Here is a 144,179-nt window from a genome sequence, read left to right on the forward strand (position 1 = left end):
TTATTGAATATTTCCATTACATGTATATGCTTTTCATTTACTGAATATACTAATTCGCATTCAAAACAGGAATTCACGCTTCCACTGTCGTCAGGGGAGGTGCGGTTATCATCTCCGCACAGCCAATCAGATTCACGGAAGAATTGTCCACCATTACCTCCGTCAAAACTTATGATGACGGAGGTTTGGAGGTACAGATGTTTTAGCCTGACTACTTCGAGTTCTCATAAAATTGGTGGAATTGTGTGCGTCGGGGAAATGCAACAGTGATTCACGTTACCCAGAAAGGATACTAGAAGTAATGTTTATCCCATTTCCAAACCCAAAATCACAAAAAGATTAATGTTTACATTGGATAAAGGCGTGCGGTAGGCCCCACAGTAAGAGCAGAATGGACCGGCACACAAAGTAAGTTAGTCTTAGCAGGCACTTATGTATTAGTTAATAGTAATAGTTAAATCAGGGACTGATAATAATACATGCCGATGTCATGTGTATAAATGTACTAAGAGCTACAGGTGCTTGGGTTCAGGACCCCCCCCCCCCCCCCCCTTTCTCCCGAATAACCTGCACAACTTGATTTTAAATTATTTCTTGTTGAAAATCCTACTAATGCATGTCAACAATGTCATGCATACCCCAAAATAGCTCTTTTTAAAAATTGCCCCCATTGGATATAACAATTCGTGTAGCTAGGTTATTCAAAGGGGGGGGGGGGGGGGGGGGGGGGGTGTCATGAACCCAAGCACCTGTGCTAAGAGCTACACAATACTATTTTTTTTACTATAATATTATCTATTAAAAAGAATCCCCTATCTAAACTATTTTCATATCTAGGGTCAATTCATTTAATGTTTACACCAATATATATGCAGTTTCTGGTCTGGTGTCTTATATTTTCCCTGCTCAGCCATACATGTCATAACATGACTGTAAGAGCGCCATATTCAAAGTTTTCGTTCCATGATTCCTACAATAGATCATACCAGGGAATAAAGTTCTAAAGTTTCAGTAATCAGACTAATTCAGTGGTCAAACTTTTTAAATATCAATAGAATTTATATCCATATACATTTTGTAATAAATGGTTTTAAATTCGAATTTAGATTTCATAATAATTAGAGCAAACTGAAATAAGTAGCTAATAAATTGTTGGGTGTAATGTATGCATAGGATCTTTCATGTAATAGGTCAGGTCACCTTTTAAAATTCCATGGCCCCTCTCAGCATCTATGTTTTACTTCCAAATGCTAAAAAAATTGTTGTTTCTTTATAGATTCATTGGATATACTTGTAACAGCAGCACAAGTCAGAGAATTTACAAGACCATAACAACAGCAGAAAATGCCTTTCATCAACAGAGCATACTTAATCATCATCTGCAACTCCAGTTATCAATGGAAGCCCAAGATTAACCCCACCAACAGGCTACCCCTTTTGACATTAACAGTACTCTACAGCAAGAGAAAAAAAACCAGGGTTGTTTTTATATTATATCAATTTGAGACATGCCACATTTTGTGCTTTGTTAGAGTTTTTTTTATACATCTGAGCAAATTCCCCAGTGTGTAAAAAAGGAGGGACATAACAAATATGACAAAACAATCGCAGTTGTTATTAACACTGATGAGGCTGAGACATAATTTTGAAATCAAGGACTTGGCATCAAGATTTTGTATTTCAACACAGTGTATCAGTGATATATTCTGTGCCTGAATTGACCTTATGTTGTGTTAGGTTGTGTTTCAATATAGTCCTAAAGGAATGATATTAACAACATGACAACTGAATAAAAGCTCAATTCCCAACAACCATCGCTATCATTGATTGTGCAGAAAGGAAATCACAGAAACCATCTTCTTTAAAACTGCAGTTACAAATTATACATTCTGACTACAGATCAGCTACAACCTAAAGGGGACTTATGGATTGTGATCCTTTAGGGGACACAATGGAAACTAGCTGTCTGCTAATTTGTGTTATCCTGGATAAATAAAGGCTATTATTATTATCATATTTGTTAGTGAATTATTTACTGGATCTATGTCAGATGTTGCTGTTACAGAGAATAGTGGATTTTACAAACTCCTTTGTTAACTGATGGTGGGTTGAATTATTCTGGAAGGGGAATTCATTTTGGCAGACAAAGGTTTCACGATATCCAAAAAACCAGGGGAAATATGTCTGCACCTCTGTATCTCTGTCAGTGTATTCCCACCAGTTAGTATATGTATATATATGGAGACATCAATAAAGTTTGGGTAGTTTGCACCCTACTAACTCTTGGGCAAAACTCAGGGTTGAAGAGAAAATTGTAGAGCATGTGAATTCATTGTGTACTACTTGTATACAATGTGAGGAATTTATTTAAAATGATAAACATTTTATAAGAGAGTAAATGTATGTCTAACTTTGGGAAAACTTACATTATGATGATTATAAACTAGTAGATTACTTAAATTTTCCTTTGAAATGTGTGAATGCTCCCAACTAAGAAAATTGAAGAATTTGTGCAGATTTATTGACAATTAAAATAGACAGATATTGTAAACCATTTATTATTTGAAGAACAATGATTATTCCATAGTTTTGAATTATTTGTTGAAAATAAAAATAAAAAACCATTTGGTACTTAATTTATTGTCCTATTTATGATAAACTACTCCTTTAACTAAGTATTATATTGTGTTGCTGATCCTATGTAATTACAACATGTACTATAGTACAAGGGGTTGGGTAACTAATCAAAACATGTTTTACGAACAGGAATTTTTTTTTGGTCCAAGTCTTTATAATATTCTTGTTTATAATCCAAGTTTTATATTGTGCGTCATTTAACATATTCTTGACTGTACTGTCAAAATGGTGATGTCTAACAAACATTGTACACATTCTTTCTGTTGATTTGCAAGTTGTTTTTTTTTAATAGAAATAGATATTTGGGTGGACGTGGAATAAAAACTTGCGAGTGATCTAATTAACCGAAAGCCTGCAGCACATTTTCACACCTCCTGCAAGGCGCCCGTGGCCAGAACAAAGCTCCTAGAAGCAGTGTGTATTCGCAAATAACACACAATGTGGAACACGGAGGACACGGTGGGTCTCCGTGGATTTTCCACCGTGGTCTTTCCACGGAGGGGTGTATAAAACTTGTGTCGTGTACTGTATCTCTGCGGCCATAATTTGAGGAAAATTGAATCTACCACTATCTGCGGATGCTTGCATGACTATCATGGCACTCAGATGCTCTTGGGGGGGAAAAGATTTTAATTTTTTTTAAACCTTATATATTCCCATATATAACTTTGTTCCCCTATTGTGGTCCCATCCTGCATATTATTATGACTAAGAGGAAGATTTTTCCTATATATATTCCCACATAAAAAAATAATCCCCTATTGTGGCCCCACCTTAATTGGGGCCATGTTTTGAACAAACTTGAATCTGCACTACCTGAGGATGTTTGCAAATTATTGACTAATCATGGCCCTGCTATTCTGAAAAGATTCTTTTAAAAGATTTTTCCATATATCTTTTAAAACTTTGATCCCTTTTTGTGGCCCAACCCTAGCCATTATTTCAACAAATTCTAATTTGCACTATTAACTGAGAATGCTTTCAAATAAGTTTCATCTTTTTTGGCCCAGTGGTCAAGAAGATTTTTTTTAAATTTTCATTATTTCTTTTTGGCCCAGTGGTTCATGGGAAGATTTTTAAATTTTCAGTATTTCTTAATCATCTCCCCTTAAAAGAGGGTGTGGCTTTTCCTTTAAACAAAATTGAATCCCCTTCACCCAAGGATGCTTTGTGGGAAGTTTGGTTGAAAATAGTCAACTGGTTCTGGAGAAGAGGTAAAAAATGTTTAAAAGTTTACAAACAAATGGACCATCTGTCTGTCTGTTGGAAATTATAAATTGAACCTTTACTCAGTGGTCAATTAATGTCGATCGATCCTCATGTGATGTCATGTTTTTGCAAAAATCTTTATTAAATTAAACTTTGCGCATGATAGAAATATATCGTTCAAAGGAATTTTATTCACTGCATAAAATAAAAAATCTGGTAAACTATTGATACTGAAAAGGCCATGCCAATTTGTAATCTAGTTCGTCAGATTCGCCCCTTCTATTTGTAATAAATCCAAATTATAATATTATCAAAAAATAATACCCGCCCGCGTGACCAAATATATCTGCGTCAAATATTTTTGACTTTTTACAATGAAGCACACAAACGACCTTGATGCATATGGCTGACAAATAACAGAATCGCAGGCTCTCAAGACATTTCCTAACTGTTTTAAGTTATTCATGACGTCTATCTTGATATGTACGATACTTCATAACACTGGATTGGAAGTTGTTCATTATACTGCAATCGAACTGGAAGCCGATGAAAAATTTAATGCGCTATTCGATGCTACTATTTAAAGAACATCGACAGCTTACGATTGATTGATTATATATTGTTTAAATTAAGTCTCTCTTGAGAATATTTCACTCACATGAAGACTTTACCATTGGCGGTGAAGGGCTGCAAAATTTAGGCCTTATGCTCAGCGCTTATATCAATTGAGCAGGGAGAGATCTTTATCGTGCCACACCTGCTGTGACACAAGTCTCAGTTTTCGCTGTCTCATCCGAAGGAGCGCCCCATTTATTTGTCTCTTACGACAAGCAAGGGGTACTGAGGACTTTTCTAAATAGGACCGATAGTTAACGACAAATTCACAAAAGGTTTTTGGTGATTATTAATTCTGTGTGTTCTATTAAAATTCAAGAAAATGCTAAAAGCGATACATTGAAGATTTCAAAATTGGACATGTCCCTAACAATATACATAGATCTGAATCGAAAGTTTGTAGAAATGAAACTAAAATAAAATTCTTTAAAAAGACCTTATCAGTTAGTGTTGCAAAGTACATGTGTTAGGTATGAAGAAAATAAGTCTTTGAAACCTGAAATACTTCTTATTTATTGTAAACTATATCAACAAACTGAAAAATGGTAAACAAATGATATATGATGATTTTAGATCTTTATTTTTAAGCGCTCGCTTTTTAAAATCACATTTGATTCAATCAAAATTATTTAAATTTTTTGTATTTGCTCGCCTCATTATTTTTATCTTCAAAATAAAAAATAATATTTGTAAAATAATTTCACCCTCTCGCCTCACTTTTTTTGTTTGAAAATCCGAAGAACTATTTTACAAATTGGTGTGGCCAAAGTTTATAATTTCCGTAGATAATCAATTATTTATAATTTCAAAAATGTTGTCAAGGGCAATAACTCCTATGCTGGTATTCCCTCTACTGTATGTCGATTATACACGATTTTCCGAATAATTATCCACAATTAATTTATACATATTTATGAATTAGCAGTTTTTTTAAACTGTTGACTTTTAAAATTTGTCATTTCAATAAGTTTTTATCTATTTTAATTTTACTGTATAACGAAATGGTGTGATTTTCTTATGTTAATGTTAGTGATGAAACGATTGTCGCCGATGATCGATTGTCGGTCGTTCCGAGACCTACGATGCTACTAATCGATTACAAAATAAAAGTCGCGGACATCGTTGACCAAACAAAATCCGGAAATCACTTCAACTTTGTTCAAATTTTATTTTCTGTATGTCAAACCCGATCAAAAATAAGCAAACAAAATGGCGGGAGATATGAAGGACAGTAACAACAATGACATTCAACAGTCAAATAAAGGAGCCTATCACTGATATCTTTGATACAATGCGATTATAGATAAATTCCATTACTTGATATATTGGAATTGATTTATTTACCTGTGAACAAATGAAACAAAAAAGAATTCAAATGTTGTTTCCATACATTTAATGATTCTGTTACATCTAATTTGAGGGGAAAACTCTTAAATGTCAATTCCAATTATAATCGATTATTAATAGATTACTTGTGTCCATCACTAGTTAATGTATACATCTGTTTTTGTATGCCCGACATCTTTAAAAATGTGGCAACGTGCACATTTTCGTTGGTCATTAACTGAATTTAACTATATTGATTGGAAATTAATACAATTTTTCCACTTTCAACCATTCATATTGATAATTCACATGAGGATCAATCAACCTTAATTAACAGCAAAAAATTCAGTTAAGCATTTGAACCTGTCATTCGATGCATTCATTTCCAGGACAGCATCTCTGTAGGAAGGACCCAACATTGCTCTGGCTAGACACAAAATACTGGTGGTTTTTCCAGTTCCAGGAGGGCCCTAGTAAAAATTTTAAAAGTATCATCCAATAAGAGGCCCATGGGCCACATCGCTCACCTGAGTCATCTTGGTGCTGCTGTTCAGCTATTGTGATTTTTAAAAAAAAAATTTTGCCATGAAAAATTTTGACCCCATATTATGGCCCAAACCTACCCCTAAGAGGTCATGACATAACCATAATACAAGGTCACAAGATAAAAAATCTACATGTATATACAAAATATAAAAGACCTACCTTAAACAGTTCATGAGATATTGCCTAAGTTAAGTTTTGTTAAAAAGAGGTCAAAATCCAAGGTCAAGATTACACAAGTTCAAAAACTTTGGTACCAATAGAAAGAAATGCATACATCAAAATAAAGATATATGACTCACCATTCAAAGTTACAAGCAAAGTTAAAGTTTTGAAATTTGGGTCAAACTCCAAGGTCATAAGGTCAAACATCATGGCATCAAATGAATTATTTTGCCATAAGGAATCTATACACAAAATATGAAATCCTTACCTTAAATAGTTCAGCAAATATTGGCTAGCACATAAATACTTGCCCATAAGTCGGATTTTTGTGAGTTAAATTTTGGTCCAAAACTTTATGTCTGACTTATTGGCGAGTCCTAAAAAGATTGCTATTTTTCGATGATCTTGTCAGCGTAAAGTAGTATTTTTATACAACTCTGATGATTACCATGATTATTGTTGACAAGTCTGGACATATCATTATCTATGTATTCTAAGATTATGCATATAGTCCAAGTATTTATATGTTTTAATAATTAAAGTGTATAGAATTTATTTTGTAAATCATTTCCATAACTAATTCTTTCAATAACTTGACTTACTGTAAATTTATCATTTATTGGTAAAATTGAATATTGCGAACCTGATTTAATATTGAAATATTCATAATATGTACTGTTTAAAATATTTTTGATAAAAGATTTGATATTATTAAAAGATAATCTAGAATATAATTCTTGACTATAAAAACTCATTTGTTTATGAAATTAATGGTATCCCATTTACCCAGTTTTCTCGGGACACTAAGTAAACACATTGTCAGGTAAGGGGCACAGGTTTTAAGAGTCTATAATTGTGTAGATAAATGGAGAAGAAAGTAACCATGATAATTGACAATAAGAGATCAAGTATCCTGTTTAAACCAAAAACAATAGATTTGGTTTGGATATTGAGCACCTTGATTGTGCTAGCTGACAGTGGCCTTTTCCGTCTCACCACTCACCAGTGTCGACTCAAATACATTGATGTGCTCTGTAATAATAACTATAAATATTTTTTTTCAATAGTGACTCAGTATTTATCAAATAAAATTGTAAAACATTTTTTTTATTATTACTTGGGAGAGTTATGAAGAACATGTAAAGTGGGGAAAAAAATTGAGATTAGTGTTCAAAATATAAGACAAGGGATAAAACTTTTTAAAAAACATGGACAAAATAAATGAAATGGTACTGTTTAGTTAAATACCGATGTCACATCCCAAAACATTATTTGAACACAGGTAAATACATGAGAGTATTTAATTGATAGAAAATTTATCTGTTGAGGAAAAAGATTAAATATCGGTATCATTTGAAACAAAGATAAAAACATATTAGAACATTGATTTGAAATTGTCAACAGATTCTTGTAAAAAGTTGAAGCGACTTATGAGCAAGTCAATGGCAAATCCCTACAAAATAACCTAAAAATTACAACCAACTTATAGGTAAACCAACTTACAGGAAAGTATATAATGTAGGCTAAGTTTTCTTAAAAGTAGGTCAAACTAAAAGGTCAAGGTCACAAGGTCGAAAAACTTTGGTACCAATTAAAAGAAAGGCCTTGTAACAAGGAATGCACATAATGAAATATGAGAGCTCTATCACTCACCATTCAAAAGTTATGAACAAGATTAAAGTTTAAGACAGACAGACAAGGACAAAAACAATACACAGTCCAGAATTCTAATCAATTTAGGAATGTTAGTATTTTGATATGATTTAGTGTGGTCCTGCTAATCTTGAAAAGAATCTGTTTTCATTGATTTCCTGTATATTTTCATATAAAACTTTGATCTCTTATTATGGCCCAACCCTACCTCTGGAGCCCCTGAATTTATCAAACTTGAATTTGCATTACCTGGGGATGCTTGCATATCAATATGAGTAATCATGGCTCTGTTGTTCTTAAAAGAAGATATTTATAGATGCTTCCTTATATATTCCCATTAAAACTTTGATCTCCTATTGTGGCCCCATCCTACCTCCAGGGGTCACAACAAACTTCAATCTGCACTACCTGGGGATGATTGCATATTAATATGAGTATTCATGGCCTTGCTGTTATTGAGGAGAAAATTCTTAAACATTTTTCTTATATATTCCCATGAAAAACTTTGATCCCCTAAAACTTTGTGGCCCAACCCTACCACAGCCCTGGGACAGCAATTTGAACAAACTTGAATTTGCACCTGGGAATGCTTGCATATTAATATGAGTAATCATGGTCCTGTTGTTCCTGGAAAGAAGATTTCTAGAGATTTATCCTATATATTCCCATGAAGATTTTCAAATGACCTCACCATATTTTTGCCTTTTCCTTGATTGTCTCCCCTTTCGAGGGAGCATAGCCTTTCATTTGCCCTTTACCCAAGGATGATTTGTGCCAAGTTGAATTGAAATTGGCCCAGTGGTTCTGGAGAAGATGTAAATGTGAAAAGTTAAAGACGACAACGATGCCAACAACAGATGCCGGATAAATTTTAATCAGAAAAGCTCCTTGAGCTGTTGGTTCAAGTGAGCTAAAAACTTTTCAAACGTTAAAAACAAATTTAACAAAAATAATACACAGGGTTTGACACTTTTTGTAAGGTAAGCCTCAGGGTTCGTAAAGCAAACAAAGTAGAAGATTCATATGAATTTTGGGTGATAAAATTCAAAACTGAAATACAACAAGAGTACCACAAATGGTACATCATATATGCCTGTCGAACAGTGATGACAAAATTTCAGTGCAATATCTGTATTCATAATGAGAAGAAATCCAGGAAACTATTGGACCTTATAGTTGGCCCTAAAGTACACCAATTAAGCTGAAATCCAAACTGAATCTGTATTTCTCTGAGAGGAATTAAAAACACTAGTGGCCTCTTTATTTTCTAATGTTTGACTACATTTCAGGGTAATACCTATTTGACCTACTTTTAGCCCTAAAGTAGGTCACCGTGCTACAATCCAGCTGAAATGCAAACAGAACTTGTATTCCTCCGAGTCGAAGCCTGTGACTAAATTTCAGGGCGATATCTGTATCAGTAACGGAAAAAAGTAAGAAAAACTGTTTGACATATTTCTAGCCCTACAGCTAGGTCACGTGACGGTGCACCAATCCAGCTGAAATGCAAACTCACTCTTGAGTGACTTTTTAAAAAATTGAGGCAAAGCATATTTGACCAATTTTACAAACACTCTGAGTGATTTTAGGGATACCATATACAGTGAAACTTCTCCAAACCGGCCCCTCAGAAAACCGGTTCTCCCTGAATATCCGCCAATTTTCAAAGTCCCGGCAGAAATCTTAACATTTCCTTACAAAGAAAGTCTTACAAAACCGGCCACCCCTGAAAACCGGACATCGGCCACTTTTTAAAGTACATTTGTTAACAAGCATATGTAATTTACCCTTAACATACCCGCCACTTTTTGAAGACAAGAAAAGTTTGGCCAGAGAAAGATCAAGATCGTCCAGGTGTGAAAATTGACTGACTAACTGGCCAGGTGGGAAATTATCTACCGGAGGTGTGAAAAACGCTAGTGGCCTTTTCATTTTCTAATGTTTACCTGTGATGTCAAGGGTGTTAATTGACACTTAGCTAATCCAAGAGACCCTTCCAAATTCTGTACAAAATGTAAAAAACAGTTCGGAACATATCGAATGAATACAGTATCAGACGCCATATTGTTACACTACATTACCGTATGGATATAAGCGGTAGTTAATAAAGAACAAACCCATGACTGTTAATGATAATTATTAAAAGATAGATTAATTTTCTTGGTTTCCACAGACTTAAAATTCCAAAGAAATATTCAAATTACAATTTCATTTTTACTACTGTACTTTTTAAAAACGTCAAAACAAAATTGTTAATGACATAAGCGATCAATGTAAACAGAGTTTTTATAGGTAAGAGGAATTCCAATAATAGGCCTCTGTGTTTTCTTTATGTATCCTGTTATAGATTTTCAGTTGAAAATTAGATGATTTCAGCGAGAATATTTCTTGTAATTCATAATTACCTCTAGGCACAAGTGGACTAATTTAATCTCCACCGATAATTGATCATAGATCACCAGATGAAAGTGAACAGTACCTACTTTGTGAATATTGAGATAAAACGTCTATAATTGCTAAATTCTAGGTATACCGGCCATCCCTCTAAACCGGCCGTTTTTTCCAGTCCAAGAGCCGGCCGGTTTAGAGAAGTTTCACTGTATTGTGTCATGATATTGTGTATGTGTGTTCCAAAAATCTAAGAGATATCTCAGAAAACAATGAATTATATATAGTGTCCTAAAATGTTGCTAAAAATGTCAGGAGTGCAAAACTTTTTTTGCAACATAAAAAAAATCATGTTTTTTTTCTTCTTCAAATTTCTGTCTATCAAAATAAAAATATTAATAATTATTAAAAGAAAACTATTGTTTGGAAATCTTTAATCTATATACAGTCAAACTGCCATAGCGACCCACTGTATTAAAGGACATATATCGCATGTTTTTTAAAACTTTCTAATTTTTTCAGCAAAATTAATTCATTTCATGCCTAAAACTACTTTACACGTGTTTTAAATGAAGCAGTTTGTGTAGTTTTCGAGTTTGAAAGCAATGAAATCTTGCGATATGAATATTACTTCGATATTTTCTGTGCCATTATGTGTGACGTGATATGCGACCTCGAGTAAGAAACAGTTGTTAGCCATTTCATAAACAGACTAGATTTAATGGACAAAAAAGCCAATTATCACATTAATGGCTTGTAAATAACACTGTAATAGGATGTTTTGTACTGTTTAAGGGTGTACTAGCTGTCAATATAAAGGATTTAGACCGAGTTTTTCAATTGTCAAAGGAAAGTGTGAAGAAAAAGACGTGGATATTTTTTTTGGTTGGCGCAATGACTTTAATTTGCCACTAAAAAAAAACAGTAGCATTTGTCTCTGTATATTTTCAAAAAAAAAACATTTGGACAGAGACCTAGATAAACTGCAAGAAAATGGTTTTATTGAACCTAAGCACTGTTAAGTGTAGGCCTACAGCATTTGCATTCAGTTCTAGTCTTCAAATTCGATACACACTCACACCAATTGACCTTCACCTTGTAATAGCACATAGGCTTAACTTGTGTTCCCAGTTTCTACCAACTGGTAGATTTACAAAAAATTTAAAGATAAAACATAATTGAACTTTTAATTATAAATAATGAAATATTGTATTTCCTAACTTTGAATCGAATTATGATGCTTTCATTCTTCTTTAATTAACAACAATATACGCGCAGTACGTATTTAAATGCCACGTTCCCACTTCCTTACAACAAGTAGATTAAAAAAATAATGATAAATAAAATTGCTTGATCAAAATAAAGAATTGTGATTTCCAGTTACAAAATTGATCCTTTTCAAGATTTTTTTCTTTCAAAATGCACCCGTGACAGTATAGGCCTAGTTGTCAATGATATATCGTATAATAATTTATCTAATCCAACAATAGATTCAATTAATTGCACTGTTTATCTAAAAAACCAAACAACGCTAATTACAGATGTATAAAGGAATAACATTACCACATAGTGTTTAGACAGCGACCCTGTGTAAACATTATTTACTTGCATTTATGGATTTCATACTTGCTTTCCTCGCTACATTTGGGTCGCTATTTGTATTCACTGGTAACTTAAACATAGGACTTGGGAAAATTTGTCAACATCGAAATAAATGTTGCCCATGGGGAATAAATTAGGCCCCTTAAACCCGAGTTTTAAAAAATGTCTAACACTATTTTCACAATAAGTTGATAGACGCATATGACACCACTGTACCATGTGACTACCTAACTAACTAACTAGAATTTTTGAAATCGGGGCTTAGTTTCAAGTCCATATTGTGGTTAATTATTGCAATATTTCGGTGAACGAACTATTTGAACAAGAGGTACTGTGAGCAATGCTCACTAAGAATACCCCCCGCTTACCCCAATCTCCCAAAGGGTGTTGGTAATAGGTATAAACTACCTTTTTTCTGAGTGTAAAAAACAAATGGCATGACAAACCGAACCATATTGCTACTTCGATGTCCAGTGCGCGTGACCTTTGACCTTTTGACCCCAAAATCAATAGGGAACATCTTCATCCCATGGGTAGTCCATATGTATGATATGGTGACTGAGGTGGAAAGGATAACGCTTTAGAGCCCGGAAACCATATTGCTACTTCAATGTCCAGTGCGCTTGACCTTTCACCTTTTGACCCCAAAATCAATAGGGAACATCTTCATCCCATGGGTAGTCCATATGTATGATATGGTGACTGTAGGTGGAAAGGATAACGCTTTAGAGCCCGGAAACCATATTGCTACTTCAATGTCCAGTGCGCTTGACATTTGACCTTGTAACCCCAAAATCGATAGGGAACATCTTCATCCCATGGGTAGTCCATATGTATGATATGGTGACGGTAGGTGAAAAGGATAATGCTTTAGAGCCCGGAAACCATTGCGTCTACAGACGGACAACCCGATTCCAGTATACCCCCCCACAACTTGTTGCGGGGGGTATAATTAATTACTATAAGCATAAGGAAGACAAAATGCATATAATTTTGAATACTTTGAAAACATGAGATGTGTCCTTTAAGTAACTCCCTGTCATATGTGACCATATTAAGTCCCCCCCCCCCCCCCCCCCCCCCAAAGACGTTATCCTATATATTGTACCTGTATTAAACGACCACCTGTCTGACGCGACCAACGACTATGATTTTTATAACCTTTTTGTGTAATTTCACCAAATTTTACCTTTATTTAATGACTGTACATTTTTCGATTACAACACGACTCCTACTTTCGATTTCGGTTGAGCATGGGAATTATCGCCCCTAACACTTTCATTTTAAAACCCACAATTCGTCAGTGTTCTGCCCTCTGAATCAATTATTATACACAAGCTGTCAACATGCAGGGTCGTGTGTGGTTAGTTGATAAAACCCGAGTTGTTGTTTATTTAACAAAATCAAGGATCAGGGAATCAAGGCCGGTGTATTTGAAACTGAAGGTGTGAATTTTGACAAACTTTAAGAAGTGTGGGGTAGATCGACAATGAAAATTTACCACTTGTTATAAGATTATGTTCAACAGAGTGAAAAATTAACCCGATTGCAATATAAATCAGGTAAATATTGTGCTTAGGACTGAAATTTTAAATGGAGTATTTGCGATTTTCCTGCATGAGATACTCGAGGTTTCCAGAATCATGACCGGAACTAGCGGCTCACTTTGACATATCCCCAGTATTTGACACATCCGAGTCCCAAGAAAAATGCCTGCATTAGTTCAAAGCTTAAAAGATTTGCTGTGCACAATGGATATTGTAATTTATTTAATGTCTTTCAAATTGAATAACATATTTCCAGCATTTATTGTACAATCGGAGACGCAACACTTCATCACCTGCTTTCTTCCACCAGAGAAGCATTGCATTTTTTTTAGTTACGAGTAGACTATGTATACATAAATACTCTTTACAACAAAATGTTTATAAGTTTGAGAAAATTTACATGCAGTTCATAAATGAGATTTAAATCTCCTGTAAATGTGTAATATGAAATGCATGCAAATTTTATCATTCTTAAACAGATTAAATGTAATTTTTGATGAATAATAAATTATGATACAACACATTGTTTTCTAGATTTCCAACTTCACTGTATTGTTAATTTTATTTTACAACTATTAAAACCATACTTAATATTCTTAATGATAAATTTCAAATACATGTAAAGTTATTTTTTCCATTGTACAAACTATTTCTGTATATTATTTGCAAAATTTTATGCATTAACTGCAGAAAATAGGCAACCTGTATTAAGAGATCACCTGTCATATGTGACCATTTTTCCATTCTCCATTGGACGGTCTCTTAATACAGGTTTGACTGTACTTTTAAATTCCAAGAGTGATGAAACACTTGAAGCTTAAGGTAGTACTCTACATCGTCATAATGGCTGACTTCCTTTAAAAACATGGATGAAAAAATCGATATCAGCAATATTTGTCTTTTCCTTTTCCATTTAAATACCTAGTCGAGTAGCTCATTGGGTTTGAATTCTGACTGCTGAACTGTAGGTCGCAGGTTCGAGTCCAGCAGGGGTTTTAAATTTTTTTCAGATTACCTTCTACTAAAACTGTATTTTTTTACTCAATGAAGTAAATTTGAAAATTTTCAACTTCAAAATATTGTTGTACATATCCTCCACTTTTCATCTACATCAAATTTCTCTGGTGTAGCATACCTCCTTAAGATATGGCTTTAATCTGAGCAACAAAAAATGTAGTACCATATGCCAGGAGTGCAACATGAAGAATGACCAATTTGTGTAAACAAGAGGCCCACAGGCCTTATCAGTCACCTGAATACTAGTGAAAAAGTATCACTACTTCCTTGGGCCATGAAATCTAGAAAAAATTCTCTATTAAAACTCCCTTGATGTGCACGTGATTTAGTGTTATAAATGAAATCTTTGTGCATCCTTATATTCTTTATGTGGATTGCGCTTAAATTGTTCTCCCGTGTTTATCCAAACAATGGACAATTGTGCACATCAAGGGATTTTAGAATGTTCACTGAGGTAAATGTCGAATTGGCCGATATCACTGGACGGATTGATCGGTGTATGAATGGACGAGATTTACGAACACCCAAGCTGCATGTCCAAACAATGGACAATTTTTTGATTGAACACCTTTAGTCACCTATGTCCAAGCAGTCACCCAAGCTGTTTTAACATTGGTACGATATATTTTGTCCTTCATGTTTGGTACCAAAGCTGTCCGTAAAGAGAGTTTTACTCGGCTAGGTATTTAAATGGAAAAGGAAAAGACAAATATTGCTGATATCGATTTTTTCATCCATGTTTTTAAAGGAAGTCAGCCATTATGACGATGTAGAGTACTACCTTAAGCTTCAAGTGTTTCATCACTCTTGGAATTTAAAAGTACAGTCAAACCTGTATTAAGAGACCGTCCAATGGAGAATGGAAAAATGGTCACATATGACAGGTGATCTCTTAATACAGGTTGCCTATTTTCTGCAGTTAATGCATAAAATTTTGCAAATAATATACAGAAATAGTTTGTACAATGGAAAAAATAACTTTACATGTATTTGAAATTTATCATTAAGAATATTAAGTATGGTTTTAATAGTTGTAAAATAAAATTAACAATACAGTGAAGTTGGAAATCTAGAAAACAATGTGTTGTATCATAATTTATTATTCATCAAAAATTACATTTAATCTGTTTAAGAATGATAAAATTTGCATGCATTTCATATTACACATTTACAGGAGATTTAAATCTCATTTATGAACTGCATGTAAATTTTCTCAAACTTATGAACATTTTGTTGTAAAGAGTATTTATGCATACATAGTCTACTCGTAACTAAAAAAAATGCAATGCTTCTCTGGTGGAAGAAAGCAGGTGATGAAGTGTTGCGTCTCCGATTGTACAATAAATGCTGGAAATATGTTATTCAATTTGAAAGACATTAAATAAATTACAATATCCATTGTGCACAGCAAATCTTTTAAGCTTTGAACTAATGCAGGCATTTTTCTTGGGACTCGGATGTGTCAAATACTGGGGATATGTCAAAGTGAGCCGCTAGTTCCGGTCATGATTCTGGAAACCTCGAGTATCTCATGCAGGAAAATCGCAAATACTCCATTTAAAATTTCAGTCCTAAGCACAATATTTACCTGATTTATATTGCAATCGGGTTAATTTTTCACTCTGTTGAACATAATCTTATAACAAGTGGTAAATTTTCATTGTCGATCTACCCCACACTTCTTAAAGTTTGTCAAAATTCACACCTTCAGTTTCAAATACACCGGCCTTGATTCCCTGATCCTTGATTTTGTTAAATATTAAAACAACAACTCGGGTTTTATCAACTAACCACACACGACCCTGCATGTTGACAGCTTGTGTATAATAATTGGTTCAGAGGGCAGAACACTGCCGAATTGTGGGTTTTAAAATGAAAGTGTTAGGGGCGATAATTTCCATGCTTAACCGAAATCGAAGTAGGAGTCGTGTTGTAATCGAAAAATGTACAGTCATTAAATAAAGGTAAAATTTGGTGAAATTACACAAAAAGGTTGTAAAAATCATAGTCGTTGGTCGCGTCAGACAGGTGGTCGTTTAATACAGGTACAATATATAGGATAACGTCTTTTGGGGGGGGGGGGGGACTTAATATGGTCACATATGACAGGGAGTTGCTTAAAGGACACATCTCATGTTTTCAAAGTATTCAAAATTATATGCACTTTGTCTTCCTTATGCTTATAGTAATTAATTCTAATAGTTCGTTCACCGAAATATTGCAATAATTAACCACAATATGGACTTGAAACTAAGCCCCGATTTCAAAAAGTCTACTTAGTTAGTCACATGGTACAGTGGTGTCATATGTGACCTTCGTCTATCAACTTATTGTGAAAATAGTGTTAGATATTTTTTAAAACTCGGGATTAAGGGGCCTAATTTATTCACCATGGGCAACATTTATTTCGATGTTGACAAATTTTCCCAAGTCCTATGTTTAAGTTACCAGTGAATACAAATAGCGACCCAAATGTAGCGAGGAAAGCAAGTATGAAATCCATAAATGCAAGTAAATAATGTTTACACAGGGTCGCTGCATGTCTAAACACTATGTGGTAATGTTATTCCTTTATACATCTGTAATTAGTGTTGTTTGGTTTTTTTAGATAAACAGTGCAATTATAATTGAATCTATTGTTGGATTAGATAAATTATTATACGATATATCATTGACAACTAGGCCTATACTGTCACGGGTGCATTTTGAAAGAAAAAAAATCTTGAAAAGGATCAATTTTGTAACTGGAAATCACAATTCTTTATTTTGATCAAGCAATTTTATTTATCATTATTTTTTTAATCTACTTGTTGTAAGGAAGTGGGAACGTGGCATTTAAATACGTACTGCACGTATATTGTTATTAATTAAAGAAGAATGAAAGCATCATAATTCGATTCAAAGTTAGGAAATACAATATTTCATTATTTATAATTAAAAGTTCAATTATATTTTATCCTTAAATTTTTTGTAAATCTACCAGTTGCTAGAAACTGGGAACACAAGTTAACCCTATATGTTATTTCCCATCTCCCATCAAGTTTATTCCACACTATAAAATTTTATATCTAAACTTTTGCAATAATGCCTAATCTATTCCGTTCATACAAACAACAAAACGTACGATATAAAATACACCCAAATTAAATGAATTGCGATTTATGTATGAATGTAGCTGCAGAACTGTAGCTCTCTGAAAAAATATTTTGACGGAACAGAGAGCTACAGATCCACCCCTTATAAAAACCTTCGATTTATGGTGCACAAAAAGCTGCGAACAGTTGAGGCCTGATATCATTGTATTCTTGTGTTGCTGTCTCATAAATTTAATATAAAAAATTCTTAACATATTTTCCTACTATACTTGTGTGCAAACATACCTTCAAATATTAATTAAAGCCCCATATGACCTGAAAACTCCCAGCTTCAAATGATTTCGTTTGTTGATGCAGCCATGTTAGGTAGCCGGTCAATTCAAACCCCGGTTCATTTCCATACTTTTACAATAACGTCTAGATGTGAACTAATATCCCCACAAATATTTTAGCGAAATATTTTAAATAATATATCATCCCAGTTCCTTTAAATAATAATTATTCAAATAGCTAAACTCCCGGCAATGCGGCTTGCATTAGTCTGGTCTGGTCTCCATCCCTGTCACACGTGTTAAGGACTTTTGTAGCATTTTCGTTAATCAAGAGTTTATCTTACCTTTAGAAAAACTATATTTTTTAATTTCTATAAATTATTCGTGTTGATAATAAATGAAGAGCGAAAATATAACTTATAACGAATTTTATGAATATATATACCAACAACAACAGGGTTCGAATTGACCCGGCTACCCAACATGGCTACGTCAACAAACAAATCATTTGAAGTTGGGAGTTTTCGGGTCGTATGGGGCTTTAATGAATATTTGAAGGTATGTTTGCACACAAGTATAGTAGGAAAATATGTTAAGAAGTTTTTGATATTAAATTTGAGACAGCAACACAAGAATACGATATCAGGCCTCAACTGTGCGCAGCTTTTTGTGCACCGTAAATCGAAGGTTTTTATAAGGGGTGGATCTGTAGCTCTCTGTTCGGTCAAAATATTTTTTCAGAGAGCTACAGTTCTGCAGCTAGTATGAATGGGGATGGGTACAATTTGAATAGTTTTCAAGATGGTTTACTTAATTAATGTGAGGAATATAACGCCAGTCAACGTAAACCGTGCATTGTGACGTCACATCTGGCCGTGATGTGTTTTCTTTCAAACCAAACAATCGCAGCCATTTTCCTTGAGTTGTGAACACCGACAATTGCATAGGCGACGCACTGATTGGCTAACATAAAGTTCACATGGACATGACCCCCTAGTCGGGTTATGTCAGATCTTCTTACGCAGAGTATACGGCACAGATCTAAGATTGATTGATTGATTGATGTTTTCCGCCACACTCAACAATTTTTCAGTTATATGGTGGCGCCCAGTTCTTTATTGGTGGAAGAGAGAACCCAGATATAATGTACCTGGGAAGAGACCACCGACCTTCCGAAATTAAACTGGGAAACTTTCCCACTTACCGGCGCGAGCGGGATTCAAACCCCCGCCAATAGAGGTGAGAGGCCGTGTGATTTTGAGCGCGATGCTCTAACCACTCGGCCACGGAGGCCCACAGATCTAAGAAGTCTGATTTTAATTAGATTGTGAAAATAGAAACAGAAAACCCTGAATGGACAGACAGACATACTGATATTGAACATTGCACCTTAATACATCCCATCTAAAGACAGGCATATAAAAACTACTTATCATCTCTATTATTCTCTTGATGGATGTTGAAGTTCAAGTTACAGAAACATTTGTATAAAACTCACAGCAATGATAACATTTGGGACATTTCCATCTTTGGCAAAAACTTTAAGACGGCTTATCGTTTCCTCATTACCAACTACATCGTGAAGCTTGACTGGTCTGTATTTCTCAACCCTTCAAAATAAACAAAACAAGCATTCTAAGAGTATTGCATAGCAATACATATACTGGTTGCAAAAATTATAGGACAGCCTGTTACCGACCAACCAACCGACCGACAGGTGCAAACCAATATGCCCCTCTTCTTTGAAGGGGGGCATAAAAATTCATTAATTGTCAACCTTAATTATCTAATTTGACTACAAATTCATTAATTATCATATGACCTTGTAGATGGGAAAGGCCTTTTATATTACATGTAATAAATTTCATCATTTGTGCCAAACTTGGTTCCCTGTACATGCAAAACTTTGATCCCCTATTAAAAATTGTGGTCCCATGCAAACCAGAGGCGTCATGATTTTTCAAACTTAAATCTCCACTTTGTCATGAAGCTTTCATGTAAATTTTAACTTTCCTGGCCCAGTGGTTCTTGAGAAGAAGATATCTAAATGACCTCACCTTATTTTTGTGATTATCGACCCTTTCAAGGGGGCATGGCCCTACATTTCAACAAACTTGAATCCCCTTCACCTAAAGATGATTTGAATCAAGTTTAGATTTTTTCCTATATACAATCAAACCTCTTTTTAAGAGGCCACCTTAGGGAAGTTATGAAAGTGGTCACTAATGACAGATGGCCTCTTATTCCTGTTTGCCCTGTAAACAGCCAGTCAATCATTTCTTCATTTCTCATATTTATATGTTATCGCCGCTTTCTTTCTGGATCCAATTTATTTTCAAAATCCTCCAGATATTCAGCTTATCTTTTCAAAACTTTGTTTATCTGATTCTTGCCAACATTCAATTCTGCAGCAATCTTGCAAGAAGATATACTAGTCTAGTCAATCTAGCAAATCACCTCAAAGTAATAGCAACAGAAACAAACTCGGTGGAATTTAATAAACAAAAGCGTGGTTAACAACATACAAAAAATCGGACAAAATCGGACAATGGGAAATATTTCAAATTTAGACTTAAATGTTTTAGTAAACCATCGATGTTTTGTGGTGTTTATGGCACACCGTACACGTAATTTAACTGTGACAGTCATTGGAATAAAGTTATACACGACAATCTAAAGTGTATGTAATAAAAAACGCGATTAAACAGCTTAACAGTTGTATTAAAAAGGTGATTTTAAGACCTTATATATACATACAATATTGCTCAGCATCTTATATTCTTTGCCGATTTCCATTCCCGGGGAACTTACTTTCGGAACAAAGCTTCAAATTATTTTGTTTGACCCTTTACTGAATTAATTTTAACTAGTGGGTATTGTTTTTTACAAAAAAAAACAGATGTCTCCCCTTCAAAGTTTGATTGTCTAATAACCGGGGCAACAATAATGAGTGCAAGCATCTTAATGTCTGCTTTCCAAGGAATGGGTCAAGGTAAAAAAAATTTGGTACAGTACATCTTGTCTTAAATCTGCCTTCCACGTAAGTTTGAAAACCTAATGTCAAAGGGTTCTCAGGTTATGGTCTGGACTATACTTTGATGTAAAAGACTGACCATGACAACGTAAGTAGGTCAAGGTCAAAAATGTTGGTGATGTGCACCCCCTCCTCAATATTGCCTTTCCATATTACAAGTTTGCAGTCTTGATGTCAAACAAATCTTAGTTATGAAATCATCAAGTTTTTTTTTAAACATGACATTGAATGAAGAAATGGGTCAAGGTCAAAAATGTTGGTACAGTTCATCTTGTCTTAATGCCTGCTTTCCATGTTGTAAGTTTGAAATCCTAATGTCAAAGGGTTCTCAGGTTATAGTCTTGACTACACTTTGATGTAAAAGAGTGACCTTGAATAAAGAAATGAGTCAAGGTCAAAGATTTTGGTACAGTACATCTTGTCTTAATATCTGCTTTCTAAGTTGTAAGTTTGAAATCCTAAGGTCAAATAGTTCTCAGGTTATAGTCTTGATGTAAAAGAGTGACCTTGACACTGTAAGTGGATGAAGGTCAAAAATGTTTGTGGTGTGCACCCCTCTTCCATATAACCTCTCCATATTCCAAGTTCAAAGTTTTAATGTCAAACGGTTGTCAAGTCAGCTTTTGGCCTGGACTATATTTTGACATCAAAAATTGACCTTGACTTTATAAATGGGTCAAGGTTAAAAATGTTGGTGGAATTCCCCCTTTCCTCATTCCCCCTTCTCACATTCTAAGTTTGAAGTCTTAATGTCAAAGCGTTCTAAAGTTATGGTCAATTCATGTTTTTCTTAATTTGACCTTGAATGAAGAAAGGGGTCAAGGTCACAAATTTTGGTGCACTCTTCCATATCATCTCTCCATATTCCAAGTTTGAAGTTTTAATGTCAAACAATTGTCAAGTCAGCTTTTGGTCTGGACTATATTTTGACATAAAAAATTGACCTTGACTTTATAAATGGGTCAAGGTCAAAAATTTTGGTGGAATTCCCCCTTTCCTCATTCCCCCTTCTCATATTCTAAGTTTGAAATCTTAATGTCAAAGCGTTCTAAAGTTATGGTCAATTCATGTTTTTCTTAATTTGACCTTGAATGAGGAAAGGGGTCAAGGTCAACAATTTTGGTGCACTCTTCCATATCATCTCTCCATATTCCAAGTTTGAAGTTTTAATGTCAAACGGTTGTCAAGTCAGCTTTTGGTCTGGACTATATTTTGACATAAAAAATTGACCATGACTTAATAAATGGGTCAAGGTCAAAAATTTTGGTGGAATTCCCCCTTTCCTCCTTCTCATATTCTAAGTTTGAAATCTTAATGTCAAAGCGTTCTAAAGTTATGGTCAATTCACGTTTTTCTTAATTTGACCTTGAATGAGGAAAGGGGTCAAGGTCAACAATTTTGGTGCACTCTTCCATATCATCTCTCCATATTCCAAGTTTGAAGTTTTAATGTCAAACGGTTGTCAAATCAGCTTTTGGTCTGGACTATATTTTGACATAAAAAATTGACCATGACTTTATAAATGGGTCAAGGTCAAAAATTTTGATGGAATTCCCCCTATCCTCATTCCCCTTTCTCATATTCTAAGTTTGAAGTCTTAATGTCAAAGGGTTCTAAAGTTATGGTCTATTCATGTTTTTCTATGTTCCAAGTTTGAAGTCTTAAAGTCAAAGGGTTCTCTAGTTAGGGCCCGGACAAAATTTGGTTGAAGAAGAAGAAGAAGTAGAAGAAAAATGACAAAAACAATATGTCTCCCCTTTGAATGGGAGACATAATTATGAAACATAATATTTACTTTAGAAGTTATGAATAATCAATTATAAATGAAATCTTAAAGAATTAGTGTCAATTTACAAGGGGGAATTACGTTTGTTAAAAAAGAAAGTATAGAAAGCCATTAGGGTTAAAAGTTTCAGTTATTTTGTATCTTCATCATTTGTGCAAGCATTTTGTATTAAAACTTTTATAAAACTAAGTAAGTAAAGTAATTTTGCTTTTTTTTTTTCAAATTCAGGTTTGGGGAGTCATTCATGGGTAATAATAATGATAATAAAACATTGATAATATGTTGTACGGTGTGACCGTTGAGACGAGCGAAGCCCATTAAGTTTGCAACACGACTTATAGACGTTTTATCCGCCTCTTCATCTAACGCAGGAAATATAACGAGGTGGATGTAAACAGTTACATTGTGACGTCATATTAGCTGTAATGTTTTTTCTTCTCTCAAACCAAGCAAAAACAAAATGTTTGAAGCTATGAGAAAGCTTGTCTGGAATTTAAAAACGTTTATGGTACTTTCTAAACAATCTAATTATTTTAATTACGGGTTTGTCAACGAAGTATACCGCAGTGACGGCGACATTTTTCCAGAAGCATTATGGGTAATACTCATCTTTTTTCAGCTGAAGAAGAGCAAATCACGTGACTTGTATGTGTAATCATTGGAGCGAGCTCGTCGCATCGCAAAGCGACGCGAGCTTTGCTCGCTATAAATAATAAAAATCATTAGTGGATGGATCACTGTTCATTATCTTCACCTTCCTAAATGAGGATTCCATAGAGAAAAAGATATCTTCTGGTGTCGATGTCACCGACTTTGTACGATGGAATTCCATAGAGACACTTATAGGAGATTTGCTTTGTGAAGTATTGTCTAACACAATATCATTTTTATAAGTTCAGTCATTGCCACTAACTACTAACTACAGCTGCAGAAGAGGAGCACTGCAAGAATTTTTTTTCATGGAGGGGACTAAAGAAATGATTAATTTGGATCCTTCGAATTGGGGCTTATCACTGCTTTCAGCAATTCTTGTATCCGTTAAAACTAAATTACAAGTCGCGCCAGATAAACTTTTGAACGTTACTTGCTGTAAATGCAAGGCAAATTGTGACACTAGCCGTTGTACTTGTAAAAACATGGACTAGCTGAACTGTACTGCAATTACTCAAATTATCACTTATATAATTATCAGGCACGTAGCAACAATGGCTCTACCCCCTTTTATCATTAAATGCAAAGTTGATAAATTTTTACGTACAGAGGTCGATTTTTAGACAGATTGGTTGCCCTCCCTTCTCTTTTTTTAAAAATAGCATTGTCGTGAACTGTACACAGTGGAAGTGTAAAATTGAACTGAGAGAACAACCTTAGGCCCCCCCCCCCCCCCCCCCCCCCCCCCCCCCCCCCCGCGAATTTGACGAAGTGCACGTATTAAAGATTTCTTTATAAAATCAAAGAAACTGAACCTTGTTTCGTCATAGATGTAGTACAAAATGTTAAAACTCAGCTTAATAAAGAATTTGGTAACGTAAGCTTTACTATACACTGTTTGTTTTAAAATACTACATGTATTTATGTGAAACATAGGATCGGAATGGTAAGCGCGCCTCCAACTTCCGATGTAAGGGGAGTAACTGCAAAAATGTAGGTCATCTTTAACAGACCATTTTTGAAGGGGCACTTGTTTTGTGTTAACAGTTTATTTTAATGTATAAATCTTCATGTGGTAACTCATATTTATGCCTAATGGACAGGGAAAAGTATTTTCTTCCAAAATCCAGTTTTTAACGATTTTTGTTGGAAAATGAAGATTTCAGCCCAAAATTCGGAAAGGGAAAATAAATTTTGGTGCAGAAAAGTATAGTTGTGCATTTGGACGTTTTATTCTTAAATTTATAAGATCAATGTCATATATAATATCTTCTATAAAACAGTCATTTCCTATCATTTCCAGTTTTTCATTATTTTTGTTTTAGAAAAAGGTAGGTTTTCCTAACTAAAATGGCATTTTTCATATATATTGCCAATAATATATATATCTTCCTTGTTGAACAGTTTTTAAAATAAATCCTAACTTCAATTTTTATTGGTAGCCTCAAATGTATAAAAAAAAAAAGTGGGTTTTCTTCTTAAAATTTCAATCTCTAACAATTATATTCAAAAAAGCAAGATTTTACCCAAAAATTACAATCAAGGAAAGAATATATTCTGCTGTCAAAAGTTTTAATCGAACATTTCCAGGTTGAAATTTGAAATATGAAACTAATTTCTACTGTATGTTACATGAAATGAACCTTTTTTCTTCAATTTCCAGTTTTTAGCGATTTTCATGAAAAAACACATCATTTTACCCCAAAATTCTAATTTTCCCATTGTAATACAAAAGCCGATTTTTATTATGTTGTTTGCATGTGTTTTCTTGCATGAATAATCAAAATTTCATTTCTGTTGCAATTAGTTTGAGGTTTTGCTCATATATGGCTAGATTGACTAGACTATACCTTTTTTATCCAGATCAATCACTTTGATTTTTTCTGACAGTTAAAACTTTCCGCTTTACATTCAGCGAATCAAGCGAAGTGAGAGGTCTGATTTTAATCAGACTGGACAAACAACAATAACAGAGAACAAAATATTTAATTTGCATATGAACACAAATCTGTTTAATAGCTTCAGGTAAACTGACCAGTATTTAATTACCCAAGCAAATGTGTGTTTTCAAAACAATCAGCTATCATCACAGCTGATTAACTCATGTAAAGTATCACGTGATAAAACCATGCCATTGGACAGAATGACTACCTATCAGGCTTAAAATAAAAATTGATTTGTTTGATGTACTCCGAACGACCCGTGAAATTTGCCCCTACCCGATCATTTTTTCCGCACTTGGAATTTTCAATTCTTTTTTATTTGCATGCTCCCTGGAAAATAGACATTCTTCGAATTAGTATTAAACTTGATGCCATTTTTTTTTTATTTGGACTAGTTGTTTTACAGAATTCTTGTTATCAAAATGTTCTTGGGCGTCTTTCGGTTCTACTTTCACTTTGATAATGACCAATTGTTAATCCGGTAACTTTTCAAACACTTTTCTTTGTGAACGATCAAATATAACGCTTCACAGCTCCAAATTACCACATTATCTACCAACAAGATAGAACAAGGAACTACGAACTCCCCAGTTGAGGCCTGATCGTATTTATGTACAAAAGTTTGAAAGCCATGTTATTTAATTAAAGGCAATGACAAGTTCCGGTAAAATGGAAGCTGTACACAGCGAAATTCAAACTCGTAGGTTTTAGTTCTCTTTTTACGCTAATTAAAATGGAATTAAAGGCAAGTCAATTGTGAAGGTAACTTTTTTGGTAGTATATTAATGATATGTGACATGATTTTACCTATTTTCTTTAAAGAAGTGGACAGGCAGTCTACATCCTGTGCCTGTCCACTAGCTTCTCTAAAGAGAATAGATTTTACCGAAACATGTACTGAGTGCGATTTTTATTTTGCTACTTTGCAGGTATATGGGACGCATTCTATCGTTAAATCGGGTCCGTAGGACATTATCATTTTAACGATAGAACATTCTATCTACGTTCAACCAGGCACTTGGCCGTCTCCGCAAATCTCCAACCAGCTCATCGGAGAAAGCAGAGTGTCTGGGTGCACGAGATTAGCTTCACTTACACGAGTATCGCACGGAACTCTGGGTAGAGAATGTCCTGTAAGCATACATGAGCATTTTATAGAAGACATCAGTGATGTTTGAGGTGAGTGCGAAAAATTTAGCAATCTTCATTAGGAATGCAAAAAACAATTTTATAAATGAAAATATAATTTTAATTTTGAGGATGCATGTCCCTCAAATGAGCTGCAGAGCAAATAAATCGACTATTATTGATATTACCGCCATTGCGGTGAATAGGCGCCATTCCGGTTATTCTTTAATTCTCCGCGTGATTATCAACTAACCTCTGATAATATCTATATAGTGAGTTTATAGTTATATAGATGGTATTTATTCACACTCACCAGGGTTGACCATGTGCTTGATTACTCTCTGATTTAGTTGTAATCTTGGAAGAAAAGGGTACATCGTCGACTTGCATTTCTTGTTCAGTCATTTTCTTGGGTGGGCGGTAAATCTAGTACTGCCGACTCCCGACTCCCGATGGTCCCGGATTGCGATGTTTTAAAGATAATATTAAAACCGGCCAACAGAATTACTTCATACTTCTCGGGAACAATCTTTATGTCCAAATTGATTCACACAATTAAAAATGCATGATTTATAAAGATTCTTAAAAAAAAATAATTTAAAAGAGAAAACGATGTTGAATAAATCTTTATGTTTTACTAGAAGTATTTCTTCTTTTTCACAGTTTTAATGATTCCAAAATATACATGCAGGCCTATATAGTGTATTACCGACTCCCGACTCCCGATGGTCCTGGATTGCGATCGATGATTTATAGATAATATCAAAACCGGCCAACAGAATAACTTCATTCTTCTCGGGAGCAATCTTTATGTCCAAATTGATCCACACAATAAAAAAAAAAACCCAATAATATATAGATAAATTCTTTAACTTGAAATGTCGCCTCCCCAAAAGTGGTCATTTATAACCAATTTTCCACTTCGGATGAAAGTGAAAACCTTTACATAGCAAATTAGTTTAATTACCATCTGATGCGAGGTAAGCCGCATTGCCTATAAAATTTGAACAACAAATCCTAGGTGTGAATTAAAATTTCCCGGGGGGGGGGGGGTGTTGTGTTAATGGGGGCAAATCAATAAAAAAAACCAAAAAACCTGCCATTTCGAAATTCCAAGGGGGTGTTCTATTATTCAAGAGAAAATCTATTATTAACATTTTTTTAAAAATATTATATATTTGTATCTAAAATCAAATATTTTTATTATATTTTCTAAACTCGGGTTTGAATTTTTTTTCTTCCCCAGCAAAACAATATCTAATACGAATTTTGAAGGACCAATTTTACATGTACAAAAATAAATTAATTTATCTTGATTTTCTAATGATTAAAATTTACACATTTTAAAGCTCAGAATTTGTTATATAACTGTTAATTAAGGTATTCAATGTGTAATGACCATATTTCATATCTAATAAATGGATGGTGGAATATTTGTAATCATGGTATCATTTTGAAGGGTTCATCAAATAAAAATAACCCACGGTAGGAATTTTCTAAATTTTGTTTACTGCTTGATATATTTCACCTAGAATTTAACATTGAAGTATATGGGAAAAGCATCTTTTATTACAATATTTTAAAAACAAATTATATATTCATACTAATCTCTTGGTAGAAAGTTACATACACTTTCTTTTTATGAAAATATGAAATAAAATTAATCATTGACCACACACATTTTTAGAAAATTAGATTTTTCTTATTTTTACAAAGGGCAGACAACTCTTCCAAAAAGTCTTAAGTGCAAAAAGGTCAGCTTCTAATCATTTACCAGTCATGTGAATTTCATCCGCTTCACTTCCATCATTATTTAACAATAAAGTTTTATGTTGATCTAAATCCTTCAAAATTGTTCATTATCCTTTCATTATACATGGAATACCTTAAATAATCAAAACATTGTTAAAAATCATATATCAACAAAATCATATACATTTTGAATATTTTCTGTTATTATAAAAAGAATTAGATACGGTATCTTTTATTTTTATTCTTAAATAGAATTATTTTTTTGCGATAAATACACGTACATCGAACCAAAACAGAACACATGATTTAGTGCGTTTGACTAAAAAACCATAACAAATAGGGCAATATGTAAAATGGAATATTTTTTCAAGACAATTAGTAATAAATGTGTAATTAAAATTCATCAAATTAAATTTAATTTGTAATGAGGGCTCTGCGGTAGAACTACGTCCACGTCGTAGAATCAGGGAAAACACATAATTTATGTGGCTAAGAGTTCTGCCATAATTTCGAAACAGAAAGAATGTATAATAATGGTAAATTTTATTAATTTTTAAAAGTAATTTGTTTCCGTTTTAATGGTATTTTTCTTTGGATCATATTGTGTTATGAGCTATGTTTGTTAACAGTACCTGTATCGGTGTCCGTTTTCGGTTTTTGTATTTATAACACAGTACTAGATTTACTGCTTTTGAGTAGGTGACACTTCAAGTTTAAGAATTTATACTTATTATTATTGGGTTTTTTTTAATTGTGTGAATCAATTTGGACATAAAGATTGTTCCCGAGAAGTATGAAGTAATTCTGTTGGCCGGTTTTAATATTATCTTTAAAACATCGCAATCCGGGACCATCGGGAGTCGGCAGTACTAGATTTACCGCCCACCATTTTCTTGGTAAGCGGTAAATGTAGTACGGTCGAAAGCCGAAGGTCCCGGATAACAATTTTTGCATGATTTCTCTCTTAATAGTCGATAGAATGACATCAAACTTATTGTGATAACTGTTTGTGACCTATTAAACAAGAATCATATAACTTTTTGGGGGAATTCTGTAAAGAAGATACTGAACCAGAGTTCGGATACCAAAAAGCGGTTCGTTTTATAAATGCCGAAACCCGAACACGGTCGCCGATCGTTTGATCTACCGAAAGTCCGCGTTTTAGCATTATGGACAATATTGAATGAGACTGAATTCTAGATATCTAAGGTAACTTAGATCAATCGCAATTGCATATATGGTGCATTTATATGCGCATTTTATTGTATCACCCTACATATTATTTGTAATTATACATGTGTAGTACACGCACTTTTTTGCAATATTTCAATCCACTTTGATATATACACTATAAATAGTGTGCTTCTTTTTAAACTTCGGTTGTTGAAGCATATTCGTTATTGAATTAATTGAATAATTTTATAATTCAATTATTATTTTGATGCAGTGTAGGCTACTAATGTATACGAAGTGTGATTTAAAGTAATCATATGTAATTTATATGTAATTTATCGAAGAGGAACGACAAATTTTAATATTATCATTCCATCATCAAGACGATTAAAGACTGTACTATCATATTTCCCTTTTCTTTCTTAATCAAAATGACAAAATATTGTAAAGGCACACTTTTTGGGCTACATTATTTACTTTAGGGAGTATAGTTTCTTTGCTTTCGGAGTTTAGATTTTTATTCAAAATAACATGACTGTATGACTGGGTGAATGGGGAACCTTCGCGTGGCCAGAGCTGGGCAACGGAATCAATGGTTAATGTTGTAATCATGACTAATTACCGACAGACATCCTCAACTATCGTTTTACATGTACGCGTCCGCTGTTTAGGTACGAATTTACCAAACTAAGGGGACCTACTTGTTCCGATTAAAACAAGATCACGATTACAAAATACAGCAGTTTTTATCATTCTGTGTTGTGGAAATAATGATAGAAACATAAAATGTAGTCTTAATCAATATTTTCTGCATAAATAGGATTACTTAAAACCCAGTATTTACAAAGGGGCTGTGGAAATCGGTCAGTGTCTTCGACCGTGTTTGGGTTCCGACATTTATAAAACGTACTAGATTTACCGCTTTTGGGCAGGTGAAAACTCTGGTTTGGTACTTTTGTAGAAGAATTCTCAGAAAAAGTTTATGTTTTTTATGTACCTAGGTTACAAACAGTACTGTAACCTCTGCAAATTATGTGTTATTACATGCAGCATTAAGAGAGAAATCTCAAAAAAAAATCGCTATCCGGGACTTTCGGCTTTCGGGTTTCAGCCGTACTACATTTACCGCTTACCAATTTTCTTGGCTAGCTGTAAATGTAGTACGGCCACGAGTAACCCGAAAGTATGGGAACTGTATTACTTACTTACTTAGGCCTGTCGTTCCGTGAGGAACATAGGCCATCGACGACAGTCCTCAAACGAACACGATTCTGGGCTGCTTTTTCGGCGTCATGCCAGGTCACGTCCTACGCTTTTAATTCTACTTCTGAGTCACGCTTCCAGGTGTTTCTTGGACATCCCCTCTTTCTCTTGCCCTGCGGGTTCCAGGTCAGGGCCTGGCGTGTGGTGCTGGAAGGTGGCTTCCTTAGGGTGTGTCCAATCCATCCCCACTTCCTACGTCTGATTTGTATGTCTATAGGTTCCTCTCCTGCTCTCTTCTATAGTTCTTCATTTGTGATCTTTTCAGGCCATCGGATGTTGAAGATGCGTCTGAGACAGGTGTTGTAAAATGTCTGGATCTTCTGCAGGGTTGTTTTGGTCATTCTCCGTGTCTCTGCTCCATATAGCAAGACGGACTTAACATTGGAGTTGAGGATTCGCAGTTTGGTAGTAATGCGGATGTTCTTTGAGGCCCATATGTTCTTTAGCATGGTAAACGTTGCTCGTGCCCTGCCGATTCTTGACTTGATGTCACGGTCTGTACCACCCTGTCTGTCCATCACACTCCCCAGGTAGATGAAAGACTCAACTTCTTTGATGGGCTCACCACCAACTGTGACTGGTAATTGGACAGTGGTGTTGATCTTCATCAATTCTGTTTTCTGCTGATGTTGTTACAAGGTGAGTTATTTTGTCCTGCATCTGACTGTGGTTGTGCGAAAGGAGAGCCAGGTCATCTGCAAAGTCGAGATCGTCGAGTTGCGTCAGGAGTGTCCACTGTATACCATTGTTCCTGTCTGCTGTGGTAGTCCTCATGATCCAGTCAATAACCAAGAGGAAGAGGAATGGTGACAGCAAACATCCTTGTCGAACTCCTGTCTTGACTTCAAAACTCTCGAACATCTGGCCAGCATGGGTAACCCTGCATGTCATGCCTTGGTAGGTGTTACGACGGGTAAGCCGAAAGTATGGTATACATGGGAACTGTATGGTTGTTGGTAATTTAAAAAAAAAAAAGATTTTAGACCTAATATCATTACATAGTATTTCATAAAATGTAATCATTTGAACAATTCATATGCATTAATGCATTATACCTGAACATTAAGACTGTGGAACCCTTTTCTGTTGACATAGTCAGCCTCATTCTCAGTTGGTGTACAAATTTTAATTTGTGTCCCATCAACACAACCCAGAACTCTAGGGAATCCTAGAAAATGTGTATTATATAATTATGAATTAAAATTTAATATAAAACATTTATTGGTATTTTAGAATTTGAAATCTTTTTATCATTGACAATGACCATTCATTCTTTACAAAAGACATTTGAGGGGACGAATTAGTTTAAATGAACTTTTATCAAGAGATAATTACATGTAATATAATAAATATGACCAACATGATTTGAAAATTCAATATCCTTTTGATGGGGGAGTGTCTTGTTAGTTGGTTGTGTTAGATGAAAATATGAAAACTATAACTTGTCAATAAATGTACAATCAGGCTAGATAAGTGCCCACATATTAAATTCATGTGTAGTAAATAAATTATAGATTAGGCCTATATAATTATTTCACATAATTTGTATGTATTAGTATGCGTCGTGTCCTTAGAGTTAAAAAAAACAACAACCTTATTTCATTGTCAGTTTGACAATTTGTTACAGAAAGACTAACACCACATATTTATTTAGTTGGATCCGCCAACTTTCAGAATAACTTTATGCAGTTATGGCCCTTACGGTGGAGCTCTTCATATCAACACGATGTCGACACCGGACGACTCTGTGTCTGAGAATTTTCGTGAATTTATTGCAGGTAAGCATTCTTTCCGATGTTTTTTTTTTTATGGATTTAGTATTGCTTCGGATACTCGTTGAATCTTATGCATTGTATTTGGCTCTGAGATCCCATGCATATATACTAAAGTTATGGGTCCGTGGAATTACCGTAAACACCGTAAACACCAGGTAATTCCCGAAAACACCAATAAAAGTACCGAAAACACCAATGTATTATATATAAAAAAAAAAACACCTCTAGGATGATAGTTCATGCCTGTAAATACATATATCCAAAGTGTCATTCACATTGAAGGAGAATTGAATGAGCTATGGCTAATTTTATATCTTGTATTTCAGACTACATTTATCGGCCCCATACACGTATCAACACTTCGCCGCAAGTTACGTCCCTTTGCGGGGTCAGCCAAAGGTCAATCGGTGAAAAACCCAGTTTTCCTTCTTTACCTTACCAAATGTAAGATGTTATTACTTTGAATTTTAGCCAATTACCAAGTTTTCATACAAGTTAATGGGTTGCCCCAATCTGGGGCATATTGTAGTTGACTGCAATTGATGGAAAAATAACAGATGTTAAAGCTACAGATAGGAAAATTACAAAGGCCAACGTAGGGAAATACGATTTTTATCCGGGAGATGGCGGACAAGGGACGTAACTTTCGCGAAGTGTTGATACGTGTATTGGCGTCCATGTTAGCCAATCAGAATGTTGTTCCCGGCGGTTAATTCAAATTGAAGCTCAGGGAGGTGTTTTTTAATTGGTTATATGTTGGTTATATATAATTTATGGATAATTTTCATCACATATAAGATCATTAATTTATAGCAACTTCAATTCTGTATTTCAGTGTCTTTTAATAAAAGTCAGTATTCAATTTCTCACTTTATTTCACAAACATGATAAGATTCCACAATTCGTCTGCAAATACCTACATAATGTGGAATATAAATCAAAAGCAAACTGTATCCAAATCCATTACTTATCAGACACCCCTGCAGACGTTCACACCTTTTTATGAAACGCCGGCCCAAATTCTCGACATCCTGTATACAAACACCTGTGTCGAGTTTTTCCCACCACTCGTCTGCTATATGTAAACCCAATGAAACTGTAGTATAGCTTGTATTTATTTTATTTTTGACTGAGAGGGAGATAGACAGCTTAGATGCAAGCACGTAACATCGTTTTAGAAAGAGGGGGGGGGGGCACTTCTTCATTAGTCAATATAATCAATAATTACCGATGTTCTCTCTCTCTCTCTCTCTTGATGTTGCTTTCATTATTCAATACATCTAAATTAAAAATGATTTCATATAGAAATTAAAACTTTTAATAATCGATAGCGTATATAAATAGAAGCAACTCAAATGCAAAATCGTTTAAGTCATTTTTCTTTATATTAATATTAGTCTTTTTTTCATGAACTAGTTGCATTTGACACCGAGGTTTTACATCCTTAACTATTGATTACAGGCACGTAGAATCGGAGAGTGTGTAATATGAAAGTTATTCACTATTGATTACAGGCACGTAGAATCGGAGAGTGTGTAATATGAAAGCTTGAAAGTTATCCTTGTAGCGACTTACCCATTGCACGATTTAAGAAATTGAAGTCGGAAGGGGAAACTGAGACAGTTTGAGTGGATGAAAATCCCCCCCCCCCCCCTCCACCCACACATGTACACAATTTAAGGTTTTCATAATCGGACAATTCAAGCACCATTTTTTGTTGTTATCTTATTGCTTGTCAAGAATTTTACACAAATTAACCGGCAACATGCCCCTTCTGATACATTAAAAAATATAATTTATGTTAGCACGGGGCTCTATAAAGTTTAATCTGCAGTTTGGTCATCTTTCGTCATTCAATAACTTTTTTAAAATAAAAAAAATGTTTGTCGGGTTAGCGGGACTATGATCTATGACTATAACAATGACCTGTGTATAAATATAGGTTTTCTTATCAGTTACGGACATCGTATTTTACACTTTACTCATGACCCCTTATTTCTGTACAGTGGATTTCTTCAATTAGGGATCAATGCATAAAAAAGCTGCTATGTATTTTATTTCTATATCCAATGACATATATCAATGAAAACATAAAGCACGAGAGAATAATAATTTATGATCACAAAATCAACGATAATGACTTTAAGCTGAGTTAGCGTCATCCATTGTTTGGATGTCCGTAACTGCAGTTACCGATATCACTTTGACCCAGTCTGAGTTAAAATCAGACCCCATACTCATTATCATATCAACGATATGATAATGAGTATATAGGGTCTGATTTTAATCAGACTGCACTTTGCCCCCCAGTGATCATGCCGAATATCACTTTTTAAAATGTAAATCGTAGTAGTAATACGGATTTAGGATATTCTTTGTAATCAAAATTAAACACTTTAGTAAACAATTTTGTGAATTATTTTTTTATTTTGGTCGACTAAATGCAAATCGGCCCTAAGGCACATGTATAAGTGAAAGTGCTTGCATTCGAAATTTAACTGCGTCTCTCTCTTTCTCTCTCTCTCTCTCTCTCCAGTGACATTGGGTTAATAAATATAACTTTTATTTTGGATTTATGCTTGTTAAAATACATAAATCATATTTATGTCGAATTTGAATTAACCGCCGGGAACGACATTCTGGTTGGCTAACACGGACGCCAATGGCGCCGATAAATGCAGTCTGAAATACAAGATATAAAATTAGCCATAGCTCATTCAATTCTCCTTCAATGTGAATGACAATTTGGATATATGTATTTACAGGCATGAACTATCATCCTAGAGGTGTTTTTTGATAATACATTGGTGTTTTCGGTACTTTTAATGGTGTTTTCGGGAATTACCTGGTGTTTACGGTGTTTCCGGTAATTCCATGGACCGTAAAGGGATGAATAGTACGGGTGCGCATCTAACGCTAGTTTCATTTTCAAATTATATTTAGAACTTGCCTGCAACTCTCTTGAAGCCCTCTTTTACTTTAGTAGCCATTTCTCCCACTGGAAACTTTATGTAATCGGAGAAGACATCAACAGGCATGATTTCACTGCTCTTCCAGCTGAGGATTCGGACACGTTCAAACTATCTCCAATGAGTCAGGTGAGCCCCCGTGGCAACGAAACGCAAAAATATTAAAACTTGAATCATTGGAGGAATAGGACGGTTCCTGGCAGTGTTTGTCTCCAGGCGATTACCAACTCCATTCAAAATGAAAACAATACTTTCTGGCGAAAAGCGATATCTCTGGAAGATCTCGTCCTCCTCCAGACTCTCAAGAGGGTAATCCTGAAATACCCGAGGTCGTCTTAGAATATTCCGATTTTGTCTCCTCTGACGTCTACGCTGATCATAGCAGCCATTTTTAATGCTTGAGAACACGTTCTAAAGTCTGCATTTTTGTAGACTCAAATATTTGAGAATAAAACTGACTTTGATAAAAAAAAAAAAAAAAAAAAAAAAAAAAAAAATTGTGCTCAACTTTTTTATGACGGCCGCTGAGTCTGAGGATGAGGGAGTTGAGAACAAGGGGGCCGAATACAGTTATTTCTGCCCTAGAGATTTTTATCAAATTTGTATCATTGATGAGTTGTACTTTCGACATTTTATTAAGAAAATAAAAATTGCCTTTGCCCGTACAGTATTGTGAAGGGGTCGACTCAAAGTATCGACACCTTTATTATGGGACCTAATGGGATTTTCTCCTATAATAAAGAACTTTTTAATATTTTTCATATTTTTGCCCAAGAGTTTTCAATCTTTTCAATATATGTGAAAGTCTTAGACATATTTGACAATATAATGAAATAAAATCAACATGTCCCCGTTTAGAAAGACCAAGGGACCATCTTAAAGTTTCCTCCCTGAGACATTTTTGGCTCTCATAAAACACTATTAGGCAAAATTTCGAAGACGAAACCCTATAATTATGTTTGCAACTTCCTCAATTTATAGGGACTTACCAAATCTATCAAAATAATCTATTGGGTGTGTATCATTGTAGAAAATGAAATCAGAAGATTGATTAGGGAACGTTTCAAAGTTTTCATTTGAGAATCTACTTATAATTGTAACTCCTACATATATCAACAATGATATATTAATGAATAAGTCATTTGTTTCATTGATTAGAGAATTTCATGTTTAAACACCTTTAGTTTTGTAATGACTGATAAAATAAGAATATTATGGTGTATACGGTTCAAAGGGACTATCTCAACGTTTAATTTCCTTTTCAGCCAACTTTTTTCTCTCTATTATTCATCAATAAACCACTTTTTAAACAAATTTTTCTTATCATCTTTAGAATTTACTATATTTGAACATGAATTAACAGTCCTTTAGTTTTTTTATTTAAAAAACATCGTATTTGTTAAAATATCAGAATTGGTACCGTATAAGTTTTACATCTAGAGTTCACTTTTTACGACTTCATGAAAGTGAAACGATGCGCAACAACTGTGCAGAACGCGAAAATTCGAAATGTACTCGGCCTCGTACCCCGAAATGCGGGGAAGGGTAGATTAGTCTGCAGTAACCCAGCCGTTCTTGGGCAGGGGTATTTCCTTTTGGGGTTTCCGGATCTGCTGACCTGGAATGTGTGATGTCCTCTGGTGTGATGTGCCGTGTCCGATGTCCAGGATGATACCTGTCCTGTGACGTTGGAACGTTTATGACCGTATGTGACTCTGTGATGTGACTTTCCTGTTACTGGATTTTCTGTGATGCGTTGTGTCACAGTGACTTTCTGTGTTGTGAACTTTTTGGACTGCTAAAGTGCTATGATTTTATAGAGTAAAGTTTATCATACTGTAGGCCTAAATCATAGGTATAATTCATTCATTTATTTGTGAGATAGGCGCCGAGCATAGGCCGAAATTTTGCAGTCCTTCACCGGCAGTGGTGACGTCTCCTTATGAGTGAAATATTCTCGAGAGGGACGTTAAACAATATTCAATCAATCAATCCAAACTTGTAAATAAGATTTACAACACTTCAGTCTTCAGTGTAGAATTAATCACTCGCGTTTTCGTTATATGTATACAAAGTTGAACACGTCACATTATTTCTGATAAATAAAAAATAAATAATTCTGTTTATCAAGGTGAAAGATGGGATAAAGCTTTGTAGCTGAATGCATCGTTTACTGACAGTTCAAAAAATAATTGTACACAGGGAAAGTATCATAACGAAATTGCAATGTATAAAACAGATGATAGAATTCTGAAATCGGGGAGAAGAGTAATGAATGGAGTAATGAATTGTCAAAATAATGTGGGGAAAAAACAACAGTAAGATGCAGAACAAAAATGTCTTAACTTTTCACCGTGAGGTGAGGTGACGGAGATTATTAGTATGTATGTTTATAGCTTGTTTACAAGATCATGAGGGTGAAATCGATTTTGGTCAGGGGAAACGTGTAACCAATCGGAGTGTAAGAAATCAGTCACCAGAGGTCAAGCATTTGTATACTAGTATATTATTTACAAGAAAAATGAAATTAAAAATCATGCAAAACCTTACAAGTGAAGTTGAGTATGCAACGCTAAATTATAGATTTTTCAAGGAAATAATTGTGTTGGCTTTGAGTTTGAATTAAAAGCCAATGTCAATATTACAGATTATTAAGATATAACAAATATGGTAAGGAATTTTGGAGGATGTACGGGGGTATAAATGCGAGGATTCTTCAGTAGCTGAACAGAACTTTGTATTTGGCCTTTCATTTATACAGGTAAGATATTGAGTATACTTGCGCATTTCTGAAATAACTTTTCAGTTTTTCAGATGGCTTCGTTAATTTTTGTGTGAACTTTTATAATAATGTTTGTAATCATTATTGTATATTGTATAATATGAATTGTAATCAATAATTATAATGATGAAATGTTTCTTTAATAAAAAAGAGTAGCTAAACAGAACTCTGTCTTTGGCCTTTCATTTATACAGGTTGAACGAAAAAGGGCTACTCCGTTCAGCCTGTGAACACAAAGATCCCGAGGTTAACTGGTACTTAGCAAGTATTTGCATATCACGCTTTGCGCCATAGCTGACTTAAAGATACTTCTTCCCCAAACTTGTATATGAGCTATTACGAAGTTCGAGTCAGTTATGGGGCGAAATTGGATATGATAAAAGTAAAATGTAGGACAGAAAATCACAGGACAAAGAGTCACAGACAAAAAGTTACGGACAAAATTACCACGGACAAAAAGTCACAATGAGAAATTTTATGAAAGTAGGACAAAATGTCAGAGGACAAAAAGTCACAGTTTTATAAGAAAATAAGACAAAAAGTCACAGTTAGAAATGTTATGAAAGTAGGAGTTTATAAGAAAATATTGATTTTGATATATATTTGAAAACATATCTGTTCTTTTTGTAAAGTTTAAGATTTGCTAAGCCAATCATCATTCCAAAAATGGAACTCGTGCAGAGTAATAAAGGTGGTTCAAAGTTATGGTGTAAAAACAACTTTTGGTAATCTGTGGATATTAGATAAATGGTGAAGTCAAAGGAAAAGAAAAACACAATTTTATTCATGCACAAAATACCAAGATTGGTATGAATATCAGCATTCTATATTTTCTAACAGAATGAGTTTGTCTTTCTTTCTTTTTTTTTTCTAATCAAAAGTCATTTTTGTGACTTTTTGACCTGTGACTTTTTAATCCTGTGACTTTTAGTCCCGTGACTTTTTATCCTATCTGATCAAAAATCATCATTGTGACTTTGTGGCCTGTGACTTACCGTCCGTATATTGGGAAAGTCGATGAAAATGTTAACATACAAAATGACCATACATTGCGGCTTCATTGCCGCTATTATTTCATCAAAATTTTTGGATTCAAGAATGCCCCCGAATGGTTATCAGGGACTAACTTTTTAGACAAGGCAGTCTTCTTGTGTATTCGAAATACACATACACCGTGCCACGCCGTGTCCATGGACCATTTTACACCGTGTATTTTCCACCGTGCGCTGGGGAATACTGGTGGTCTGTACTGTAGATTTTATTAGCCGAGTTGCAACGAAGTTGAACTCGGCTATTGGTTTGGCGGGCGGGCGGGCATCAACAATTGGTTTCCGGATGATAACTCGAAAAGTTTACAATCTAATCAAATGAAACTTTGATATATTGTTGGGTACCAGGTAAGAAAGACCCCTATTGATTTTGGAAAAAATAGGTCAAAGGTCAAGGTCACAGTGACCGAATATAGAAAGAACATTTCAGAAAAATTTGGTTTCCGGAGGATAACTCGAAATTTTTTAATTTGAATCAAATGAAACTTGGATGTATTGTTGGATACCAGCAAAGCAAGGCCCCTATTGATTTTGGAGAAAAAAGGTCAAGGTCACAGTGACTGAAAATAGATTGAAAACTTCAGACAAATATGATTTCTGGACAGTAACTCGAAAAGTTTAAAACTGAAATTAGTTCTTCACAATAATTAATATGCCATATCATTCCTGACTTTACAATGTATCCCATGCAACTCGGCTCATGCACCCCTGGGTGCATACATTGATTTTTATCAACATTATTGTATTCACCCGTAAAATTACTAACTGAACCTAACATATACGAACTACACAAATAACAACATATCAGTTTACAGTGTACTGTACCTGGCTATGAGTCATAAATCATAATTGTTTATTTTTTCACTAAATATATTTCATTGAAAAAATACCTTTTTGAATAAGCTAGTATTACTTGTAGCTAATTTTCATGGATATACTAACAAAAAATGGGTCAAAGACTCAATTGGCCGGGTTGCAATATTTAGAGTAAATAATTTGGGTAGGGATTTATTTGGTGGTAGTTATCTGGAGGACTGTTATGATTTGTTATGGCCTTAGTGTTGAAGGAGGCAGAATTGTAAAGTAAACAAGAGGTACTGTGAGCAATGCTCACTAAGAATACCCCCCGCTTACCCCAATCTCCCAAAGGGTGTTGGTAATAGGTATAAACTACCTCTTTTCTGAGTGTAAAAAACAAATGGCATGACAAACCGAACCATATTGCTACTTCGATGTCCAGTGCGCTTGACCTTTCACCTTTTGACCCCAAAATCAATAGGGAACATCTTCATCCCATGGGTAGTCCATATGTATGATATGGTGACTGTAGGTGGAAAGGATAACGCTTTAGAGCCCGGAAACCATATTGCTACTTCAATGTCCAGTGCGCTTGACCTTTCACCTTTTGACCCCAAAATCAATAGGGAACATCTTCATCCCATGGGTAGTCCATATGTATGATATGGTGACTGTAGGTGGAAAGGATAACGCTTTAGAGCCCGGAAACCATATTGCTACTTCAATGTCCAGTGTGCTTGACCTTTGACCTTTTGAACCCAAAATCAATAGGGAACATCTTCATCCCATGGGTAGTCCATATGTATGATATGGTGCCTGTAGGTGGAAAGGATAACGCTTTAGAGCCCGGAAACCATATTGCTACTTCAATGTCCAGTGCGCCTGACCTTTGAACTTTTGACCCCAAAATCGATAGGGAACATCTTCATCCCATGGGTAGTCCATATGTATGATATGGTGACTGTAGGTGGAAAGGATAACGCTTTAGAGCCCGGAAACCAAATTGCTACTTCGATGTCCAGTGCGCTTGACCTTTGACCTTTTGACCCCAAAATCGATAGGGAACATCTTCATCCCATGGGTAATCTATATGGATGATATGGTGACTGTACTAGTGTAGGTGGAAAGGATAACGCTTTAGAGCCCAGAAACCATATTGCTACTTCAATGTCCAGTGTGCTTGACCTTTCACCTTTTGACCCCAAAATCGATAGGGAACATCTTCATCCCATGGGTAGTCCATATGTATGATATGGTGACTGTAGGTGGAAAGGATAATGCTTTAGAGCCCGGAAACCATATTGCTACTTCGATGTCCAGTGCGCTTGACCTTTGACCTTTTGACCCCAAAATCGATAGGGAACATCTTCATCCCATGGGTAGTCCATATATATGATATGGTGATGGTAGGTGGAAAGGATAATGCTTTAGAGCCCGGAAACCATATTGCTACTTCGATGTCCAGTGCGCTTGACCTTTGACCTTTTGACCCCAAAATCGATAGGGAACATCTTCATCCCATGGGTAGTCCATATATATGATATGGTGATGGTAGGTGGAAAGGATAATGCTTTAGAGCCCGGAAACCATTGCGTCTACAGACGGACGGACGGACAGACGGACGGACAACCTGATTCCAGTATAACCCCCCCCCCCCCCCCCCACTTGTTGCGGGGGGTATAATTATCAAAACGATTAAAACATAGAATAAATTTAACCACAAAAGATAATCTCACTTTTAGTAACAACTTTTTGCTGTAGCGCCCATATTCAACAAAGGTCGGACTTCAAAAAACCTAGTGCATAACTTCAATATATATACTTACTTTCTGCAAAGTTTCAAGGTTGTACATAAAAAAACTGTAGGAGGAGTTGATTTCACAAAATTTCCCCAACCGCCCGCCCGCCCACCCGCCCGCATACTATAGACCGGATTTACACTTCGTGCAACCCGGCCAAAAATACACAATTGTTGTTTCTTCACATGATTTCAAAGTGATTTTTAATATCTATAGGTTTTGCGGTAAAATCACACGTCGAATGCTAAATTGAAAATTTACGGCACAAATTTGTTAAAGGGAAAGGCAACCCAAAAGATTTTTACATGATAAATGATAGGATTAATCATACGATAAAGATTTGTCATACAATTCTGTTGATATATGGCCTAGATAAGCTTCAGTACTAATTTGAAAACGTCAAAAATTGAAATTCCCGCGATCTATAGAGGCTGCCATGATGTGTAACTCTTTTGTATTCAAGACCACAAAAATCAATAATTTTGACGTCACGCCGTCTGTTCCGGTTTTGATGAGACTCTAAGATCAACCACAGGTGCTTTGATTCAGGACCCCCCCCCCCCCCTCCGAATAAGCTACATGAGTTGATATATGGGGACCACACCGAAGTAATTTACGACAAAAAAGTGATATCGACAAAAACATTAGTAAAAAGATAACTGCATAAATATGTGCAAGCATTGAGGTGTACGTCATGTATATAAATCTAATTAATCTAATTAATTTCCCAGAAAACCCCTCAACTTTAATTTTAAGTTTTGTTTGTTTTTGTTTTGTTTTTTGGAGGAGGGGGGTGTTAAGGATGTTGTTTTTTTTTTTTTTTTTTTTGTTTTTTTTTTTTTTTTTTTTTTTATATCTTTATCATTTTGTTATCAATCATTTCTGAGTCATAAGGTATTTAGTACTCGGTAAACTTTCCAAAAATCGCCAGTCTGTGTTCACTTTCACTTACGAACTCCTCAACTATTTTTTCTGGATTCATTTCATCAGTCTCATTTTTATGAACATGCAATAAAAGCAAATTGTTTATTCGTATTTGGCTCATTGTTGATCTCAGTGATGTTTTCAATCTTTTCAAGGCGCTGAATGAGCGCTCACTGGTAGCGTTAGTTGCAGGAAGTACCAAAATTAGTTTGAGAATTTTGAGGATCTCGGCAAACAAACTTTTTTCATTTGAATGTCTGAAAAGTTCAACCACACTTGGTATATCTGGCGTAAAGTCTTTTGGCAAAACAGTCTTTAACATTATACGCTGGCAGTGAAGATCCTTTGGCTTCAAATCTGTATCATATAGGGTCGTGACAAAATTGAATTCTTATTCAAACGTTTGACCTGTGCAAGCCTTAATTACGAGGTTTTCAAGATTAACATAAGCTTTGTAACCTGGTTGGTCAAATCTAGATTTTATGCCAGCTAAAAGCAGATCTAATGCCTCGTAGAAATCTTTCCTATACATATCTGCACACGATGAAAAAATATGTGCTGCTGTCCCATCATCAAGTTTACGAGGAATTTTGCGTTTTCTAGGAAGAACAGGATCATCGATGTTCATCTGTTTTGCTTTTTCAACAACTTCCTCGTAAAACTGAGTGAAGATTGTCTCATCTCGGAGACTTTGCAAAGCACTCATTGTGGTTGATGCCATTTTTTGACCATCACTCGCCGAGAGATTTGGAGCCTGCAGAGCCCTTGCCAAATTATCACTATAACGTAAAAGTTTTTCACTCAGTAAACACCCAAAGAAGAAATCAAACCTGCACATATAAGCAGCCATTCCCCTAATTCTGTTTCTCATTTCTACCTCACGCACGTATTGGAGGCTTTCATCCCAAACATTTCTTAGAATTTCATAGTTTGACAATCTTGTGGGACACAAAACCCTTATTCCCGCTGACGTTTTCTCTAGATTTTGGGCATTTTTTAATGTATTGAAAATCATCTCCCTTCTTGGAGATTCTTTAATCAACTTTGTTATATCCTTTGCAATGTCCAGGGTGTCTCTAAGCAACTTACATCCCTTAATAGAATCACTGCAAACTAGGTTAAGAGCATGACCATAACAGTGTATGTAAAGGGCTCTGGGTTCAAGTGCATGAATTTGTGTTGCAACACCTGTCTTTGAACCAGCCATAGAAGCAGCCATGTCATAACACTGGCCTCGTACTTTGTTGATAGGCAGATCGAACCTCAAAAGGGCATCTTTAATTGCTAGGGTTATGAATTAGCCCCAATGTCAGAAAGACAGTACATCCCTGATAAATCTTCATGAGCGGTAAAATTTTGATCAACCCATCGAATGCATAAAACAAGTTGCTCTTTGTTGGAAATATCTCGTGTTTCGTCTGCCATTATTGAAAAGAACTCAGACGATTTGATGAAAGCAACAATTTGTCGCAAAACCTGCAAACCCATCACCTGCAAAATTTCATTTTGTATATCTGGAGCAACATACTTATTTGTCTTGCGTTGTAGCCATTCCTGAAGCTGGGGATCGCGTTTAGCCTCTAGCGTGAGAAGTTGATTAAAGTTCGAGTTTTTCTCGTCTTTGTCACCCCGAAGAGCAATTCCTTGTCGAGCAAGAAACTTCAAAATGTTTGTGATTTTAAGCAAATTCTCTCAGACTTCTTCTCGACTTCTTGCGTCTTTGAAAGACATTCTCCAACATCTTTAACCTCCTCCTTTATTGTAAACTTCCTTTCCATTGCCTCTTTATGGCAATCACTTTTCTCGTGTGCGGCGAATTTTGTGGTTGCCTTTTTCCAGTTTTTAAAACCACTTGATATGAAAGCTTTTTCTTTCTTGTGACAACTGAGAGTCTTCTTCTGAAATGATTTTATGCAAGGAAAACAGAATACAACATCTTTGATTTCTACATAATGTAACCAAGACCACCGATCAAACCAGGAGGCATTGAAAGATCTCATCTTTTTACCAAACTTTTTTGCTGGAAAGAAAATATTCCGTGGCTGATTTGGGGTACTACCGATCTCTGGTGTATGCCATTTTTCATGTACAACTTGGGCCTTTTGAACTGGTATTTCTGAGATATCATCTTCTTCTGAAGAAGAAGAATCAATAAAGGAAGCAACCTTAACATGTTTGTCTGTTTCTTTGTTTGCAGTTTCCCCCAATTTACCTGTTGCAATAGACTCCTCATTTGTGTTAGACTCCAAGAGTGGGGAAGGACTATCTTGTGATTGTTTTGGTTCAAATGAGCGATGAGGTTCAGAATCCTCAAAGGATAACCTCGAACGCTTTGAAAGAGGTTCCTCATGCTTGTGAATACAGGCAACAAAATGATTAGGTGTCCAACCATCTATTTTTGTAGCAATTGATTGAGTCCACATGTGTGGATAGCATCCTGATATTCTTTAGCATCAGCACGGTCAAGAGGAACAATAAGCTGATTATGATCTTGTCTGTTTACACCAGGGTTTTGCACCTCGGGGGAAATCGACATGATTGGTTTCTGCAAAACGTTAGAAGCTACGAACATATGTAAAAGGCTTGAATAGTAACCGTTCTGGGTTGTTTTTATTGTTTCCTTTTGTAACGAAGCAATCAAATCACAAGTAATTAAACACTCTTCTGACAGGGAACTTTCAAAGACATATTGAAGTGAACTTTTGTTTGTGGACATGGTCACTTAAGTGTTTTCATTCGTGTAGCGCTTCAGGTTTGAAACAAGTTCAAACACAATTCGTACCCTCATTTCCTTAAAATTGTCCTCATGTCCAAACACAAAGAGAGAGTTAGTTCTGAATAAACAATTTCCATCACCATATATCTGAATCGGGATAAGCCCAGAAGGAGCATCATTTGGATAAAGCTCTGAGGAAACAGCATCTTTTCGAATATTCGAAGTTGGGATATTAGGTATGCTTGTTGGAAGAGGATATTTCTTAAAAATTTGCCCTTTGAGTCTAACAAGAAAACTTAGTGCTCCCCATCCCTTTTTTCCTGCATTCCTTGCTTCTTCGTGCACTTTTTCGAAAAATGCCTTTCTTTCGTCCGTCTGGGCATACATTGTGAAATATAATCAAAGTTAAAACTGTGCGGAAGGTTGATCTTACACTGATACGATAGTGTCTACTCTTGGACCAAGAATGAAACAGGTCTTGACAGCCTGAGACTTTACAAGCTTTGAAAAAGTTGTTGCACGTCATGACCTACGTCACATTGGGGGTGTTACGTCACTGATAAATAGTACTTCACACCATAAAAACTGTGATGATAAAAAAGTCAACAATTCATCATATTAGCTTTACAAAAAGATTTTAAATATATACAAACGTTGAACTGGTATTAGGGCAGTTGAGCATAGACATTTTTGTATCAAGACGAAGTTTCTATGAACAAGCTATCTAATGAATTATTAGACCTTGAAAGTTAGTCAAGGTGGCAGGGGACAGTTTCTTTGGTTTTGAAACATGTGGATAGGGGGTATACACCAAAGTCAGATTATGACAGACTAATGAAAAATCATATTTCCCTTTTATGTCAATACTTGTATTTCATATTAGTGTAGTTAATAAATTATGACCCTAAATTATATGTAATCTATAAATACTGGTGCTGGTGCACAAAACATGCTCTGAGCAGGTTCCCCTTTTTTGCTTTGATTTTCCCTCATTTGGGCTAATCCGCACCACCCCCACACCATCACAGTACCAAACATGGGGATTTAGACACTGTGCACAATCAAGAACCCTATCTGCCCTTCTCAAAAATCTACCTCTCATATGGGGCCATCCACCTTCCCTCACAGCTGCAGACCTTTTGCTAGACCCTGCATGTTTTCACCGGAATTTCTTCAGCAACTGACCACGTGTCTTAGTTTCGTATTTGCACCCATCTATATGCTAGGAATCATGGTGACACCTACATGTTGTATATCAACATTTTTACTAAGCACTCAGCTACATTTGACATGCATCCTAAAATTATTGTATACATTTTTACACATGTAATATCACTTCAAATACAGGGTAATTCCATTTTTTGAAAAAGTTGACCGGGCCTATAGTGCGAAACTGTCCCCTGCTACCCAAGGTCACACATATTAGATACCTTTTGATCAGTCGTCCCTTGCGAGATTCTTTCACTCGTATGAGTCGTCAACAAATACCGGTAAAGGACTTTAAACGACACTAGTGCCGGACACTTGGCAAAGGAACAGTCACTACATATCATAGGTTTGACGCCAGATGCGGAGCTGGGAACGAGAACCGAACCATTACCTCATGATTACGACCTTTTGGATGATGCCCTAAGAAATGTTAAGGCATTAAGTGCTTTTCATAATTTTTTTTTTTTATTTAAGCTAAAGGACATTCACACTGACTGACTCTTAGTCTCATTGAATTAAATGAACTTTCTGCTTAAAAATAATTATACATTACACTATATGTGAATTTTACTATATGGATTACCCCCCCCCCCCCCCCCCCCCCCCCCCGGTTCCTACGGCCATGGATCCATCATTTGCATAATGACAAGTTGAGGTTCGAGACATTTGTATGAAGAACGTGTACCGTCTGCCTGGTCTACGGCTCGACTGAACGTCTTCTTTTCTCAATTTCTTCTTGTGAAAGAACGGGCTCAAATCTATACGGCTCAAAACTTAACTGTTCGTGACTTGTCATGTTTACAGTGCTGCTGATGAAATAAACCAGAATAGACGGTGTGGCTCATAAATTAAACTTCAATGGCCACTCTCTTAGCGGCGGGTAATTTAAAATAGATGATAGATTAATATTGATTTAATTGTTAAGCAAGGATTTTTGTTGTTAAAGACTGTCAATTACGATATCAGTAAGTAATACTTTATTCATAAAAGCAACTATGTGGTTAGGGTTGCCTTTCCCTTTAAGAGATCATAGTATTTCTCGGTTAAAATTTTTTGCCTTGACGATTTCAAAAACTATTCTCAATGATCATGGTATCACAATTTGCTTAGCATTATGGAAAAGAAAATTTGAACAATTTTGCATATATTTCATAATCTTTTCTAACACTACCTCCAATTATTTCCTCATCATACAAAATTTCCTCTTCATTAAAGTCTCATAAGCTTACACTCGAACAGTTTCCATTTCAACAAACAACAATAGCATAAATTCAATACACATTTATATTAACAAAAACAATATTACATTGTCGGTATATTGTCGCTTACGAAACTTGGGCCGAAACGACTAGGTATCGAAGGCCAAAAAACTTGAGGCCGAACGAACCTAGAGCCGAACTGTAAATAAACTGGTTCCCCGCTGATTGGTGCTACACACAGGGTACTAATTTACTGTTGACCTCTCGTGTGTAGCCAAATCGGTGTGTAGCACCAATCAGCGGGGACCAGTTTAAAATAACTTTGGATCGGTTTCGGCTTTGGAGTTTCGGTCGTACTACATTTACCGCTTACCGTTTTAAGCTGTGAACCAGTTTAGGAAAACACGCAGAACACATTTTTCTTGCTGAAGATGAATGTAAATTTATGGAAAAGATGCGAGACTCTGATTAAGCATGTTGACCAGTGTTGGTCAATTACCACAGGTATTATTACAAGCTTTCATAATGCATTTTGAAGATTTTGAATCACAACTCCTCGAATTTCCTCTGTATAAGTTCAGTATTTTGAAACGTGATTCGTATTGCTGATCCTCGCGTATGTTAAGCAATACCAGTCAAAAATTTTAAAATGAAATTTTAAAATGGTTTTTGCTGTGGGTATTTTCTACATTCTTTCTAAATGTCAAAACAGGAAAAAATTGACTTGATAAAACAATTCAATGAAATGACAGCTAATTTAGTATAGGCCTGGCACTATTCTCTTTAGAGAAGTCGAGAGGCATAGCCTACATCGACTTCTCTTTGCAAGCATTCATATTTTGATTCTGGAAAACGTATAAATGCCGGAGTCGGTGACGGTTTATGCTTCAACCGACGTTTCGACTCCAATGTGCCTGGATTTACGCAATAGAGAAGTTGGGGTGCATAGAATCACCAAAATTACTGCTAATCACCGAAATTACCAAAGAAATTACCGAAATTACTAATAAAGGGGCCGAAATTACCTCAGTATATGTTCATCTATATACCATCTAGTCACATATCAAATTTCATGAAGATTAATAATGATTTGAAGGAATTGTTTCCATAAAACCGATTATTGTGAAGTGTGAATCTGAGTTACTTCCCTTTACTGAACTCTCGTACACAGTAAGCGAACTATAAATAGCCAGTAAGTTCTAGTGATGAAACGATTGTCGCCGATGATCGATTGTCGGTCGTTGAGAGACCTACGATGCTACTAATCGATTACAATATAAAAGTCGCCGACATCGTTGACCAAACAAAATCCGGAAATCACTTCAACTTTGTTCAAATTTTATTTTCTGTATGTCAAACCCGATCAAAAATAAGCAAACAAATTGGCGGGAGATATGAAGGACGGCAACAAGAACGACATTCAACAGTCAAATAAAGGAGTCAATCTCTGATATCTTTGATACATTGAGATTATAGATAAATTCCATTACTTGATATATTGAACTTCTGATTTATTTACCTGTGAACAAATGAAACAAAGAAGAATTCAAATGTTGTTTCCATACATTTAATGATTCTGTTAGGAAAACACTTAAATGCCAATTCCGATTATAATCGATTATTAATCGATTACATGTATCCGATTATTGCCGATAATCGATTATGGTTTTTGGTCCGATTGCCCATCACTAGTAAGTTCTAAATGTAGCGTAGAATAAGGCAATATATTATCATTACTATATTACAGTGCATTGCATTCAAACAACCACACGTGAAAGAAATTGTTTCACGTGTACGAGAGGTATATAAAGGGGAATAACTTGTATAAAATTTACACTTCACATTAATCGGTTTAATGGCCACAATTCCTTCAAATCGTTATCAATCATCATGAAATTTGAAGTGTGACTAGATGGCATATAGTTGAACATATACTGAGGTAATTTCAGTTCCTTTATGGATAATTTCGGTCATTTCTTTGGTAATTTCGGTGATTAGCGGTAATTTCGGTGATTCTATGTACCGGACAAGTTGTTTTCAAACATTTAACAGCAATGCACAAAACCGTCACAAGGAAATCAACACTTTTTTGCTTTTAATCCATTTTCAACATGCCCCTGTCCCGGGTTTAAATCACAACTCTGATTACGCCAGCCTGCTTTTCTCTTAACTGGTCCCCTATTGTGACAGCTCCCAAGACCAGTTAACGTAAACCTGGGACAGGGGACATGTTGAAAATGGATTAAAAGCAAGTAAGTGTCGATTTCCTTGTGACAGTTTTGAGCATTACTGCTGATTCTTCATCTAAGTCACTTCTACTACGTTTCGTTTTCTCATGATTTTCTGCGACTTTAGCCTTGCTGGAACTTGTTGTACTGACCGCTTTCCGTTTGATTCAAGTGCGTGCACCTTCCACATATTTTTAAAACCATTCAAAAAGGACATTCTGGTATTGTCTGGTATTGCTTACAGCATTGAAAATAATGACATCAGGATCGACTGCTTATATCATGTATAATTTTGAAATTGACTATTGAGCATGATGTACAGCTGGGTCAATGCTCCATGTTGAATAGAAATATGTGTGTGCAGCGCCACCTATGCCTTCGGCAATATTAGTATGTTTAAAACCGATCATTTATTCAATTGATCAAACTAAAATCTGTAAAGCACACTCACTTGTGACTAGTGTTGAATAATCGGGAAAAATATCATAATCCAATGGATTGATAGTTGGCCAAAATCGGGAGAACTGTATCGATCAAAGATTTATATAATCGGTATTTACATGTAGTTAATAAATGCTTAGGCCAAATAAAAAAAATGTGTGGTTCAGGTTACCTGACTGTCCCTAGTTTTTACCCCCGACCCTAAACATTTTGATTATTTCCAAAATCAGTTACCATTTTTTTTAACAAATGGGTGGTGGGAGTGGGGGGTGGTGGACCACAATAGGAATCGAAGTTTTACAGACAAATATTTGGGGAAAATCTTTAATAATCTTCTGAAGAACCAAAGAAGTTTACATTTACATGAAAGTTCCTGACATAGTGCAGATTCAAGTTTGTAAAAATCATGTCTCCCGGGGGTAGGTAATTGGGACCACAATAGGGATCAAAGTTTTACATGAGAGAAAGGGGCTTCCCCCTCCCCTGTCTCCCCTATTTGGTATATATATACATGTAGTCGACAATACCATTCTGCCTGACAAGTATTTCAGGCATTAGTGTGGCACAGATTATCACGTGGCTGATTTGATATTCAGCAGGTCAAGATGAGGTGAAGACAGGTAAATGAGGTAGAAAAAACACATAGTTTTTGCAGCTTTTTATGAATTTCATCACCAACACAAGATTGTCCGGGCTTGCCTTTTGGATATAATTTTCTTTGTGCTGAATATAAACAAAAGCTTTAAAAACTGGTCATTTGATGAATATCAATATAGATTTATCAAAAACAGACAACCCCGACTTCAAAAGATGGCGTAGCTCTTAATGTTAATATTAACAAACTTTTCAGTAAAATAAAATACCAAACCTGTAAGTGAAGGTATTAATGAACATATTGGGGCATTGTAAATGGCAAAATTCAAACTTTGATGTTTTACTAAAACATCGGGAGCCATGTGTCACAGCTAAAGTGGGGAGGTCCTTTGATTGCATTCTTTGAGGATTTAAAAGCGCTTCGTCCCTGAAAGTCATCTGTTACAACTGGAAATCTGATACTGCTGTAATAACTGTAATTATTATTGAGTCACTCCCAGTATAAATCAAATGTGACAGTGTGATTCTAAAGATTAGACATCTGAAGCTATTCACAACATGACTTATATTTAGCTAAATAAATTTCACTAATCATACCTGGAGTGGGGTAATTATGAATTTATAATGAATTTCATGTCAGTTTCGCAACTTGCTGCTGGTATATGGATGGATGGATGCAGAGAGTATTTTTAATCAATAAATATAAATTTGCTTCCTTTTTGGCAGGTAATACTGGGCCACTGAGGACTTTGAAGAGTAGCAGACAGGTCCCATTCAGACCTCCCATGTCATTTTGTGTACAGAGATACTTTCATGTACAGTCTATTTATCTGTCTAACAGGTAAGGTATAATTCAGAAATTGTTACATCAACAAAATGAAAAAACAAGATGTAGATGTATTTATGTAACATTATGCCTGGTCACCGGAGCCTAGCCACATTTAGTTTTATGAATGACCTTGATCTTTATGAATCACATGACTCTGACCTTTTATTTCATGTATGAAGCTTCTATTTTGGTTAAAGCATTGTTACCAAGGTTAAAAATGAGTTGTGGACATTAAAACAACCCCCCCCCTCCTCCCAATATTTAATTGTGGGAGGATGAAAATAATAACACCTCAGGAAATAAAACAGGATTCTGTATGCATGCATGTATTTCAGAGCAAAGGTATCCAGTGAGGTGACAGAGACAGAGGGAATACAGAGGTCACAGGGTAACTCAGCTTATTAAACAAGTCTGCAAGACATGGTAGTTGATGAATACTGTGGATCACTTTTATTTCACGAGACATTATTTTCGCAAGGATACAATGATGTATTCATGACACATAACTAATTAATTATATTATTATGGTGTTGAGCAGTAGCTTGATCACCATATTGCATCACTGAAGAGACATTATTTGTTGAAATGTGCATCCGGTGCATCAAAATTAGTACCGTATAAGTTTTACAATACAGCAATCACATGGCCTCTCCTTCCAATTCTTTTACGCAACTGCAGTTGACTTCTTGTGAATGCTTCCGCCAAAAAAGTATTTGCTTTTACAGAAGAAATAAAATAAATGTCATGACAATAATGATACAAACCACAAGGATTTTGTAGAAATCTTAAAGTATTTTAGTTGATGAACGACATCATCTCTCTCTATATGAAACACACCTTGGGTATAGTAGCAGATGAATATATTAGCATGTGGAGCTCCAATTAAGAAATAAGGTATCATTTTAGAATATCTATTGAGATATAAATACGGTTTGGCCGAAAGGGCTTTATGGAAAATTTGATCACGTACCAACCCATATTTATATCCCAATAGATATTTTAAAATGATACCTTATTACTTATATTTACATTTTTGACCGATAACCATTGCTGAATTGTGTTATCAATACGTTTCCATACATTTCATATTGTTGACCTTCATAACGCTTTGTTCAAAATGATGAAAACTCAAAACAAAACAAAGTTCCATCAAATGAAGAACTGTTTTAATTATTAAGATGCTCAAAAGCAAGAACCCCGTTATTACGTTCCCCCTTTATTACATTAGTCCGCATATTACATTGGAATTTCAAAGCACAAAACCATTTCTTAACAAACCTATATAATATAGACCTCGTTATTACGTTGTCCCAAGATGCCGGGACTCGGTATTACGTTGTAAAAATTCCGACAAAAACGTAATAAACCCCTAATTATTCAATAGTGATTCTCAAAATAATAAGCCATTCACACCTTGGCTGCCACAGGCAGTCACCATGTAAATTTCCTGGTCTGTTAGGGGATTAGAGATGCTTGACTGATCACACTTTGATAGATCTAGTGACATGAATACAGGTGAATACCCGGTATCGAAGCCAGTGATAAGCAATTAAATGATGTTTATTTAGAAATTGTACTCAATAAAATTTTCTTCATTTTTCATATTTTGATGATCAAAGAAATAATAATTTCAAAACCATTTGTATGTTTAGCATCGTGTGATTGCTTTTGATATTAAAAGTCTATTTACGGACAGCATTTATCGTATCACAGTTGAAACAGCTTGGATAACGGCTTAGACATAGTTAGGTGAGAAAAGGTAGTGTTCAATTAAAACAATTGTCAGTTATTTTGACATAATAGTTTGGATGTTGTTAGATTTTGTCCATAAATACGCCGATCAAACTGCCCAGTGTTATCGGCTGATTCGTGCAAGGCATTTAGCTCGGTGAACATTTTAAAATCCCTTGATATCTTTTTTTTTTGTTGATGTGCACGTGATTTTAGTGCCACCATTTAGTATTATAAATGTGATCTTAATATTAGTGCATTATTTTTTAAAAAGTGGATGCGTTTGTTCTCCGTGTTTATCGTTGGTGAAAGAAGTGTGCAAGTGTTGGATATCGCGTGCGCTTTGTGTCGTCGTTTTGTTGGGGGTTTTTTTGGGATGGGATTTATTAAATTGTGTTTTGTATCGTGTAGTAGAGATATAACTTAAGAAAAAGTTTTGTTATTTTTTGTTTTTTGTACGAATGTTGAATACGAACCGGAGCGAGTTATTGAGAGAAATTTATATGAACGCATTATGTTAAAGTTGAACAAAATGGCGGAAACGAAAACAGATCTGCAATGCTTATCAAAGCATCCTAATTTATCCTACACAAGAAATAAAGAAAATGGATGAAAACATGAAGAATTACGGACATTTAAGATAAGATGTAAATAAATCAAGTGTCATAGTCTTTAAAACAAAGACAGTAGAGATATGTTCACACACACACACCTTCACGGAGTATCAACGGAAGATATAGTTTCCAAATGATATTTTTAATGGATTTCACTGGGAACGTTTATTACGTTGACCCCGGTATTACGTTATTTTATCGTGACAAATTGGAAAACGTAATAACGGGGTTCCACTGTATATCAACAAAAAACATGATATACATTCACTCAAGAATATATGATTGAAACTCTCCTTATGTCTAAATTGGTAAGTTTTGAAAAACTGATAAAAATGTACTACGAAAGGGGGTGCACAACGTTACAGTTTTGATGTGCCCTTTCACTTTTGAAAGTTGAAGACGCAGTTGTTGAAGACCGACTTTGAAAGATATTCTGTGGATATTACGGAGTTAACAGAAGACTGAGGTGGAGGAACATGAAGAACAGGGCGGCAGTCATCAGGTGTAGGCAAATCATTTAAACACAGGACAGAGGCCGCAGATGATCTCCTGAAAGAACTGAGATCGCAGAGGATGTGGAAGTGTACAAAGGTATGCGACGGTTTTGATTTGGATTTGTAATTGTTGAGCTCACTGAACGCTTCTATTGACTCGATAAATTTCTGTAATAGGTTTTCAACGACACCTTGCTTCGATGTCCCGACATAAACATGATTTGGTATGCTTGAAATCCGGCATCACTCATGGCTGCTGTGGCATGCAGACAGTGCGGTGTGTAGGTCTTAATGCATTTTGACGACTTAAAAATATTAGCCATAAATCCTGTGAATGTCCTTTTTGCTAAAGGCCAAATGTCATCGTCTAGAAGAAGGTACAATTCTGCATCACCCAAATCAAAGTTACCAAATTCAGTCATTGTTTACATAAGGGTGACCAGAGGTCAATGTAGCAGAAGAAATTTTAGACATACAGAAGTAAGACATTGTTTTACAGAAATGTTTTTGTTATTGATGAAAGTCCATTTCTTGGAGTACAAATAAAATCATATATACATTTTGTGATGTTGATTTCATCTATTGATAGACTCTTTGTAATAAGTGGAAGCTAAATGTCTGAGATAGTGTGGGTTTGGAAGAGGAATGATTATGGAGCGGATCAAAAATCTGATTTAAATCAGATTGAATTTCAATAGGGTTGGGTATTGCCTAGGGCTGTGCGGTGCACCGAAATTTCGGTGCACCGCGATTCATACCATTCGATTCGATGCACCGATTACAAATTCCGGATTTCGGTTCGGTTCGGTTTAGATTTTACTTACACCAAAATAACAAATATGGCGTCCGAGTAATGTGCAGAGCATGTGTTTTTTTATGCAACAGAGATTTAAATCACGACTGTGTTGAGAGTTAGCATTTTCAAATCTCAGATACCAACAGAATATGGTCCGTAAGATCATTGCTGTAATGCAGTTTATCTTTACATGACATATACCATTTCTGTCAGTGGTGGAGTGAAATCAATATTGTAGGTAATGACACAGATTTGACAGTTAATATGAGAGAAGTAAATCAATAAAGGAGATATTTTCAAAGACTCTCAATTGATGAAATTGTTGAATTTTTGCATATCAATGAAAACAATATCATATACATTTTAGATTCACTATAGATTTGTTTAATAATCCAAAACTTATGCAGCACATTAATATATCAAATTTTGATGGACTGTCAGTGTTTTCTTTTTTCTATCAAAGTTATAAAATGCCATTATGAATAAATATGATGTTTACAAATGACGACATATAGTTATGTAACTTGAATAAAATCAAATCAAATATGCTACTCATTAAAATTGTTAATTTTTGTGGTGTCATTAGATAAATTGGACCTAACATGAACCGAATCGAAAATAACCGAACCGTGCTGTTCTGAATCGAAACCGAACCGAATCGAGCTAACCCTGAATCGTCCCAGCCCTAGTATTGCTAGCAAAAATGATATTGCAATACTTAATTGTCCCCCACTGCAACGCGGAAGGGGACATAGAAATACCGTAGCTGCAATAATGCAGTCCTATCCGATTTTTTTTTATTCTGAAAAAAAAAATCGGAGAGGGCTACATTATTGCAGTTAAGAAATACCGGAGTCAGTGCGTCTGTCAGTCCAGTTTTCCGCACTTTTTTTCTCTGTTCTTGCAGATATTTATTTGATATTTGGTATGTTGCTTTGCCATAACAAGTTACAGATCAAGTTCGTATTTTGTCTCTGTCTGTTGATTTTTCACTTAGTTATGGCCCCTGGACTTAGAAAAATAACATGAATTATCAGTTTTCTAGACTTTTTTTGTTGTGCTTGCAGATATTCATTTGATATTTGGTACATTGCTTTGCCATAACAAGTTACAGATCAAGTTCGAATTTCGTGCTTTAGAACAGAAATTACAAAAATCAATGTATGCACCCAGGGGTGCATGAGCCGAGTTGCATGGGATACATTGTAAAGTCAGGAATGATTTGGCATATTCATAATTGTGAAGAACTAATTTCAGGTTTAAACTTTTTGAGTTACTGTCCAGAAACCATATTTGTCTGAAGTTTTCAATCTATTTTCGGTCACTGTGACCTTGACCTTTGACTTTTTCTCTCCAAAATCAATAGGTGCCTTGCTTTGCTGGTATCCAACAATACATCCAAGTGTCATTTGATTCAAATTAAAATTTTTCGAGTTATCCTCCGGAAACCAAAATTTTTTGAAATTTTAAATCTAGTTTCGGTCACTGTGACCTTGACCTTTGACCTATTTTCTCCAAAATCAATAGGGGTCTTCCTTACCTGGTACATAACAATATCTTTAAGTATCATTTGATTCGGATTTAAATTTTCTGAATTATCCGGAAACCAAATATTTCTGAAATTTTCATTCTATATTCTGTCACTGTGACCTTTGCCTTTTTTTTTCTCCAAAATCAATAGAGGTCTTCCTTACCTGGTACCCAACAATATATTAAAGTTTCATTTGATTCGGATTTAAACTTTCTGAGTTATCATCTGGAAACCAAATTTTTCTGAAATTTTCATTCTATATTCGGTCACTGTGACCTTGACCTTTGACCTATTTTCTCCAAAATCAATAGGGGTCTTCCTTACCTGGTACCCAACAATATATCAAAGTTTCATTTGAAAAGATTGTAAACTTTTCGAGTTATCATCCGGAAACCAATTGTTGACGCCTGCCCACCCACCCGCCCGCATGCATCACCAAACCAATAGCCGAGTTCAACTTCGTTGCAACTCGGCTAAAAATGCACTGTAACCACCTTGCAATTGTCTTTTGTGGTGTCCTGTATGTTCTGATTAGGAATTGTGTCAATGTGAGGCCTCGGTTTCATGCTGTCTATACTTCCTCTTACAAGGCACGTAGCATCGTCTTATCAACAACATATAAATGGAGGGGGAGGCGAAGATGTCTTGTCTAAAGTTATTGACAAGGAAATAAAAATGGGGAGTTTGCCCGAAGTTCAAGTCCTGATTCGTGGAAGGGGAGGAGTGTTCATCAACTAAAACAGCCTCAACCAACCAACCCCCCACCCCCACCCGACTGTGATTAATTAGATTGTGTGAGTGTATGGGAGGGTGTCGTAGTCATTCATTACATGAGTTCAATTCATAACTTCAAGCTTACGTTCTTCTCGTTCAATAAATACTACTATCAGAAATAGTGTGTGTGTGGGGGGGGGGGAGGGGGGGTGTACCATTATACTAAATATTTACCTTTATTTGCATATCAAAATAACGGAAAATATCATTGTCACCCCCTCCTCCTATGCATATCTGTGCCCTCCTTTATGATAAGAAATGTGTTGATGGTCACTGTTGATCAGGAAGTGTATGACATATTTCTTCCATTTTTGCTGGGTTGATCAACCGGATACTTAGATCATAACGAGTCAAACATGTCAACGTCTCGAAAAAATGATTGGTCTGAACAGAAATAAGAACATGTCTTAACTTATCACAGCATTTGTAATTCTATTAAAATGAATTTAAAACCCGAATTCTGAAACTTAGATATCCAATACAATTATTTTCCTTCTATTCTAAAAATCGGGTGAAACGGCCCACGCCAAGCAATCACAATGTGATAAAAGAAAATATAAAATTTATGATATAATGATTATTTGATAAATACTTACATGTACTTAACACTGATCCAGTGAAACACTGAATATTATAGACAATTATATTGTCTCTCTTCATTTAACATACATATCAGTGTACCCACTCTTTAAAATTGGTTAAAATTAATTATTACATAAATCTGAACTAAAACCCAGTCTTTAGATATTTGATAAATGAATCATCGTAATTGAGTGACTTATGAGAAAGGAAATTCAAATTCCCGATGTGTTTATTTTGATACCATTCATTTTGCAAATCATTTTATGCGTTGGAAGATGCGCATTTTACTGGTAATTGTTTCTCATATAAATGGTAGAATATTTACATTTATCACGCCTCAGACAAAATTGTTGAAATCTAATTGGTCAGATCTTGGTCACATGACGCCGTGAAAAAAACCGTATCATGCGAGTAAAATCCGTATTGGGCGAGTAATTTTATTTATCGTCGGGTTCGACTTGCAGCCGTGTCAAAAGGAAAGACATTTGACTAAGTTGTATGATATAGACCCCCACATATACAGTTAGAGGTCTTCGACGTGATAAATTCGTTACACAGTTAGTTAGTGACCTGATACGGAAAAATACATAGTGTGAAAAGAAAACCCGTATCGCCGAGCCCGATACGGGTTTTCTTTTCACACCATGTATTTTTCTGTATCAGGTCACTAACTAACTGTGTAACTAATAATATGTGTATTTGCCTTGTTACAGTGTATCTATGTATGATTGTGCAATATTTCCCGTCTACCAGTGCACCCGAATCTTGATAATTATATTTCCCACTGTTCGCTAATAAAAGCGGGAAAATTATGTATTCATGTTATATTAGCGTGTTTTATATAGTTGTTTTGGTCCATTATTGACCAATAGGGGGGTAGTATACTGTCACGGGGAGTAAGCGGGTTTGTATAGGCTTGTCACTTTCTAGCCGGCGTTCATGCTGATAGGACAAATTTTGCTATTTTCAGTTTTTATCTAGCATGTTATATATTTGTAAAGTGTGAGGTCCGTCACACTCTCCCTGCATCATTGAGCAATGGCATCGGATACAGGTGTCCTAGAGTTTTTCACGATTATTATCGTTTTATTTCTAGGGTTTTCCTGGCCGGCTCTGGTGTTCACAAAGATGTACTATTGTATATATACAACTGTACTAGTCTAGTATATCTATATGAACAGTATTGTGTATTATCATTCACATTTGTGTATAAGTCTGAATGATAAATTTGCACATCCTCCAGTGTACACTGTTGGCTATATACTATTTACTGAGGTGTTGAGTTATGTTTGATAGGTAGTTAAGTTAAAACTTAAACGAACTTTATTTCCAATCGATACACTACATATGTGGCTACATTGGCAAATACATGTACATTTTATTGGGACTAAAATTGATGGGCTGGTGTCTTTTCCTTAAATATGTATTTCTTTTTATTGAATCTTGAATTTTTTAAAAATAAAATAATAATTGCATAGACTCGACCAGTCTTCAATAAAATTTGATGAATTTATGAAATTATAAGTAAATCGAAGCTTTCGTTTGACTCTTCTCGTGTTTCTTATAACATATTCATGTTGCATATATCGTTTTATTCTTTGGAAGATGTTCTGACAGTGGTAAATGTAATTTAAAAGAAAATGTTAGATTTTTCATCCTTGGTTTTATTCTTCTCATTACATTTAATTCTTATTATATAGCCTACATATAATTTAAAACGTCGAGAGCTTGTGTTTTGTAAGCAGCGTGGTTTATTTCCTGTCTTCACGTGTGTCCGATCCGAGTTTTGAAATGCATGGGTTTTACGAGGAATTGGCATTTTGAAGCAACATGGTTTCTCTCCAAATTTTACCCGAAACTTGACCAAATTGGAGACTTAGAGACGCACCCTCCCACCCCACCCCCATCATATTAAGAATTGTTACTTATTCTTTCATTTATTGCAAAGTAAATTTTTTTTAGAAATAAAATAAAAGTTGCATAGATCCATTCGATAAATCAATGAATTTTATTGCAAAAAATAATGATAAAAAACAGATTTACATTATACATTTTGCCAATCATTTCATGCTAAATCTAATAAAATGTTAGATTTTGTGTCCGTGACTGACTTCATTTGTTTGGATAAATTTTTATATAGTATGATTTTTAAGTTTGCGTAATCTGTGCATCCAAGTTTTGAAAGGCATGGTTTTGACTAGGGTCTCTTTATCAGCACTACAAAGGAGTAGGTACGGTTTTGGCCAAATTCTGCCCGGCGTTTATGGAGGAAAATTATTTTGCGTTGGAGATATTTTCCAGTCAAATTCTTAAAAGAGTAACTTATAGTAACTCTCAAAAGCATATGGAAATCAACTCGTCTACGCGCATGCGTAGTACATAATCAAAAAAAGTAAGGGCTTTCAGGTTATTTGTGGTGTTTTCATGGTTTTTGTATTGATAAACTTGTGAAATTGAACACCTCTTCCCTCATCACCCGGAATAATTTTTATATGGATTAAAAATTTACTAAATAACTTACAATTCTTCTTAGTTTCATCCCGGGCGACGATGGAAGAGGGGTTAAAATATCAGTAGAAAGATGCTAACAAATTCGCCATCGTGACGCTATTTGCGTTGATCGTGGTGGTTGAAGAGGAAACGAGAATCATTTGAGTAGTAAATATATTTTCAAATAATATATGCTCATATAGTTATTATTTTAAACACTTTGACATTTATTAAAATCGTCATAATAATAAAAATCCGGATAAATTTAAGCCTATATCTTACAGACCGGATGCCAATAAAATTTGTTGTTATGGCTATAGTGTAAACAGAACGGTGTATAAATAGCATCAACCGACGATTCGTGAGACATACCAGGCAAACTACATTTAAATAGTTTATATAGCGATGGACGATTTTTAAAATAAATAATATATTCCTTGAAGATTCAAGCATTATTTTTACCATTCACATTCATTTGATTAAATGGGAAACAGTATGTGGTATATTACATGTAACAGCAGACGACAATATCCACCTAGGGACGTACATACATCAGTGACGTATTTAGTGCGAGTGTAAAATTTTATAGTTTTCAAAGACAATTTATTTGTCAGAAATTATACGATGTAAAATTTTACGCACACTATTTATAAATACACCGCCGCGGTGGCCAAGAGGTTAGAACGTTCGCCCCGCATGCGGAAGGCACAGGGCTCAAATCCCGGCCGCGACAGACCTAAATCGTTAAAAACAGGTAGTGACAGTTCCATCGCCAAACGCTCGTCATCAGGTGTGAATGTCACCGGTCCTTGGAGATGACCTTAAAAACAGATGACCCGTGTCACAATATGGCATGCTAAAGAACCCTCACTGCTCAATGCCCGTAAGCACCAAGACGTAAGCATGATACAATCAAACAATCAATAACGCGTACAGTATGTCATGAAAATCTGTGAGGTACAGAGTGATGCAAATTTCATCTGATGTTTGGGCAATTTTTTTTTTTTGGTGTTCTACTATATCTGCAATGGTTACAAAACTATTTCGTTGTTTGGGGAACACTAATTCACTTTCATTTTTGAAAACACAATACAAAACAAAAAAGGTTTGTGGATAGCTAAGATAGGGATTAACATATATTTCCTGCAAGGCACTTTTTACTTGCATTAGTCCTAGAAGGAATTGAAAATATGTTACTCATTAAAATTATTTTTAAATGGTATGATTGAGGTGCCTGAAAGATAATTTGCTCCATATGGGTTACTCGTATTACGATATGTATTTTGATTTACAATGATTGAAATTGAAATATATTATAGGCGCATAGATCGTTTTTCAAAAAAAAGGGGGGGGGTTGACTTCTCGAAAACATTGACAAACATAAAAATAGGGATTTTGGTAGCATTGGTCAATGGAGTGGGTTGATTACATGTATCCAATGTATCACTTACAATTACATTTCATCTATCTTTCTCTACTACTATAAAATACAGTCCGGGGGAGGGAGGTTACACAAAGCGAATACACAACATATGGATATATACAAATATAATATTGAGACTCGCAATATTGAGCATTCCGTCAAAATTTGGTTTTCTCCATTCGAGATAAATATACGATGTATGTATATACTTGCATAATGAGAAAATGCAGTTTATATTTGAATGGTTTTCTTTTATCATGGGGCGGGGGTTGGTTAGCAAGTCTTAAGTTTTATTTCTCTTTTATAAACTATCAAATGATTTTTGTATTTTACAACTTTTAAGAGGGTTTCTTTGGACAAAAGTGGATACAATGACACTGAATTGCACCAACCAAGTGTTGGGATGTACCAGTTTTGTATCGCTCATTTGTACAGTACTGAACACATTGACGATTTTTTTGTGGAGAAATCTGAGCCTGATAGTGGTGAGTGAGAGTGTGTGTGAATATATGTATGAGAGACGGTCTGTTTGAGGCATGGTATATTTATGAGAGAGAGAGAGAGAATTTTGACTTTAAAAGTTTTTAATGTTTTGTTTATTTTACCTCCTTTTGAGAACTTTTCACTCAAATTAAGAAATCATCAGCTATATGTGAAGTACCACATATTTGTCACATATTTACAGTGGTTTTCTTTTGTTGTTCAAGAATTGTATCTGGTTATCACCAACAGGTTTTTTTTTTATCGCATATGTGATAAAACGAGCTCCTCCCACCTTGTTATCTTATGGGCGGTACTAACATCAGAATTACACAATAGAAACAAGACAGGGATAATTAAGTTTTCGTGAAGTTACTTTTGCTGTTTCACGGGTAAAGCGTGCGCCGATCGATGTATGGGGCGTTGAAACAGACGATAAGTGTTATGTAACAAATACATGTAATTATACACATACATGTACCTGTGACCGTGTTTGCAGTCAGTAATGTTAAATAGCTCTCTCTCTCTCTCTCTCTCTCTCTCTCTCTCTCTCTCTCTCTCTCTCATTTTATAAAGAGTTTGCTAGTGCAAGTCTTTAATCCTTTTCCTACTTTGATATTTGTGTTATACATGTTTTCTTAAAACATTGTACAAATACATGTATAGAATTAAATTCCTGAAAAATTATTTATCAAGCCACCAATATGTGATTGATACTGACAGGGATAATCAATTTTCGTTAAGTTAGTTTTCATTTTTACAGGTAAAATGTATTAAATTTTATATACACATGCATCTTCCGACGATGGTATATGGTAATCTACCATAGTATTGAATGTATGGTTCAATAAATGTAAAATGAGAAGCTTTTGAAATATGTGACAAGTCGGTCATCTTCTAGCATCCTCGTAAAATTCACATTATCAAAGAGATGGGCGGTCGGCGCACTCGTAACAGAAGGACCGTCTGCCCATCTATTTGAAAATTTGAATATTACTCGGATGCTAGAAGATAACCATTACAAAACCTATGCTTAGCACTTAAGGCTATAGCATTGATTTTTTTAACGTGCCAACACCTTTTGTGACACAGGACCTCCTTTTTAAGGTCACGAAAAGCTGAAGATATCGAATAGTGATGAATTTACGTAATTTCTATAAAGAATACAAAATAAAGAGTAGGGCAAACACGGACCCCTGGACACAGTCGAGGTGGCATCAGGTGCCTATCTGAAAGACCCGTGATTCTCACTTTTGTCGAGCATTTGTCGAAGAGCACATGTATGTCTACGTCTCAGGTTCGATGTGGCATGTCATGAGCGGGGTTCGAACACACTATACCTCCCTGATACGAAGCAAATGCCCTACCACTGGTAACCGTTTCATAATTATCTTCCCTTTGAAGTTGTGTTTCTAGTTTCTCAGAAACACTGCGTTTTTTCCTGAGTATACCTATGAAATGACATTTTGCTCCAAATTAATACCACGCATATAATATTGAGAATATACATATATGGAATATTGCGTATGCCAATTAAAAACAAATGCCGATGAATTCTATTGTGTTCCGATTCGTGAAGAATTACATTGGTGATAACCCAAACTTCGCATAAAATTCAGTGATTTGAATTTGAGCTGCCTTTGATGTCATCATTTTTTCTCTCGAATGCACGCGAGACTCTTAACAAATATAAAAAAAAATCTTAAAATTCGCCACAATAAAGGAAGTTGGAGACAGAAATAAGAAATCACTGTTACCAGTATATAAATGTTTCTTTAATTTGGTGTTCAAACCATTATATTTCTGCACCAGAAAAGCTTTCCGCGAATACCTGCAGTTTTTGCCCCTGTGCAGCATATCTGATGTGGTTTCAATCTCCATTTAAATACCCATTGAAATCAGTACAAAAACCAATAATTTCGCATTTATTAAAAATTAATACTTCTTTGTGTGATACAGTTTTTATTTTCCTACTCAAAACATCGCTTAGGGAAAACTTGTATATTACGTCAAAATTAACGTCAAATTTGGTGACGTCGTCAGTTTAATATAGAGTTTTCCGTTGAATATATTACAGCTACTATGGTAGATAAAGAATAACAATGGTCATTTTCAAAAATGGCACATTCTCAAATACCAGATTTAGTATTTTGGTGAATTTTCTTGACAGGGCAGATTTTGGCTAAAACCGTACCTTGTCCTTACCAAATTGAAGATGCACACATTTCCTCTCTCGTTGAAAATAAGAATGTTGTTGTGTTAACCTCGCAAGAGAATACATATACATATGTTTTTAAAAAATATCCTTTCCCCCATTTTTTTCATACAGTCAACTCTCGATAAACCGCCACCTTTTGTTCTTATGAAATTATGGCATTATAACGAATTTGGCGATGAATTGAATTACCGCCATCTTGAAGAAATAGAGTTACCGATCTTTTATATGTAAGAGTTATCTTTTGTCCTTACTTGCATAAACCACATAAACAATGATTTGCAATATCCTGATGGGTACATTTTGGATGATGTTCTTGGTACGTAATGATTTGCTTTTTTTCATCGAAATTTAACAGGACCCTCTTTCGTGGCGAAACCATAGCTAAATTGAAATGTGTTTCTATGATGTATAAACAACTTGACTACAGTTCATCTCCAGTAATTTTCTTGTTTATTCAATACAGCAATTACTGGGATCCTTCTGTCCAGGTGTACGCCGGAGATCGATAATGACCAATTTACTGCTTCACTGACCACGTGCACCTATGGCGGTTTATCGAGATAATTAACACGGTGAAATAGACTTTTGTAATGAAAACACTGTGGCAAATGGCGATAGCGAATTTGGCGTTTTAATGAGAGTTTTAAGTAACAGGAAAAATGTTCCTAGAAAAATGCGGCGTTATAACGAAAATGGCGATGAATTGAGTGGCGATAATTCGAGAGTTACCTGTACTTCGTTTGATTATACTTAACTTATGCATACCACGAAATTCATGTAATTTGTGATGGCTTTTTAACATCCCCCCCCCCCCTTCTGATGCAACTTTAAAATAAAATTACCTTCTTCCTGACAATCAGTAATCTTAATAACCCTGTAGATATATAATGAATTAAAATAATCAAGAACAAAACATGAATAATTCCTCTACAATACCACATTAGATTTTTCCCGTCGGTAAACAATGGAGCTGCATTGCAGTAGTGTATCCCCAAATCTTTCTCTTTGCTACTGTTGGAACTATCAAATAAATCTGGCAAATTGCTCATTATTGTCACTACTTTGTCTTACAACCCAAGATATTAAAAAAGAATTAACACTTTTTGCTGTATCAATGATAAAACGCAGTAAAAACAAATGCGCATTGAAAGTACGTTAAAGTGCTTGAGGGGCAAAGGTATATGCGTTAAAGTGTGTGATTGTGGGGCAAAGGTATATGTGTTAAAGTGCGTGATTATGGGGAAGGGGTTTAATTGAATTGTTGCTCTCCTTAAAAGAATTGATGCGCACATTAATTACTTATAAAATAGCCTTGTATATAATTAAAAAGATTCTCAATTGAATAAAAGAGATCATCAAGTCTGAATTTAAGACATTCACACAGAGCTCTAAATTAATTTTTGTGAGCAATATTTCCACCACATGGATGTGCGCATCAATTGAATTGATGAGAGCAATAATTGATTTGATGCGCGTATATTATTGGACTTCAATTATTTGAGCTTATGTAAAATATGGATAAGATTTTAAAAATCAACCTGGTGAATTTGTATTACGAAAGTCATGAGAGGACACGTCCAGTTTTTGAACAAAAATAGAAGGTAATCTATTCCCTTGAATTTGGTCATCCCTGCCCTCAGATCGATGGGGAAAGGAGAGGAGGTGCAAATCACTTCTATGAGGGGGATTATTGCTCATTGGAAGGCGCAGATTGCCAATGTTTATGGAATGTTTTAAATCTTTACGTGCCCTTCGAGACTGTACTAAGTTCATCAATAAAACTTACAAATTTGTAACTTGAATTTGACCTTTCGTTATAATAGTTCAATTTATGCGCAATGTGCCAGGTTCAATTGTCAGTGTGTTTCAGACATGTTTTTTTTGGGGGGGTGGGGGTGGGGGGGTCCAACACTTAACATGCTTAGTGGATATTTAGTTGACGGCATGTGGCGGGAGCGGAACCAGGAATTATCCAAGGGAAGGGCGTAATGAGTGGCTAAGGCACGAAATCTCTGAACAAAAATATCTAAGATGAAGCAAAATCGTGATTTTTTGGGGTTCTCTATTATAATTTTGTTCTCATATTTCAAGGTGAGATGACAGTCAAAATTGACATAATGTGCATGTACATATCATAAACAAGTAGATATCTTTGTAACAGTATATGAAGGAATCGGGAGCAAATCCGGATTCTGAAGTTATGTTATATAAACTGGTGTTATAATCTGGATTTTCAAAGAATTTATGGTTTTTGCCACGTTTGATTAAAGTTTTCTGTAAGGCCACATCTATGTAGTTACATATTCACAGAATGTTCATGAAAGTGTTACCTTTTAGAATGGAATTAAGATATCACGTAACATTTCTTTACAAAGATATCTAATTTTTATTTATGTCAAAAGTCAACTAAAAAATTAAAGTAATACAAAAGATGTATATAATTATGAATACATGTATTAGATCTTTTAGGCACTGTATTACAGAATTTTGATTTTATTTATTAAACTTTTTGGTCGAATTACAACAGAAACTGGCCCGTACCGCATGCATTGGCAAACAAGGGGGTCTATAATTATAAAAGTATATATATATAATAATAATAATAATAATTATAAGTTATTATTACATTTAAAGTTATCATTATGGACACTACTCCTCCTCCCCCCCCCCCCCCCAAACGGTCGCAGTAGCTCAGTGGTAGAGCATTCGCTTCGTAACCAGGAGATCGTGAGTTCATGCGTCAAACCTAAGACGTTAGAATTGGTAGTGATTTCTCCTTCGCCAAATGCTCGACATTTAGAGGTGAATAGAAGTGAGAATCACGGATCTTATGGATGTGACCTTATAAACGGAGGTCCGTGTCGTAGTAGGTGTTTGCATGATAAAGAACCTTCACTGCTACGACCCTGAACCCTAAAGATAGGTCTAAATTTGTGGTACTCCACCTACAGCTGGTGACGTCTCAATATGAATAAAATATTCTTGACGGGACGTAAAGTAATCAATCAATCATCCAATCGATACTACTCCCACCCTTCTGATTTATTTGCAGCGATAATTTCAATGAAATGTGTGGATTTCCTGTCTATCCCATCCCAATTTCGATTTATGTAATTGTTTCACGCTTCTTTGTAAGCTTTAGAAATTGGCCTTCTTCTGTTATTATAAAATACGTATTTTATTATACCGGAAGAAGGCCAATCTATTTAGCATGGTGAGAATGTTTGATTGTTTGGATGTTTCAGAGTGTTTGATTACCTGTGTGTATCAGAGTGTTTAATACGCAAGATCGCGACTACTTTTTCCGTCTCGGTTTTAAATTTTACTTTCCCCTTTCAAAGTCTCGAGAGACCCAGAGTATGCGAGAATTTGGGCATGTTGGTAAATAATACCAGTTCTGCAACTTTTGTCGTGATTGATTCACCCGATTTTAACAATGGTGTACTATCATTGCATTGCAGTAGACTGTAGTAATGACTCAAGAAAGAAACATAATACGCAGAAATATCCACAACTGATAGATTTTAATGGAAATGTGGTGGATTTTTTCCCACTGCTGTCAGCCAGGAAATTCCCAAAGCTGAGAAGAGCTTTCGTCAAAATATATAGCTTCGCGAGCTAAATTCAGAAGTCCATTTTTCCTGTATCCAGACATTTTTACACACCTTTCATTTAAAAATGCTTTTAATTGTGGAATTATGGAGGTTAAATCGTCTTCTGATGCCATGTTTTGAATAAACAAAAAATGCCCAAGATCGACCCGCTTTTCCGGACTTCTTTACAAGAGAGTTCCGTTAACTCGGTATTTACGATCTTGCGTATTGATTCTGCATGTCAGAGTATTTAATTGGCTGTGCGTTTCAGAGTGTTTAATTGGCCGTGTGTAAACGAAAGTGTTCACTTGATAAGCAAAAATTCAAGGAGTGAATAAAACTACATTTCACGAATTTCAATCGTAGTAATGTCTTTTATGTTGTTTTGAGTATCAAATAGTAAATTTTCGTACAAAAATATCAATAACTGTAGAAGTATTCGGTTGCAGGTGGGAAGTTAACGTGTTCATTTAACACGCATTACACATATGTGTGTGTGTGTGATATATATTGACTCTTTCATAATATAGTTTGTGAGAACTAAATTTTCACAATGAATAGTCTCACAAAATTACATGTAAATAATTTTCTCGTGAATAAAATGTGATTTACAGTAGATCTACATTTTGAAAAAAAAAAGTACATTTAAAACTGTGGTAAAAAATAGCATTTAATAAGTACATTAAAGTTAACATAAGAAAGTATTCTCTCTCTCATTTAAAAAAAAGTTACCTTTTTTCGAGCTTTCAGTTGGTTTGAATAGAATTACACTCTTTTATTACTTTGTGTAGAGATTGTCCAGGCTGTCAATAGCAGCATTAACTCTGAGGACCTTGGCAGGTTGTTCGCAGTGGTGCACTTGGCGGGATTTCAGAGAAAGGTCACAGTTAATGACATTGTTGTTGTGGAGACCAGCTCCTACCCCACAGTAGGCACCAGGGTCAAGCTGGAGAAGGTAAAATTCATGTACTGGGTATCATACATATATATAGTAATATGGAAGTACTGGTCATTCCTTTGCTGCAGATTTTCCATATAAGGGTAGGGTGAGGGGGTCCCTTATATGGAAACGGGGAGGAGATACAAGTACACCATATTTTGCAGAATTTAATATGCATTTGTGTTGAATATGCATACCTCTTTTTAGGCCTGAAAATTGGGGATAAAATGCAGTTCGTGTGTATAATGCATAGCAAAATTTTGACCAAGTGGTATTCTTTACTTTATACATTGCAGTATTTTTTACGGAACATTTCACAGAAATAATGTAAATTTTCAACAAAGCACAAGCAATCCACAAACCAAAAATTTTGAGATAATGTTAATCTTGATTTTATAATGAACATCTTGGAAATAATATTGATTTCAAGAAAGCTGAGCTTTAGTTGTATGAAAGGTAATCAGACGTGATGTTTTCTGTTTTCCAAACTTAAAATTAAACTAGTTCTAATTGTAACGGGGACCGTTACATATGTTCCCCAAACCTCCCCCAATTAAAAAGTGATGTCCTTGTGAATCTATAGCAAAAAATCATTTCATTTTAGCCTTTAATTACATGTAGTACATTCAATATGGTCATTTCAGTACCAAGAAATGAAAGAAAGCGTTGCACGTGCATACACGCGCACGCGTGTATGGTTCCGAATTTTTGTTGATGTCGTTCAACAGGCATTTGTATCATATACCCACAGTATGAATTTCATAACGTTTCCACAAAATATAAGAAAGTTAAAGCGATTTTAAAATCGTCCAATCAGAATTCAGCAGATGTGCATTCACGTGCTGAGCAGTAATTCTAACCACAGCAATTTGTAAGGAGTACCACGACACATCCAAACCCCTAATATCAATACAATTTGAAGAAAAACTAAAACGTTATCGTCCTTTAAAAATTGAACATTTGAAAAACGTTGCATGCGTGTGTGCGTTGGCCATTTTTTGTTACACCAATATATAGATACACATATTGTCTACATATGCTGTGAATATCATCTCATTCGCTTCATAAATAAGATAGTTACAAACGTTTTAGTATTATCCAATCAAAATGAAGCGCAAGTGCATGCGCGTGCAAATTGGTAATTTTGACCATGCAAATCAGTTAAAGGTCTTCATATCTACCTATGATATGAATATCAAGTCATTTCAATGAACAACAAAAAAGTTACACTGATTCCAAAGTTAGTGTACAAATTTTGTAATGCACGCGCATGCGTGCGCGTGCAGACAAAATAACTATTATTTTTCATATCTACAAATGATATACTACCATCCTATTTAGGTTTCATATCGATCCCTTTAATATTCTGATTTTCCATTTTTTGGTACCAAAATGGCAGTGCACGTGCGAGCGTGTGCATGCACGTGCAGACAAAATTACTATCACTATGCACATCTACAAACTCTATACTATCATCCTGGAAAGTTTCATATCGATCCCTTTTGTAGTTTCTGAGAACACTACCGGACAAAAAATTACCGGAGAAAAAGAATAACAACTAGTTCTAATTGTAACGGGGACCGTTACATATGTTCCCCAAACCTCCCCTAATTAAAAAGTGATGTCCTTGTGAATCTATAGGAAAAAATCATTTTATTTTAGCCTTTAATTACATGTAGTACGTTCAATATGGTCAATTCAGTACCAAGAAATGAAAAAAGCGTTGCACGTGCATACACGTGCACGCGTGTATGATTCCGAATTTTTGTTGATATCGTTCAACAGGCATTTGTATCATATACCCACAGTATGAATTTCATAACGTTTCCACCAAATATAAGGGAGTTATAGCGATTTTAAAATCGTCCAATCAGAATTCAGCACACGTGCATGCATGTGCTGAACAGTAATTCTAACCACAGCAATTTGTAAGGAGTACCACGACACATCTAAACCCCTAATATCAATACAATTTGATGAAAAACAAAAACGTTATCATCCTTTAGAAATTGAACATTTGAAAAACGATGCACGCGCATGCGCGTGTGAGTTGTCATTTTTTGTTACACCAATATATAGATACACATATTGTCTACGTATGCTGTGAATATCATCTCATTCGCTTTATAAATAAAATAGTTACAAACGTTTTAGTATTATCCAATCAAAATGAAGCGCAAGTGCATGCGCGTGCAAATGGGTAATTTTGACCATGCAAATCAGTTAAGGTAGCTATTGATAGCTAGCTCCCAAAAAACCGCTCATTGAATTTTTTTTAAATTTATTTATTATAACATTTTGACTTTATCCTAAAACATATCAAAAAATCAACAAAAGTAATCAGGTTAATTTTCGAGGAAAAGCGAGATTGAAATCCCCTCTTTTGCAACCCCAAAAGGCAAAAAATGCCAAAATTGAGCAAATTAACAAAGAAGCCAATAAAATTTTTATTGACATCAGAAATATTGTTTGTCATATATAGTTATGTAAATTAAACACAAACAGACAAAAAATCAACATTGATCAGAAATTCAAAATGCATCTAAGGAAAACATAGGGATGATTCGACTTGGCAATTGGCCAAATTTACCCTAAATATGACGTTTCTCAAATACTATCAGGCATACATTTTCTGACAACAACAAAATTCTGCTCATAAAATTTCTGATTTTATTTCATTTTTACAATAAGTCAAGTAGTATCTAAAATATTGAATAGAAAAAAATATACCAAATGAGGTTTAATCTGAAACTATGTCAGATTTTGTAACCCTACCCCCTCCCTTCTAGAAATGAATTTTAAGAGATACCGTCAGCAGAGATAAACTATTGACCTTAAATGATTAAGCATTCCCAAATTACCACATTGAGCATTCAAACTCACAATACTAGAAGTTTCTATGAGCCATTTCAGAATGATATATAGTGTGTGCTATTGCAGTTGACCTTTTTGCACTCACAATGATTGCCTAAATATTTAGTTATTTTTCATACAATTTCTTGTAATAACTGGACCAAATCTATTACCTATACATATTTTTTTTATAGAAATTTATATCACTATACAGTATAATACACCAAATATGTTTAAATAACCATTTCATATTTCAATAAATAATTAATACCAATGGAAAGAGACCCATCAACTGCCCATGGATCACTACATGTAAGTCCATCTGAGTCATCTTGCCCTCACAGATAGGTGTGTCTTTCATAAGTTTAAGATTTTTAATTGTAGTTTCACAATGAACCAAAAACTCACTATTGGATAACTGAGAATGCATGTACATGTATATTGCATTAACTAACTGTAGTTTTCCCCAGGTAAAGGTCTATGTTCACTGTATGTATAAGGGGGGGGGGGGGGGGGGGGGGGGGGGGTGAATTAGTTCCATTATGAAACTTTTATAAAAATTTGATATACATTAATGTATCAATGATGTATGTTTCAACTAAATTTTGAATTACAAGGAAAATTCAAACACATTGATTGAAGTTATAAAATTGATATTCTATCATGTGCACATTTTTTACTAATACATGTATATCTAAGAAAGAATAATCAACATTGAAATTTCCTTTACATCTATGCAATATTATTGTCTTTCAAAAGGCATGTACATGTAATACACGAGTACATGTACTTGTTTTCCCTCAAATTCACAATTTAGTTTCAAGTATGTTGTACAACATCCACTGCTCTGAGCTCATGTAAGTGAATTAATGTTTTTCATCCAATTCCCAAACTTTGCAGTAGTTCTTTAATCTTCGGAACTTGATCAAACATTTTTAAATTTGTGGAGTTGTGGGGGTCCAGGGGATAATTCATCATCACTGTAAATGGAGTACCTGTTCAAAATAAAGATAAATATATTTAAATATAGCAAAAAAGATGAATATCTGATATACTCAGAATTGTCTTTACAAATGTTTATCAAAAGAAAATATAGTACCTCTCTTGCTGTTATACTTGTTGACTCGAAATCCACATCAACCTACACTGGTCCTATCTAACCTCCCTTGGTCCTCAGGCTAATGCCTAGAAAAAAGATCATCATAATTGATATTTGCACAGTTAGATCTATATTATACCATTGAGTAATTAGACTGCGACAGACAATGTGAATTTTAAAATTGTGTCGCAACACATATTCAGTGAAAATTTTTATACTGATGTTTCAAAATTATAAATTGCAATATGAGATGACATGTATATATGTTTTCATAAACTGCCATAGACTTATCATATCTGTTTTATTTACAAAATGTGGGTCAAGAGAAGGGCATACGTGTAGTATACATATCTTACTTATACATACAGTGCATACATTTGCCTATGAGAGGTCATATGCAGACTTGTGATTAATTTACATTATTTTTAAAAAGGTTTTGCCAACCTACATGTTTGTGTGAAACACGAAACCTCAGGTTTGATATATTTCTTAGGTCACTGAAATTTCAAAGTATATGTATACACACTATAGTCTAGGGAATTATAATTCAACACATGCCCCCCCCCCCCCCCCCTCCACTTTCTATCCGGTTCCCTCATACCCCTAGATAATAGGTCTATACAGATATTTGTTTTTCATTACTTTTATACATGTAGTTCAAGGTATGTTATTTTCGTAACGGTTATTTTCATAACGATATTTTCTTAATAAAAGAGTTGTGAGAGCCCATGTTTACAAATGTGGTATACATTTACATGACATCCGTTCGTTTACAATCACATGCACAGGTGGGAGTTGTATTTTAAGCACACATGGAATACATATATACATACAAAATAATACATCTACTGTATGTCGTGTGTTTAAACTTACAGATGTTAATATAAATCGCGTTGTGAAATAGCAGAGGAAATGTGAGTTGAACAAATCTATGGTATTTTTTTCACTCACCAAACGAAACTATGATTTCATTGTCCAAGTTGAATGCATCCACCAACTTCCTCTTCTTGCAAGAAACTTTGTTTAGCCTCTCAATGACTGTATAAACAGTATTTAATCTCGCAGCATGCTGCACTCGGACATTACGATGTATCAACCAACAACTTTGTTTACGTAGCGTATCTAAGTATATGGATTGGTGGTTGGTTTAACATTTTGATTAGCAAAAAGTTTCACACAGATGAAACATTTGATCTACCATTATTACAGATATTGACGTATACTTATGTGGTACGTGCATATTTTATCTAGGCGAGTCAGTCACAGCAACAAAACACTTTCGGAACCCCTTTTTGTTTTTCGACTATTCTATGGCGGAGTAAAGAATTCCGGAAAATGAATTCACGTGAAAATACACAATTTTTACTGATCACGTGGTTGCTATCCGTCGCTACCTTAAGCGTTTCAATATCTACCTATGATATGAATATCAAGCCATTTCAATGAACAACAAAAAAGTTACACTGATTCCAAAGTTAGTGTACAAATTTTGTGATGCACGTGCGCGCGCATGCGTGCGCGTGCAGACAAAATAACTATTATTTTTCATATCTACAAAAGATATTCTACCATCCTATTTAGGTTTCATATTGATCCCTTTAATATTCTGATTTTCCATTTTTTGTACCAAAATGGCAGTGCACGTGCGCGCGCGTACATGCACGTGCAGACAAAATGACTATCACTATGCACATCTACAAACGCTATACTATCATCCTGGAAAGTTTCATATCGATCCCTTTTGTAGTTTCTGAGAACACTACCGGAGAAAAAGAATAATAACTAGAAACTTGTTGCCATGGCAACAAGAAGGTCTTCCGTTCTTTCTGTGTCCAGTAGATAACCTTAAATTCTTCATTTGTTATAAAGTGGGAAAAAAATATTCGAGTAATCGGGGGATTGAACCCGGGTCACCCGCATGAAAATCCACTACGCTAACCATTAGGCTAGCGAGGACCGTTGCTTCAAGAAGAAAATGACAGTATTAATACTATCGATATTAATTTGAATGCATGTAGAAGTACATATGTATGTGCCACTTATAAAGTATATAGATAAAGAAATAGGGAAAAAAAGTGTATTGATATCACAATATATATAACCGTTATACAATCTCAGTTATTCCTTTGTCCCGAGGAAATAAAATATGAGAAAATTAATGGTTTGTAGTATTAAGCAGTTGAATGTGAACGGTAGATCAATGTTTTCGGAATACTAAGTTCTTCTCTGTTATCAGAAAAGTTTTTTCTTCACTCATAACAAATGTACATAATAATAATAATAATAATAATAACCAGAAACTTGTTGCCATGGCAACAAGAAGGTCTTCCGTTCTTTCCGTGTCCAGTAGATAACCTTAAATTCTTCATTTGTTATAAAGTGGGAAAAAAATATTCGAGTAATCTGGGGGATTGAACCCGGGTCGCCCGCATGAAAATCCACTACGCTAACCATTAGGCTAGCGAGGACTTCGCTTCAAAATGAAAATTACGAATATCTTCAATGGCGGCCATTTTGAAACATTTGAAAATTGATTGGAAGGAAATACTGATGCTAGAAATGAACTGTGGACGCTCAATTGACCCCAGAACCCAAATGTTGTAGAGATTTTAACATTTTCAAATATTTCGGTATATGGCGGCCATTTTGAAAATGGCGGCTGAAAAAAAATTTTGATGGTGGAAATGGACTCGGGGTCACTAAATTAGCCTAGAAATAGAATTTGGTTGAAATCCGACAACCTTGAAATTTTGACGTTTTTGGCCGCCATTTTGAAACGGCAGCCATTTTGAAAATTTGAAAAGTTGATTGCACCCATCCTCATGACCCCCTATCAGTTCACAAAGTTTGAAGTGGATATGTCGAACCACTTTCATACAATCGAGCAGACAAATTTCTCAGGAAAGAAGAGGAATAATAAGAACGAGCTATAACTGTGTTGGGATGCCAACACAAATGTCTCCAAACACCTCCCCATGTCAGAAATGGTTTTTGATATCAGATATGCACTCAGGAATCTCAAAAAACCCTAATAACTGAATTTGGTTGAAATCGGACGGACTTTATTTTTGACCGCCATTTTGTTCAATGGCGGCCATTTTGAAACATTTGAAAATTGATTGGAAGGAAATACTGATGCTAGAAATGAATTGTGGACCCTCCATTTACCCCAGAACCCAAATGTTGTAGAGATTTTAACACTTTCAAATATTTCGGTATATGGCGACCATTTTGAAAATGGCGGCTCAAAAAAAATTTTGATAGTGGAAATGGACTTGGGGTCACGAATTTACCCTAGAAATTGAATTTGGTTGAAATCCGACAACCTTGAGTTTTTGACGTTTTTTTGCCGCCATCTTGAAACGGCGGCCATTTTGAAAATTTGAAAAGTTGAATGCACCCCTCCTAGTGACCCCCTATCAGCTCACAAAGTTTGAAGTGGATCTGTCGAAGCACTTTCACAAAATCGGTCGGACAAATTTCTCACTAAAGAAGAGGAATAATAAGAATAAGAAGAAGAAAACTAGAAATGATCTCGTTGCGAGCAACGAATAGGTCTTCCGTCCAATTGCTGACGAGATAGGACCTTGACTGGAAGAATTCAATAAGTGAATTAGTGAAGAACGACTATACATGAAAGAAATAAACACATACATGTAAGACGTGATTTATCAATTGTAAACAATTTCGATTTTGTTTCATTCACTTTCAAGTATCTCGGTAGCCATAAAACGACTAAAAATTCCAATTGAACCACGTAGGAACCCACACTAAAAATTTCCATAAAAAATACTGAGTTTTTGGACAACTTCCGGTTTCGAACAACCAACTTCCGGTTTCGAACAACCAAATTCCGGTGGAAATGATATGACTTATTACACTCTATTAAATAATTTTATGAGGATTAGAATTTAAAAAATGAAATATTACATATTTTTATGGTACTTCCGGCGGATGACGGAAGTGACAGCAAGAAAGTTGAAACACGTATGTCACATCTACAAATCACTATCTAACTTTCCTGAAAGCTTCAAGACTCAATCTTTGAGTATTTATGAGAAAACACTTGGAGAAAAAAAACACCGGAAATCGTACATATTTAACGAACGGAAGTGAATTTTGAAAAAAACAACAATAATTCACTATACTCTGAAGATGGATAATGTCAATTATATATTTGAAAATCACAAAAACACTTGCTTTATAAGCGAGAGATATGATAGCAAAGAAAAACCATTTTCCCGAAGTTTTTCTCTAAAAATCGGAAGTTGCTGGTTAAACTTCCAGTAAGACTAACATTTTCTGAAAAGCCACAAGAGACCCAATTAATCTATGCAAGTTTTGTTTCAAAAGCATAATTTTGAAATTTGGCGTTTCTTTTGTTCACTTCCGGTAACGGCTGGAAGTGACGGATGATAATGATAAACCTTTATTACAGAGCTACAAGTCACCATCTATCATCCCTGAAAGTTTATAGACTCAATCTTAAACCGTTTATGAGAAAACGCCCGGACAAACTATCATTTGAAAAACAGAAATTTGGCCGCAACTTGTGACTGGAAGTGAATTTTGAAATAGTGGTGCAGGGTTCTTTTGAGATGGATAATGTCAATAATATCTGTAAATATCGTATTAAATGGTTCATAAATAAACGAGATATACGAGGACAAAGAAAGACCGTTTTTTAAAAGTTTTTCTCTGAAAACCGGAAGTTGCTGGTTAAACTTCCGGTAAATCTAATATTTTCTGAAACGCCGAAAGAGACCTAACTAATCTATGTAAGTTTTGTTTCAAAAGCATAATTTTGAAATTTGACGTTTCTTTTGTTCACTTCCGGTGACGGCCAGAAGTGACGGATGGCAAAAATAATACCTTATTGCACAGCTACAATTCATAATCTATCATCCCTGAAAGTTTGAAGACTCAATCTTTAACCGTTTATGAGAAAACGCCCGGACAAAATATCATTTGAAAAATGGAAATTCGGCCGTAACTTGTGACGGGAAGTGAATTTTGAAAAAGGATTAAAGGGTCCTCCAGAGTTGGATAATGTCAAAAATATCTGTAAATATCGTAGTAAAAAGATGATAGATAAGCGAGATATGCGAAGACAAAGAAATATCAATTTTTCAAAGTTTTTCTCTAAAAACCGGAAGTTGTTGGTTAAACTTCCGGTAAGTGTAACATTTTTTGAAACACCGAAAGAGACTGAATTAATCTGTGCAAGTTTTATTCCAAAAGCATAATTTTGAAATTTGACGTTTCTTTTATTCACTTCCGGTGACGGACGGAAGTGACGGATGGCAATGATAAACCTTATTACAGAGCTACAAGTCACCATCTATCATCCCTAAAAGTTTGAAGACTCAATCTTTAACCGTTTATGAGAAAACGCCCGGACAAAATGTCATTTGAAAAACGGAAATACAGCCGTAACTTGCGACTGGAAGTGATTTTAGCAAAACCAAAAAAAGACCATTCTAGACAATCCTATTTTACATCTTTCCTGAAAGTTTCATGAAAATCTATCCAACCGTTTTTGAGAAATCACGTGCACAAAATCGGTAAGAAAAAGAACAATAATAATAATAACTAGAAACTCATTACTAGTAATGAGTAGGTCTTCCGTTAGACCACTTCCGGTAAAGAGTTTTCTGATCCTACAAAAACCATTCAAATATATCAGAAAATGTACTTTAACAATAAATGAGAAGTGTATTATCGAATTTTTTACTCATTTCTTGTAACTTCCGGTAATGACCGGAAGTACTATTCAGATGCGTTTTCCTATAAATGACAGCGACTCTTTACTATCTATATTTCCTGAAAATTTCACGTCTCTATCTGAAAGAGTTCTCAACAAAAAGAAGTAGACTAAAGAAAGAAAAAGTAGTAGTTTACTACCGACCGGAAGTCAATTTTGAAAAACAAAATTATCAAAACTTTAGAAGTTGATACTTTTATTATGACATGTGAAAATCATATGAAAGACTTCAAATATAAGCGAGATTTATGGGGACAAAGAGATGAAAAGAAAAAGGTATTTTATCAAGAAACCGGAAGTAGTTGTTTTGACTACCGACGGAGTCAATATTCTTTTGACACTTTCAAAGAGATTTAATAAACTAGTATAGGTTTCAATTTAAAAGAAAAAGTTTGAAATTTGCGATTCTTTCCATCACTTCCGGTGACGACAGGAAGTGACGGTCGACATGTTCAACCCTCTACTGCACGCCTGCAAAGGGAGATTGATCATCCCTGAATAATTGATGAACCTATATTTTACCTTTTCCAAGAAAAATGCTCGACAAAATTCCTTTTGAGAAACAGAAAATCGGCCATATTATCCGACCGGAAGTGAATTTTGTAAAAACAAAAATAACTATAGCAAGGTCATTTCATAAGACATTATTCCTGAAAATTTTAAGAAAAGATGTCCAGCCATCTCTGAGAAATCACTCGAACAAATCGGAAAATCGACAATTTTTCAAATACTTCCGGTATAGACCGGAAGTGACGGACAAAACAATTGAATGTATGTGTAGAATGGACTAATGTTAGTTGATCAACTCTACAAGTTTCAAGCGTCTATCTATCTTCATTATTGAGAAACTGAAAAAACAAGGTTTGAATATGTCCACCCCATATCTCACGACCGGAAGTGAGATTTACAAAAATATTTCAATTTACTCTAGACATTTATAGTGTCTATAACATATGTAAAATTCATATCAGTAACTTCTTTTATGACCGAGATTTATGGCACTGAAAAATGAGAGAATGCATAGTCTTTCTTTGATATAACCGGAAGTTGGAGATTCAACTTCCGGTGGGGTTAACATTTTTTTTTAATTAGAACGAGACCTAGTAAACCGATATAGGTTTCAATTTGAAAGAAAAAAGTTTGAAATTTATGATTCTTTAATCACTTCCGGTGACGACCGGAAGTGACGGCCGACATTCTCAACCCCCTACTGCACGCCTACAAAGTGAGATCTATTAACTCTGAAAATTTGGTGACTCTATCTTTTACCGTTTCTGAGAAAAACGCTAGACAAGGAAAACAGCTAATAAGCCGTATTTGCCGACCGGAAGTGAATTTTACAAAAATATTTGACGTTACTCTAGACATTTATAGTGACTATAATATATGTAAAACTCAACTCATTAACTAGTTTCATGACCGAGATTTATGGCACTGAAAAATGAGAGAATGAGTGGGCTTTCTTTGATATAACCGGAAGTTGAAGATTCAACTTCCGGTGGGGTCAACATTTTTTGAGAATTAGAACGAGATATAATAAACCAAAGTAGGTTTCAATTTGAAAGAAAAAAGTTGGAAATTGATGATTTATTTAATCACTTCCGGTGACGACCGGAAGTGACGGTGACAAAAAATAATACGTGCATGCACCATAGAGAAAATAGATCTATCATCCCTGAAAGTTTCATTCGATTATCTTTAGTGGTTTTCAAGTTTACCCCCGGACAAACTTTCTTTCAAAAACCGGAAAATCGGACGTATCTGACGAACGGAAGTGAATTTTGAAAAAATGAAAAAAATGCCTCGAGGTACCATCGTTGTCTATAACCTGTGAAAGTTTCAGGAAAATCCATCAAGCGGTCTCGGAGACGAAAGGGAAAAAAAAAAAAAAAATAATAATAATAATAAACAGTAGAATCACTAGAAGGTCTTCCGTTGGAAACGGAAGACCTTAATAATAATAAACAGTAGAATCACTAGAAGGTCTTCCGTTGAAAACGGAAGACCTTAACTAGACACGATCTCGTTGCGAGCAACGAGTAGGTCTTCCGTCCGATTTGTTGATGCACTCGGAGTTAAAAAAAAAAAAAAGAAGACAAATGAGTCCCAATTTAGTTTCCGACTTTAAGACACTTTAGATATAATCAATTTTTCATATCATAAGCTTCTGAAGCAAAGTTGCGGTGAAATTCGTTTGAAATTCGACTCTCCAGGCGAGCCATAAGGCCCGCGGGCCTATTTCTTGATGTCATTTGTTAGCCCTCTATAGACTCAACAACTTTAGTTCTATATGTCTTTACAAAATATTTACCTGTAAAAAGTTATTGAGATCGACCGATATCAACCAAAAATGGACTCTACAGGCGAGCTATTAGGACCATAGGCCTATTTCTTGATATCAATCGATAGATCTCGATAAACTGAACAACTTTTGTTCAATATGTCCTTACAAAATATTTACCAGTTACAAGTTTTTGAAATCGACTGATATCGACAAAAATCGACTCTACAGGCGAGCCATGAGGCCCACAGACCCATTTTTTGACATTGATCGATAGGTTATGACACATTGAACAACTTTTGTTCAATAATGCTTTTCAAAAAATATGTCGTTTTAAAGATATGAGGCGTCAAATATTTACGATTTTGGCCCTTAAATCTCTAATTACGTAACATATGACCTCCTTTTTGATTTGATAAGATCAAGCTCGTTGAGATGAACATTTCCGCTTCTACAACTTATTATAAAATATTAATAGTTTCTGAGATATTCTCAAAAACATTTGGACCCTTCTGAACCCCTAATTTAAAGGGCCAGCCCGTTTTGCTTGATATCGTAAGAAAGGCCTTGTCATTTTAAACATTTTTTGCTCAACAAGTATTTAGAAATTCTTTACCGTTCTCGAGTTATCTCTACAAGAAATATTTAGGGGCCAAACTGTAGCTCCCTAACGGGGCCACATAGGGAAAAAACGAAATGTACATATTGTTTAGATTATCATTCTGAACAACTTTTGTTCAATAATGCTTTTCAAAATAGTTGTCGTTTTCAAGATATGAGGCGTCAATTATTTATGATTTTGGCCCTTAAAATCCCTTATTACGTAACATATGACCTACTTTTTGATTTGATAAGAACAAGCTCGTTTAGATGAACATTTCCGCTTCAATGACTTATTACAAAATATTAATAGTTTCTGAGATATTCTCATAAACCTTTGGACCCTTCTGGGCCCCTAATTTAAAGGGTCAGCCCCTTTTGCTTGATATCGTAAGAAAGGTCATGACATTTCAAACATTTTTTGTTCAACAAGTATTTAGAAATTCTTTACCGTTCTGGAGTTATTTCTAGAAGTAATTTTTAGGGGCCAAACTGTAGCTCCCTAACGGGGCCACATAGGGTAAAAACGAAATATGCATATTGTTCAGATCATCATTCTGAACAACTTTTGTTCTTTATTGCTTTTCAAAATAGTTGTCGTTTTCGAGATACAAGGGGTAAAAAATTTATGGTTTTGGCCCTTAAAATCCCTTATTACGTAACATATGACCTAAATTTTTATATGAATAGATTTGGATTGTTGAGATGAACATTTTTTGTTCTTTGACTTATACCAAAATATTAACGATTTTTGAGATATTTGATCTAGACTTTGAGCCCTTCTAGATCCCTAATTTAAGGAGCTAGCCCCTAAATCTTGATATTTTCGAAAAGATCTCGTAAATGTGCACAACTTTTGTTCTACATGTCTTAACAAAATATTTGCAAGAAAAAAGATATTAGAGATCAAAGGTCAAAAATCGCCGAAATCGGCGAAAAATTTTGGCATCCATTTTTTCAGGTCCAGGCGAGCGTTTAGGCAAATCGCCTCCGGTAAAATCGAATCCCCCACAAATCTTCTAAAATGTTTACTCTATCTTGTGTAGAAATTTCAAGACTCTAGCTTCAAAACTAACGGAGGAGATGTGTGGACAACAAGGCCCTTCAAAAAGTCACTAAAAGAGAGATAACTCCTGACCGGAAGTGACGTCAAGCACGAAATTTTGCAAGCAAAGTCTCGTCACCAAAAGACATCTTTCCTGAAAATTTCGTGAAAATCGATCGAGAAATGACTGAGAAAAACGCGTGTACTACCAAGGAAAATAATAATAATAATAATGAAGAAGAAGAACGCGAACAATAATAGTAAGGTCTTCCGCAGGAGAAGGAAGACCTTAATAAACAGTAGAATCACTGTAAGGTCTTCCGTCTGGAACGGAAGACCTTAATAATAATAGAGGAAAAGAAACATAAGAATCACTATAAGGTCTTCCGTTGAGACGGAAGACCTTAATAATAATAATAACGAGCTATAACTGTGTTGGGATGCCAACACAAATGTCTCCAAACACCTCCCCATGTCAGAAATGGTTTTTGATGCCAGATATGCACTCAGGATCCTCAAAGAACTCTAGAAACTAAATTTGGTTGAAATCCGACGGACTTGATTTTTGGCGGCCATTTTCTTCAATAGTGGCCATTTTGAAACATTTGAAAAATGATTGGAAGGCAATACTGATGCTAGAAATGAATTGTGGACCCTCAATTTACCCCAGAACCCAAATGTTGTACAGATTTTAACACTTTGAAATATTTCGGTATATGGCGGCCATTTTGAAAATGGCGGCTGAAAAAAAAATTTTGATAATGGAAATGGACTCGGGGTCACTAAATTACCCTAGAAATAGAATTTGGTTGAAATCCGACAACCTTGAGTTTTTGACGTTTTTTGGCCGCCATCTTGAAACGGCGGCCATTTTGAAAATTTGAAAAGTTGATTGCACCCCTCCTAATGACCCTTTATCAGCTCACAAAGTTTGAAGTTGATCAGTCGAAGCATGTTCATAAAATCGGTCGGACAAATTTCTCACTAAAGAAGAGGAAAAATAAGAAGAAAAGAATAAGAACTAGAAATGATCTCGTTGCGAGCAACGAATAGGTCTTCCGTCCAATTTCTGACGAGATAGGACCTTGACTGGAAGAATTCAATCAGTGAATTAGTGAAGAACGACTGTACATGAAAGAAATAAACACATACATGTAAGACGTGATTTATCAATTGTAAACAATTTCGGTTTTGTTTCATTCACTTTCAAGTATCTCGGTAGTCCATAAAACGACTAAAAATTCCAATTGAACCACATAGGAACCCACACTAAAAATTTCCATAAAAAATACTGAGTTTTTGGACAACTTCCGGTTTCAAACAAACAACTTCCGGTTTCGAACAACCAACTTCCGGTGGAAATGATATGACTTATTACACTCTATTAAATAATTTTATGAGGATTAGAATTTAAAAAATGAAATATTACATATTTTTATGGTACTTCCGGCGGATGACGAAAGTGACAGCAAGAAAGTTGAAACATGTATGTCACATCTACAAGTCACTATCTAACTTTCTTCAAGACTCAATCTTTGAGTATTTATGAGAAAACACTTGGAGAAGAAAAAAACCCGGAAATCGTACATATTTAACGAACGGAAGTGAATTTTGAAAAGAAACAACAATAATTCACTATACTCTGAAGATGGATAATGTCAATTATATATTTGAAAATCACAAAAACACTTGCTTTATAAGCGAGAGATATGATAGCAAACAAAACCATTTTTCCGAAGTTTTTCTCTAAAAACCGGAAGTTGCTGGTTAAACTTCCGGTAAGACTAACATTTTCTGAAACGCCGAAAGAGACCTAACTAATCTATGTAAGTTTTGTTTCAAAAGCATAATTTTGAAATTTGACGTTTCTTTTGTTCACTTCCGGTGACGGCCAGAAGTGACGGATGACAAAAATAATACCTTATTGCACAGCTACAATTCATAATCTATCATCCCTGAAAGTTTGAAGACTCAATCTTTAACCGTTTATGAGAAACGCCCGGACAAAATATCATTTGAAAAACAGAAATTCGGCCGTAACTTGTGACCGGAAGTGAATTTTGAAATAGTGTTACAGGGTTCTCTTAAGATGGATAATGTCATTAAAATCTGTAAATATCGTATTAAAAGTTTGATAAATAAACGAGATATACGAGGACAAAAAAAGACCATTTTTTCGAAGTTTTTCTCTAAAAACCGGAAGTTGCTGGTTAAACTTCCGGTAAGACTAACATTTTCTGAAACGCCGAAAGATATCTAATTAATCTATGCAAGTTTTGTGTCAAAAGCATTAGTTTGAAATTTGACGTTTCTTTTGTTCACTTCCGGTGACGGCCGGAAGTGACGGATGGCAATGATAATACCCTATTGCATAGCTACAAGTCACCATCTATCTTCCCTGAAAGTTTGAAGTCTCAATCTTTAACCGTTTATGAGAAAACGCCCGGACAAAATGTCATTTGAAAAACGGAAATTTAGCCGTAACTTGCGACCGGAAGTGATTTTTGCAAAACCAAAAAAAAAACTTTCTAAACAATCCTATTTTACAACTTTCCTGAGAGTTTCATGAAAATCTATCAAGCCGTTTTAGAGAAATCGCGTGCACAAAATCGGTAAGAAAAAGAACAATAATAACTAGTTCTAATTGTAACGGGGACCGTTACAGATGTTCCCCAAACCTCCCCCAATTAAGAAGTGATGTCCTTGTGAATCTATAGGAAAAAATCATTTTATTTTAGCCTTTAATTACATGTAGTACGTTCAATATGGTCATTTCAGTACCAAAAAATGAAAGAAAGCGTTGCACGTGCATACACGCGCACGCGTGTATGATCCCGAATTTTTGTTGATGTCGTTCAACAGGCATTTGTATCATACACCCACAGTATGAATTTCATAACGTTTCCACCAAATATAAGTTATAGTGATTTTAAAATCGTTCAATCAGAAATCAGCACACGTGCATGCACGTGCTGAGCAGTAATTCTAACCACAGCAATTTGTAAGGAGTACCACGACACATTTAAACCCCTAATATCAATAGAATTTGATGAAAAACAAAAACGTTATTGTCCTTTAAAAATTGAACATTTGAAAAACGTTGCACGCGCATACGCGTGTTCGTTGGCATTTTTTTGTTACACCAATATGTCGATACACATATTGTCTATGTATGCTGTGAATATCATTTCATTCGCTTCATAAATAAGATAGTTACAAACGTTTTAGTACTATCCAATCAAAATGAAGCGCACGTGCATGCGCGTGCAAATTGGTAATTTTGACCATGCAAATCAGTTAAGGGTCTCAATATTTACCTATGATATGAATATCAAGCCATTTCAATGAACAACAAAAAAGTTAAGACTGATTCCAAAGTTAGTGTACAAATTTTGTAATGCGCGTGCACGCGCATGCGTGCGCGTGCGGACAGAATAGCTATTATTTTTCATATCTACAAATGATATACTATCATCCTATTTAGGTTTCATATCGATCCCTTTAATATTCTGATTTTTCATTTTTTGTACCAAAATTGCAGTGCACGTGCGCGCGTGTTCATGCACGTGCAGACAAAATGACTATCCCCATGCACATCTACAAACGCTATACTATCATCCTGGAAAGTTTCATATCGATCCCTTTTGTAGTTTCTGAGAACACTACCGGACAAAAAAGTACCGGAGAAAAAGAATAATAATAATAATAACTAGACACTCATTACTAGTAATGAGTAGGTCTTCCGTTAGACCACTTCCGGTAAAGAGCTTTCTATTCCTGCGAAAACCAAATAAATGTATCAGAAAATGTGCCTTAACAATGAATGAGAGATGTATTATCGAATTTTTTACTCCTTTCTCGTAACTTCCGGTGACGACCGGAAGTACTATTCAGATGCATTTGCCTATAAATGACAGCGACTCTTTACTGTCTATATTCCCTGAAAATTTCACGTCTCTATCTGAAAGAGTTCTCAACAAAAAGAAGTAGACTAAAGAAAGAAAAAGTAGTAGGTTACTACCGACCGAAAGTCAATTTTGAAAAACAAAATTATCAAAACTTTAGAAGTTGATACTTTTATTAAGACATGTGAAAATCATATGAAAGACTTCAAATATAAGCGAGATTTATGGGGACAAAGAGACGAAAAGTAAAAAGGTATTTTATCAAGAAACCGGAAGTAGCCGTTTTGACTACCGACAGACTCAATATTCTTTTGACACTTTGAAAGAGAGTTAATAAACTAGTATAGGTTTCAATTTAAAGGAAAAAGTTTGAAATTTGCGATTCTTTCCATCACTTCCGGTGACGACAGGAAATGACGGTCGACATGTTCAACCCCCTACTGCACGCTTACAAACGGAGATTGATCATCCCTGAATATTTGATGAACCTATATTTTACTTTTTCCAAGAAAAATGCTGGACAAAATTCCTTTTGAGAAACAGAAAATCGGCCCTATTTTCCGACCGGAAGTGAATTTTGGAAAAACAAAAATAATTATAGCAAGGTCATTTCATAAGACATTATTCCTGAAAATTTTAAGAAAATATATCCAGCCATCTCTGAGAAATCACTCGAAGAAATCGGAAAATCGACATTATTTCAAATACTTCCGGTATAGACCGGAAGTGACGGACAAAACAATTGAATGTATGTGTAGAATGGACTAATGTTAGTTGATCAACTCTACAAGTTTCAAGCGTCTATCTATCTTCATTATTGAGAAACTGAAAAAACAAGGTTTGAATATGTCCACCCCATATCTCACGACCGGAAGTGAATTTTACAAAAATATTTAACTGTACTCTAGACATTTCTAGTGTCTATAACATATGTAAAATTCAAATCATTAACTTGTTTTATGACCGAGATTTATGGCACTGAAAAGTGAGAGAATGAATAGTCTTTCTTTGATATAACCGGAAGTTGGAGATTCATCTTCCAGAGGGGTCAATAGTTTTTGAGAATTAGAACGAGACCTAGTAAACCGATATAGGTTTCAATTTCAAACAAAAAAGTTTAAAATTTATGATTTATTAATCACTTTCGGTGACGACCGGAAGTAACGGCCGACATTCTTAACCCCCTATTGCACGCCTACAAAGTCAGATCAATTAACTCTAAAAATTTGGTGACTCTATCTTTTACCGTTTCTGAGAAAAACGCTGGACAACGAAAACAGCTAATAGGCCGTATTTGCCGACCGGAAGTGAATTTTACAAAAATATTTGACATTATTCTAGACATTTATAGTGACTACAATATATGTAAAACTCAACTCATTAACTAGTTTCATGACCAAGATTTATGGCACTGAAAAATGAGAGAATGAATAGTCTTTCTTTGATATAACCGGAAGTTGGAGATTCAACTTCCGGTGGGGTCAACATTTTTTGAGAATTAGAACGAGATATAGTAAACCGAAATAGGTTTGAATTTGAAAGAAAAAAGTTTGAAATTGATGATTCATTTAATCACTTCCGGTGACGACTGGAAGTGACGGCGACAAAAAATATTACGTGCATGCACCATAGAGAAAATAGATCTATCATCCCTGAAAGTTTCATTCGATTATCTTTAGTCGTTTTCAAGTTTACCCCTGGACAAAGTTGCTGACAAAAACCGGAAAATCGGACGAATCTCACGAACGGAAGTGAATTTTGAAAAAATGAAAAAAATGCCTCGAGGTGCACTCGTTCTCTTCAATCTGTGAAAGTTTCAGGAAAATCCATCCAACTGTCTCGGAGACGAAAGGGAAAAAAAAAATAATAATAATAAACAGTAGAATCACTAGAAGGTCTTCCGTTGGTAACGGAAGACCATAATAATAACTAGTTCTAATTGTAACGGGGACCGTTACAGATGTTCCCCAAACCTTCCCCAATTAAAAAGTGATGTCCTTGTGAATCTATAGCAAAAAATCATTTTATTTTAGCCTTTAATTACATGTAGTACGTTCAATATGGTCATTTCAGTACCAAGAAATGAAAGAAAGCGTTGCACGCGCATACACGCGCACGCGTGTATGATTCCGAATTTTTGTTGATGCCATTCAACAGGCATTTGTATCATATACCCACAGTATGAATTTCATAACATTTCCACCACATATAAGGAAGTTATAGCGATTTTAGAATCGTCCAATCAGAATTCCGCACACGTGCATGCACGTGCTGAGCAGTAATTCTAACTACAGCAATTTGTAAGGAGTACCAAGACACATCTAAACCATTAATATCAATAGAATTTGATGAAAAACAAAAACGTTATCATCCTTTAAAAATTGAACATTTAAAAAACGGTGCACGCGCATGCGCGCGTGTGTTGGCAGTTTTTTGTTACACCAATATATAGATACACATATTGTCTACGTATACTGTGAATATCATCTCATTCGCTTCATAAATAAGATAGTTACAAACGTTTTAGTATTATCCAATCAAAATGAAGCGCACGTGCATGCGCGTGCAAATTGGTAATTTTGACCATGCAAATCAGTTAAGGGTCTCAATATCTACCTATGATATGAATTTCAAGCCATTTCAATGAACAACAAAAAAGTTAGACTGATTCCAAAGTTAGTGTACAAATTTTGTAATGCGCGTGCACGCGCATGCGTGCGCGTGCTGACAAAATAACTATTATTTTTCATATGTACAAATGATATACTATCATCCTATTTAGGTTTTATATCGCTTCCTCCAATATTCTGATTTTCCATTTTTTGTACCAAAATTGCAATGCAAGTGCGCGCGCGTGCATGCACGCATAAACAAAATGACTATCACTATGCACATCTACAAACGCTATACTATCATCCTGGAAAGTTTCATATCGATCCCTTCTGTAGTTTCTGAGAACACTACCGGACAAAAAAGTACCGGAGAAAAAGAATAATAATAATAATAACTAGATGCGATCTCGTTGCGAGCAACGAGTGGGTCTTCCGTCCAATTTTAGATGTGATGAGATAAGAATTTGATTGAGATTTTCGTTCAGAAATAATGATACAAATATATTATCTAAACGTACAATTTAGCTTCGGTAATGTTTTACAAATATTGATCATTTAAGTGCTATAAATTAAAGACTCTGCCCCTCTTCGCCACTAATTAAAGGGGTCAGCCTTGTTTCGAGAAAAAAGTTAATAATGTTATTTACTGCGATACAAATTCGACTGATCAGGCGAGTCATGTCGCCCGGAGGCCTATTTTTTGATATCATTCTAGATATATCTCGTAAAACTGAACAAATTTTGTTCTACATGTCTTATCAAAATTTTCTTGAGAAAAAAATTATTGATTACGACATTTATCAGACTGTTAAAGCGAGTCATAAGGCCCGTGGGCCTTTTTCTTGATATCGTTCGAAAGATCTTACAAAACTAAACACCTTTTGTTCTACATGTCTTATCAAATGTTTTTCGAGAAAAAAGTTATTGATTGTGACACTAATAAATCTGTTCAGGCGAGCCATGAGGCCCGTTTGCCTTTTTCATGATGTTGTTCGAAAGATCTTGCAAAACTGAACAACTTTTGTTCTAGATGTCTTATTAAAAGTTTCTTGACAAAAATGTTATAGATGGCAACAATAACCCAACTGTTCAGGTGAGCCATGAGACCTGCAGGCCTATTTATTAACATCGTTAGTTAACGCTTGCGAAACTGAACAACTTTTGTTCTACATGTCTTGTCAAAAGTTTCTCGAGAAAAAAGTTATTAATGTTATTAATTGTGATACAAATTCGACTGTTCAGGCGAGCCATGACGCCCTGAGGCCTAGTTTTTGGTATCGTTAGATAGATCTTGCAAAACCGAACAACTTTTATTCTACATGTCTTATCAAAAGTTTCGTGAGAAAAAAGTTAATAATTGTAACAGAAATTCAATGGTTCAGGCGAGCCATGAGGCCTATAGGCCCATTTCTTGATATGACACGAAAGACCTCAATAAACTGTACAACTTTGGTTATATATGTCTAAGCAAAATATTTACGAGTAAAAAGTTCTGATTTAAAACGTGGAAAAAAATTGGACACTTTTTTAAACTCCATTTTCGACCCCTACCGAGCTTCCATACTAGGCACTTCCGGAAATTTTTAAAACCAATGTGCACAACTACAACATGTCGTCTAATATCACTGAAAATTTCAGCACTCTACCTTTTATCGTTTTTGAGATTTAGGCCGGACAAAATGGTCATCTGAAAATCGATAAAAGGGGGATAACTTCCAACCGGAAGTGAATTTTCAAAAATCCAAAAAAAGATATAAACTTCAGATAGCAATGCATCAACCCTAAAAATTTGAAGTAAATCGATCAAGCCATCTCTGAGAAATCGTCTGCACAAAATCGGTAAGGAAAAAAAAAAAGAATAAAAATAATAATAACTAGTACTTATTGTAACGGGGACCGTTACAGATGTTCCCCAAACATTCCCCCATTTAGTAAGTGGTGACATTTCTTTCAGTACACGTTGTTTTGACCATTGCAAACTGTGTAGCATGTGAATATATAACTATCTTATAACGTTCAGTCCATTTCATACTAGTTCAAATCAGTTATAAAGATCTGAGAGTTTTGTGCACGTGCACGTACGTGCATGCACGTGCAGATAAATAATTCGACCATTTCGATACATCAGAAGTTATACTATATGTGTACAAGAGAAGTTTCACAACTGTTCAATGAAAAACGAGAAATTAACGGAAACTCAAAACTACAAAGACAGTAATCAATGCACGTGCATACACGTGCGTGTGAGTACCACACAGCAATTTTGTTGATAGTATTCAATAGACATTTGAATAATATACTTACTATATGAATTTGGTATCGATTGCTTCACTCATAAGAAAGTTATTGGGATTTCAAAATCGTCCAATCAGAATTAAGCGCACGTGCATGCGCGTGCAGGGAAGTGATTTTGAGACTATTAGTAAATTGAGAGGCCCAAAACATACCTGAAACCTAATTTTCAAACCTATTCATTGCAATCTCAAAATGTTATAGACCAATACTTAAATTTAGACGTCAAAAATTACAATGCTCGCGCATTCACGCGCACGCGATTTTGATAATGGAAAATTTGTTGACACCATTTCAAAGACATTCATATCATAGATCTTCAGGGTAAATTTGAATTCATTTCAGTTTTTAATTCAATAGTTATAACCATTTTAGTACCCGAAAAATGAAAGAAAAGATATGCACGTGCATACACGGGCACGTGAGTATGACTCAGCATCAATGTTGATGTCATTCAATAGGAATTTGATAGATATACTTACAGTATAAATTTCATATTGTTTCCATCATTTATAAGAAAGTTATGGCGATTTGAAAATCGTCCAATCACAATTTAGCACACGTGCATGCACGTGCCGGATGGTAATTATGACTGTACACTTTTCTTAAGAATATCAAGATACATATACAATACAAGTTTGAAAAGATTTTGACAAAAAACAAAAAAGTTATGGTCATTGAAAGAATTGAACCTTCAAAAGACAATACACGTGCGTGCGCATGCGCGTTTGCAATTTTTAATACATCGATCTGTAGATATTTGAAATGTCTACCTATCCTGTAAATATTATTAAATTTCCTTAATTGGCATGAATGTTATAAACGGTTTTGTATTATCCAATCAAATTGAAGCACACGTGCATGCGCGTGCACAATTGAAATTTTGACGATGCCAAACAGTTAATGGTGCCATGTTATAATCTTCTAAAATGTTTACTCTATCTTGTGTAGAAATTTCAAGACTCTAGCTTCAAAACTAACGGAGGAGATGTGTGGACAACAAGGCCCTTCAAAAAGTCACTAAAAGAGAGATAACTCCTGACCGGAAGTGACGTCAAGCACGAAATTTTGCAAGCAAAGTCTCGTCACCAAAAGACATCTTTCCTGAAAATTTCGTGAAAATCGATCGAGAAATGGCTGAGAAAAACGCGTGTACTACCAAGGAAAATAATAATAATAATAATAATGAAGAAGAAGAACGCGAACAATAATAGTAAGGTCTTCCGCAGGAGACGGAAGACCTTAATAATAGAGGAAAAGAAACATAAGAATCACTATAAGGTCTTCCGTTGAGACGGAAGACCTTAATAATAAAAAGAAAAGTGAAAAATCAACAATAGAATAATAGAAGGTTCTTCCGCTGAAGACAGAAGACCCTAATAATAAAAAAAGTGAAAAAGAAAAAATAGAATAATAGAAGGGTCTTCCGTTGGAGACGGAAGACCCTAATAAGAAACAGAGTAAAAACAATATGTTCCCAAACTTTGTTTGGGGAACATAATAATAATAAGAAACAGAGTAAAAGCAATATGTTCCCAAACTTTGTTTGGGGAACATAACTAGTGTGTGAGAAACTAATGTTTAGGACTGGACAACTCGACTGTTCACCTTGAGTATTTAATTCTAACTGCTAACTTGTTATGGTGATGTAACTTAATTGTGAAGTTTCTAAAGACTGTTCACGTTGACTATTTGATTTTGAAATGCGGGAAGCCCATTGTCCGTCCATCCGTCCGTATGTATGTCCATCAACACTTTCTTTGTGACACGATAACTCAAACAGTTTTTATCGTACAGTTTTCAAATTGTGTACAGAAATAATTTACCATAAGAGGAAAAAGCCTATATATTTTAGGGTCATTTCACTTTGTCTGTCTGTCTGTATGGCATGATCTTTGTTATTATGAACACTTTCTTTGTGACACAATAACTCAAACAGTTTTCATTGTACAGTTTTGAAATTTTGTACAGAAATACTTTACAATAAGAGGAAGACACCTATAGATTTTGGGGTCATGTCACTTTGTCTGTCTGTCTGTATGTGTGTCATTATCTTTGTTATTGTGAACACTTTCTTTGTGACACGATAACTCAGACAGTTTTCACTGTACAGTTTTCAAATTTTGTACAGAAATACTTTACAATAAGAGGAAGACACCTATAGATTTTAGAATCATGTCACTTTGTCTGTCTGTTTGAATGTCATCATCTTTCTTATTATGTCCATATCTATTTACCACTGTCTAAGGGAGATAATTATACCCCCCAAACGAAGTTCTGGGGGTATATAGGAATCACTCTGTCTGCTTGTCCGTCCGTCTGTCTGTGCAGATTCGTGTCCGGGCCATAACTTCTTTGTTCTTTGACTTAGGCATACCATATTTGGCACACAGGTAGATCACCATGAGACGATGTGTCGAGTACCTTCATGACTTCTATATGACCTTGACCCTTGACCTCAAGCTCAAAATTAAAGGTTTTTTACAATGGATTCGTGTCCGGGCCATAACTTCTTTGTTCTTTGACATAGGCATACCATATTTGACACATGAGTGTATCACCATGAGATGATGTGTCATGTACCATCATGACCTCCATATGACCTTGACCTCAAGGTCAAAATTAAAGGTTTTTACAATGGATTCGTGTCAGGGCCATGACTTCTTTGTTCTTTGACATAGGCATATCATATTTGACACATGAGTGTATCACCATGAGACAATGTGTTGAGTACCTTCATGACCTCCATATGACCTTGAACTTTGACCTCAAGGTCAAAATTGATTATAGGGTTTTGACATAGTCATACCATAAGACATGGGTGTATCACCATGAGACTGTGTCATGTACATTCATGACCTCTTTATGACCTTGACCTTTGATCTCAAGGTCAAAATTATAGCTTAATGCCATGGATTTGTGTTCGGACTATATCTTCCATTTTCTTCTACAAAGGCATACCATATTTTTACACTCAGGAAAGAGGTAATTTATACCTATTATACCTATTTATACCTATTAATCTTTGGGAGATTGGGGTAAACGGGGGGTATTCTTAGTGAGCATTGCTCACAGTACATCTTGTTCAATTTGAATTATGATATGCATTGTATTGATATATAGAAAATTTACAAGAAATAACTCTACAACATTGTGTATGTGTATATATTTGTTTTTTTTTAATGCGATATAATGAATGCTTGATATGTTACATGTATATTGAATTAACACGTCATTCCCAGTCAACAACTTGCCATCGGGATCGGAATACGAAATAAAATTTCTTATATCCGGTTGCAAAGTGAAACTGCTTCATGCTTCAAGTTATTGAATTATGTAGTAATTGCACGTTACACCTTAGAGAACTGTTCCTTTTAATAAAGAAACTCACAAAATAGATACAAAATGAGTGTACCTTATTCATTACTGTTACCGAGCTTTCGTCGGTGAAAATCTCGAAATGGCGTGTTTCACTGCGTTTGTTGACGGTAAGGTCCACATTTTCTACATGATTATTTTGATATTTGCTTATGAATTTTTTGCGCATACATGGTATGCCTCAGCTAGGAATAATGGAATCTTTCTCACCTATGTATGTAAAGACATATTCTATTAATCTCTATTTTTAGGTCACTTGAGTAAACTCAGGTGACCAATTGCAATTGGTTTTTGTCCATCGTCGTGCATTAACAATTGAACATTTTTAACTTCTTCTAAATAACTACCAGTCCAATTCTTTTCAAATTTGGTATGAAGCATCATTTGGACAAGGGGGACATAAATTGTAAATTTCAGGACTCCAGCACCCCTGGGGCCCTAGGGGTGGGGCAAAAACTGCCCCAAAATGACCAATTTTCAAAAATCTTCTTCTCAAGAACCACACACATGTAAGAAAAACTAAATGCATAGTGATGTAGAGCAGGAAAGCCTCTACCACAATTGTAAATTTCATGATCCCGGGGTAGGGGTTCTGACTCCAGGGCGGGGCCAAACTTGTTATATAGTGTTTATGTGTAAAATATATAGTGTTTATGTGTAAAACACTTAAATTACATTTTCTTTAATGCTATTGATACTAAATTGAAAGTAAATAGATATTTAGAAAGAACAAGTAGTCCTTTACCAAAATTGTAAATTTGATTATTCCAGGGGTAGGGGTTTTGGTATCGGGGTGGGGCCAAAATGATCAGTTATTAAATGTGGGAACAATAGACATTTTTAACTTCTTCTTGATAACTATCATTCCAATTCTTTTCAAATTTGGTATGAAACATATTTGGAACAAAGGGAACATAATTGTAAATTTCAGGATTCCTTCACCCCTGGGGCCTTAGGGGCAGGGCAAAAACTGCCCCAAAATGACCAATTTTCAAAAATCTTCTTCTCAAGAACCACACACATGTAAGAAAAACTAAATGCATAGTGATGTAGAGCGGGAAAGCCTCTACCAAAATTGTAAATTTCTTGATCCCCGGGGTAGGGGTTCTGACCCTAGGGTGAGGCCAAACTTGTTATATAGTGTTTATGTGTAAAACACTTGAATAACATTTTCTTTAGTACTTTTGATACTAAATTGAAACTAAATGGATACAGCAGGTAGTCTTTTACCAAAATTGTAAATTTGATTTTCCCCAGAGTAAGGGTTTTGACCCCAGGGTGGGGCCAAACTTAGTATATAGTATTTATGTGTAAGTTTGCTGATACTGTATAAAATCTAAATGCATACTTAGGAATAACAGAAAAGGATGTACAAAAAATGGTGAATTTCACAACCCAGGGTTATGACTTTATGATGAGTCCAAATTAGTCATATCTTTTGATGTTTTAATGTTAATACACCTATTATTTAAAGCCTTTCATCAGTGTATGCACTTTTGAGGGCAGTGAAGTTTTAAGAACACATCTTGTTTTATACTGTTGCAGAACATTAGAATTTAGCTTAGATATTCAGAACAGGAAATTTTTTCTAGATTTCATAGCCCATGGAAGTAGTGATACTTTTTCACTAGTATTCAGGTTACTGATAAGGCCTGTGGGCCTCTTGTTAAAAATGTAGAACATTTTTATCAAATGACAATGTGTTTGAAAACGCTTAGAGCCCTGATGTCAGAATTTCCTTTTCCAAGACATCGATATGTCATATTCATAATCCTTTTCGAATAGTATGTACCATATTTTGTACCAGTTATCCATTTTGAATCCCCTATTACAATGGGATTTAGTTGCACTCAGTTGTGTTTGAGTGGATGAGTGTGTGTCAAACAGAAGTAATTATGTTTCCCAAACAAAGTTTGGGAACATATTGGTTTTACTCTGTTTCTTCTTCTTATTATTATTAAGGTCTTCCGTTACCAACAAAAGTGTGGAATCATACATGCGTGCGCGTGTATGCACGTGCATTACTTTCTTTCATTTCTTGGTACTGAAATGACTATATTAAACGCACTACGTGTAATTAAAGGCTAAAATAAAATGAATTTTTGCTATAGGTTTACAATGACATCAGTTTTTAATTGGGGGAGGTTTGAGGAACATATGTAACGGTCCCCGTTACAATTAGAACTAGTTAAGGTCTTCCGTTCTTCACGGAAGACCTTATAGTGATTCTACTGTTTCTTATTATTAAGGTATTTCGTTCTTCACGGAAGACCTTATAGTGATTCTATTGTTTCTTATTATTATTATTATTTTTTTGACCAAATTTTGTGCAGGAGTTTTCTCGAAAACCATACAGCGGTTTTCATTGAAACTTTCAGGAAAAATGCATTATATTATGAACTTTGTTTATCACAAAAAAAATTGGGAAAATTCTATTTCGGTTCCAAGTTATGGACAATTTCCTGATTTTCAAATGGAACTTTGTCCGCGAGTGATCTCAGGAACGGCTAAAGATATGAACTGGAGACTTATTAGAGATGATAGAACATGACTTATAGATTTGCGTAAGCACTATTTCGTACGTCGTCATCACTTCCGGTCGCTACCGGAAGCGAATTTAAAAAATGGATTTTTTTCAACTTTTTTGTTTTTTAATGTTTTTCTTTGATAAAGGTAAGATAAATAGAGACTCTTTATAGAATGCTGAATATGATATTTGTTTTTAAATTGATCAAACCAAACTCTAGATATTTGTAATTTTCATTTTGAAGCGAGGTCCTCACTAGCCTAACGGAAAGAACGGAAGACCTTCTTGTTGCCATGGCAACAAGTTTCTATTATTATTATTATTTTTTTGACCAAATTTTTCTCGAAAACTATACAGTGGTTTTTTGAGTGAAACTTTCAGGAAAAATGCATTATATTATGAACTTTGTTTATCACAAAAAAAATTGGGAAAATTCCATTTCGGTTCCATTGTATGGCATATTCAAGAGAACAAAGAAATTGATTTTTTGATACATACATGTAAGATGTTGGAATAAGTAGGCCTCAAGTATTTCTATATCGAAATCTCTATGAAGTGTATTGTTTTATTACATTTAAAATATGGATGTGGTCTAAAATACATGAATTACAGAATTTGTAATTGGAAAACGTGTGTGCTATACCCATAGCGTAATGATATAGGAATGGGATATTTGTTAGAGGATCTACCAACAAAATCCCCCCCCCCCCCCTTCCCCCTTCTCATCAGAACAACAATCCACATCATTATGTATACAATATTTTAAAATATGAATTGCATTATAATAGAAATTACATTGACCATTTGATAGAAGATAAATTATTTCAGTGAGAATGAAATACTTTGAATACACAAAAAGTGCATCACAATGCATGTTGAGTATGACGCAATATGAGGTGAAAGTGTGACGTCAGCATTGATACTGATTGAGTGTAGAAAATGATTTAGATATTCTTTGTTTTTTTGTTTTTTTTTATAAAGAGAAACAAGTGTTTTACACTAGGCATACTTGGAATCTTGTTTACTGGTGTTTACTATTAATTTACTAGATCTATCTGTCATTGGGACAGTTTGTATGAATTTGGAATGATTAAATGGATTCTAACTTCACTATTAACTAACATATCAAATTTAATTTACAGAAAAATAGGCTAATCTCTACACCACCTTTCAAGTTTCCTGTTAAATGAATTCCTTACTGACCTGATCCAGAATTTGTTATGTTGTCTGCAAAGTGATATTCATTCATTTCTTCCTTTAATTCTAGAGAGTTCACATCAAGGGGGGTAATAATTGTGTAAAATCGTAGGCACTAGTGTAGAGTTTTGAGGGGTTTTACAAAAAAGGGTAAATTGTTTAACTGTTTTTATTTACTATATTGGTAGTATAAATAACTGTCTTAAAAACGGCATGTAGAATTAATGGCAGCCCTGCTGCGTTTCAGAGAAAATAGTGTCTGAAAAGAAGTCATAAATGATCTTTTTTACCTTAATTTATGACTTATTTTTAAGAATAAGCAAGAAAATACACATTTTTTCAATCACATGTACCATAATTTAAGTGCTTTCTTGAATTTCCATTCACTGTACATTGCTGGGAAATTGTTTTATTAGAAATATTTGTGAAAAGATTAAAAACTCAACATCTCATGATTTAACTGTGGGTATGGTCCGTTGCCATGGAAACACGATGCATCATGTTCCAGTAATTTTCACTTTTTTAACATTGATTATCACCATACACAAAAGTGTGAGAGTTTCATTCAGATTTGTGATTTTTGCACTTTCCACTTTTTAAAGAAAATTCTCAATGGTTACTGACAGCTTCTCTTAATTGTCTGTTCATCAGTCCTGCAAATCAGTTTTCCGGACTTATTTTTTAATGTGCTTTCAGATATTCATTTGATATTGGTACATTGCTTTGCCATAACAAGTTACAGATCAAGTTTGAATTTCGTCTCAGTCCGTTGATTTAATTTTCACTAAGTTATGGTCCTTGGACTTAGAAAAAAAGCATGAATTAACAGTTTTCCTGACTTTTTTTGGTTGTGCTTGCAGATATTCATTTGATATTGGTACAATTTGCTTTGCCATAACAAGTTACAGATCAAGTATGAATTTCGTCTCAGTCCGTTGATTTTTCACTAAGTTATGGTCCTTGGACTTAGAAAAAAAGCATGAATTAACAGTTTTCCTGACTTTTTTTTTTTTTGATGTGCTTGCAGATATTCATTTGATATGGAAAAAAAATGCATGTTTTAAAACTACATCTGGGTGAGCAGCAAAATTGAAAAACGTATGTCATGTCTAAAAGTCACCATCTGTCATCCTGGAAAGTTTCATGAAAAAAAATTTCAATGATCAATTTGTTGACGTCTCATCTCTACAAAGAACTAAGTTCGTTTGGTATCATATTTGGCCCCCTGAATTATAAAAAATGAAGTACATGCTGAATCAAACCCATATATTGCACCACTGGGCTAGGAAAGTACAAAAAAACATATCTTGAAATCTTTAAATATGAGCCAAGGTGACTCGATCAGGTGAGCGATATGGCCCATGGGCCTCTTGTTTAAAAACCTGTTCTCCAGAACAGCAAGGCCATGTAAGTGATATTGATAGTGAAGCACCCTATAATAGTTTGGTTAAATCATAACCCCATAGGTTGGGCAGAGCTCGACATTAACGCTTGTCCGGTTCCTGTGGGAAAAAAATTCGGACAAGTGAATATTGATGGGCACTTGTCCGATTGGACAAGTGCTTTTTTATGTAAAGAAGTCTCCAAATGATAAAAAGAACGATTGGTGAAAAGTTTATCGGTAGTTCAATGTCGGAAGCAATGCATGAAAAATGAACTTCGATCCCGATATCAATCACTATGTAAACTTAAGCCGAGTCACACTCGATCGGGATCGGTGTTCACTTATTGCGTACTACTTTCAATTTTGTAAAGACTTACAAAATCAGAAGACCAGGATTCAACTCATTTGATTTTAGGGGGAAGGTGACACTGATTAAATGTTTGATGTTGACAATTTCAGGTGTGAACATTTATGTTCAGTTGTTGTTGTTTTCTCTGTCATTGATTCAAAACGGGAAGTCTAGATAAAATTTTGTTTTATGTGTTGTTTGTTTTTATCAAGTGAATAAGATCAAAAATCAATCAAGCAGGTATAAAAATGGACTGTTTTAAGTAATACTGTTTTCAAGTTGACAATATTAGATCTTTTTTGAAAAATTTTCGGACAAGTGAAGTTGAAGTTTGGACAAGTAAATATCTTTGTCCAGTAGGAAAAAAAGTTAATGTAGAGCCCTGTTGGGGTCATAATATGTGGTAATAAAATTTGTTAGAATCTTGAAGAATATGGGAGGATCAGGGTGAATGTTGTTGCCCATTAGGTTTCTTGTAGAAATTGACATACATATGATGTTGAAATATGCAGAATTTTAAGTATGGCCAATTGAATGTAACCTTTAGGGTATTAGTCCTTTTAAGAGTTGTGTTTTATACTCCTGTGTAAAATTCACATTCTGAATTGTTGTAGGTACTTCTGGTGGGCAGTAAAGATTTCACACTATTGGGGAAACCCCTTCTCAGGTAAGATCATGTAGACTGCAATTAGGCAGGAATCATTGTAATTTCTTCCCCAATGCAATATACAGCTAATGATACTAATAATAACAGCCTTTATTTATCCATTATGACAATTACATATTACATTATCAGCTTACTCCAGATATATTGAAATTCAGGGGACCTACCTTTTTAAGCACTGGGTGCATGCGCCAGCAATTATTAGGGTTGAACAGTCTTTGAATCAACAACCCCTATCGGCTAATGAAATATTCCAAATACAGTAAAACTCGAATATAGCGAACACGGATATAGCGAAATTATGGCTATAGCGAAGTGAAAACAATTTCCCTGGCAAATTTTTTATATATTCTATATAAAAATTTGCGTCTATAACGAACACGGATATAGCGAATTTACGGATATAACGAAGTAAATTCCTAATCCCCTTGAAGTAAAAATGAACGTAAAAATCACCTTTTATAACGATTTTTTTTTTTCATTTTAAACTCTTTTTAGATTTTTAACAATCGTTTTCCATTGAGATAAAGGATCCACACTTATTACGAAATTTCTGTTTGTATTTTTTCAAAAAAGGTTGTTAAAGCAAAATAATACTTACACATACGTTTAGGAAATATATTGTCGGTATTGTTTACTATTCTCGTTAATTGAATTTGAAGTTTGATTGCATTTATTTTATCGTACACTCCTTTATTTGTGTAAGGAAACAAGTAAATGACAATTGCAATAGACTGTACATGTAAGTATTGCGGAAACTTTTGTTGACATTTATCTCTCGACATGTTCTTGCATGACTTAATAATCCATCAAGATAAATTATCATATATAAATCAATGTATATATATCTTGTATAAAAATATTTCTTCTCGAAAATATATATGCTTAATTTCTCTTAAAGACAATACAAACGCAAGTATATCGATTGCTGCTTTCTTATATAACTGTATACATGTAGAACAAATCAGTTTTATAACGAACTCGTTATATTTGAATTATGAATTCGCTATAAACGTATAGCGAATTACGCTTATAGCGAATTTTTATGGAGGGTCCCCAGAAATTCGCTATATCAGAGTTTTACTGTAAATGGTGTTCTACAATATGTATGAAGGGACTTCTTTGCACCCTTTGAGTTTTGGTCAAAGTCAGTATAATATTATAGTTTATTATTATTTCTAAAATATTCTCATGCCATTATAGCAAGCAAATGTTTTGTGACACATTTTGAAACACGTAGGTTATAAAGACAGCATGGGTTGGTTTGGAAGTTTGTAAACAAGTAGGTGGAAAAATCGTCGGACCAAGTAGCCTACCTAAGATTTGTATGAAGTGGAGTACTAAAAGATAGTTATATACAGTACTTCCTTGATATATTCCTCTCTCCCCCCCCCCCCCCCCATTATGATGCCACCCTCGCTTATTGCCTGAAAATCCTAAAGAACAGATTTCTCCCCATGTTAAACACCCCCATTATAATGCCAACCCCGCATAATGCCACAAACAAATGGTCAAAGGACTTGAGCCACGAACCACCAAAAATGGCCTATTCTTAGATTTTAATGAGTTTTACCAAAAATGCTTTTGATTTTTAGGTCACATGGTCAATCCACTCTTGACATAGGAAGATATTGTCTGCTCAATATTTTAAATTGAAATGTGTGTGTATAACCCTTTTCAATTTTGCAGGGGGGGGGGGGGGCATATGTGTTTTACAAACATCTCTTGTTTAGCCTGCGGCACATTTTCACACCTCCTGCAAGGCGCCCATGGCCACAACAACGCTCCTAGAAGCAGTGTGTATTCGCAAATAACACACACCGTGAAACACGGAGGACACGGTGTATCTCCGTGGATTTTCCACGGAGGGGTGTATAAGACTCGTGTTGTGTACTGTACATCAACTGCAAAATTGTAAAACCAGTGAAACATTCTGCAGTTCAAACGAATCTGTACTGTCGAGGAAATACATGTACCCTGTAGCTAGCTTCGCAGATTAAACATCAAGTTCAGTTCAGATTTCACTCTAATTCATCTTTCAGAATGGTCTTTGATGAAGATCTACTCACTACTCCACTCCCTATTTGTCTGTCATTCTTCACTTTCCTTGTTGATTCAGTTTGACTGCTAGTACAGGTCTGCTGGCCTGTCTCTCTTACTTCTCATCGCCATTGTTGTTTATAAAGTATCATGTACGTGACCAATTTATGGCGGCTTTATTCAAGTCTTTTGTATTTTCTGTGACGTCTACAAATAAATCGGCATTTGATTTCTAATTTTGATATCTCTGAAACACAATTGATTTTGATTATGTAATTTGTGGAAAAGTCATATCTTTATATAAAGTAATGAAAGGATAGAAAACATCTTTTGAATTTTATCGCCATATATACCTTTAAATTTCACAACAGCTGAACAACGAAAGGGCCCAAGGTCACGGGCCTCTTGTTTTTTGTGAGGTGGACATTTTCACAAACAATCATGTCCACAAACTGTCAAAGAATGGTCATACCCAACTCTTATTTCATTCTTATAAAAGCACAACCAATAACTCTTTGCCTTAATATCTACCTGTGTAATTCTGAGGTCACCAACAGTGACAACTACCATGTAAGAGGACTTCAATATAGCCGTCATACAAACAATACATTATCAACTCAGCAGACTGATAATTGATTTCAAAATAGGTCATATTTCAACACAAGCAATTGCAATTTAACTGATATTTTGATGCAAAGAAAATGAGAGACTGAGACAGGGGATTTAATTTTATTTCAAAATAAGTGATATTTCAAAATAAGCAATTTCAGTATATTGAGTGGAGTAAGCTGTATGTAGCAAATGTTTTCACTACATGCAAATATTTATTCATTTACAAACTTTAAATAATCCACTTTCTTTTTACATGATGTGATTTTATTACTACTATAAGAATGTTTTGTTTTAGTCGTTCAGTTGTAAACATTGAGGCAACAGTGATAGAAAAAACGCTCTCCTCAATGTTGATATCCTTTCTAATGCTGCGTAGAAAGCGAGTGAAGAAAACCAGGAGTGAGTATTCTCTGCAAAGTAAAGAATTCTAAATATTGAATGATAAATATTTACATTCTGACTTGATTTTGTTATGAAAAATGTAAAAATATATTGTGGTTCAATTGATAATTCACAATGACATACCAATGCACAATGCCAATCAGACCAATGACATTGAAAAAAGCGTCCATGGCCATTCCAACTTGTTAAATGACAAACATTGCTATAGCATTTTGCCAAAATTGCATCTGAATTTAATTTGAATATAGATTAAATATTTATTTTTTTTAGTCACCTGAGTCACTCAGGTGACCTATTTTTGACTGTTATCGTGTGTAAACTTTTCACTTTTTCAACTTCTTTAGAACCACTACACCATTTCAACCAAACTTGCAACAAAGCATCCTTGGGTGATGGAGATTTTACTTCACTTCACATGTGATACTTACCTCTTAATAACCTATAGATTTTCCGTCTAGTACCTCAACTCAACCACAGAGAAAAAGAAACCGCTCCCTCTAGATCCCGCACTTCCGTGCATGTGCCCAATACCATGTGCTTTTTCTCTGTGGTTCGCCATATTGTAAGGCAACATCTAGCCTCAGCTCGACTCTTAACTTGATTACTGGTTGTTTTATTAGCTTAATCGGTGACTTTTTATCACGATAGTAAACTTTTTGATTCATTTGACAGTCGGTAAGTCTTAGAAGTTGTTTTTCTTTCTGTATTATGTCTTTGGGAGATATCTCAGGAAACCCCACAGAGCCGTGGGTAGATGAGATTAGGGACAAACACTTGTAGATGAGATTAGGAACAAACACTTGTAGATGAGATTAGGGACAAACACTTGTAGATGAGATTAGAGAACAAACACTTGTAGATGAGATTAGAGACAAACACTTGAGATTAGAGACAAACACTTGTAGATGAGATTAGAGACAAACACTTGTAGATGAGATTAGAGACAACCACTTGTAGATTAGATTAGGGACAAACACTTGTAGATGAGACTAGGGACAAACACTTGTAGATGAGATTAGAGACAAACACTTGTAGATGAGATTAGAGACAAAAGAAAATTCAGTATCGCCTGCTAAGCGACGGAGAGTAGGTCAGTCAGAGCATGTCTCGACCGAATTTCCTCCATTAGCATCAGAGGACCAACAATATGGCACCCCTTTTGCTCATAGTCAGTCACACCAGACACCCCTAGGGCTATTTTACCATCCATACCCCCCTTATCCTTACCAACATATGTGATTTAATCCCCCACAATGTGATTCTGGTTTTGGAAATTGGTCGGCGCCTCCAGCGTGCCAAAACATGGCACCGTCTTCCGTGGCTTTGGTGCAGTCTCGTCGTAGATCGTCTGGTAGTAATTCTGATACAGATGGTGTTTTGATTTTTGCACCAGTTGATGATTCTCTTTTAGACCAAGAGTCTCAAGGTTCGAAAAGAGTGGATAGGAGACTCAAACCGCCTTCTCTGTTGTTTGTAACCCCAAGTTCAGCATCGGGGGATGATATATAGAATATCACACTCTAATGTTGATCTCGGACCTGGGATTGGCCCGGAGATCACTCGAGGGGCAATCCCAGGTCCGAGATCAACATTAGAGTGTGATATTTTTTATATCATATACCTAAAACACAAGAAGTTGATAAACTTTTTTTTTTTAAATTGGGGGGGGGGGGGGGGTGTTGTGTTATTGACCCAAACATAAATACATGGTATACTGTACAATGATATTTGACTATTTCATTCCTTCAGTGAGTTTACTTCAATGGTTATGTTTCCAGTACTATTGGCATTGTGAAACATGCTAAAGTCTGGGTTTTGTAGCTTTATTCCATTGCTGGTCACGATAATTGGATGATTAATTATGGACATCCCCCGTCATGTGGTCTAGAATCTGGACGTTTCAATTAACAGTGCTTTAGGGGTAGAAGTAGGTCAAACAGTTTTCCAGATTTTTTTTGGTATGGTCACAGGTATTGCTCTGAAATTTAGTCACAACTTCCCTTTCAGAGAAATACATAATCAGCTCACATTTCAACTTAATTGGTGCACCATGACCTACTTTAGGGTTAAAAGTAGATCAAATGGTTTCCTGGACTTTTTATCATCATAAATAAATATTGCAGCAACATTTTGTCACAACCTCACTCTCAGTGAAAATTTAATACATAATCAGTTCACATGTCAGATGGATTGGTACACCATGACCCACTTTAAGGCTTTTGTATTAAGAATGTGTGTTGCATCAACTCAAAGTGTACAATATGTAGATAAGAGTACTACACTCATTAAAACTTCTAGCATAGTAATACAACAATGTAGCTAAATTATTCATAATCAATTACATTTCACAGTTCATTGACTTGGTTAAAGACTTGAACTTAATTATGAATTTGTCTTTTTAGCTCACCTGAGCTGAAAGCTCAAGTGAACTTTTCTGATCGCCTGTTGTCCGTCGTCTGTCTGTAAACTTTTTACATTTTCGACTTCTTCTCCAGAACCACTGGGCCAATTTCAAATAAACTTGGCCAAAAGCATCCTTGGGTGAGGACTTTCAAGTTTGTTCAAATGAAGGACCATGTCCCTTTCAAAGAGGAGATAATCACAAAAATAGGATGGGGTCATTTAAAAATCTTTTTCTCAAGAACCACTGGGCCAGAAGAGCTGAAATTTACATGAAAGCTTCCTGACATAGTGCAGATTCAAGTTTGTTAAAATCATGGCCCCCGGGGGTTGGATGGGGCCACAATAGGGGATCAAAGTTTTACATACAAATATATAGGAAAAATCTTCTTAAGAACCACTGAGCCAGAATAGCTGAGATTTATATGAAAGCTTCCTGATATAGTGCAGATTAAAGTTTCTTCAAATCATGGCCCCCGGGGGTAGGATGGGGCCACAAGGGGGTATCAAAGTTTTGCACACAAATATAGGGAAAATCTTTAAAAATCTTCTTCTCAAGAACCATTGGGCCAAAGAAATTGACATTTACATGAAAGCATAGTGTAGATTCAAGTTTGTTCAAATCATGGCCTCCAGGGGTAGGTTGGAGCCATAATAGGGACTAAGGTATTGCATGGAAATATATATGGAAAGTCTTCAGATATGGGCCAAGGTGACTCAGGTGAGCGATGTGGCCCATGGGCCTCTTGTTTCCTGGTCTAGTCTTTGTACCTGAACTGAATAGTAGTATAAAATGAACTTTGAAATTTGTTGCTGTCCAGTAATTTTGCGACCGGTAGGGGACTATGTATTGCCATGCATACTCTCAGAATGCTTGTTACTTATGTTTTTTTAAAATTATTTTGTAGTGCAAAAACGACAGCATACAGTTTTATTGATCAACTCCATAGAAGTGGCTCACATAGAAAACTAGAACTATGTTCTGAAAGTGACTGCAATCTTAATTAAGCCATGTTGTTTAATCAGTGACATTTAGAAATAGAATTCTTGCTTTGTCATTAATGATAGTTTTCATTTTCAACACAATATTGATGTGTGACAACTTAAAGGACAGCATGTTTCTAAACTTTTTTATTTTTTCAGCAAAATTAATTCTTTTCATGCCTAATCTACTATAAACGTGTTTTAAGGTAGCTCATTACACTAAAGCTTATACTATTTATGGCACTACGTCACAAGATGGCGATTTAAATGTTTTGTGAAATTATTTGTATTGATTGATTTGTTTGTCTATCATCGTAGCTCAGTGGTTAAAGCATTGGGCTGGTGAACAGCAGATCTCGGGTTCAAATCAGCCAGTCTTTTTTTCATATGTGTTGAAATATCTTTTTTTGAAAATCATGTTTTTATCCAAAGAAGTATAGCGCACTTGGTATGCAATTTCGCCTATACATAAATACTTTTTTCTTGAATATCATTTTTTACAAATATTCTGCTATACAATGTCAGTTTATACTTGTGTTTACCCAAATTACTCAATAAAGATACAGTGAAACTTCTTCAAACCGGCCCCTCAGAAAACCGGTTTTCCTTGAATATTTTTAAAGTCCCGGCATAAATCTTAACATTTCCTTACAAAGAACATCTTACAAAACCGGCCACCCCTGAAAACCGGACATCGGCCACTTTTTAAAGTACATTTGTTAAAAAACATGTGTAATTTACCCTTAACATACCGGCCACTTTTTGAAAACAAGAAAATTTTGGCCAGAGGGTGATAAAGATCGGCCAGGTGTGCAGTTGGACTGACCAACAGGCCAGGTGGGAAATCATCCACCGGAGGTGTGAAAAACACCAGTGGTCTCTTTAATTTCTATTGTTTACCTGTGCTTTCAGGGGTGTTAAGTGACAAGTGACCCTTCCAAATTCTGTACAAAATGTAAGAAACAGTTAGGAACGTATTGAATGAATACAGTATCAAACGCCATATTGTTGCACCATTCTATCGTGGATATAAGCGGTAGTTAATAAAGAAAACAAACCCATGACTACTAATGATAACTTAATTTTCTTGGTTTCCTTAGACTTAAAATCCTTAGAAATATTCAAATCAAAATTTCTTATTTACTACTGTACTTTTTAAAACGTCAAAACAAATTTGTTAATGATATAAGCGATGCATGTAAATAGAGTTTTTATAAGTAAGATACATTCCAATATGCCTCTGTGTTTTCTTTATGTATCGGAATCTTGTTATAGATTTTCAGTTTAAAATTAGATGATTTCAGTGAGAATATTTCGTGTTAATTACACAGGCATAATTACCTGTAGGTACAAGCGGATTAATTTGATCTCCGCCAATAATTGATCATAGATCACCAGAAGAAAGGGAACAGTACCTACTTTGTGAATATTGAGATAAAATGTCTCTAAATGCTAAATTCTCGGTTAACAAGCCACCCCTCCAAACCGACCGGGTTTTTTTTTTCGGTCCGAGAGTCGGCCGGTTTAGAGAAGTTTCACAGTATTTACATGTATATGTTAATAGCTAGTATCTTCATCACCGTGATTATATAGAGTATATAGTAGATGTAACATAATGGTTAAGAGCTCTGTCATAATTTAGAAACACAAAGAATGCCTAATAATGGTAATTTTTTTTAATTTTTAAAAGTAATTTGTTTCCATTTTAATGGTATTTTTCTTTGGATCATGTTGTGTTATATCTCTGTGTTTGTTAACCATACCGGTATCGGTGTCCGTTTTCGGTTTTTGTATTTACAACACAGTACTAGATTTACCGCTTTTGAGTAGGCGACATTTCAAGTTTAAGAATTTATACTTATTATTATTGGGATTTTTTTTTTATTTGTGTGAATCAATTTGAACATAAAGATTGTTCCCGAGAAGTAATTCTGTTCACCGGTGTAGCGGTGATCGCTGTCGCTGGTGCTCAGGGTCGCTCTAAATATAGCGGTAGCCCTGCTGTTCGACGCTCGCATAATTCGACCCATAGGTAACTGTAAACATTTTATATGGTTGTAATCAGCAATTCTTGTGAAGTATGGTGATGAAAAAAACCCAAAAGACAATAAAACAATTGGTATTATTGAATTATTTTGTTTCAAAAACCAGAAAATGCTTTGGTTTTTAATTCTACATCTGAAATTGTGATCGGCATATGAACTTCATTTATGCACATATTTTAATGAGAAGACGTGCATTTTAACTAATATATTAAATTATATAACTAGTGCAGCTCCTTTAGCAAAATATCAACAGAAACTTACTAATAATTATTCAGTTTTACATGCAAGAATCATCGAGATCGGCATCCCACCAATGTCGTCCTGTACTCGAGTCTCGACTGCTTTATTTCATGATTATGATTATGATAACAATACCTTGAAAGTAAGATAGTGGTTTAAAAAGAAAAAGTAAATAGTATTGTTTTTATTGTCGATGATTTAATTGCTAGTATGAATAAATGCGAATCATGATCACACTGTACCAGTCTAATTCTACAAACTTCCACCAGAGTTCGTTTGCACTGTGACGTAATGAGGCCTCGACGGGGAGTTTGTCTAATTCTAAACAAAGTTGTGACTCGAATTTCCTCTACTGTGTTTTTTAATATCGAAAAGCCATCAGCTATGTCAATGAAGTATTTTTATATAGGTGTTGAAATGCTTAGGTATTTAGTTTTCATTTTTTGTGCAATTACTTATGAATTTAAAGCAGATTTTCGACATAGTTTGTGGTCAGAATAATCCAAGCCCCATGACTAATTTTCATTTGTAATACACGTATCAACACTTCGCCGCAAGTTACGTCCCTTTGCGGGGTCAGCCAAAGGTCAATCGGTGAAAAACCCAGTTTTCTTTACCTTACCAAATGTAAGATGTTATTACTTTGAATTTTAGCCAATTACCAAGTTTTCATACAAGTTAATGGGTTGCCCCAATCTGGGGCATATTGTAGTTGACTGCAATTGATGGAAAAATAACAGATGTTAAAGCTACAGATAGGAAAATTACAAAGGCCAACGTAGGGAAATACGATTTTTATCCGGGAGATGGCGGACAAGGGACGTAACTTTCGCGAAGTGTTGATACGTGTATTAAATGAGCACAAAGCACAACTAGCCAGCCAATCCAATAAACTTATCATGATTATGTAACACTAACCTGACAAAGAAGATAGGTGCCTGTTTTTGACCGACTCAGGTTTACATTTCTAGGTAAACATCATATCTATAGATATCTAGTGTTTTTCAATGATGATATCAGACATTCAGTATTTGAAAAGTGGATATTAATATACATGTATTATGAATTAATGTTAAGAATGGAGATGTGGAGTTCATACCCCATTAAAGTAATTTACTTCACGTAGTTTAAAAAACACGTGAAATTAGTTTAAATTAATTTCTTTGAAAACATGCCAGAAGAAAATTTATACTAATGCAATAATCAATTATCTTTGGAATGAACAATATGAATTATTTACCCTGTGAAAAACGAATAGAAAACATCCTATACATTGGATATTCTCGAGCATACAGTAAAAATGTGCATAATCATTTGCATGAGATTTCTATATGGTAGAGCCTTGATATTTAGAGGTCAAAGGGCAAGTATTATGACATCATTTACTGATCCTTTTAATTCTTTCTGCATTGAATTTGTCAATTCTCCAAAACATCCCAATTTCCCTCATTGTGGTACATTTTAATCTGTGATCCATTTCAATCAGTCTGTTGATTTTTTGTTGGATTTGAATTATACATTTTTTCGAAGAAATCTGTAGAGTAGCATAATTTCATGTGAATTTGCAATTTTTGAGCTACGTCTGTTCTATAATAACATCAGGTTGCACTCAAATACAGTGGCAGATCTATACCTTACTGTGGGGTTTGGGGGGAGGTTAACCCATTTAAAAAGAATTATTTAAAATGGTGCATTTTAATGCATTTCTTGTTTTTTCTTCCCTTCATTTGTAGTCACCACATCTTTTATATGTTTCGGTGTGGTAAAACAAAAAAGAACCCCCCGCCCCAATGAAATATGCTGGTGTGACGTGTTGTCAGTATATTTTTCTGAATTAAAGTAACAGAAAAGCAGTTTTCGAAATTGGTTTAAAACTTAGTACAGACTAGGTTTATGCCAAAACAAGATGACATAGACCTCATTGAATTGGCATAGACCGCAAGATTGAAAAAAATAACACAAATTTAAAACATTTTTATTTACTTCTAAAGTACTTATAAAGCATATTTTCTTTCTATTTCCAAAAAAGTGTTCTCTTTTCCTCATAACGTTTATCAGACGTTGACTTGTGGGATAACTTAATTCCTTTAAACTAAGAAAATTAACATACACGTTTTGTTATATCCCAATTACAATTGTTATAGACCAGTGCCATTTGACATAGACTCAGTCTATGGTTAATTTCAAACACCAAGAAACGTCCTAAAGGTCAGTTATAAAACAGCATCACACATATTTGTAATATATCAACAAGTAATTTTGAAACAGTGCTCTTTCTAATGTTGACTGTCTGGTATCACCCTCATCTTACTGGAGTTTGATAGGCTATATATCAAAATAGCAAAACCGGCTGAAACCTCAAGTGAACTTTTCTGATCACCTGTTGTCCGTTGTCTGTCTAAACCTTTTACATTTTCGACCACAAAGCCAATTTCAACCAAACTTGGCCCAAAGCATCCTTGGGTAAAGGGCTTTCAAGTTTGTTAAAATGAAGGGCCATGACCCTTTCAAAGGGGAGATAATCATAAAAATGCAAAAATAGGATGGGGTTCATTTAAAAATCTTCTCGAGAACCACTGGGCCAAAAAGCTAAAATTTACATCGAAGCTTCCTGACATATTGCAGACTCAAGTTTGTTCAAATCATGGCCCCCGGGGGTTGAATGGGACCACAGTAGGGGGTCAAAGTTTTACATACAAATACATAGGAAGAAACTGTAAAAATCTTTTTCTCAAGAACAGCAAAGTCATGATTATTCATAGTTATATGTTAGCATCTTCAAGTAGTGAAACAGTTTGCTCAAATCTTAACCCCCCCAGGGGTAAGTGAGGAACACAATTGGCAATGGGCAATTTAGTTTTAGATAGGAAAAATGAAGAAATTTGTTTACAGTGATCAGTCTTATTAATATGGAATCATTCTCAGGTATTGTAGATTCAAGCTTTTTCAAATCATGACCTCTGATTTCCTTAATTAAATCATTGCCAAAACCATAATATTGTCAATCCCCAAGAAAGTAGACCAGGTGTCATAATGTGAAAGTGCGGTCATTCTGAAGAGCGACTCCAGTCACCGACGCTCATAATTAATTCTAAATAATTATTTTCCCCATTTTCTCTCTCCCGAATTCTGAAACTACACTTAAATTATCTAGTTCAAATCAAACCGCCACCTATTTGCACCTTGTACAACTTTTACAGACCATACCCTAGTCAGTTCTAGCAAAATATGAAACGGTCATTCTGAAGAGCGACTCCAGTCACCGACGCTCATAATTAATTCTAAATAATTATTTTCCCCATTTTCTCTCTCCCGAATTCTGAAACTACACTTAAATTATCTAGTTCAAATCAAACCGCCACCTATTTGCACCTTGTACAACTTTTACAGACCATACACTAGTCAGTTCTGGCAAAATATGAAACGGTCATTCTGAAGAGCGACTCCAGTCGCCGACGCTCACAATTCTAAATAATTATTTTCCCCATTTTTTCTCTTCTGAATTCTAAAATTACACTTAAATTATCTAGTTCAAATCAAACCGCCACCTATTTGCACCTTGTACAACTTTTACAGACCATACCCTAGTCAGTTCTAACAAAATATTTAAAATTAAAAACATTTCATTAAAAATTCTTACGCAAGAGAACATAGCCTTAACCCTTGTTAAAAATTTAAATAAAGCGCATATTACATTACACCCCAATGATACCACAGTCTTTCAGCTCAGTTTTTTGCATGAAGGCCCCCCCCCCCCCCCCCCCCCCCCCCCCCCCCCCCCCCCCCTTCAGTATAATGCATTCATACATGCATAATAAAGCCCTTTACCAATTGCGGCAAATAAAACTTCAAATTACTCGCCCTTGATTACAGGTGGCGCACGATCCGTTAACGTCCAAGGCGATTCGCAACTTTAGGACTAGGCTATTGCGCATGCGCTGAATATTGACAACAAAGATCTAGCTCGAATTTGTTCAGTTTTGTAAACAAAAGACTAATCGACGTGTGTCAGAGCATCAGTACGTATTACAAACAGAAAACGATTTGCCTTACACAAATATTATAATGTACAACACTCGTAAGGTTACGGAGAATAAATTTACACCAACGCCTAATGATAAGCATATAATTTCTTGATGTATTACGAACACACAATGCTCATAATGTTTACATATGGATTAAACCATTAAGAATGTTAGTAAAATATTTCACAACGTTTGAATAGGTTTTAAAACAATGATAATGTTTCTTAGAACACATTGGGGAACTCGGTGCAATGGCCAGGGGCGGGGGGTGTTACTACAGGAGCCCACATGGTTAGCTGTTCAGAGAAAAGTGCATCACTATGACACACTACTGGTACATACACAATTCTTTAAAGAAATCTCAATAGCCTGTACTCTTTACCTATAGTTTTATACTCATCTGTTCAACAATGACTTTATATTGCTCAGTAAGGAAACAATGACAGATTAAGATGTGTTATTGAACTACATCTTGCAAATTCACATTCCACATGCATCTAGGATATATAGCAAGAAAAAATGTGTCTGGAGGAATGGAAGAAATTCACACAATGATTTCAATACATAATTATGCTAAAAATTAGTCTAAAACTTATGTCTTTTATTATTACAAATTATAGAATAGAATTATTTCTAATCCAGAGCCCCAACAGGGCATCAGATGTTACACACATAAGGGAGCAAGCCACCCATGGGCCACATCGCTCACCTTGGCCCATATCTGAAGACTTTCCATATATATTTGCATGTAAAACCTTAGTCCCTATTGTGGCCTCAACCTACCCCTGGAGGCCATACTTTTCACGAAGTTGAATCTGCACTATGTCAGAAAACTTTCATTTAAATGTCAACTTCTTTGGCCTAATGGTTCTTGGGAAGATTTTTAAAGAATTTCCCTATATATTTCTATGTAAAACTTTGATCCCCTATTGTGACCGCATCATACCCCCGGGGGCCATAATTTTAACAAACTTGAATTTGAGCTATGTCAGGAAACTTTCATGTAAATATCAGCTTTTCTGACTCAGTGGTTCTTGAGAAGATTTTTAAATGACCCCACCCTATTTTAGCATTTTTATGATGATCTCCCCATTGAAAGGAACATGGCCCTTCATTTGAACAAACTTGAAAGCCCTTCACCCAAGGATGCTTTTGGTCAAGTTTGGTTGAAATTAACCCATTGGTTCTGAAGAAGAAATCAAAAATGTAAAAAGTTTACAGACAGATGACGGACAACAGGCGATCAGAAAAGCTCACTTGAGCTTTCAGCTCAGGTGAGCTGAAAAACCCAAAAGACAGAGTTAACATGAATTGAAATAAGACAAAATTACTTTGGACAAGAAGGAAGGAGTCACTGCACCTCATATGCTTATAGTTCAAGTAAACAATTCACAACTATAGTAGATGACTCATAATCATGCAAACATTTTGCCACCTTGCTCTCTAGAAGTAAAGAAGTTTTTCAAAGATATAACGTATTTTCAATATATGACCAATTTGGCTCCACTTGGGGTCCTAAACCTAGGGTTTATAAATTTCACAATTTTGGTAGAGGGTTCATTTCTTACCACAATCATGCCCCCAGGGAGGCAGGGTCAATGAAATTCCCAATTTTTGTTCCCCTTTATCCATCTATACTTTATACCAAAATTGGTTAGAACTGGTTCAGGTGTTCAAAAGAAGAAGCTTCAAATGTTAAATGTTTATGACCAGTGAAGACATATAGCAAAAGGTCTCTTGAGCAATTCAAGTGACTCCGTAACGACAAAGCCAGAGTGATTACTCTAGGGCACTTGCCATGTGATGGGGACCTAATAGTACTTTAATTTTTATACTAATAAATATGAATAAGAATGAATACCAGTAGTTTACTTTATAATAATAATAATGAGTTTATTCACCAATCATGGGCATGTACAGTTTAACTAGTAATTAATTATAACAATATAAATAAATAACAATCATTCTAATCTACTACTACTTTGCACACATCTATGATTATATATGAAATACTGATTTCAGACCGAATTTAAACTAACATAATGAAATATACAATAGAATAACCAAACTGCTTCACACATCTAAGGACAGTGCCAGTTTCAGAGACATGAATTGAAATATTGATATTATGCAAGTATAATGATAATGTTGTGTGAATACATGTGAAGTTCTAATCAATATCAATATAAGAGTTTAGTAAATACAGTATGCAAGTATAGTACACATGTACATGCAGGATCCAGTTGTTCTAAATGTTTTATGTCTAAAGCAGAAAGGTTTAAATAATTATATAAATGAAAATAATTGTGCTATATGAATGGAAAAAAAAACAATTTAAAAAGTTGAAGAAAGCATGATTTGTTGACTTGATTACAGGATGTACCAAGGGACAGTGCCTGTTAACAGTCTGGTTATAAATCATTTGCCAGACTATTGGTCTTGTACTCCCAGTAACCAAGACAGCTTACAAGTGTAATACACATGTACATGCAGGATCCAGTTGTTCTGAATGTTTTATATGATATTATTAGAAAAAAGAAATTTCTGCCGAATGTATTCTCCTTGATGAACTTTTTACTGAACATGTGCAAACTTTAACTCTGTCCATGCTGACTGGTATGCAATAGTAACAACTGTTTACTACATCTGTATAATGAATACATGTGTTAATCTTCTCAAAACATCCATTAATCTTGAGAAAATATTACGCTTTTATTTCACAAAACCCAACAAATTTCCTTGCAGGAGTTGATGCATCAATTTGGTACATATGTCGTCTTTTCAGAAACCTTATCTCTGTAAAGGAAATTTGGTCTTGTTAATTTTGTGTACAATTTTCATTTTAACAAATTCATACTTAATGATATTAAACAATAAAACTAATTTTGCAAATATTGCAAAATCCATATGGCATGGTAGAGATAATATTTATGAGAACTTCATTGGCAATAATCAAGTTCATTACATTTTAATAAGGTGTTTTAAATAAATTCCCTTTAAAGTGATTTAAATAGCTATTATTGATCTACAGAATTGACCAACTCTGTAATGTATATAAGTTATGTGATGCATAGAAATCTCGTGGTTTTCTACACCCTATCATAATTGAAAAATGAGTCTGTATGAAAATCACAAGGTTACACAGCCCTACCAAGTTTCATGGTAAATGAATGATGACTATGTATGTCAGTTTGTCTCCCTGGGCCTCATCAGTCAGAGAAGAGATCAAACTGAGACACCAAAATTGTCGAGGATAATCTCTGATACCTTCCTGGTTTCCAATATACATTTAAATGCATGTATGTTTTTACAAGTTTTATTTTCACATTTCTCAAAATTCACATGTTTAAACATTAAAACATTCAAGAAACCAGGAAAGTTTCGGCCCATTTTGAACTGAAATTCTGCAGCAATGAAACAAATCACATTGACTTTTTGAAATCTTTTGGCATCACAGGAAGGTGGAACTACGTTAATAAAATACTAATAATCAACAAATAATCTGACTGTACTGTTGTCTGTCTAATCATGAATTCATTGACAATTCTGCAATGAGACACTGGCATAGAGCTGTCGGATAAGATCATCTGCCATTGTGAGTCTACTACTGGACTGACTTGGTGCCTGTTACAGTTGTCAATCAGTTAAAAAAATTGAAATTTAATAGCACATACTGCTAGAATGGTCTCCTTGAAATCTTTGAAGCAATAAACATTTACATTGATAGACAGGCAGTACACAAATACCTACAATAAAGCAAACTGAAAATTTTTAACTGGAAACAAACTGTTAGATGAAAACTGAACATGATTGAACTACAGAAAATGTTTTTCATATACCCTTCCCCATTGTCTATAGTCTATCTAAGAGTATGGTTGACATTATCCATACCTGCATTATGCATGACATTGAAAGGAATAGACATGCATGTATATCTGATAATAAAATGGAATACCCATCTTATTTATCATCTTTAAGGTAATTCCCCATACCATATCTTAGTATTGAAAAACCTACAGATTTCTATCAAAATTGCATGTATTTTGTCGAGGATGCATAGTGACCAAATTCCCGAAGAAAAATATGTTTAGCGGCCTTTCCCAGAGTACAGCCACTTCTAAAAATAGAACACATCACTTTAAAACAAGCAGTGTTAACATACATACATTTTAAGGCACTGTCTTTATTTAAACGATAGAAATATGTTTCTTTCATGTGAATTGAAGAAAATGTATTGCATTGGACCGTTTTCAATAATTTTTCATGTAATGAACCATGTTCTTGTTTCCAAGGTGATAAAAATGCACGTATAATAGTCAAATTTTGACTAATCATAGCCTACCATATCCGGAAAATTGTGTTTTCAAAAACCTTCAGATTTCTAAAACATTTCAATATGTTTTACCTTTACACTCTAGCAATCATTTGACATAAGAAGTAGATAGGGTATCGGATAATTTGAGAGCCCAATGATCCCCTCTAGGTTAAAAACCTTGAAAAAACGCATATTGGAAAATGGTGTCTAAAATTCCCATCTCTGCAAACATGTTCCGTTAATCATTTACATTACTAAATTACCATTTCAAGAAATATTACAGGTTTTTTTTTTAGAAAAGCAGTTTAAAACATTAAAGCTTCAAATAGCTAAAAACCACTTTCATTGATTGCCGTAAGCTTTTAGAAAAATCCTAACTTTACTAACTATGGAGCTTACTAAATCCATAGCCTACGTCACATGAACACTGACATGACGTCATAATAGATGGAAAAATAAAATTATGTCGCCAGATCTAGTTGCAACAAAGTGATGTAGATCAGAATGATTTTTACATTTTTAACGCTCATTCCACAGGGGCCCGTCACGAATTGACCCTCTCTATTTTATATTTACACTTGTAAATATAGAATAGACGATGTCAAATTTTAATAAGACAAATATTTCGTGACGAAAGCAATTTTTGTCGTGTACATATTTAAAATTTGCAAGGGGGGTTACGATGTCAGCATAGTTTTAGATTATGCATATGTACGTATTTTATTTATATCATGACATCGATCGTATTCTGTCAGGTTTAAATAAATTATAGGGAAAACATAACAAAAATAGGTGACTGCAGTACATGTACCACACAAAAATTAATATTAGACAATAGACTGACACTAGAGTTAATGAATATTGAAATGAAATGGTTATGGGAATATATTTCATAATGTTCAGTATTTGTTCTTAATCAGGGTTTGACACTAAGGCACATCTGACCGACTGAGTCTACTAAATGATAGGTCCGGTCGGGTAAAATGTCGATTTACTAGTCCGACTGGTCGTGTTGAAAAAATAAACAAGAAACTTTACTTTAAACCATAAGATATTTCATTCTTAACTAAAAAAGAATAACTGTAGAGTTTGCGAGCAATTTTGAACTGCATGATGACACAATCTCTATTTTTAGTTCTAATAAATAAGTCGCAGTTGGAAGTGATGTTTTACGACATCTACTCAATGTTAATGTGTGTAAAGTTATGTTTTAGATGAATTTATTTTCTTTTTTTTAAAACCCAGTTTATTTGAATCAAATATAAGAAAGTGTTTATCAAATTAATCGTAAACAGCCATTTTTCGGTGTTGACATATGTGCGGGAATGTCTCTATATTCAAATACAACTTCTCCTCAAGGAAAGATGTCCTAAGAGAAAAAAAGTAAAAGGTTGGGAAGAAACCAAGCAAGACTTATGAAATAGAGATTTAATAAACGGTTGAGGCCATTTTATTTTAAATTGACTAGAGAATTTCCATGTTGGGTAGAATTTAAAGAAACAAAAAATGTGTTTGAAAAATGAAAGCGTTAAATTGAATGACGAGACTAAAACTCTATTTTGAAACAATTAAGTACGTTTTAGTTCATGCAATCTTAATGTTTGTCATTTGAATTCAGTACATTTAAATATGAAGAAACTATCAGTTTCTGGAAAGTTGGTCAGGGCAAGTGGATGTAAGGTCAGGTCTAGCAAAAATCATTTGAAGTAGCCCGACTGGTCTAGTGCTAAAAAAGTAAATGTCAAACCCTGTTAATACTCCTTTTCTGTGTAGACCTTTCATCCCCTTTATTTACAATATGGTAAGTTTGGTTTTGGACTTGGCTTCTTAATTTTGGAGAGGAAGTAGAAATTCAAAAAGCAGTAAATGACAATTTCAATAAGTCTTCAGCTCAGGCTAATCTGACATTCCCCCAACTCTTACTTGTAGTTTTATATATATATAAAGAAGTGATGGACCCAGTCATGTATATATATATAAAAGTGGAGTTAAATGGTAAGAGGAATCTCAGATTAAATAACCCAGGCCAAGAACTGATGACTGCACATATATATGTGTTACAAACTTGAAATTCATTTTTAAAAACTTACTTGAAGCCATGACTCAGATGTAAGATTTACAGACACTTGCATCAGCTCAATCCGAAGGAAACCATTGAGGGTAGGGATCCTCTGTTCTCTACAATAAGCATGATAAGACTGAAATACATTTTTCCACCTGCATATCTTTGATAGAATATTCCTTATGTAAATATATTCATTGAAAATTGAAACTAGATGTCTCGCACACATGAGTATTCAGGAAAGGCGAAGACAATGAACAGTGATCAATCTCATAATTCCTATAAGCAATATAATATAGAGAGTTGGGCAAACACGGACCCCTGGATATAACAGAGGTGGGATCAGGTACATTTTGTATAAATATATAAGTGTGTGTGTGTTTGTATATATCATCCAGAGATAGGTATAAAAATATCTACACAAGTAGTAGTATAATAAAAAAAAATATCACAAAACCGATAGAGTGTACTCAACTAGTTTCTTCGATTCTTCAGGAATATATGAATATTGTTTAGTGTACATGTTTAACAAAGCAATATTCGACATACTCCTGAAGAATTGAAGAAATTAGTTGAGTATACTCTTTTGGCTTTGTGATATATTCATACATGTATCTCATACTGGATTTACCCTACTTAACATGTAATACCATATTCAAACATACAGACATGAAAATACATATAGGGAGGGGAACGAATATTCATTGTAATAGGCCAGAATTTTTAATTCCATCTGCTATCATTGAAGAAATGTAAAAATTCTGTTTGATCTTTATGTCTACTTGTAAGATAGTTTTTTGTTGGTCTTTCACTCTTATAACTTTTGTGTGAAGTAGCTTGTGGTATAGGTATGTGCCTACAAATACACTTGTATACAAACTGTAGAACTTTCAACCAACCAACTCCAGCATTATAACTTTTCAAGTACCATCCACATTGTGTATATTCCTACAGGAACTGAGCACTGGTCACTGCATTCTTTTATCCCAAACACTACAGTAGAAAGCACTGTCACCTACAAAAAATGACACAAATTAAAATAAAATTTACTGATCAGCACAGTAGTTTATGACAATATAGAACTTTAAGCTAGTTTAGACTAAATAAGATTGAATTTCTAAGTGCAATGGCATACCCAGAAAGTTGCATAATAATTTTTAAATATGTTTATTTCTTGAGCTTTTAAACCACAACATTGTTCTATAATTCATAACAATACTATGTAAGTATGTTGTTATAAGAATTTTCAAGATAAGAGAATTTCTTTTGTGTTGTGAACTGTCCACTACCCTGTGTGCATTGAAGCATGAATTAGTATGATGTGGAATGTGGAATCTGATTACTATTCCATTATTTTGTTGATCACCATTGATTCATATACTGTCTAGCTATACAGTATGCATGTAAATTTATATATGTAGGCTATATATGTGTTTTTTGCATGCTTACTTTATGATATTTTGTTTTGTCTGTGATAGTCGGTTTACGAGCTCTGTAGTGCTAATGTTATTTGTTACTATTGTATACAGTGCCGATCGAGTTTAAATAAAATTTACTTACTTACATCACTCTACACAATGTAATATAGTTGAGCTTGACCTGTTAATATAAAACACGACGATTGAGTGCCTGTAATAAACCATTTGAATAAATAACATGCAAATTAAATTGTCCTGAAACATTTAACCTATCGATACCACCAATTTATACTTAGAGTTAGAGCTGACCGACCTACAGCCTTTAAAAGCAGTGTTTTAAGTCAGAAATGCTGTAGGATATCCATCTTGAAAGGGCATTTTTGATCCGTTTGTTTAAAAATGTACTTTCAGTGAAATAAACCACTAACGAAATGATAAATATTACTTACGAAAAAGACTGTCAAACTTCGCGCCATGTTGGATGCAGAAGGTGAAGGTCAGAATTAGCGCATGCGCAATAGCCTAGTCTTAAAGTTGCGAATAGTGAGATTCGTTTCTAACCTCACATTTAAGAGAGCGTCGGAAGGACACATTTAGATTAGAAAGTTGTTGAATATTTAGTAACGATGGCGGATTACGGTTCGTAGGACCTCACTGCGCTTAGAGACGAACTTAGAAAACGCATTGCAAGACTCTCTGGGCGGAAAGGAAAGCACGTTGAGAGTTTCAGCTGCAACCGAATTTTCTCTGTCACATCGATTAAATAAAGACATTCAATACACATTGAACGTTTTTCATTATAAACTACTTCATAATTAAGTTTACATGCTTAAACAGTAGTTTAGGTTGAATATATAATATACAATACATCAGAATTCTTTATAAGTTGTTGAATTGCATATGTTTAAAACAATAAGATGCGGACACACCCCCCCCCCCCCCTCTCTCTCGATCGATCGATCGAGGATTAAGAATATCAATTATCAAATATATCCATATATCACTGAATTTCTATTATTAAGCTGTTAAAATGTGTAGTAATAGTGAATGTATATGTATAACTTCTGTTTAACAGTTTATTTGCGTGTTTTAACTTATATCACTTACGTGATGACGTCACGGTAGGTAAACAGTCCTTGCGAATAACTTTTTATTAGTCCATATTATAGGGCAAGCGAGAGCATAAAAATTGGCAGGTCAAATAAATTTTACTACCCCATATGCTAGGTGTACAATAATGATTTAAAATTTCGAGTTTCTACATTTTAATTGAATATTACAATTTGGATTGCAGTAATACGGAAGCTTTCTAATTTCAACTTCTAAATTCACGTCTCCATCCATATACTATGATTGATATACTATGAGTTGGTTGTACTCTGCGTGAAAAGCACGACTGTATCCTGGTTATAGGAATGGTTGTATCCAAATGACGTTTGTCCGTGGTGTTGCAGGAAACTGATGTAGGCCTACATACATGTTTACTTTCACTTATAAGGATTTATCATGTTTGTACCATGACAGTTCATGATATGAGTGATTTTATACTAAAATACATCACTTAACAAATGTAGTACACTTTTCAATTTGAAGGTCAATTTGAATGTTCATACTTCAGATTGAAATCGAAGTTACAAGTGAATATTGAAAAATGCAATGATTTTTTTTAAAATAAAAAACCACAATGAACAATAGGCCTGTGTGTGGCTTTTATATAAACACAACATTGTATATATGATAGTGAAATTTGCATTTACTTCACTTGGATAAATTTATAGCTTTATGAATTTGCATTTAATTTTGATAAAAGTAGATATGATTCAAATTTTATTTCTAAAAAATTCAGAAATATCTTAATCTCTTGAGATGCATTTTTCTTCTGGTTTGTGCCAACAGTTAAAATAGGCTAGGACTGTCCGTGGGTCAGTTGATAAACATGACATAACAACATAACTATGATAATGCAAACTTTGATAAGTTATGAAAGTTTGACAATATCATCCCATATTTTGATTAATTCCATACGTATTGACTATAGAAAAATCCAGACTCGTTTTCCCTGAAATTCAAACAATATTTTACAACACTTTTTGAATTATAACAAAATTAACAATGAAAGTAAAGTGTTGAAATTAATTTACAATTCAGTCATCAAAAACGAAAACAAGACCTAGGAATATTCACTGCCTTACAGTCTGATTATAGCCACCCCTCCATTACAGTCGCGTCGTCGTACCGAGGGAGGAGGGGGGGGGGGGGGGTGCTGGTAGCAATCGCGTTCATTCATATTTTGATTACCTTGGTTAACTCTAGAATTAATTTTTAAATGACATCTGAAATATATTTTTGTACCATACTTCGTTTATATATTGATGACTCAAATTTCCCCTGTTCGATTATAGATCTAGTCTAGAAGGGGCGGGGGGGGGGGGGGGGGGGGAGAGAGAGAGAGAGGGGGGGGGAGTCATAGAATTATAAGATCATTGATGACTGTATCACTAAGGATAGATAAAATTTCAGCATAAAACATTCATGCAGAATATTACGATCTACAGAGCAAATGTTTAATCCCCCGTAAATACTTTCTGCAATAAAGTCGTCATCTAATATATGTGTAGTCGGACGTGGACTGAACTGAAGACTGAAGTTTATAGCGCACGACGCTGAGTGGAACTTAAAACGATCGTTGTCGCTGTCACATATGATGGCAATGAACCAGTTGAATTTTATAAAAGCTTCATATCTCGGGAATTCTACCCCCGCTCCCTATTTGCACAACAAAAACCTTACAATCTCTCATAAATCTTATGTACACCGGAAGTCAACAAGGACGTAAACGAGTCTTGCGCCACCTATGTTTCAAATAGGGGAAACAACTGACAAATATTCGCAATTACATTTCTAATTTGGCTAATTTTTTAAAAAAGATATGCGAATTTTATACATATATTTCGGACCATAAGACTGAACACAAATGATTTGTGGATTTTTATGTGTTTGATAGAAAGTTCGGTGAGACTGTATGCTGGTAATTAGGGAGTATATGTTTCGAATCTTAAGAAGATTTCGTCTCTCTGAATGTATGTTATTTGAGGCATCTTTTCGAAATATTTCTGTGGCCCTTAAAAGGACCGGTTTTCTTCTCGAGCTTCACTCTGTCAGAAGAGCTCTCCTTATCTGTGCGCCATATTTCCATAGGTTTCCCTGGGAAATATGAACACCATCAGTCGCAAAGTCCTGGGGATATTTCAGTCGAAGTAAAATAAATCTTTTTCCGAGCTTTGCTCGCAGAATTGTGTTGATCCTGTTCCTCTTCCTCCTGAAGATATCGCTTGTCAGACCAGGGCTCTTCTTGAAAGTACCACCCCTGTCTAGAATCTGTCCCACGAGGACAGTTCCAACTCTGCTGTCTTCTAGGACCTGCACCAGTTGTAGGACGTTTTCAGCCACCTTCGTAGGTTTTCCGTCAACGCTGATGTCGTTTCCACCGAGATGAATGAAAACTCGATCAGGGGAATACTGAAGCAGGTTTTGCAGGCAGGTTTGATTTGGCTCCTTTGCTGTCATGCCACCAACTCCAAAATATTTTATTTTCGGGTCTGCTTCGGTAGATCTTCCGAGACGCGAAACAAAAGACGATCCAAAGACGGCAGCTTTCATGATGATATTAAACAACTGGACGTAGATACCGGGGCTTTTGTACATACTCGTGGATCCAGCCCTATCATATTATTGGCTGACTGCAAAGAGTGAGATTCACTCATTTTTACGTAGTTCCTTGTCATGAATTTGATATAAGAAAATTGTAATTTTATGATATTAAAAATGATTCAAATAAATGTTCCTTATTAGAACCAGGATCATGAAAATATTTCAACTTTTAAAGTCATAATTGATATATACATTGTGCTGAAATTATGTACCTTTCAAACCATTTACAAGTTTACAAATTACAAAGTCATGGTCAATATGACAAATGGGCAAAAAGTTACAAAAAGAAATTTTATGAAAGTAGGACAAAATGTCACAGGACAAAAAGTCACAGTTTTATAAGAAAATTAAACCAAAAGTCACAATTACAATTTTATGATAGTAGAACAAAATGTCATAGGACAAGAAGTCACAATTTATAAGAAAATGAAAATCTATTGATTTTTCATAGTGATATTGATAGTGGTAGTGATATTTGAAAACATATCTGTTTTATTTATATTTTCTATGAGATTTTGATAATAATTATAGATTAAATTGTTATTCCTTTTATCATATTTATTGTACAATATCATTTTTATTTTTAAAAAGAGAGATTTCTTATGTAGATAAAATAAAAATAAGCTTGATCATTTTGTTTAGTATACTACATATTAATGATCGTCAAAACAAAATCTGATGACAGAATTATGGTTGGCTTTCTTTCACTCCAGAAGAAGAAAAAACTGCCAGACGTTAGTTTTGTTGTTTTATGGTTTTTATTGGGAATAAGAAGGATGGCACGATCCCTCATGCCTGCTGGTTTCTACACACGACCCTGCTATAGTAAGTAAATAAGTAAGTAAGTAATTTTATTTATTATAGTGGCATGTGTACATATATTCATACATCCAATTTTATCACAATATACAAATCAATAAACACCCAGCCCGTCGGGCCTATATGCCACTTTTAACGTTGATATAATAATATATAATGCAAATAATTGCTCATAATAACATTTTCTATAATTATATATACATACATATGTATACATGTATAATAAGTATATAATGTATAAATAGCTCAGTTGTTGATTTTTCCAAATATAATAGATATGTACATGTATATAGAGCCTAGTTGGTTAAATTTTAACACAAAAAGAATTATCTCGTAATAGGAAAGTCTTCCACTTTTGTACAAAAACACCCAAAGTAAACCTCCAAGTTGTATACAGTAGATGTGTGGTTGTTCGCATATCGGAGATAATTTGAATTCAGATAATCAGAAAATATATTTGAAATAAATGAGGGTGAGAGAGGAAACATACTATGCAAAATGAATAATAAAACAGTGTTGAATATGTGCCTACGTATTGTTCGTAAATTGGGCGAGTGGTATTTGTACTTATGATTACGAAGGTTGGTCACGGTAGAATAACCTGGTGTTATTTTATTTACAGGTAATTGTTTACACCTGCACGTTAATCCAAGTTTAAGGCGTCTTGCTGTGCCTTGTTCACACCTGTTATCATGTGATTAAAATATAAAAGATGACTTAGGAATTGTTATGGAGATAACACTATTGTAAATATGCTTTGAATAAAAAGCCATTGTTTTCAAGTTGTTTATTCGTTATTAGATATCTTAGACATAATTCAGAAATCTTATGCATTAAAATATCAATTTTGGAGTAGGATAATAAAAGTTAATTTGTATCTTTCAAGTTATGATGTTCATACGAAACAGAAAACTGAGAAGGGGGTTTATTATTACTATGGATTTAAAACCAGTAGGGCACCGCTTCGAGTTAAATACCACGCATGCGCAGAAGCCGGTGATCCGAGTCTATATTCTATTAAGAGCGACCCTGGTCACCAGCAATCTGATTAAAACCAGATCCTGAGATCCGCTCACTTAGATCGCTACACTAGTGTAGCGATCCAAGTGAGCGGATCTCAGGATCTGGTTTTAATCAGATTGGGTCACCAGCGACAGCCACCACGGTTACACCGGTTTTAATGTTATCTATAAAACATCGCAATCTGGGACCATCGGGAGTCGGTGTAACCGTGGTGGCTGTCGCTGGTGACCAGGGTCGCTCTTAATAGAATATATAGGGAAAAGAACGACTCGGATCACCGCCTTCTGCGCATGCGTGGTATTTAACTCGAAGCGGTGCCCTACTGGTTTTAAATCCATAGTAATAATAAACCCCCTTTTCAGTTTTCTGTTTCATATGCACATCATAACTTGAAAGATACAAATTAACTTGTATTATCCAACTCCAAAATTGATATTTTAATGCATAAGATTTCTGAATTATGTCTAAGATATCTAATAACGAATAAACTTGAAAACAATGGCTTTTTATTCAAAGCATATTTACAATAGTGTTATCTCCATAACAATTCCTAAGTCATCTTTTATATTTTAATCACATGATAACAGGTGTGAACAAGGCACAGCAAGACGCCTTAAACTTGGATTAACGTGCAGGTGTAAACAATTACCTGTAAATAAAATAACACCAGGTTATTCTACCGTGACCAACCTTCGTAATCATAAGTACAAATACCACTCGCCCAATTTACGAACAATACGTAGGCACATATTCAACATTGTTTTATTATTCATTTATTTATTTTGCATAGTATGTTTCTTCTCTCACCCTCTTTTATTTCAAATATATTTTCTGATTATTTGAATTCAAATTATCTCCGATATGCGAACAACCACACATCTACTGTATACAACTTGGAGGTTTACTTTGGGTGTTTTTGTACAAAAGTGGAAGACTTTCCTATTACGAGATAATTCTTTTTGTGTTAAAATTTAACCAACTAGACTCTATATACATGTACATATAGCAGGGTCGTGTTATTCCCAATAAAAACCACAAGACAACAAAACTAACGTCTGGCGGCTTTTTCTTCCTCTGGAGTGAAAGGAAGCCAACCATAATTCTGTCATCAGATTTTGTTTTGACAATCATTAATATGTAGTATACTAAACAAAATGATCATCAAGCTTATTTTTATTTTATCTACATAAGAAATCTCTCTTTTTAAAAATAAAATTGATATTGTACAATAAATATGATAAAGAGAATAACAATTTAATCTATAATTATTATCAAAATCTCATAGAAAATATAAATAAAACAGATATGTTTTCAAATATCACTCTCACTATCAATATCAATAGATTTTCATTTTCTTATAAATTGTGACTTCTTGTCCTATGACATTTTGTTCTACTATCATAAAATTGTAATTGTGACTTTTGGTTTAATTTTCTTATAAAACTGTGACTTTTTGTCCTGTGACATTTTGTCCTACTTTCATAAAATTTCTTTTTGTAACTTTTTGCCCATGGTCACATTGACCGTGACTTTGTAATTTGTAAACTTGTAAATGGTTTGAAAGGTACATAATTTCAGCACAATGTATATATCAATTATGATTTTAAAAGTTGAAATATTTTCATGATCCTGGTTCTAATTAGGAACATTTATTTGAATCATTTTTAATATCATAAAATTACAATTTTCTTATATCAAATTCATGACAAGGAACTACGTAAAAATGAGCAGTACTTGGAGTGAATCTCACTCTTTGCAGTCAGTCAACAATATGATAGGACTGGCTTCACGAGTATGTACAAAAACCACGGTATCGACGTCCAGTTGTTTAATATCATCATGAAAGCTGCCGTCTTTGGATCGTCTTTTGTTTCGCGTCTCGGAAGATCTACCGAAGCAGACCCGAAAATAAAATATTTTGGAGTTGGTGGCATGACAACAAAGGAGCCAAATCAAACCTACCTGCAAAACCTGCTTCAGTATTCCCCTGATCGAGTTTTCATTCATCTCGGTGGAAACGACATCAGCGTTGACGGAAAACCTACGAAGGTGGCTGAAAACGTCCTACAACTGGTGCAGGTCCTAGAAGACAGCAGAGTTGGAACTGTCCTCGTGGGACAGATTCTAGACAGGGGTGGTACTTTCAAGAAGAGCCCTGGTCTGACAAGCGATATCTTCAGGAGGAAGAGGAACAGGATCAACACAATTCTGCGAGCAAAGCTCGGAAAAAGATTTATTTTACTTCGACTGAAATATCCCCAGGACTTTGCGACTGATGGTGTTCATATTTCCCAGGGAAACCTATGGAAATATGGCGCACAGATAAGGAGAGCTCTTCTGACAGAGTAAAGCTCGAGAAGAAAACTGACCCTTTTAAGGGCCACAGAAATATTTCGAAAAGATGCCTCAAATAACATACATTCAGAGAGACGAAATCTTCTTAAGATTCGAAACATATACTCCCTAATTACCAGCATACAGTCTCACCGAACTTTCTATCAAACACATAAAAATTCACAAATCATTTGTGTTCAGTCTTATGGTCCGAAATATATGTATAAAAATCGCATATCTTTTTTTTTAAAAAAAATTAGCCAAAGTAGAAATATAATTGAAGAGAATAAAAATATATCCTATTGCAATTGGTGTGGAATATTAGTTATATACTTTCTTTAGTAAAAGGCTTTATTATGCATGTATGAATGCATTATGCTGAGGGGGGGGGGGGGTTGGTTACCTTCATGCAAAAAACTGAGCTGAAAGACTGTGGTATCATTGGGGGTTTTCCAATTCAAATGTAATATGCGCTTAATTCAAAATTTTAACAAGGGTTAAGGCTATGTTCTCTTGCGTAAGAATTTTTACTGAAATGTTTTTAATTTTAAATATTTTGTTAGAACTGACTAGGGTATGGTCTGTAAAAGTTGTACAAGGTGCAAATAGGTGGCGGTTTGAGTTGAACTAGATACTTTAAGTGTAGTTTCAGAATTCGGAAGAGAGAAAATGGGGGAAATAATTATTTAGAATTAATTATGAGCGTCGGTGACTGGAGTCTTCAGAATGACCGTTTCATAATTCGTCAGAACTGACTAGGGTATGGTCTGTAAAAGTTGTACAAGGTGCAAATAGGTGGTGGTTTGATTTGAACTAGATACTTTAAGTGTAGTTTCAGAATTCGGGAGAGAGAAAATGGGGAAAATAATTATTTAGAATTAATTATGAGCGTCGGTGACTGGAGTCGCTCTTCAGAATGACCGTTTCATATTTTGCTAGAACTGACTAGGGTATGGTCTGTAAAAGTGAACGTCTGATAAACGTTATGAGGAAAAGGGAAAACTCTTTTGGAAATGGAAAGAAAATCTGCTTTATAAGTACTTTAGAAGTAAATAAAAATGTTTTAAATTTGTGTTATTTTTTTTCAATCTTGCGGTCTATGCCAATTCGATGAGGTCTATGTCATCTTGTTTTGGCATAAACCTAGTCTGTACTAAGTTTTAAACCAATTTCGGAAACTGCTTTTCTGTTACTTTAATTCAGAAAAATATACTGACAACACGTCACACCAGCATATTTCATTGGGGCGGGGGGGGTCTTCTTTTTTGTTTTACCACACCGAAACATATAAAAGATGTGGTGACTACAATTGAAGGGAAGAAAAAACAAGAAATACATTAAATTGCACCATTTTAAATAATTCTTTTTAAATGGGTTAACCTCCCCCCAAACCCCACAGTAAGATATAGATCTGCTACTGTATTTGAGTGCAACCTGATGTTATTATAGAACAGGCGTAGCTCAAAAATTGCAAATTCACATGAAATTATGCTACTCTAAAGATTTCTTCGAAAAAAATGTATAATTCAAATCCAACAAAAAATCAACAGACTGATTGAAATGGATCACAGATTAAAATGTATCACAATGAGGGAAATTGGGATGTTTTGGAGAATTGACAAATTCAATGCAGAAAGAATTAAAAGGATCAGTAAATGATGTCATAATACTAGCTGCAATAATGTAGCCCTATCCGATTTTTTTTTTATTCTGACGTTTTCAGGATAGGGCTACAATACGGAACTTTCGGGATATGCCGGAACGACCGATTATATTTGACGTTTATACACCACGGTCACGTGATAATAACCAATTGTAGGGCAAAGTTGACATCGATACATATGGTGTTTTGCTAACAGACGGTCCGTAAAGAGCTATGCGCAGTCCCACGACGACGATCCAAGTCATTATTGGTGCTTAGTACCTGGGTGTAAATTAGATGGAAGGGAAAGGGCGCATTTAGACGCGTACCATTGGATGCAAGGCGTGAAGTTTTACCGATATCTTCAAGATATTCCCTAGATTTATTTCCCGCGCCGACTCGCATAATTTAATCAATTGTATTTTCCTATAAAATGGTTGTAGTGATTCCTTTCTTTCAAAAATAGCATTTAAATACAGTAACTTGATAGCAATTGAAGTATTCCATGTTTGTTTACTTAGTTGTTATTGAAATCCGGAAGTGACATGCCCTACAATTACGTTCAACACGTGATAAAAGTCAGAGTGGATCCGTATCTCGAAAGTCCCGTATTCCATAGGATCTCCGTAATGGTGCAAAATAAATTAATGAATAACCGATAATAATCTCTGTGTATTAGTCCCCGATGTCGTTTACATTAAAAAGAGTACTAACTTTTTGGTTGGGTGTGTCTAATAAAGGTGTTTTTCATTAAATATCATGCACAAGAAGTAAAATTCTTCATCTCCTCCGCCATGCTTGTTCACGCGAGATCTCGTTGAGCGGAAGAGGCGGAGCTTAGCCATATATGGACAGCATGCTGAAAAACCAAAACATTGTTGACAATCGGCGCGAAAATGAACTAAAAATTATGGAATCAAGCAGTTGTTGTAACTGTGGGAAGACCTTTATAGCTAAAGGAAAGTCACGCGGAAGAAAGAGTTTACAATCGACTGCTGTCATAAACAGAGTAAACAGGACTCTGCAAGATTTGATTGAAGAGGAGGTTGATGTGATATTAACCCCCCACCAGAATCGCCAGCGTTTCCTCTGTGCTTCATGCTCGTGGGCAGTCATATCAATGGCCAAATCTTCTGTGGCAAAGAAAGAAGCCTTAACTAAGATCAGAGAGCATGGAGAGACAAGTTACCTCGCTAAAAAAATTAGAAGTCCGGTGCCTACCCCCCGAAAAATTAAGAAGATGAGGGTTACTTCTCCTCGAAAAGTAAGTTCTTGGAAATGAACGTGACATTTGCAGGTTCAGCACAACATCTATATTTAGTTATATAAAGCTATTTGAAATAGCTTGATTTAACTGTTTCAAATCTGTTATCAAATTATAAAAATCGAATTTCGGTGAGTGAACGTATTTCATCCTTGAAGTGCAAACAACACGTACAATGTAAACAAAAAATTATTTTTAAACAGTTAAACTACAATTCCTTAGGAAGAATTTTGATTCACAATTGTCAAATGTTATGAACTCTGATTAGAATAGAGCTGTGGTTAGTTCAAAGTATTTTTGTATTGCTTGTAGGAGTTATGAGATTGATCACTGTTCGTTAATATCTTCACCTTGCATAGAGACATTGAACGTTTATTATTTGATTTTTTAGCTATACAACTTCAATTAAGGAATTCAATTTAAACTAGCTTAACCATGATATTTCAAATATATGTATATCTTTATAAAGCTATATAGTTTAATAAAGCTATATAACCAAAGAGAGAGAGAGAGAGAGAGAGAGAGAGAGAGAGAGAGAGAGAGATATTTCTGGACCTGGTTAGGTTCCTGTGTCGTAGAGTTAAATAAATTCAATTTTGAACTGAATCGCACTTTTCCACAGTAAAATTCTTTTTGTGTATGTGAGACTGAGATCCGAAAGTGAGCTTGTCTAAGTTTATGGCCCAGAAGTATATGAAGAAAAAGCTGCAATGAAATAGCCCTCTAATTTTTGTTGCTGTTGTTTTTGTTTTTTTTTTTATCCTAGGATGTCAGAATTAAAAAAAAAAAAATCAGAGAGGGCTACATCATTGCATCTAGATGAAGACCCTATTCATTTTGTTACTACTCTACAGCTAATTAACATTTACCAATAACGTATATATGAATATTTTTTGTATCAATGAATTACAGGAACCAGAATGCCAAACTATTCCCACACCACCAAAGAAAAGGAAACAGGTAAAAAGTATTTTGATTAAAGCAATTGAACTGAATAAACATATGTATACCACTTTATAATGAACAAGTTTTCCTTCATGAATTTTTTTTAAAGAGATACATGTATAATGAAACTTTAAAAAATATCAATAAATGTCAGAACATTTTATGAGATGATAATGGTGTAATAGTAATGTAATGTGATGCTGTCCAAGAATAAGGCAGATGTTATGATCACAGTTTACTTGCAAATATACACATTATTACACACAACATTTATGTTGAACAACTTCCAAATACTTTAAGTTCATTACATACACATCAGTTCCTGTGCCTATAGTGCAGAATTGACATCTATCTGTATTAAACTCCAATATAGAAATGACTCTAACTTCCCAGCTAAAATCGTAAAGCACCAATAATTAATGTTTATAACAAATATTAAACAATGAACCCCTATATTCCCATGAGAACATCCGCAATCACAAATTTATGATGCTGACAGACATACCCCTTTGCCCATTAAGATAAAAGTATAGAGCAGTAAATGCTGAGCATGCATATAAACAATCAGAATTAATCAAACTCCAAATTATGATAGAAAGTCTCTGCAGGATACCTAATACAAATTACTGTGCAAATGTTGTAAGTAACCTACTGCTGAATATATATGTAGCCTTGTAACAGAATACTTTATTTCTAATTTAGAGTCCAAAATAGACAAACATAAAATACTAACAAAAATCAAAAGAAGAGAGCCAATTGATAAAATGTTTCCATAACAAGAGATGATGATATACATTACTATATTATGTTATTAATACTAAATCTGCCCACAAGATCAAGAATTTCTTTCTTGTCTGAGTTGAGTAGCCAAAATAGTTTTCGTTCATTATTTAAAGCAGAAGAATTTATATATCTTTTCAATAGATTTAAATAATTATTTCTTTTCCTTTTGTTTTCATAATTTTCACATACATGATGAATAATTACACATTCCAATTAACTCCACCAGAAATGGAAGTGAACAAGGCCCTCAATTGTATTAAACAGAGGAAATACAGTAGAGGCCTGTCACTACTAATAAAAGCAAGGAAGGGTTTTAGGAAATCAATTCTAACCTATACCCACAATACAGTTCGAGCTGAAGTGAGAAGCTTATGCAGGGACAAGCCATCATCCTTCAAAGGTGGAAAGACTCTGGGAGAAATTAGTGGTTTTGACTGGGAAAAGCAGTTCACAGAACTACAAACAAAGTGTCCCACTCTCTCAAGTGTGTTGATTGGAGCACTCGCATCAGAAAGATCTATGCCTTATTTTGGACTTGCATCAAAACCTTCCTTGTCTGCAAAACCAGTAATCGGCACAATTGCCTCCATTATCACATTTGAAAGAAAGCCAAAGACTTTGAATTATTTCCAACAACTAAATTCTGTTCAAATGTGGCTTGCTGGCTGTCAAAGAGAGGTAAGATGAACTTTCTGACAAAAATGTTACCTTTTAATTTTGCTTATGTTTAGTGTATCTGTTTATAGTACTGAAATGTAGCTCACTGTGTAAAAGTTTTTTCAGGATAATGGCATTCAAGTGCATATTACTTTGTGCACCTGTAATTGAAATTTGGGGCAATGTACTTTTTAGCCCACCTGAGCTGAAAACTCGTGAGCTTTTCTTATCACTTGTCGTCTGGCGTCCGTCTGTCTGTCCATTTGTCTGTAAACGTTTCACATATTCGATTTCCTCTCAAGAACCACTGGGTCAATTTCAACCAAACTTGGCAAAATTAATTAAGAGCCATGTCATCTTCAATGGGGAAATAATCACAGAAATTTAGGAATAGGGTGGGGTCATTTACAAATCTTCTTCTCAAGAATCACTAGCCCAGAAGAGCTGAAATATACATGAAAGTTTCCTGACATATTAGGGCATCAGTGTTTTAGAAACACATCTTGTTCTTGTATCAATTTTATTTTTATAATTAGATGTACATTTTGTACGATTTATTTTAAAAATACCATTAATTGTTATTGAATTTCAGATGTTCAGCAGATTAAATCATCTGGGGTTGTGCATTGGGATCAAAGGAACTAGAAGCTACCTTGACCACATAAGAACAAGCTATGACGCAGACGTTTTAAAGTGGAAAACCAACATCAGTGACTACTTCCTTGGACTTCAGTCAGACAGTTCAGCCTCTGCTGCTTATACCATCCCATATGCTGACAGTGAAGCAACTCTTTCAATTGATTCTTTTCCCTCATCAACAGCTTCATCACCTCAAAGACAGCACAATTCACCAATAAGAAGAGGAAATTTTCAAGCACATATGCAGGATTCACCACAACTTCATTCAGACGAAGGTTAATATTATTGTTCGGAATTACTTTGGAATGAATTCAGATTTAATTCATTGAACAAATATTCATAAAATGCCTTATTTAAGTTGTAGATATGTGTATGATTTTTGCAGATATGGTTTTAAGTTCCACAAAAAGTACATCAGATGTAGAGGAAAACATGTCTCATAGTGACAAGTCTTTGCCAAAAGGTGAAATATGCAAGCTTGTATTGAAATTAGTTTTGGAAAGGCACATTCTCCATCTAATGAATATTAATTTTGAAGCATTTAAAAGATTGGATAAATGAAAAATAAATGTTGAAATTGTAATTTCAGGTCGATATGGATTTTCCTTGTGCTTTGATAATGTAAATCAAAGAACTACTGTCAGACATCAAACAAGGGACAACAAGAACAAGATGTTTAGCATGGTTCAAGGATATGCAGCACTTGACAGAGTTCCAACTCTTCATCTTAATGATGTTCCTCCCTTACCAGAAAGTATAAAGACCATTCCGTTGGAAAACTACCTTCCATCTGAGATGGATGAAGTTGATCTTCGGTTTGAATTCATCACAATTATCAATAGAATTATGTGTGAATATATTCCCATCTTCAAACCTTTGGTAACTGCTATAAACTGGCATATCCAGCATAGATACTCACAGATTTCTGCTTCAAAACGTCATCTGGTCAGTTTGTTTTCTTTTTATAAACACTCTCTCCAAAGAAGTGAAAAGAATAACTACTTAGCTCACCTGAGCTGAAAGCTCGCGTAAGCTTTTCTGATCGTCTGTTGTCCGTCGTCTGTGTGTCCGTAAACTTTTTACATTTCGACTTCTTCTCCAGAATCACTGGGCCAATTTCAACCAAATTTGATCAAAAGCATCCTTGGGTGAAGGGCTTTCAAGTTTGTGCAAATGAAGGGCCATGTCCCTTTCAAAGGGGAGATAATCACATAAATGCAAAAATAAGGTGGGGTCATTTAAAAATCTTCTCAAGAACCAATGAGCCATAAAATTTACGATTTACAAGCTTCATGACATACATGTAGTGCAGATTCAAGTTTGTGAAACTCATGACCCCTGAGGGTATGATGGGGGATCAAAGTTTTACATAATTGATAATCAGAAAAAATCTTTTTAAAAATTCTCCTTAAAAACCATTCGACTAAATACGTGTACATTAGCACAAAAGCTTCCTGACATAGTGCAGATTGAAGTTTGTAAAAATCTTGATCCCCGGTGGTAAGATAGGGCCACAGTAGGGGATCAAAATTTTACTTAAAAATAGATAGGGAAGGTAACATTTACATGAAAGCTTCATGATATAGTACAGATTCAAATTTGTAAAAATCATGGCCCATGGGAGTAGGTTGAGGCCACAATAGGGATCAAACTCTTGCATGCGAATAGGAAAAATCTTCAAATATGAGCCAAGGTGACTCAGGTGAGCGAGGTGGCCCATGGGTCTGTTGTATTATCGGGCCTCTTGTTGTATTATCCAATTCAAATGAAGTACACCATGTACATGCAGATTATTAATTCAATTAAAAGTTTCAATATCTACCTTCGACATAAATCTCAAATAATATCATTGAAAAATGGAAAAGTTATATGGATTCTATAGTTAGTGTACCAAAAAGTCCAATGCACATGCATGTTCAGAAAAAATGATATCATCCTAAAAATGTTTCATCCTTTCATCTTAATCACTTGTGTAGTTTCTGAGTACACTCCTGGACATAAAAGTACCAGATAAAAAAAAAGCTACAAATCTGTAGAGATTACAACAAAAATGTTCCCCAAACAACTCATGTTAGAAATGGCAGCACTTTGTGTTTGTGGACATTATAAGAAATGGGGTAAAAACAATACGTCCCTGAATATATGTGTTCAGGGACATAAGAATGATAGAAAAAAGGAACAGTGTAAAAATAATATGTTACGAAACTTTCTTTGAGGAATATATAAATGTATACATTTTCAATGCATTATAACGTTATTCAATCCCAGGTCCCAATTGGTGTTTTGGATAAGGATGAAAGCAGAGTTTCTGACACCATAGACATCCTTGAGGAGTATCACAAATATGTTCCACTTAAGCCAAATGGACAACCTTTCCCATTGGTCTTGCATGCAGATGGCCTGAGCGTTGAAAGGGGTAATAATGCCCAGAATGCCCGAATAAATGGAAATACTGCATGGACACAGTTACAAGGCTTACAAATGAATATTCAAGAATGGCACAAAAGATGTCTTTTGCTACAGGTAACTATACTCTTAAAACATTAGTTTCTGCTGTCAAATAAATATCAATGAGGAAGAAGGTGATCGCGGTAATCTCATGTTATTTGAAATGACTACCATTGTTATATACATTATAATTGGTAAAGTTAAATGTATGTTTAAATTAACCTAATATACAGTATCAAATTTTCTTTGTAGGACATTTTTGATGAGATGTACAAAGGTTCAAGTGGAAGGAAATAGACACCCTCTTTCAGTTGAAGAACTATTTCAATCATCGTAATGTGACGAGTAATCATGATGAAGAGTTTTTGGAGTTTACAACAAATGGATATGTTGTATTAGCTGCTATGCATGTTATGAACTTGCAAGATTTGGATGAAATTCCCAAGTCTTTCCCAAATACAGAAGACAAACAAATGCATTTCCTTCATAATGTGTCAGGGAAAATAGTCGATATGATGTTCCTGTCAACTCAGCCATATGTAAAACACATTTTGCAAGACCGAGGCCATGACCTGGAACCAGACAGTGAATTTTGTGTGTGCAGGACAGAACATCAAGACCTTGAAATGATATACTGTGCAAATAAAGATTGTATGTTTGGGGATGGTTCCACTTGGACTGCTTAGGTCTTAAGGAAGAACCTGATGGAGACTGGTGGTGTTCACCTGAATGCAGGAATTACCAACCCGGGAAGAAAAAGAAAACAACAGTTGTTGACAACCTGACAGACCACAAAAAAAAGCTACGCTTTAAAAGTTATGTGGCATGGGTTGAACCAAAGAGTACGCCGTGATGCTCTACGAGAAAATGACGGGAACCGCATTATCATGCATTGGAAATTTGACTTGTTAAATTTCTTCGAGCACAATCATCCAAAGTACTTCCATGTCTGTCATCAACTATTATCAGCAATCAATGGTGCAGTTAGCCCTAGACTTCAGCATTCACTGAAGTGGAATAGAACAGTTAATCCAAATGGTGGACCTGGAAAGAATCTGGAAATGGATCTTCAGATGGAGTTCTTTAACAAAGAATACAAGGGTATGCACACAATGTAATTATTTTTCTCACCGAAATTAATATTGATTTGTACATACATGTACAGGTATGTAATACTGTTTTGTTTGTTTATTCTATCATTTGAAGAAAGTGTCAAAGATGCTGCAGGACAACTGACAGAAGCAACAATTGCCAGACATAGCCAGATGGTGGGCGTTGGCAAACTCATCAGCAGTGTTTATGAGAAGCAGGTGGCTTCTGTGCAGAGGTCTGCTGTACAGACAACAGATACTCATTGTAGAGAAAATGATATTGTGGAATTTGTGTCTATGATGAGGGGAGAAAACATTTTCAAGGCAAATCCTGGTCGACATTTTAAAACTTTTCCAGATGTTACACATGTCCTATTCAGAAAAATCTCAGCCAGTGCATTCAAAAAAAGACTCATCAGACTAAGAAAGGAACTGGCAGATCATAGGGAAATTACAATCCAAATGCAGAGAAACTAACTGTATATATGCAATATTGCTAATAATTAAGGTCTGTCCATGTTTTCATAGTGAAAATTCAGTAATTAATAGAAAAAGGTAGATGTATGTATAGGGTATTTTTAATTTTTCTGAAATGCAGCAAAATATTTGCACTGACAAGTACAATAAAAATCTGGTTGGAGATGTATTCATCATTTTCTGTGTAACAAGCATTCCATTGAGCTTTTCTGATCGAAGAGTGTCCTGTTTGACTCACTTTTTGGACTTCTTTTCTTGGACCTCTTGGCTACTTACCAACCAAATTGGAACAAAGCCATTTTTTGGCAAAGGGGATTCAGACTGCAGTCAAAATTAAGATTTAAAATTACTATTAACAGGTAAACACCCTTAAGAAGCTGCACAATTGTATTATATTCAAATATAAACACATTAAAAATTTGTTTTATTTTCAATATATTTACATTTATATTTAATAATATGAAATTTTGACTGAAGTCTATTATCAGTTTATGGTCTTGGAAATTAAGGATTAATAAAAATAATAATGTGAATATGGTTCGAGGACCATAACACTTGGGACAAGCTCACTTTCTGATACAAGCCCTGAATATATTCAATATGAGTTGCATCTACAAGAGGCCCATGGACCACATTGCTCACCCGAGTCACCATAGCCCTGTCATCATTCAGTTGATTGATTGTATCTTGCTTAACGTCTCACTCGAGAATTTTTCACTCATATGGAGACGTCACTGAGACCGGTGAAGGGCTTCAAATTTAGGCCTATGCTCGGCGCTTATGGCCATTGAGCAGTGAGAGTTTTTTAGCGTACCACACCCACTGTGACACGGGTCATCCATTTTTAAGGTCATCTCCGAAGACCCGTGACATTCACACTTGATGCCGAGCGTTTGGCAATGGAACCATCACTACCTATTTTAACAACTTAGGTCTGTAGCGGCCGGAATTCGAACCCCAGGCCTTCTGCATGCGGAGCGAACGCTCTCACCTCTCGGCCACCGCTGCGGTATCATCATTCAGTTAGTGTGATTTTAATAGATAATTTGCAATTGTTATTCACCTAAAATTATTGACCCCATATTGTAGTCCCAAAAAGCTCCGAATGGTCATAACTGAACATGAATTCGCACAGAAATAGGACAAAGTACTATATAGTAGTGGATAATAAAAAAAAAAAGCCTTTAGCCCCAACTTACTACAGATGGCCAAAACTTGAACAAACTTGAAGTTGCATTAGATGCTTGCATATTAATTAACATGATTGTTCTTGTAAAGAAGATTTCAAAATATCCTTTTCCTGTGGACCATGATTGTGTACAAACTTGTATCTATTCAATGTCAGAATGCTTGCATTAAAATTTCTACTTTTCTGGCCTAGTGGTTCTTGAGAAAAAGATAAAATGCCAAAAGTTTAGACAGATGCTGAACAGACAAAAGGTGAACAGAAAAAACTCGCTTGAGCTTTCAACTCATGTGAGCTAAAATGAACGTGTTAAAGTTTTATGGTGAAGGATTCATATCATGTGTAGATCTTTGCTACTCTATCTGTAGTAATGCTTAGTTAGCTGGTATACTCATTTATAATATTGTGAAATATACTCATTGTGCTTGGTGAAAATGTTTACATGGAAGGAAATATGTTTATGACCATGCACTGATCCAGATTATACACTAATCAAAATAAGCATATTGTGAGATATTTCTAGTGTAACAAAAGACATCAACATTTTTTTTTTAATTTATTTTTACAATTACCTTTTAAAAAGTAAGCAATTTGTAGAGAACATGTTATAAGTTAAACAGTACTTCAAAGTCATGTTTTTCGAGCATAGTTGCAACACCTTAATGTTTTGAGTGAAACAAAGTACAATTTAGAATTCAACCATTGACAGTATTGAGAAACTGTTCATTTGTAATAAAGGAGCATGCATTATGATGTATAAACTAGGTCAGGAATGATTGCAGATGATCTTTTGTGTGTTGGGGACAGCTACAAAGGCTGCTACACACACTACAACATTTGCATTTTTTGCATGTGCAATTTCCCTCACAGTCATTATTGCAAATTATGTTCCGTTTTAGATTGTCTATATCCCTTGTCTGCATTCCACGTAGATGGAAATTCTTAAGAACTGATACACGAGCACATGATTCAAGTTTTATTAGGTTTTTCATCTCCTCTTCACATTTGGAAACACTTCTTTTGAATCCATAACATATTGCATGTCCAACTCTCCCATCCCTGGCACATCTCCCAATTTCTTGCCAGTAACTTAGACACGAAGTTGGAAGCCCCCAATGCACAATAATGTCAACATCTGGAATGTTGATGCCCATTCCAAATGCAACTGTCGAAATCAACACTTGAATATTTCCTGATGGCTTAATATATTCAGTCAAAATTCTTTCCTTGCTTTCTGTGTATTTGCATGAAACATTTCAATCCTTCTATTTTCTAACGATGGTGTGTTGTGCACAAAAAATTGTCTTCAATAGAAGATAGCAACCACAGATAAATGTTGTAGCAAATGTTGATGGACCTGACATACAGTAATATCTTCCTCTGCCTCTGGTTGCTCTTGATATGTGTCACAATCCATGCTAGTTCTTCTTCAAATTTTTCTGTTGAATTCTTCACATTTAAGAAAATATTTGGCCTAAAAAGTACGGAAAAGTGTTTTCATTAAAGTTGAATGAAAGCTATATAATAACAGGATTGCACATCTTTTTTCTTGGATATTAGCAATAATATAGAGCACTGAATGTATCTTAAGGTGGCTCACTACACCCATAAATAGTTTCACAAATCAGCATGAATTGATTTCAATATAAAAGATATGATGATAAACAAGAAGTATATATGCCAAAAAGACAAAAAATATAAAAATTTGGATAAAAACATGATTTTCAAAAAATCATTTAAACATATATGAACAAAAGACTCTGGGGATTTAAACTCGAGATCTGCGGTTCACCAGCCCAATGCTTTAACCACTGAGCTACGATGATGGACAAACAAGTCAATCGATAGAAAAAATTTCACAAAACATTTAAATTGCCATCTTGTGACGTGGTGTCATACAGAGTATTTAAGCTTTTATGTAGTGAGCTACCTTAAAATGTTTCGTACATATTCCCAAAGATGAAGAAAATAATGCACTAATATTATTAGGTACCTATCTGGCAGGACTGCAACAACTTTTGTTGTTTCCGTTTGAAAGCCAAGAGTCTCATAAATATCCTCCTGAATCTTTCTTGTGGCTGTTGCTGATAATGCTAAGGTACAAGTGTTGATTATGCTCTGTAATCCCGACACCTGTCGATAGGCTGGTCTGAACTCCAGTCCCCTGAAAAGGTTTTGATTTACTATCTCCACAATAAATAGTGCAAAAGAAGGGAATAACAAATTCATTACATATGTATATTAATGTGTAATGCAGTGTATGTAACCATAAAATTCATTGCATATTTTACATGAAAATGAATGTAGGTGAAATCATTTACCATGATGAAATACAGTGTGCTTCATCAAACACTAGAACACACACTTTTGGTTTCAGCCAATCCCTCAATACTTTTCGCCATCGTTGGTGTATAGCTGCCTCTGGTGATGCATATATAACGCTGTAATGCTTGTTCACAACATCTGTTAAAAGTATCATGATGAAATTTGAAATTTAAATGTAAACTGGCTATTTAGTGCAGTCCCCATAATTATAGGTGTGATACCAAAAATCAAAAGCGGTCCCAATCTAAGTGATATATATATAGGTACATATCTCCCCCACCCAACACATACACACTTATATTCTCTCTTTATTTATTTGTTTGGTCACCCGAGTCACTCTAATAATTGTAAAGTTAAATTAATTATGATCACCTTGACTTTTTGTGTCGTCCATCAACGCAACTGCGCTAACGTTGTGCTGGCCGAGAAATTCAACCTGGTCCTTCATTAACGCTTTCAGTGGAGATACAACTAACGCTGTATGGCTTGGTGCACCTCCCTTTAACTAAAATATACAAAATATTACTTTACTTCTCTCCCATTCACTTGAAATTAAATATTTAGA

At 34.9% G+C, this 144,179-nt stretch overlaps 3 protein-coding genes and 1 pseudogene across 4 annotated transcripts in view; 2 read left to right on the forward strand and 2 right to left on the reverse strand.

Annotated features, from left to right (window-relative positions):
• The window catches only part of LOC125664664 (replication factor C subunit 2-like), a 119,080-nt gene extending 92,014 nt beyond the window's left edge, over window positions 1–27,066 (reverse strand). The window contains exons 1-3 of one of the 2 annotated variants that reach the window (XM_056154518.1): window positions 26,925–27,066; window positions 19,568–19,679; window positions 6,151–6,257 (exon numbers count right to left, since the gene is read on the reverse strand). In XM_056154518.1, the coding sequence (XP_056010493.1) occupies window positions 6,151–6,257; window positions 19,568–19,679; window positions 26,925–27,016 (311 nt within the window). In that variant the 5' untranslated portion in view covers window positions 27,017–27,066. The remainder of the gene's footprint in view (window positions 1–6,150; window positions 6,258–19,567; window positions 19,680–26,924) is intronic. The other variant, XM_056154520.1, reaches the window with a different exon arrangement.
• Window positions 27,067–48,203: 21,137 nt separating this feature from the next.
• LOC130051812 (39S ribosomal protein L21, mitochondrial-like) lies at window positions 48,204–110,295 on the forward strand. Its single transcript, XM_056154522.1, has 7 exons — window positions 48,204–48,523; window positions 52,009–52,123; window positions 52,447–52,499; window positions 69,629–69,792; window positions 101,678–101,730; window positions 104,675–104,778; window positions 108,090–110,295. Exons 1-7 carry the CDS (start codon window positions 48,451–48,453, stop codon window positions 108,152–108,154), a joined length of 627 nt encoding a protein of 208 aa, XP_056010497.1. The 5' UTR covers window positions 48,204–48,450; the 3' UTR covers window positions 108,155–110,295.
• Window positions 110,296–132,646: 22,351 nt separating this feature from the next.
• Window positions 132,647–140,166, forward strand: LOC125676727 (uncharacterized; annotated as a pseudogene).
• A 1,585-nt stretch (window positions 140,167–141,751) lies between these two features.
• Window positions 141,752–144,179, reverse strand: part of LOC130051805 (uncharacterized) — a 2,960-nt gene continuing 532 nt past the window's right edge. Inside the window, 6 exon segments of the mRNA XM_056154495.1 lie at window positions 141,752–142,526; window positions 142,529–142,591; window positions 142,594–142,763; window positions 143,283–143,453; window positions 143,611–143,752; window positions 143,987–144,119. Coding sequence (XP_056010470.1) covers window positions 142,051–142,526; window positions 142,529–142,591; window positions 142,594–142,763; window positions 143,283–143,453; window positions 143,611–143,752; window positions 143,987–144,119 — 1,155 coding nt within the window. The 3' untranslated portion in view covers window positions 141,752–142,050.

This window comes from Ostrea edulis, chromosome 1, assembly GCF_947568905.1.
Source record: "Ostrea edulis chromosome 1, xbOstEdul1.1, whole genome shotgun sequence".
Classification (NCBI taxonomy): domain Eukaryota; kingdom Metazoa; phylum Mollusca; class Bivalvia; order Ostreida; family Ostreidae; genus Ostrea; species Ostrea edulis.

Bases quoted from the DNA above. Each gene is read 5' to 3' on its own strand.
- LOC130051812 (XM_056154522.1), top strand. From the start codon at position 48,451: ATGAATGTAAATTTATGGAAAAGATGCGAGACTCTGATTAAGCATGTT. The intron at 48,524-52,008 runs GTATTATTACAA...CCTTTTTGGCAG, and splicing joins GTGTTGGTCAATTACCACAG to GTAATACTGGGCCACTGAGG. The intron at 101,731-104,674 runs GTAAGATCATGT...GTTTTGTTTTAG, and splicing joins TTGGGGAAACCCCTTCTCAG to TCGTTCAGTTGTAAACATTG.